The following is a 138035-nucleotide window of genomic DNA, read 5'->3' as shown; positions in this document are numbered from 1 at the left end:
GCGCCGGGGACCGGGCGGGGACCCTGTCCCGCCGCAGCTCCTCGGCCAGGCGGCTCGTGGATGCCGCCGGGACCAGCCTGAGGATGCGGGACGGAAGCTCCCGGCGCCGCTCCTCAGCCCTGCACAAGTCCCGCAGCTCCGAGGGGCCCCCGCGGGAGCCCCGCCGAGGGTCGCGCACCCCCAGCCCGCCCGAGGAGCCTCGGCCGGCGGCGGTGATGGACTTGGAGCAATCCGACAGCGACTCGCTGGACGCCGCCCCGCTCCTGTGCAAATCGGCCAGCGCCCAAAACCTGGCGGGGCACTGGCAGCGACCCCCGGGCCGCGCCCCGCCCTTGCAGAAGTCCCACAGCGTTGTCACCGGGGCGCGGGAAGTGGCGCTGCTGGCCGCCCGCACGGCCGCCCGCGAGCAGTGGCACGGCAGCCGCCACCTCTCCGCGCCGGCCCCGGGGGTCCCCAGCGGCACCGCGACACCGCAGAGCCCCGCCGAGAGGGGCTCGCAGGAGGACACGGCCCCGCTGGGCGATGCCAAGGGGCACAAACATGTCACCTACGCGCCCATCAAGAGCGTCAGCGCTGACAGCGCCCACCCGCCCAGGAAGGTGCGGGTGACCGTGAAGAAAACCCCCCCTCCGCCCCCCGTCCGCTACCAGAGCCTGCAGCGCTCGGGGACGCTCGGGGACAGCCCGGAGCCACCGCCGGGCCACCCGGCACAGGCGGGAGAGTTGGAGGGGACAGCAGGGGACGATCCGGAGCGCGCGTCCCCCCCGGCAGGGAAGGGCAGGCTGCTGACCCCGACGGCCACCTCGGCACACGTCTGTCCCTGGGAGCTGGTCCAGGACGAGATCCTGGGCAGGAAACAAAAAGCGGCCGAGGCAGCAGAGTCGGGGAGCCCCGGTGACACAGCGGCCGCCACCCCCGGCCCCAAGCCGCCCCCCACGAAGAGTTTCCGGAGCCTGGGACTCGCCATCAAAGCCCTCAACCGCTCCAGGGGGAAGAGCATCCTGAAAGGGAAAAGCGAGGGGAGCCTCAGGAAGAGGGGCAGCAGCAGGAGCGAGAAGCCCGGCCTGGCAGAGGCCTCGGCCGTGTCCCTCGGGGGGCTCAGCCCAGACCCCGCTGCCAAAATCCCCGAGGGGAGCGGGCAGAGCCTCGAGCCCCCCGCCCTCCAGCACAACAACAACGCCGCCACCCCCGGGGAAGCCGCGGACTGGGGGGACAGCGGGACAGGAGGACAATGGGACAGCCTGGCCGCGGGGACAGGCAACGGGGACAAAGCGGCAGAGGGGCCCAGCGCTGCCCGAGGGGACGCGGGTACTGGTGGGCGTCTGGAGCCACCCAGCGCGGGCCACCAAGGAGCTGAATGTCCCCCGGAGGTGGCCCGGGTACAGCCCCAGGAAGGGGACGAGGCTCCTGCAGTGGATCTGGGGGAGGACGTTCCTGAGGTCACAGCGGAGGAAGGGACACTTGACGAGCTCGAGGGGACCAGCAGGTCCTTCCAGCCCCGGAACCACCGGGAGGAGGAGCAGCCGCCTGCGAAGCCCACCCCGAGCAGCGTGCGGGGCGCGGCGGGGCGGAAGCCGCGGGCTGAGGTTGGCCCGCCCGGACCGCTCGGAATCCCGGCAGGAAGGGGAGCCTTGCTGCGCCAGGAGGCGATCGCTCCCCGGGAGGATGCAGGGACCCCAGAGAGCCTGGACAAGGCGCTGGAAGAGGGGAGCAGCCAGCCCGACTCCGAGCGGGTCCCCAGAAGGAGCTGGAGCAGGGCTGGGAGCGCGCAGGGAGAGCTCAGTCTCGGGGGAGATTCCAGCTCCAAAGCAGCAATCTGCCCTGGGAAGGGCAGCAGTGAGGGGGATTCTCAGCGCTCTCCGGGCTTGGAAAAACCACCAGAGCTGCCGAAAGGGGCCCCGGAGCAAGCGGAGGGCAGGAGGGCTGAGGTGTGCCCGTGGGAGAGCCAGGAACAGGGAAGGAGTGTCCGAGCAGAAATCTGCCCCTGGGACACAGAGCAGGCCCTGCCAGAGCAGGAGGGGCAGAGATCCCCCAAATCTGGAGAAGGTGTGGAGCAGCCTGGGATGGGGCTCACAGGGAAACCCCCAGCTCTGCCCAAAGCCTCATCCCAGCGGGCTGGAACCACAGAGAGCAAAAAGGCCAACATCTGTCCCTGGGAAGTGGAGGGTGAGCCGCGCCCAAAAACAGAGATCTGCCCCTGGGAAGAGGCTGCAGCTCCGCTGGGGAAGGAGAGATCGAGGCAGGACACGCATGGCACTTCCAAAAGGGAAGAAAAAGTGGGATCCAGAGCACCGGAAAAAGGAAAGCAGATCCCAGCCAAACCCCTGCCCAAATCTCCTTCAGGGAAATCCCAGAGCTCAGAGAAGGCAGAGATCTGTCCTTGGGAGTCTCAGGGAACCAAATTCAGTGACAAAGCTGAAATCTGTCCCTGGGAGGTGGCTGCACCTCAGCTGGAGAAAGGAGCAGGCCCAGGTAAGGAGAGACTCCCAGGAAAAGTAGAGACCAAAGCTCTGGAGAAGGGGAGCAGAGACCGAGAGTCCGTCTGTCCATGGGAGAGCCTGGACACGGATCAGCCCCCGGCCAAACCCCACACTGGGAGCTCAGCAATGCCCAAAGCTCCTTCGGGGAAATCCCAGAGCTCGGAGAAGGCAGAGATCTGTCCTTGGGACACTCAGGATGTTGAATACAGCAGCAAAGCCGAGATCTGTCCCTGGGAGGTGGCTGAACAACCCTCAGGTAAAGAGAAACCCAGACAGGACAAAGAGGAGCCATCCAGGGTGGGCAAAAGCCCTTCCACAAGTCAAGGCCTCCTGAAGGGAGTGGAAGCTTCTTTCACTTCTGGAAAGAAGGATCAAGAGTCCGTCTGTCCTTGGGAGAGCCTGGACATGGAGCAGCCCCCAGCCAAATCCCACACTGGGACCTCAGCAGTGCCCAAAGCTCCTTCGGGGAAATCCCAGAGCTCAGAGAAGGCAGAGATCTGTCCTTGGGAGAGTCAGGACCTTAAATCCAGTGATAAAGCTGAAATCTGTCCCTGGGAGGTGGCTGCACCTCAGCTGGAGAAAGGAGCAGGCCCAGGTAAGGAGAGACTCCCAGGAAAAGCAGAGACCAAAGCTCTGGAGAAGGGGAGCAGAGAGAGGGAATCAATCTGTCCTTGGGAGAGCCTGGACACGGAGCAGCCCCTGACCAAACCCCAAACTGGGAGCTCAGCACTGCCCAAAGGAGCTCCAGGGAAATGCCAAAGCTCAGAGAAGGCAGAGATCTGTCCCTGGGAGGTCGAACCCAGCAGCAAAGCCGAGATCTGTCCCTGGGAAGTGGCTGAACCTCCCTCCCAGCAGCCAAAGGCAAAGCAGGTCCCAGCTGGGGGCTCCAAGGGGGACAAGCGCATCACGCGCCAGGCAGCGCTGGCCAGCCCGGAGAGATCCCTGGACAGCAGAGACCGAGAGTCTGTCTGTCCTTGGGAGAGCCCAGACACAGAACAGCCCCCGGCCAAATCCCACACTGGGACCTCAGCACTGCCCAAAGCTCCTTCGGGGAAATCCCAGAGCTCAGAGAAGGCAGAGATCTGTCCTTGGGAGTCTCAGGGATCCAAATCCAGTGACAAAGCTGAAATCTGTCCCTGGGAGGTGGCTGAGCCTCAGCTGGAGAAAGGAGCAGCACCAGGTAAGGAGAGACTCCCATCAAGAGAAGCCTCTAAAGTTCTGGAGAAGGGAAGCAGAGACCGAGTGTCCATCTGTCCATGGGAGAGCCTGGACACGGAGCAGCCCCTGGCCAAATCCCACACTGGGAGCTCAGCAGTGCCCAAAGCTCCTTCGGGGAAATCCCAGAGCTCAGAGAAGGCAGAGATCTGTCCTTGGGAGGTCGAATCCAGTGGCAAAGCTGAAATCTGTCCCTGGGAGGTGGCTGCACCTCAGCTGGAGAAAGGAACAGCACCAGGAAAGGAGAAACTCCCACCAAAAAAAGCCTCCAAAGCTGTGGAGAAGGGGAGCAGAGACCGAGAGTCCGTCTGTCCATGGGAGAGCCTGGACACAGAGGAGCTGTCCCTGAAATCTGCAGTGGGGAAGGAGCCATCCAAGAAATCCGGCAGCACCGAGAGCAGGAAATCTGAAATTTGCCCCTGGGAAGCAGAAGAGCCCATGGGGTTGGAGGAGGAAATCTCCCAGCCAGATGTGCAGCCACAGGGAGCCCAGAGAGCTTCCCCTGCAGGGATGGGACAGCTGGGTGCCAGCGCTGTGTCTCCAACACTTCTGGAACAATCCAGGGGCAGATCCCATGGGGAAGCTGAGCACAAGCCCCTGTGCCGACTCCTGCCCAGCATCCAGCACCCAGCCGTGGGCAGCAGCCCCAGCCCTGGCGCTGGCCTGGCTGAGGTTTGTCCTTGGGAAGCTGGAGAGGCTCCAGCAGCACCTGCCAAGCCCAGTTTGGACATGAGGAAAAGCTCTGAGGTGTGTCCGTGGGAGGAGGAGAGCACGGATCCCTCCCGGACCTGCCCCGGGCAGGGCAGAGCCCGGGATGGGGGTGGGGTGTGAGTGGATCCCAGCACCAGTGGCTCCATCCATCCATCCATCCATCCATCCATCCATCCATCCATCCATCCATCCATCCATCATCCATCCATGGATCCATCCATCCATCCATCCATCATCCATCCATCATCCATCCATCCATCCATCCATCCATCCTCCATCCATCCTCCATCATCCATCCATCATCCATCCATCCATCCATCCATCCATCCATCATCCATCCATCCATCCATCATCCATCCATCCCTCTGTCCTTCCATCCATCCATCCATCCAGGATTGATCTATCTATCCATCCATGGATCCATCCCTCTGTCCTTCCCTCCATTCATCATCCATCCATGGATCCATCCACCCATGGATCAATCCATCAATCCATCATCCATCCATGGATCCATGGATCCATCCATCCATCCATCCATCCATCCATCCATCATCCATCCATCATCCATCCATCCATCCATCATCCATCCATCCATCATCCATCCATCATCCATCCATCATCCATCCATCCATGGATCCATCCATCCATCCATCCATCCATCATCCATCCATCATCCATCATCCACCCATCCCTCCCTCCATGGATCCATCCTGCTCCCCCTGCCCAGCCCCGGTGTTGGACAGGGGGGTCTGGGGGTGTGAGGCCGAAGGTCCTGGTTGTGTAATTTTGTGTAAATACAGGAAATAAATGGAATTATCTACAGAGTGTGCTCGGAGAGGCTCACAGGGAGGTGGGGAAGAGCTGGGATACCCCCAGGGAAGGGGCTGGAGAGGGGCTGACTAGAAGGAAAGGCCATTCTCCCAAAAAAAGCCACATTCCACCCAAAAACCCCCTTCCCATTCCGAGCCAGGGCTGGGGAACCCCACAGAACCCCAGGTTTGGAGGGAAGGGACCTTAAATCCCATCCAGGGACACCTCCCACTGTCCCAAGCTGCTCCAGCCTGGCCCTGGACACTTCCAGGGATCCAGGGGCAGCCACAGCTGCTCTGGGAATTCCATCCAGCCCCTCAGGGAGGAATTCCTTCCCCATATTCCATCCCTCCCTGCCCTCTGGCAGAGGGAACCCATTCCCTGTGTCCTGTCCCTTCATCCCTCTCTCCATCTTTCCCGTAGCTCTTTCAGGGAATCCTCCATGAGGTCACCCCAAAAATCCCCTTCTCCAGCCTGAACAATCCCAATCCTCTCCTCCCTCTGGGTTCAGGAATTCCATCCCCTCCTGCCCTGAGATCCACGGAGGGATCTGAGCTCCCCCACTCAGCTCCCGAGCAAGGCAGAGGCTCCATGGAAAAGTTTTTTTTTTAGGAACAGAGGGATTGCGACACCCCTGTGACATCCCAAAGGACATGGCAGGGATTCCACTGCTGGCTCCTCTCCCAGCACAGCACAAAGAGGAGGTCCTGCCCTCCCAAAAGGAACACTGAGAAGCAAAAAGGAGCCACAGCTCCTCTTTTTACAGCTCTGCAAAACCCCTCTCAAGGAAGAAATAAAAATTCCCTGAACTCTCCCACGCTCTGGAAGTGGCTGAGTTAAAAAGCAGGACAAGGAGGAGAAAAGGGCTTGTTCTTGGGTGAGCAGGGAGGATTTTGCACTGTGAGTGAGGAGAACTGGCTGAGCAGAGCAGGAATAGAGAAGGAGCCTCACAGGGGGAAAAAACAAGAAGTGTTTTCCCAGCCCAGGAAAAGCAGGGACAGCTGCAAATGTCACCGTGTCCACAGGATGGTGCCAGTCCCTCAGTGCCACCAACACCAACCCCAGCCCCTCGTGAGGAATCAAAACTGAAACGAAATCAAATCATCAGCTGTGCTGCAGCTCCTCTGGGAAACTCCAACAGCAGCAGCCCCCCCAGCACAGAACTTGATTTAAAGTTTTCCTGCTTTCTGTTAAAAAATAGGAGTTTGGGAAAGAGAGATGGGAAAAAAACGGTGCCAACAGCCACTGGTGAAGTTTTAATGACTGACCAGCAGGCCTGTGACACCTCCCACGGAGGTGACAAATATTCCAAGGGCTCTCCCATGGAATTCCAGGACAGAGGGTGGCCTGTGGATGCTCCCAGGGCTCCTCATCCTCATGGAAACCCAGCGAGGGTGAGGCTTGCTCATTTGGAAGGATTTGTCCCTTCAGTTTGAAGGACAAATTTTAGAGTGGCTGGAGCCCATTCCCGAAGGCACAGCCACGTCCAACACATTCCCAATCCTCCCTCCGGGCCTGTTTGCTGTCCCTGTCCACGTTCCAGAACTTTCTACTTCACTGTTTCACGCTCCTGTGAGGGATCTGGGGCTGGGCCAGGAATCATCACGGTCTGCAAAAGCAAGGGACAAAAGTCAGCAGGAAAAAGGGGAGCAGAGGGTTCTGGAAAGGGAAAAAAGGGGGATCAGATGGAGGCAGGAGAAGGGAATGGGATGGGAAGCCTTGAATTACACTGGAATTCTCCCCTCCTTCTTCACCAAGATCTATTTCTAGCAACACAGGAAGGCAGAGACACTTTTCGAGGTCGGGCACAAGGGGGAAATAATTCCCAAAATGACCCCACACCTGCCCTCAGCCATTCCAGGCCCCTCAGCCTTCCATTCCAGCTCCCAGGTGCTCCAGGGAACAATTCCATGGACATTCCAAACAGCTCTGCCCGCGGATGAACCTCCCACCTTCCCCTCCCAGGCAGCTCAGCTTTGTCCAGAATGATCCCCAGGGAGCTGCGACTTCCCCAGGGAGCTGCAATTTCCCAGCCTTTTCCCTTAATGATCCCATTTTTCCCTTCATGATCCCATTTTTCCCTTCACGATCCCATTTTTCCAGCCTTTTCCCACCTTAATGATGGGATCCTTGGGCGGGGCCCACTCTGGGATGATCTTCCCGTGCATCCTCCACGTTCCGTAGGGGTTCACCAGGTACCTCTCGAACACAACATATTCCAGAACATCCTTGGGAATCTCCTCCCCACCGTACATGAGCCGCCCAAAGCGGTCATAGATGGCCAAAGTCTGTCAGAAGATCCAAAAAAAAAACCCCCAGGATGGATGGGGTTTGGAATGATCTGGGATAGTGAAAGGTGTCCCTGCCCATGGGATGGGATTTAAGGGATTTCCAACCCAAAAAAAGGCTGGGATCTCTGGGCTGGGCTGGCAGCAGGTTGGGGTTGGTGAGGGAGGATGGAGGGATTTTCCTAGGAGGAAAAGCTGGGAAAATTGGGATTGTTCATCCTGGAGAAAGCTCCAGGGTGGTCCAACTGTGACCTTCCAGGAAAAGCTGGGAAAATTGGGATTGTTGATCCTGGAGAAGGCTCCTAAGTGGGACCTTCCAGGACAGGCTGGGAAAATTGGGATTGTTCATCCTGGAGAAGGCTCCTAAGTGGGAGCTTCCAGGAAAAGCTGAGAAAATTGGGATTGTTCATGCTGGAGAAGGCTCCTAAGTGGGACCTTCCAGGAAAAGCTGGGAAAATTGGGATTGTTCATCCTGGAGAAGGCTCCTAAGTGGGACCTTCCAGGACAGGCTGGGAAAACTGGGATTGTTGATCCTGGAGAAGGCTCCGAAGTGGGACCTTCCAGGACAGGCTGGGAAAATTGGGATTGTTGATCCTGGAGAAGGCTCCGAAGTGTGACCTTCCAGGACAGGCTGGGAAATCTGGGATTGTTGATCCTGGAGACGGCTCCGAAGTGGGAGCTTGCAGGAAAAGCTGGGAAATCTGGGATTGTTGATCCTGGAGAAGGCTCCTAAGTGGGACCTTCCAGGAAAAGCTGGGAAAATTGGGACTGTTCATCCTGGAGAAGGCTCCGAAGTGGGACCTTCAAGGAAAAGCTGGGAAAATTGGGATTGTTCATGCAGGAGAAAGCTCCTGGGTGACTTAAGTGGGACCTCCCAGGACAGGCTGGGAAAATTGGGATTGTTCATCCTGGAGAAGGCTCCTGGGTGATCCAACTGTGACCATCCAGGAAAAGCTGGGAAAATTGGGATTGTTGATCCTGGAGAAGGCTCCTAAGTGTGACCTTCCAGGACAGGCTGGGAAATCTGGGATTGTTGATCCTGGAGAAGGCTCCTAAGTGGGACCTTCCAGGACAGGCTGGGAAAACTGGGATTGTTGATCCTGGAGAAGACTCCTAAGTGGGAGCTGGCAGGACAGGCTGGGAAAACTGGGATTTTTCATGCTGGAGAAGGCTCCTAAGTGGGACCTTCCAGGAAAAGCTGGGAAATCTGGGATTGTTGATCCTGGAGAAGGCTCCTGGGTGATCCAACTGTGACCTTCCAGGACTGGCTGGGAAATCTGGGATTGTTGATCCTGGAGAAGGCTCCTAAGCGTGACCTTCCAGGACAGGCTGGGAAAACTGGGATTGTTGATCCTGGAGAAGGCTCCGAAGCGTGACCTTCCAGGACAGGCTGGGAAAACTGGGATTGTTGATCCTGGAGAAGGCTCCGAAGTGGGAGCTGGCAGGACAGGCTGGGAAATCTGGGATTGTTGATCCTGGAGAAGGCTCCGAAGTGGGACCTTCCAGGACAGGCTGGGCCAGCCGGGCTCACCTGGCGGCTGTGCATCCTCACGGTCACCTGCCCGTAGAGGTTGCCCCGGCTCAGGACGCTCTCGCAGCGCACGTGCACCACCCTGGGCGGCTCCAGGGACTCCACAAACCCCCAGCGGATGGTTCTGTACCTGTTCCCACGCACCATGTCCTGCCAGCAGAAATCAGCTCGGAATTAATTTATTTATTTAATTCAATTATTCATGATTTGCTCGCTCCTGACAGCGAAAATCAGCACCGACTCAGCTGCTTCTTTTTCATTTTTTTTTTGTTTGTTTGTTTTTGTTAAGGTTGGGATTGAAGGTATTTGAGATGGAATTTAGGTTTAGGTGTAGATGTTTAGGTTTGTTTATGTTTAGATTTTTATTTATTTTATTTATGTTTATATATTTAGGTGTATATATATTTATTTATATTTATTTTATATATATTTATATTATATATATTTATATATTATATATTTATCTATATTTATCTATATTTATCTATATTTATATATATTTATATATATTTATATATATATAAATATATATTTATAATATATATTTATAATATATATTTATTTATATATTTAGGTGTTTCTTAATTTTATGTTTAGGTTTAGATGTTTATTATTTTTATTGATATAATAAGTTGTGGTTTTTACAGCATTTTACTAATAAGTTACAAAACAGTTAACTGTCTTTCTCTACAAGGCGTTTTAAGGTTAAATTATTTAACTAAGAAATTATATTTAAGTTATTTTTATGTTTCACTCAATAACTAATTACTCCAAGTCCATAACACGGACTTTTCTGTCTAATTATAAAATACTACTTGAGCTTGTGAAGAACAATTCATTACTGTTCTAAAACTTCTATTTTGCCTTATATACATTAAAAATTTTAAATTTTTTACTTAAGAGATATTACTTCTAATCTATCTTAGAGTTATTAATCAATTTTGGAAGGTTTTTTTACGGTCCTAGGTCAAATATAGAAGTTTCTTGTGGGTCTGTGCTCTTCAGCACAGAAAGTTTAACATTTTCAGCATCTGGGATTCCAGCACAACTCGGTTTGGATGTTAATGGGAGCAATTAGAAAACACCACAAGCATTTCATTGGTTGTTGATGAGTTTTGGGTTTTCCCTCCCAGCTCTTTGCTGAATCCAGAAAAAAAAAAATGAGGCATTGCCAGGTTTAGAAAACCTTAAAAAAAAAAAAGAAAAAAAGGGAAAATTCCATTAAAAACGAGGCAGAGGGTGGAATTCAGAGTTTGAAATGCCGTGGAAGTGATCCAGGCACCAATCCCTGCTCTGGGAGCCCAGGGAATGGCTGGAGCTGTGCCAGGTTGGATTTTAGGGAGAAGTTCTTCATCCTGGGGGTTTTTGGGCACTGCAAGAGCCATGACCCCAAACCTGGGAGGGTTTGGCCAGTGCTCCCAGGGATGGGATTGTTGGGATTGTGCAGGGGCCAGGGGTTGGATTGATGACCCCTGGGGGTCCCTTCCAGCTGAGACATCCCAAAATTCCAGGCACTTACGGGGTAGCAGCGCTCGGTCACCAGGGAGTGAAGCTTCTGCTTGTTAAAGCTGCACAGGAAACAACCCCGGTCACCTCAGCACAGGGCACGAGGTTCCCCAAAAAAACTCCTGCTTTCCCCACAAATTCCCCCTTTCCTCCCACCAATTCTTGCATTTACCCCACAAATTCCCCCTTTCCACCAATTCTTGCATTTTCCCCCACAAATTCCCCCTTTCCTCCCACCAATTCTTGCATTTATCCCACAAATTCCCCCTTTCCTCCCACCAATTCTTGCATTTACCCCACAAATTCCCCCTTTCCACCAATTCTTGCATTTATCCCACAAATTCCCCCTTTCCTCCCACCAATTCTTGCATTTACCCCACAAATTCCCCCTTTCCACCAATTCTTGCATTTATCCCACAAATTCCCCCTTTCCTCCCACCAATTCTTGCATTTATCCCACAAATTCCCCCTTTCCTCCCACCAATTCTTGCATTTACCCCACAAATTCCCCCTTTCCACCAATTCTTGCATTTACCCCACAAATTCCCCCTTTCCTCCCACCAATTCTTGCGTTTACCCCACAAATTTCAGCTTTCCCCCACACAAATTTCAACTTTGCCCTTCACAAATTCCTCCTTACCCCACTCAAGTCCCAGCTTTCCCCCCACACAAATTCTCCCTTTCCCCCCCGACAAATTTCCCCTTTTCACCTCACACACAAATTCCCCCTTTTCCCCCACACAAATTCCCCCTTTTTCCCCGAATTACCCTTTCCCTCACACACAAATTCTCCCTTCCCCCCCCACAAATTCCCCCTTTTCCCACAAATTCCCTCTTTTCCCCCACACACAAATTCTCCCTTCCCCCCCCCACAAATTCCCCTTTTCACCAAATACCCCCTTTCCCCCCAACACAAATTCCCCCTTTTTCACCAAATTCCCCCTTTCCCCCCAACACAAATTCCCCCTTTTCACCTCACACACAAATTCCCCCTTTTCCCCCACACAAATTCCCCCTTTTTCCCCGAATTACCCTTTCCCCCACACACAAATTCTCCCTTCCCCCCTCACAAATTCCCCTTTTTCACCAAATTCCCCCTTTCCCCCCCCAACAAATTCCCCCTTTTTCCCCACACACAAATTCCCCCTTTTCCCACAAATTCCCTCTTTTTCCCCACACAAATTCTCCCTTCCCCCCCCACAAATTCCCCTTTTTCCCCAAATTCCCCCTTTCCCCCCAACACAAATTCCCCCTTTTTCACCAAATTACTCCTTTCCCCCCCACACAAATTCCCCCTTTTTCCCTATATTCCCCCTTTTCCCCCACACACAAATTCCCCCTTCCCCCCCCCACAAATTCCACTTTTTCCCCAAATTCCCCCTTCCCCCCCCCCCACAAATTCCTCGCTTAATTTCCCTCTTTCCCCATAAACTCCACTTTTCCCCCCACACAAATTCCCCCTTTTTCCCCAAATTCCCCCTTCCCCCCCCTCCAAATTCCCCCTTTTTCCCCCCACACAAATTCCACATTTCCCCCACAAACTCCAGCTCCTCGTGGGTCAGGGAAGGGCCTTACTTTGCCAGGGAGTTGTGGGCCTCAATAAATATCTCCTGGGCTTTCTCAGGGAAGGTTTTGAGGCTGAAATCTGGGTCGTGATCCTTGATCTTCCGCAGGCTGGGAAAGAAAAAATTAAGGAAAGAATAAAATTGGAGCTGTCCTGGATGTTTGGATCCTATAGGATTCAATCCCAGCTTTTCCCAGCTGAGAATTGGAGATCCTCCAGCTAAGACAAAACCTTCAGGTGGCCTTAAAACAGCCAAATCCAAAGAATCCTAAAAAACTGGGAGTGCACAGCGTGGCTGTTCCCAGCAGGAGAGGTGGGAACTCCAGGGGAAGGGGAACAACAGCAAAAATGGGGAAAAAAAGGGAGGAAACAACCCTTTAATGCTAAAAATGATCCAGAGATCCCTCAGCCCCCTCACAGAGGGGGTTTGGTGGGGGTTGAGAGGACGTGGGGGGCCTGGAGGTGACCTGGGGGGACACAGGGGGGGCCTGGGGGGGATTTGAGGGGTCCCAGGTGACCTGAGGGGACACAGGGGGGGCCTGGGGGGAGATCTGGGGGGGTCCCAGGTGACCTGGGGGGACACAGGGGGGTCCTGGGGGGGATTTGAGGGGTCCCAGGTGACCTGGGGGGACACAGGGGGGTCCTGGGGGGGGGGGGGGATTTGAGGGGTCCCAGGTGACCTGGGGGGACACAGGGGGGTCCTGGGGGGGATTTGGGGGGTCCCAGGTGACCTGGGGGGACACAGGGGGGTCCTGGGGGGAGATCTGGGGGGGGTCCCAGGTGACCTGAGGGGACACAGGGGGGTCCTGGGGGGGACTTGAGGGGTCCCAGGTGACCTGGGGGGACACAGGGGGGTCCTGGGGGGGATTTGGGGGGTCCCAGGTGACCTGGGGGGACACAGGGGGGTCCTGGGGGGAGATCTGGGGGGGGTCCCAGGTGACCTGAGGGGACACAGGGGGGTCCTGGGGGGGACTTGAGGGGTCCCAGGTGACCTGGGGGGACACAGGGGGGTCCTGGGGGGGATCTGGGGGGTCCCAGGTGACCTGGGGGGACACAAGGGGGGGTCCTGGGGGGAGATTTGGGGGATCCTGGGTGGCCTGGAGGTGGATCTGGGGGAAAATGGGGCGGTCAAAGGGGGGTCCTGAGGGGGATTTGGGGGGGACATGGGGGAGTTTTGAGGAGATTTGAGGGGGGTCTCAGTGGCCTGGAGGTGACCTGGGGGTCCAGAGGAATGTCCTGGGGGGGGGGAATTGGGGCATCTTGGGAGGTCCCAGGTGGCCTGGAGGGAACTGGAGGGAACACAAGTGGGGGGGTCACAGGGGGTCCTGGGGGGTTCCTGGGCAGTTTTTGGGAGTTTTGAGGGGATTTGGGGTGTCCTGGAGGTGACTGGAGGGAACACAAGGGAGGTCACAGGGGGGTCCTGGGTGGGTTTGTGGGAGTTTTGAGGGGATTTGGGGTGCCCTGAGTGGCCTGGAGGGAACACAAGGGGGATCACAGGGGGGTCCTGGGTGGGTTTGTGGGAGTTTTGAAGGGATTTGGGGTTCCTGGGTGGCCTGGAGGGAACCCAAGGGGGATCACAGGGGGGTCCTGGGTGGGTTTGTGGGAGTTTTGAGGAGATTTGGGGTGCCCTGAGTGGCCTGGAGGGAACACAAGGGGGATCACAGGGGGGTCCTGGGTGGGTTTGTGGGAGTTTTGAGGAGATTTGGGGTTCCTGGGTGGCCTGGAGGGAACACAAGGGGGATCACAGGGGGGTCCTGGGTGGGTTTGTGGGAGTTTTGAGGGGATTTGGGGTTCCTGGGTGGCCTGGAAGAGACTTGGGGAGAAATACCTCAGGAACAGACCCAGGACAGGCAGAGCAGAGCTGCTGCAGTCGGCTAATTAAGGTAATTAGCTAACGAGGGGTACGTACGCCAGCTGAGAAGCCGCTGTCTGCCTCAGCTTCTGCATCTGCTGCTTCAGGCCGTCCCTGGACAGGGAGGTGAGGCGGGCATCGCCCTCGGGAGGGACGTAGGGATCCATGATTTCAGCTGGGGGTGGGAAAAGCAGCTCAGGAGGAGGCTCAGAACCCAGGGAAGGGAGAATTTCTGAGAGAGAATCCCCGGGAATTTCAAGCAGAGAGTTCCTGGGATAAGCTCGTCCACAGGTGCTGCTCCCTCACAGCCCAGGGAAGAGTGGGGAAATGGCATCCAATGAAGTTTAGAGGGGATTTTGGGAAGGAATTCCTCCCTGAGGAGCTGGATGGAATTCCCAGAGCAGCTGTGGCTGCCCCTGGATCCCTGGAAGTGTCCAGGGCCAGGCTGGAGCAGCCTGGGACAGTGGGAGGTGTCCCTGGATGGGATTTAAGGTCCCTTCCCTCCAAACCTGGGGTTCTGTGGGGTTCCCCAGCCCTGGCTCGGAATGGGAAGGGGGTTTTTGGGTGGAATGTGGCTTTTTTTGGGAGAATGGCCTTCCCATTCTCCTTTCCTTCCTCTCCAGCCATGGCAGGGGTGGCACTGGATGGGATTTAAGGTCCCTTGCCACCCAAACCATTCCACGATGCCACTTTCCAGATCCTTGCAGCCCTGCTCCACTTTTACAGGCAAAGAAATGGACTCGGGAGGGGATTTTGGGAAGAAATTCCTCCCCGTGAGGGTGCTCAGACCCTGGCACAGGTGCCCAGAGCAGCTGTGGCTGCCCCAGGATCCCTGGCAGTGTCCCTGGACGGGGCTTGGAGCACCCTGGACTGGGGAAGGTGCCCCTGCCATGGCACCGGAGGGGCTTTCCCAACCCAAACCCCTCTGGGATTCCAGGATTCAAGAAAAAGGCACCAACAGCTCTGGAGATCAGGCAGGGAGGCCTCTCCCCCGGCCAGACGGAACGGTGGGGAAGGAATTCCACCTGATTCTCTCTCTCACGTCGGCCGTGTTGCCGTACCCGTGCAAGCCAAGAAGAAGGTGCGCTCCATGCGCTCGTCCGGGAAGACGGGCGCCGCGGACCGGAGCCGCCTCTCGCTCTCCTCAGGGCTCAGCTCCCGGGCCCACTCGGGCACCCGCGGGCACTTCCTCCTGCTCCTCACCGCCACAACCACACAGGGCGGCAGCGCCGCGGGACGGAGCAGGGACTCGGCGGCCTGAGGAGAGGCAACGGCAGAGCGCGGGGTGAGCCCAGCACCGCCGGCGCCTTCACTGATTTCCCCTCACGCCTCGCGCGCGCCACGGCCCCCCGCGCTCCCCGTCGCCCTCAGCGCCCGCAGCGCTCACCCCGCGGCCCCACAGCCGCTGCCCAGCGCCCCTCACGCCGCTCCGGCCGGCCCCACCTTCCAGCAGAGCCGCGGGGCCCTGCGGCCCAGCCCCGCCGCCATGGCGGCCGCCATCTTTGCCCCGCCGCGGGGGATGGCGGGAACGGGGGCAGGGGGCGGGGCCGAGAGCGCGCGGAGGGGGGAGGGAGGTGTGGGCGGGGCCGCGCGGGGAGGGGGGGGGCCGCGCCCGCGCGCGCGCGCGGGGAAGGGGCGTGGCCAGCGGGAGCCCGCGCCGCGCCCGCGAGTGGAAAATTCCATCGGCTGCGGAGCCCGGGGGGGGCGGGGCCGGCGCGGGAGGCTCCGCCCACCCCCCCGAGCGCGCGGAGGGGGGACCCCCGTGCGTGGTGCAGTGCGGGGGGCGGGGGGGACCCCCGGGCAACGGGGGAGGGGGGCATGGCACGGCCCCCCCATCCCCCACGCGGGTCACGGGCGCGGGACCCCCACCCTGCCCCGTGCCGGGGATGCTGCGGGTGTCGGAGCCCCCCCCAGACCTGCAGAGGGCCCCCCCCCCCCCCCGGATCTGTAGTGACCCCCCCACTTTAACCCGCAGGGCACTCCCGGACACGCAGAGCCTCCCCCCGGACCTGCAGAGCCCCCCCTGCACACGCACAGCCCCCCGGAACACGCAGGGACCCCCCCCGGACCTGCAGAGCCCCCCCTGCACACGCCCTCCCCCCCCCGGACCTGCAGAGCCCCCCCCCCGGACTTTCAGATTTGTCCCCCCCAGACCCTCAGGGCCCCTCCAGCCACGCAGAGCCCTCCCCCCCCCCCCCCCCGCCCAGATCTGCGTATTCCCCCCCCTGGACACGCAGGACCCCCTCCCCGGATTTCCAGAGCCCCCTCTGGACCCGCAGAACCTCCCCCCCCCCCAGGTTCCTGCACCCCCCAGCAGCTCCGTGGGGTTTGTGCGATGCGTTTGGGATTTCCCATCGCGGCAGCCCCTGGCGCTGGTGGTGGAGGGGGGCCGGGGGCAGGGGTCCCTCCGGGTGCCCCCAGGACAGCCCAGGATGCGGCACCCCCGGCATGCTGCTGGCGAGGGGAGGGGGTGATATCGGGGGCAGGGGTCCCTCCGGGTGCCCCCAGGACAGCCCAGGATGTGGCACCCCCGGCATGCTGCCAGCAGCGCGGGGGGGGGGCTCGGGGGTCTCTCCCAATATCCCGGGGACGATCCAGGCTGCGTCATCCCCGTCCTAAAACACAAACCAGCTCATCCCAAACCCTCTTCCCTTGAAACCCCATCCCTGGGAGCCGCCGGGACACCCTGGGGATGCTCATCGCCCGCCCACGCCTGCAGGGCGCGGGCCCGGCCCGGCCCGCAGAGCCAAAGGCGAGCCCGGCCCGGGGGTGCGAAGCCCGGGGGGGCCCCTCGGGAGCGGGGGGCTCGCCGGGAGGCTCCGGCCGCGCTCGCTGCGCCTGGCCCCGCTCCCAGTTTGCTTTGGGGACTGTTGATCTTGGCTCCGAGGACGCGTTGCTCCATCGGACAGCTGGTTAATGTGTAGTGACGGCTCCGCTGTGCCCGAGACCGTTGATCCCGGCCCGTGCTCTTATCTGAGCGGGGACGAGCCGGGAGTGGCCGTGCGGGGCCGGGCCGGGGGGCGCGGGGGGGAGCCGGGCCCCGCTGGGTGGGGGGATGGCGTCTGCAGCCCGCCAGCGCCTCCCAAAATTCGGCGTGATGCTCACCGGGGTGGGGGCAAAAATAGCAGAGACCCGCAGCACCCGCGGTGGGAAAAGGGGAGCCCTCTGGAAAACTGGGATGAAGCCCCGGAGCTGTGGAGCCAATCCTGGAGCAGCCGGGGCTGAGTCACCGGCCCCAGAGCCCCACGGCCCCGGCGCTTTCCCACGGCTCTGGACTCGTGGGGCTGGATTTTCCCAGCCCAGCTGGCTCTCCCGGCTGCCCCAGGATGCCATCCCGGCCGGTTTCACCTCCGTGGGCAGCGCTGGGGGGGCTCTGGGGGGGGCTCAGCCTGGGAGCATCCCTGAAGAAATTTGGGATGGGGCCATGGAGATGCCACTGGATGATGTCCCCAGCCCACCTGTGCCCTTCTCCTTGCAAAACCACCACGTGGGGATTTGTCCCGTGGGGGAGCGGGATCAGGGCTGGGATCAGGGCTCGGCACCCACCCCAAACTGTCCCCGCCAGCTCCAGGCAGGGGCTGGGCCACGTTTGCCTCCATCCTTGTTTAACTTGTCCCAGGTGCCCGGCGGTGAGGCGGGAGGGACGGGCAGAGCCGCACGCACACATGGAGAGGGGAAAATCCAAGGAAAAACGCCTCCCAACCCCCCGGGAATGACCCGCGGAGCAAGAGGCCCCAGAGCTTCGAGTGCTGTTGTCCCCGTGCTCCCGAATACCAGAGATTCCAGCCCTAAGCCGGCGGCCCAGACCTGCGAGGCAGGATTAGCCGGTGCCCTCCGGCTGCTCCCGCTCCGGGCAGCAACGGCAAAAACTCCAGCGAAAGAGAGAGAAGAAAAGCCTCTTCTGGGAATTTTATTTTTTTTCTTTCCACCCCCCCCCTTTTTTTTTCCCCCTTGTTTTTCCTAATTAGAAAGGAGCACTGACAGCGGTTGGTGGCTGCAGAGGCTCTGGGCTAATTACAACTCCTGGCTTCCACCCCGTCCGTTTGTCCCCGGGCCCTCCACAGTCTGGCACTACAGGAGAACCCGGTTTGGTCGGGACACGGCGGAGGCGGCGGCTTTCTCGGTGGAGCCTCTTTCTCTCTTTCTTCCTCCCTTTTTTTTTTTTTTTTTTTTTTTCCTGGATTCTTGCTGACAGCAGCATCTGTCACCTCCCAGCATCTCCCGTGCGGAGCAGCACCCGCGGAAAGCGCCCGGAGCCCTTTGCCAAGCACAACCCCCGCGGCCACCGCGGCTACCGAGACCCCCCCCTGGCGGGCCAGGAGGGGACCCAGTGACCCCGCGGCCATCCGGGATGGGAATTAAAGCTCAGAGGAGACAATCCCCTCCGCTTCCCTCCCGCGGAGCCGAGCAGCTCTGCTCCAGGAATAGTTTTATCCTGCCCCTGACCTTCCCGTGGCTCTGCCAGGGACAGTCACCCGCGGCCACACGCGGTGCCAGCACCGAGGCAAGGCGGGAGGGGACGGGATTTTTGCCCTGGCAAAGTCCCCCAGCACGGCTGTGGCTTCTCCTGCCGTCCTGCTGCGGCGGCCTCGGGGTGTCCCCAGCGTGGCACTGCCGGGCTGAGTCCAATTCCATCCATCCCGGCTGCAAATCCCACACGGAGCCTCCTCGCCAAACCGTGGGGTCCAGCCCTTCCCTCGCTGCAGGGCGGACGGGACTTTCCGCCCAGCACCCTGCCGGGATTCCATAAAATCCTAAAACATTCCCTGGACCAGCTCCCAGCGCCGATGTCCCCCCACCCCACAGCCTGCCCGTGTCCCCGTGTCCCGCGGGGCTCCGCACCCCTTCGCGGCGCTGGGAGCTGGCAGGATGGAGCAGGGCGGCAGCTGCCTGAACCCCCCGCGCGGCTCCAGCTGTTTCCAGCTGTTTCCAGCTGTTCCCTTGTCTCCCTTTCCTTCCCCGGGGCCCTGCAGCACAATGCGGCCCCGCGGCAGCCCCGGATGAACCCGGGCTCGGCGGCGCTGGGTTTTTGTAACCATGTGCTGAGAGCTGTCTGTACTTTCTCCCTGCCCCAGTTCGTGCCGCCGGCTCCTCCCGGTCTCAGTGAATCCCTGCTCCCTCCCCGAAATCCCTGTTCCCTTCCTCGAACCCCTTCTCTCTACCTCGAATCCTATTCTACCCCTCAAATCCCATCTCCCTCTCTTGAGTTCCTGCTCCTTCCCTCAAATCCCTGCTTCCCCCTGCCTGGAATCGCTACTCCCCTCCCTAAATCCCTTTTCCCTCCTCAAATCCCTTTTCATTCCCAAATTCCCATTCCCTTCTTGAATCCCTGCTCCCTACCTCGAATCCAACCCAAATCCCTGCTTGCTCCCTCCCCACACTAACTTATCTTTTTTAAACAGCAAAGTATCACTTTTAACAAAAATAAATCTCGTTGGGGAAGGAATAGTGAGAAATAAACTACGAAATACAGAGAGCAAAGAGGGAAACCCGGGTGCCCAGTATGGGGGCACCATTCCAGCTCTGCCCCCCCAGTCTGAGTGCACTGGGAGGCTTGGGAGCCGTCATCCCCCTGAACTGGGAGTACTGGGAGGCCGCACTAACGGGGTGCCCGTGGCAGCGTCACCCCAAAACCAGGAGCCCCTGGGTGCACTGTGCCAATGCCCACCCAGGCAGCTGACCTGAGAGCCCCCAGTTAATGGGGTGCCATCCAAACCGGGAGCACCGGGAGCCCCAGTTAATGGGGTGCACTGTGCCAGGCCCACTCGGACCGGACACACCGGGATCCCCATTAGAGACTCACCGGGATCCCCATTACCGGCAGCCCCATTACCAGGGCTCACCAGGATCCCCATTACTGGGATCCCCATTAGAGACTCACTGGGATCCCCATTACCGGCAGCCCCATTACCGGGGCTCACCGGGATCCACTGGATCCCCATTACCAGGGCTCACCGGGATCCCCATTCCCGGGATCCCCATTACTGGATCCCCATTACCAGGGCTCACCGGGATCCCCATTACCGGGATCCCCATTACTGGGATCCCCATTACCGGATCCCCATTCCCGGGGCTCACCGGGATCCCCATTCCCGGGATCCCCATTCCCGGGGCTCACCGGGATCCCCATTCCCAGGATCCCCATTCCCGGGGCTCACCGGGATCCCCATTCCCAGGATCCCCATTCCCGGGGCTCACCGGGATCCCCATTCCCGGGATCCCCATTCCTGAGGCTCACCGGGATCCCCATTACCGGGATCCCCATTCCCGGGGCTCACCCGGATCCCCATTCCCGGGATCCCCATTACCGGATCCCCATTAGAGACTCACTGGGATCCCCATTACTGGGATCCCCATTACCGGGCCTCGCTGGGATCCCCATTACTGGGATCCCCATTACCGGGGCTCGCTGCGATCCCCATTACCGGATCCCCATTCCCGGGGCTCACCGGGATCCCCATTCCCGGGATCCCCATTCCCGGGGCTCACCGGGATCCCCATTCCCGGGATCCCCATTCCCGGGATCCCCATTCCCGGGGCTCACCGGGATCCCCATTCCCGGGATCCCCATTCCTGGGATCCCCATTCCCGGGATCCCCATTCCCGGGGCTCACCGGGATCCCCATTCCCGGGATCCCCATTCCCGGGATCCCCATTCCCGGGGCTCACCGGGATCCCCATTCCCGGGATCCCCATTCCCGGGATCCCCATTCCCGGGGCTCACCGGGATCCCCATTAGCGGGATCCCCATTCCCGGGATCCCCATTCCCGGGATCCCCATTCCCGGGGCTCACCGGGATCCCCATTAGCGGGATCCCCATTCCCGGGATCCCCATTCCCGGGATCCCCATTCCCGGGGCTCACCGGGATCCCCATTCCCGGGATCCCCATTCCCGGGATCCCCATTCCCGGGGCTGTCTCGTCCCGCAGCATCAGGGAAGGGGCGTGGCCAGGCGCGCCGGCGAAGGGGCGTGACCTAGCGGGGCGTGGCTTTGCGCAGGCGCACTCCCTGCCAGCGCTTACGCAACTCCTCCCGCCGCCTTTTCCCCCGCGCCTCTCCTTCCCCCCCCCCCCCCCCCCTTTCCCGCCCCCCGCGCGCGCTACGTGCGCGGCCGCGTGGCGCCGCCGCGCGCACGCGCACGCGCGGTCCGCGTGCCTCCCTCCCTCTCTCCCTCCCTCCCTCCCTCCCTCCCCCTCCCTCTCCGCTCCCCGCTCTCCCCCACCGGGGCCGCCTCGAGCCGGGAGCGCGCGCGCGCGCCCCCGCCCCTCCCTCCTCCTCCTCCTCCTCCTCCTCCTCATCTTCATCTTCCTCCTCCTCATCCTCCGCTCCCGCCGCCGCTCCCTCTCGGTGTGTCCGTGCGGAGCCGCCTCGTCGCCCTTCCCGCGCCCCCCCCCCCCCCCCCCCCCCGCCGCCGCCGCCGCCCCGCCGGGGGGGGCGCAGCCCCGCACCCCCCGCGCTCCCGCCATGCCGGAGAAGCGGCCGTTCGAGCGGCTGCCCGCCGACGTGTCCCCCCTCAACTACGGGCTCTGCCTCAAGCCGGACCTCATCGACTTCACCTTCGAGGGCAAGCTGGAGGCCGCCGTGCAGGTAGGCCCCCCCCCCCCACCTTCTTCCTCCTCATCCTCCCCTTCCTCATCCCCCTCCTCCCGCCCCGCCCCCGAGGGGTCCCGCCAGCCCGCGCCCCGCCGAGGGCACCCCTCGGTGCCCCCGGGGGACCCCTCGATCCCCTCCTCACCCCCCGGGGGTGCTTCCCCCCCTCCCCGCCCTCAGAGACCCCTTTCCTCCCTCAGGGCACGGCTGGGGAGGGGGCGAGGGGGCCCTGAGGGACCCCCCTGGCTCCGATCCCCCCATTCCCGCCGCGCTCACCCTCAGGGCCCGGCCGGGCAGGTGCAGGGAGGCCCCTCGGGGCTCCCCCCCGCGTCTCCTCCGTGTTTCCATTCCCGATGGACGGACAAACCTCCTCCAAACGCCCCGAAACCCCTCCGGGACCCCCCCTAAACCCGGCCGGGCTCGGGGGGGGGGGCAGCCCCGCCCAGCCCCGCTGCGGCCCCCGCGGGTCCCCCCGGGCGGCTCCTCCCGGGCAGGGCTGGCCCGGGCCGGGGTGCGGGATAACCGCGGAGCCCCGGGCTGTGCCCGGCCGGGATCCCCGGTGCCCCCCGCCCCTCGGGGACCCCCCCCCACCCCACCCCGTGCTGCGCTCCGTGCGGGCGTGCGGATGGATGGGGATTTTGCTGGAAAAGCCAAATAAGCCGTGAAAGGAGAAGTCCTCCCGGTGTGGCTCTCGGTGAGGGTAGGCCTCGGTGTCATGGAGAGCTGCGAGGGGAGAGAGAGGCTGGGGATAAGAGCCGGGGAGGTTTGCGGACCCGAAACGCCGCGTTTTTCTGCAAGGCGAGAAGAATCCTCCTCGCCGTGCTCGTGCTTCAGAGCAGGAACCAGTTCTGTGAAATCCTTCAAGTCTCTCCCAGTCATTCTCATTGGCTGCTCTGCCAAGATTTCCCGAATTTGCTTTCACGTCTTTTTTTTTTTTTTTTTTTTTTTCCTTGCGATTTGAGAGAGGTACAGAATTGTAATGGCATAACTGTATTTTTTTTTTTCCCGAAAATTAGATGGTCGCACAGAGAGCTTAAAAAAAATATTTGAGGGAGGTTTTAAGTCTTGAGAGGTGAACAGATTTAAGCCTTGCTGTGCTGAAGGGGTGGTTAAACCTGGTTTTAAATAGGTAATAAATGCAAGGAGGCATTAAAACCTGCAGGATGTGAAGCACAGGTAGAGAAGAAGGCGAGTTCTTCCCTGGGGAAGGCCCAGGGCTGCGGATGATGGGGAATCTTGTGACTTTGGGGACCTGCAGGAACCCAACCAGACATGAGTAACTTTGTGTCATGTGACAGAAATATTGAAAACCCAAATCTCCTCGCGGATTTGATCCTGGCTCAGGGGTTTGGCTCCAACCTCGGGACCGCCGCTGCCTTTTGGGCTATTTCAGTTTAAAAAAGGCCGGTTTGAGAAATTCCCATTTTCTTCCTCTTTAATCCCAGCCACCTATTCCTGTCCTCACACCCCGGCCCTGTTACAGCTGTGGGGCTGTAAATGGGATCACTGAAATCATCCAGGTTAAAAATAACACTCGGGGGGAGGGGAGCAGTGGCTTTTTAAGCCACTGCTGAGGAGAGGAGCAGTGAGCAGCAGCCTTGGGAACTTCGCTGGGATGCAGGAATTGCCCGGAGGTTCCTCCTGGCAGGGCTGGTCGGTTTGCAGGTTTTATTCCCGGGGAGGTTGTTTTGAATATCCTGCAGTGTCCAGGTGGATTGCTGGAGCAGAGGATTCCACCTGGAGATGTGGAATCCTGCACTTGCCCACCAGCACCGTGCTGAGGGAAAAGCAGTGACCTCACAGGTTCCAGGCTGTAAAAAAATCCTTTTCACATCCTGGAGAGCTGCTCTGGTGTTCCTACCGGAGAGAGGAGGGGGGAAAAAAAAACTAACAAACCCCAGAGGGCAAGGTTTTTGAAACAGATCTAAAGAATGTATCTTTATTTTGGATAACTTTTAACACTGTGAACCCAGGAGGAGCCACCTCCCAGCTGCCTGGAAGTGAGGGCAAGGAAGTGGATCAGGGGTGAATTCACCTGCCCGAGCAGGGCTGGGAATCTGGAGAGGCTTCCTGGGGCTGCCAAGTGCCCAAAGCACAGAGAAATCCCAGAAAACGAGAGGGGAACTGCTCTGCACCTCGATGGGGAGAGGAACAACCAGCTCACCCACAGGATGCTTTCTGTACAAGGCTCGATGGACAAAAATTAATAATTATCAACATATTTTTGTCGAGCTGGTCTAGAAAATAAGACATTTGGGTGCTTTTGGGGTCAAATGACTTCAATTAAGGACCTTTTCTACCTGAACCTGAGCTCAGCAGAGATGTTGTTTCCAGCACCACCTGAGAGCTTTGGAGTCTCTGTAAACTCATCGAGGCAAAAGTGGGTTTATGTTAAAACACAAAATTTTTGATTTTTGGGTGGGGAAAATACCCGTGCTGCCTCCTCTTGAAGATCCAGTTGTTGTTTCTTTAATAGCAATCAATAATAACTGCCAGCTCCTCTGCTCCATCCCGGCTGGATAATGGCAATAATCCACACCAGTGATGCTTTCTGACCCACGGGGTGAGTTCTGAGGCTTTGGCACCAAAAATAAAAACCCCCAGAAACCAGGAAAAAAAAGTTTCCAGAGCCTCCAAAGTGCTTTGTTTGCTTTGTCATTTGGCATCTTTAAGAGCAGAGTGGAATTAGTGCAGGCTGTGGTGTTTAGTCAAGGTATTACAAGTAAACACTTGATTATTCTTACTCACTCCAGTAATAGGATTTGCAGCCCTCTGTGGACAATTTGGGGCTTTCAAACCCTAAAAAAAAAACTGTCCCAGCCTTGGCTTTGGGGCAGGACACTTGTGTTGGCTTTAGGACCTATAAATAACCTGAAACACTTTGTGCCACAATAATAAATGTTGCCACTTGCATGGCACCTCCAGATTATCTCCAGAGGATAAAACCTCTGGTGATGCAAAAGATAAGAGGGGGCAGCAGATTCCAAAGCCTGGGAAAAGGAAAAACCTGTTTGTGGTTTGTTCCCGTGTTCAGCTCAGGGCATTGTCCCCCCTGGATAAAGGAATGATCCTGAAATCTTGACAAGTTGAATTTCACAGCCCTTTTTGGAGCTGTGCTTCTGAAGGCTCTGGTAACCCATCTATTAAAATTTTGACCGGTTATTCCAGATTTTTAAATGATATAATTTGCGGCCACATGAATACTTTTGAAGTCCGTGCAGTTGTGTAACAATTACATAAACTGACAGTACATAATTCCCATTTATCACAGCTGAAAACCCCAAAAAAAATCCTTAAATGAACTGTTTCACAAGGAGCCCTGGTCCCAGCTGGGACAAAGCGTGGCCGTGGGAGAGCCAGAGCTGGAACAGAGTCTCCTGCTCACACTCCTGTGATTGTTCTGCCACTTATGTCATCTCCCAGCAGTTAAACTTGATTTGTTGAGGGCGTGGGGATGCCTCTCCACGAGCACAATTAAGATTGTGGGGTGGAAATGGTTCGTTTTCATTATTCCTCTGTTAGTTGGAGCTTTAATTACGCCAGCCCTGGCTCTCAGGGCCTGGTTATCAGCACGGGGCACTTGCATTACTCAGTGTCTGGGTCAAACTTTCTTTTTTTTTTTTTTTTTTTTTTTTTTTTCCACTTTTTTGGCTCTTGGGAGGGTTGGAACAAAGAAGGGATGTGTGGCTCTGGTGTTGTCCAGCAGCAGAAACAAAGCTGCCTCCAGCTCTTAGGCTTTTAAATGGAATTTTTTTAATGCTCCAGAGGATCACCTGTGAGGGGCAGGGCTGCCTCCCAACTTCCTGGTGTTTCCCTGCCCATAAATTCCCTTCCTTGGAGCTGATTCACTCCCCTGCCTGGAAACTCCACCGAGGTGTTCCTTGATTGTAGAACAACTTATCTGGGAAGAATTTACAACCTGGGCTCTTTCAAATCCCTTCTGCAGCGCGTTTAATGCATCTCTGGCAGATTTAGCAATGTTTAACTGCTTGTCTGCTGCTTTTTATAGGTTAATTATGCAATATCTGCTGGCCTAAGGAATGTATAGAGCTGGTTAAAGATTAATTGTGACACTCTGGTGTGGAATCCTGGGGAAATGGAGCTCGCTGGGTGTAGTATTTGTGCTCCTGGGGAGTGGGGAACTCATCCAGGATAAATCCTCTCCTATCCAGCCTTGGAATTTGCATTTCCAGCGCATGAAATTAAACCTGGGGTGGAGGGTTAAAGGGCCTGGCAGCACCTCCGGGCTCTCCTTCTGTCATCAGCTCAAAAATTGGCTTTTTTTTACCCTTCCTCCCCCCAAAAATACTCCTTGAGCCCCACAGTTCCTAAGACTGGGGTGGATTTGCAGCAAAGTCAATCACAAAAGGGATTTGCTCATCCCTGTGAATCCCACACCTCCGGAGCTGGATGTGCTTTGGAACGAAGGGAATTTTTCCAGTGGGCCAATTAGTCCTGGCCTTGTTAATTTTACTCCTTGGCCACTGGAATTTGCTGGAGATGCAGGTTAATAAATCTCTTTATTGCTCTCCTCATTGAAGGTTTGAATTCTTACAAAAGACACGCCCTGGAACACAAATCCAGAGTAAATGTAGGTGTCTATTTTTAGAGAGAAAATTGCTAAAAACACACGCAGTTGTTGTAGTGCTGCTTTTAGAAAAGGGCTCTGGAGCCATGTGCCAAGACTGGAATTAATTTTGGCTCCAGGAGATCCCTTTGGATGCACCTCGTTCTGTATTTCAGGTAGGCTGGAGTTCAAATCTCTGTTCCTAATACCCTAAAAAATGGCAAAAATATTTCCCATCAAATCCTTTCCTGCTTTGACCACCAAAAGCTTTACAGCACCTTTAGGTCTTGTTTGGCAGAGCTAAATAATTGACATTTTGAACTCTTCTTCCATCAACTATTAAACTTTTGGGGGGATTTCAGCTGTTTTCTCCTGCTGGATGAGTTTTCCCTTCCCTGCTCATGGTGCCTGAGTCTGACCTTAAAATAAGTGTTTGAATTCTGGTTAATTCAGAATTCAATTTAATTCATCAAAAGCCAGGAGTTTACAATCCTGAACCATTCCTTCCCTCCAGATATTTCTCTTGGCCCACCTGATTTCTGAGCTTTGCAGAACTGCTCTTCTCTCAATTAATTAAATTAATTAACTTTCCTTGCTGAAAAGTCTATATACTTATTTCTTTAATACATTGTTTCTTTAATACATTGTTTCTTTAATACATTATTTCTTTAATACATTATTTCTTTAATATATTATTTCTTTAATATATTATTTCTTTAGTATATTATTTCTTTAGTATATTATTTCTTTAGTATATTATTTCTTTAGTATATTATTTCTTTAGTGTATTATTTCTTTAGTGTATTCTTTCTTTAATATATTCTTTCTTTAATATGTTCTTCCTTTAATATATTCTTTCTTTAATATATTCTTTAATATATTCTTTCTTTTATATATTCTTTCTTTAATATATTCTTTCTTTAATATATTCTTTCTTTAATATATTCTTTCTTTAATATATTCTTTCTTTTATATATTCTTTCTTTTTTATATTATTTCTTATATATTTCTTTCTTATATTCCAGAGCAAGGTGAAGCAGGGTGACAACCCCACACATCCCCCTTGCTGACTGCTTATACCTTATGCAGAATTTTCCATTTTTTGGCCTTTAATACATAAAAATCACTGCATTAACAGAACATCTTCCTTCCAGAACGTGGCATTTTGGAGGGATAAAAGCCATAAATTCATTTTTGAGCTGTTCCTGGTCCTAAGTGAACCGTGCTGGGGCAGGTTCTGCTCCTGGTTTGTTTTTGTTCTCACAGGTGTGGCTGCACCTCAGTGCAGCAGGGAGGAGGCTCCACTGGCAACAGGAAAAATTCATTTTCCCCTTGGAATTAAATTCTCAGAGTCTCAGAAGGTGCTGAGCTCTACAGTGGCTTTACAGTGAATTTCACCTGTTTTTTGGGGGAGATTTACAAGCTGCCTGTACAGTGATTTTCAGCCTTTTAAAGGAGAATTTTCCAGCGAGAATTTCTGCCTGTACAGTGAATTTCACCCTTTTTTGGAGGGGAGTTCTCCAGCCAGAATTTCTGCCTGTACAGTGAATTCCTACCCAATTTAGCAGAAATTTCCAGCCAGAATTTCTGCCTGTACAGTGAATTTCACCTGTTTTTGGGGGAGATTTACAAGCTGCCTGTACAGTGATTTTCAGCCTTTTTAAGGAGAATTTTTCCAGCCAGAATTTCTGCCTGTACAGTGAATTTCACCTGTTTTTTGGGGGAGATTTACAAGCTGCCTGTACAGTGATTTTCAGCCTTTTTAAGGAGAAATCTCCAGCCAGAATTTCTGCCTGTACAGTGAATTTCAGCTTTTTTTTAGAGAGACCTACAAGTTGCCTGTACAGTGAATTTCACCCGTTTTTTTGGGGGAGATTTACAAGCTGCCTGTACAGTGATTTTCAGCCTTTTTAAGGAGAAATCTCCAGCCAGAATTTCTGTCTGTACAGTGAATTTCACCCCTTTTTTTTTTTTTTTGGATAGTTAGAAAAATAAACTTTTTTATCCTCCTGTCTCAATTTTAGGTATTTTCTACTACTCTCATAAAACTGGCTTGATATTGGTAGGAAGTGAGGAAAAAATATCGAAAAATAGATAATTGCCTGTTTAAGGAGCCTCTGGATTTTCTCTGCTTAAACTTAAACTTTCTTATTTTGCAGCTCAGTGCTCCAGTGAATGTCGTGTCCTGGGAAAAGTTGTTTTTTAAAGATCAAGCCCATTGTTAAACTCACATTGTCTGCAATTTGGACAGCTCCGAATCCAGAGAGATTTGGATTTATAGATTGAATAAAGGTCTCCAGACACTTATAAAAAGCTTTTCTCATCCTGATTTTTCTGTGTTTTAGAAAAACCTTGAAAAACCCCCAAGCTCCAGTATTGTGGTAAAAACTGTTGAGCTTTGATTTTTGGCTTTGGGGGGAACGTTGTAATTTTTCAGTTTTGTGCACTCAGAATTTTTTAAAAAAAGTGGATTTTAGGTTGTAAATCTTTCCTGGAAAAATCAAATCTACCCTGTGTCACCTCAGCTGTTAGACTTGCTTTGCAAAAACATTGTTTTCACAGTCAGGTTGGGTTTATTAATTCAAATTAATTTGATTTTAATTCCATCAAGAGGTGAAAACAACTGTGCTGCACCTCTCGGTGTGACACCACTGCAGGGGAGCAGGAGCTGGGACGAGGCACCAACAGTCACTGCTCAAAAAGTGCAAATACATAATATTTCTTTACACAATATTTATTAATTAAACAATTCCGTAACTGGGGATAAGCCAGGGATATTTGTCAGGTCAGAGAGGTCAAGGAGGAACTCCTGGCTGGCTTGGGGTGTGTGGGGTTGGTCCTCCCTGCATGAGGTGGTGGCTCATGGATGGACCATCCTACACCTGTTAAATCACAAATTTAAATTCCTTCATCCCCCCTTCTCCATGAAATGACTCAAATTTGGGTTTTCTGTCCCACATGACCGAGGAACCATTCCTGGTTTGTTCCCAGCTCCTCCTCTCGCTCAGCTCCCACGTCCTGGTGGCACAGGGAGGACTGGGGCACACCTGAGCCTTTTCTTGTGGCTTTACAAACAAAATAAAATAGGAATTTGCGTGCTGCCTGTGAGGTGAGCATGCACAGGGGCGTGGAATTGTGGAATTGGGGTTGGAAGGGACCTTAAATCCCACCCCTGGCTACCTCCCAGGGGGCTTCAATGGGCAATTCCAGGGATCCAGGGCAGCCACAGCTTCACTGGGAAGCCCATCCCAGCCCCTCCCAGGGAAGGATTCCTTCTTAATATCCCATCCAACCCCGTCCTCTGGCAGTTTAAACCCATTCCCCCTTTTCCTGGCACTCCAGACCCTTGGAAATTAATTCCATTTTCCTTCCTGGCTCCTTTCAGGGAGCCTAAACCCAGGTCATCCCTAAACCTGCTCTTCTCCAGGCTGAACAATCCCACTTTTGCCAGCTTTTCCTCCCAGCAGAGCTGCTCCATCCCTCTGATCACTCTCCTTGTCCAGACCCCAGAGCTGGGGGCAGCTCCAGTGGGTTCCTGGTTCCCACTTCAGACGTGGATACCTGGGATGATGGGTCCAGGTGTTCACAGGGCATTTTAAGTTTATAATAATGAGGGAAAAACAAAAAAGGGATGGAGTTTCTTAGGCTTTAATGAGCTGATTCTGGGGTAGGAAACAGTTTCTTCATGCCTGTGTTAAATCTGGTTGGTTGTTCCAGAAATTTTTACTCCTTTATTTAAGAAACTGCTGGTGCCTCCTGCTAGAAATCCTATCCTGGACGAGCAGGACTCCCAGCTTGATCCAGCCTGATCATTCTGGTGGTTCCAGCCATAAATTTCTGAATAACTCTCTGGTTTAACTCCCAAATATTTTACCCCTTTGTAATTAATTTTTATTTAATTTGAATTCCTCTGTATTCAGGCTCTCGCATTCAAACAGAGAACTGGCACAGCCCCACGGTTTATTCCTACGCTGGGAGCTGGCACTTGGTAAATAAAGCAAAGTGTGTGGAGCCAAGAGCCAGCAGAAGGGAAGCTCCCAGGAAAAGGGGAAGGAGAATCTCCTGGCAGATGTTTTTAAGCTGAGGAGTTCTGACAGCCTGGAGCACGCATACAGATTGTGTTGGTGATATCCCCAAAAGAGATTTTCACTCTGGTCTCCCTGAGCCCATCCCCAAAGGAGGCTGATGGGCTCAGGATCTGTTTTTATTGGGTTTGGATTCCCAGGCCTGCACAAGGGCCCCATTGTGAAGTTTTCAGGCCTGTTTTTTTACCCAGCATTCAATAATTCCCAGTGGAGATGAGTGGCTGAGCACAGCCCCTGCTCTGCAATACCTCCTTCTCCTTCACCATCCCAAACACCCAACTCTCCTTCAAACAGCTGCTGCTGGAGGTGCTTTTCAGATGGATGAGAGGTGAGAATTCCCATTTCTTCCTGATGCTGACGGAGTTTCTCTTCCAGGTGAAAAATGCAACCAACCAAATTGTGATGAACTGCGCCGACATCGACATCATCACCGCGTCCTACGCCCCGGAAGGAGACGAAGGTAGGAGCCCTGCTTGGTTTCGTTTCTGCCTCTGGAGCTGCTGCCAACAGCCCAGCAGCTCTGACAGCAAAAGGATGTCGTGGTTTGATAAGATCAGCCCCGCCCCTGGAAGCACAGAATTCCTTATCTTGATCCCATGCTGGCTCTCATGGCTGCCAGTTGTGTTATGGGCAAGGAATTCCCTTGTTTGTGTTATGGGCAAGGAATTCTTTCAGTTGTGTTATGGTGAAGGAATTCCTTCATTTGTGTTATGGCAAAGAATTCCCTCATTTGTGTTATGGTGAGGGAATTCCTTCATTTGTGTTATGGTGAAGGAATTCCTTCATTTGTGTTATAGTAAAGAATTCCTTCATTTGTGTTATAGTAAAGAATTCCCTCATTTGTGTTATGGTGAGGGAATTCCTTCATTTGTGTTATAGTAAAGAATTCCTTCATTTGTGTTATAGTAAAGAATTCCCTCATTTGTTTTATGGTAAAGAATTCCTTCAGCTGTGTTATGGTGAAGGAATTCCCTCATTTGTGGTTTTTTTTCCTTCAGTCTCCTCCACCTCTCCTGAGGGGTGTAGGCAGAGGATGCTGGGCTGCTTTGATATTATTTTTATATCTGGATATTGTATAAACTTCTAAGAACATCACCTGTACCTATGGATTTGGGAATATTGACAAAATCCCTGACAGGGAATGCATCAATAACGGCCTGCAGTAGGAAATAGTGCCAGGAAAGGGTTTGGAGAGCACAGAAAACACTTAATTTGCATTCAGAGGATTTTCTGAGTGTTGGACAACATGGGAAAGGGTGACTGTGCAGGAGACCAGCCTGGGATCCATCCCATGGATTTGTACAGGGAAGAGCCAGGGCTGGCAGCACCCAGGGACAGTGGGAGGTGTCCCTGTCCCTGGCAGGGGTGGCACTGGATGGGATTTAAGGTCCCTTGCCACCCAAACCATTCCACGATGCCACTTTCCAGATCCTTGCAGCCCTGCTCCACTTTTACAGGTGGAGAAATGGACTGGGGAGGGGATTTTGGGGAAAGAATTCCACCCTGTGAGGGTGGGCAGGCCCTGGCACAGGTGCCCAGAGCAGCTGTGGCTGCCCCTGGATCCCTGGCAGTGTCCCTGGACAGGGCTTGTGTTGGAACCCAAGGTGTCCCTCAGACACTCTTGGATGTTCCGGGCCCAGGTCAGAAGCATTTGGGACCCTGGCATGCAGCTGGAAACCCCTGTGGCTTTGAATCTGACCCATGGAACAATTTACCAACCTTGCAGGAAGAACAAGAAATCACAGAAGTTTAGGTATTGTAGTAGAAGTAGTCACAAAGTGAAAGGAAGGATTTTTGAGTGCTGTACAGGGGGGTTTTAGGCCTTGTACAGAGGGGTCTGAGTTTTGTACACGGGGGTCAGAGGTTCTAAGATGGAGGGATTTGGGCGTGCCCTGTCCTCCTTCTTTCTCCTTCCTAACCTTCATGTTCTTGGTGGTGTTGGCACTCCCAGATTGGTTTAGAGTAGGAAGTCACTGTTCAATATAGGTGATAGGCATTGGGGAAAAACTATAAACATTTAATAGGTAATGTGTGATATAAAAGATGGCACCAGCCCTTGGGCGGGAGAGACGGAGAGAGACGCAGAGGGAGAAGGAGTCAGAGGGAATGTCAGGGAGTGTGTGTGCCTTGAGAAAACGTGCAAGAAACTGCCTTGAGACCACACGACTGAAGACTGCTGAGCCTTTCTTTGAAGGCACGGGTTAGAGGAGAGACTTTTCCACCTCCCGGGGTCACCCCAGTCTGGGGTGATTCCAGCACTTGGCGTCCCTGGAGGGCTGTGACAAGGAGCCAATTTACCAGACAACCTCCAGCTTCCACCCGGGGTCACCCCAATCTGGGGGTGATTCCGACAGCCTTGGAGCACCTGGGACAGTGGAAGTGTCCCTGCCATGGCAGGGGTGGCACTGGAGGGGATTTAAGGTCCTTCCCACCCCAAAAAACTCTGCAATTCCATGATCCCAAGCAGAACATCTCCACCCGGTCTTTGCATTTAAACAGGTTTGAATTTTTTTTCAGTTTTGAAGCACCCAGAGGGTTTTTTGGGGCATGAGGAAGCTGCTTTGGGAGGAGGGTGTGTGTGGAAAAGCAGAGCTCAGCTCAGGAAGGGCCGGGCAGGGACGGGAATGACCCAGGAGGATCCTGGAACGGGGCCGCCAAGGAGGGAAAAAATTGTCCCCAAGTGCTTGGGGCTGTCCCTGGCACCTCGGGGCTGTCCCTGGCACGGTGTGGTGGTTGCTAAGCACTTATTAATTAAGAGTTATTTCTCTTATTAAGAGAAATAACTTATGAAGTGTTATTTCTCTTCCCGAGTAACGAGGAGACAATGAGTGGTGGTAAGAGGAGAGAGACAGGAATTCCAGAATTTGTCATGGAAAAAAAAGGGGAAAAGCACCCAGGAATTCCAGGGTTTGTCACTGAGAAAATGGAAATAAAGGGAAGAAGCACCCAGGAATTCCAGAATTTGTCATTCAAAAAAAGGGGAAGAGCACCCAGGAATTCCAGAATTTGTCATTCAAAAAAAGGGGAAGAGCACCCAGGAATTCCAGGATTTGTCACTGAGAAAATGGAAAAAAAGGGGAAAAGCACCCAGGAATTCCAGAATTTGTCACTGAGAAAATGGAAATAAAGGGAAGAAGCACCCAGGAATTCCAGAATTTGTCCTGGAGAAAATAAAGGGAAGAAGCACCCAGAAATTCCAGAATTTAATATTTGCCAAGAGCCAATCATAAAATACGCATTTTTCACACCTTTGGCCCGGGTGGAGCATCCTGCAGTGTGCTGGGGCTGAAACCCAACACTCGCAGTGACACCTGAGCACGGAAAATGAGTCCTTTTGTGACTAAAATTGTCACCTCAGCCCAGCTTTTGTCATTCGAGGCCTTGCTTGAGTGGCAGGTTTTTGTTTTGGGATGAGAAGTGCCTCGATGTGTCCGGGCTTGCCGATTTTGGCAGCTGAAGATGCCAAATTTAAAGTTCTTAAATGCTAATTTAAGAACTTTACTCTTAAAAGTGTAAAGTTCTTAAATGTTTAAAGTTCTTAATTGCTAAGATATAAAGTTGAATGAAATTTAAAGTTCTTAAATGCTGATTTCAAGTTCTTAAATGCTAATTTCTTACAGGTTGCAGCAGTGGTTGAGCATGGAGGGAGCAGAACTTGCAGAGTGAGGTTCTGTGGGGTTATTCCAGATTTTTTTTTTTTAGCTGGAGGAGAACAGAGCCACATCCCCTTGGAGGATTTGATGAATTAGGAAGGGAGAAGCAGCACCAGGTGCTCCCTCCTGGCTGTGCCAAAGCTCCAGGACAGTTTCAGATCCCCAGCCTGGATCATTTTGAGTTGTCCAGCTCAGCTGCTTTGGGTGAATTTGCAGAGTTTTGAGCCCAAACCCCTTTCCAGGATCCCAGTTCTGATCCCACTGGGTTTTTTTTTTTTTTTTTTTCTATTGCAGAAGTTCACGCCACAGGGTTCAACTATCAAAATGAGGATGAAAAGGTCACTCTGTCCTTCCCCAGCACCCTGCAGAAAGGTAAGAGCCATCCCTCCCTGCTGGGGTTTGCCCCTGGCCAGCAATTCCTGCCCTGCAATTCCCCACTGTGGCTCTGGCAGTGTGTCCTCTCTGCTTTGGAACCTCTGGAGCTGCAGCTTTTGGCTCTGGCAGTGTGTCCTCTCTGCTTTGGAACCTCTGGAGCTGCAGATTTTGGCTCTGGCAGTGTGTCCTCTCTGCTTTGGAGCCTCTGGAGCTGCAGCTTTTGGCTCTGGCAGTGTGTCCTCTCTGCTTTGGAACCTCTGGAGCTGCAGATTTTGGCTCTGGCAGTGTGTCCTCTCTGCTTTGGAGCCTCTGGAGCTGCAGCTTTTGCCTGATTTGTGCTGAAATTTGCCTCCAATCCCCTGAGCAATGATGATTTCCCTGCTGGTGGGAGGCAGCAGCAATTCCTGCCTCTCCTCTAGGCACAGGAAATTTTGGGATTAGCACAGGATTTTCCTCCCTGTCCACTCTGGGATTTTTCTGAAGCTGCTCCAGCTCTGAGGAACCCCCTTGGTTGTCAAAGCTCAGCTGCTCACTTTGGATAAAGCTTTAGTTCCTCTGGAAATTTATTTTTTTTTAAATAATTTCATCTGGATGAACACAATAAGAGACTGTGGGATGATGATGATGATAAGAGATTGTGTGATGATGATGATGATGATGCTGGAATATTTGATCCTGTGGGATCTTGGCCAGCTCAGGATTCCCTTTTTTACACTGAGACACCGAGGGCAGACCTGAAAATTAATATTTTTATAATTTTATGTGGATAAACACAATAAGACATTGTGTGATGGTGATGATGATGATAAGAGATTGTGTGATGATGATGATGATGCTGGAATCTTTGGTCCTGTGGGATCTTGGCCAGCTCAGGATTCCCTTTTTTACACTGAGACGCTGAGGGAAGATCTGAAAATTAATATTTTTATAATTTTATGTGGATAAACACAATAAGACATTGTGTGATGGTGATGATGATGATGATGCTGGAATCGTTGATCCTGTGGGATCTTGGCCAGCTCAGGATTCCCTTTTTTACATTGAGACACCGAGGGAAGACCTGAAAATTAATATTTTTATAATTTTATGTGGATGAACACAATAAGACATTGTGTGATGGTGATGATGATGAAGAAGCTGGAATATTTGATCCAGTGGGATCTTGGCCAGCTCAGGATTCCCTTCTTTGCACAGAATTAATCCTGAGCCTGATTCAGGGCTTTGGACTGGCCAGAGCTCCATCTTGGCTTGGAGGATTCCATAATTAATGTCCCACCATTCCAGAAATCCCAGAGTTTTGCAAACTTTGCTCCAAGGCTCCCTTGGGGAATGAAACCTGGGCGGGTTTGGAGCGGTGCCAGAAGCCCGCGGGGAAGCCGCTCCTGGGCTCCTGGGCCGCGCCTCGGGCAGGGAGCCCTGCGAGCCCCGCGAGCCCCATGAGCCCCGCGAGCCCCACGAGCCCCGCGAGCCCCGTGAGCCCCAGGAGCCCTGCGAGCCCCGTGAGCCCCGCGAGCCCCAGGAGCCCCGCGAGCCCTGTGAGCCCCATGAGCCCCGCGAGCCCTGTGAGCCCCATGAGCCCCGCGAGCCCCGTGAGCCCCAGGAGCCCTGTGAGCCCCACGAGCCCCGCGAGCCCCGCGAGCCCCAGGAGCCCCGCGAGCCCCGTGAGCCCCGTGAGCCCCGCGAGCCCCGGGAGCCCCGCGAGCCCAGTGAGCCCCGCGAGCCCCAGGAGCCCCGCGAGCCCCAGGAGCCCCGCGAGCCCCGCGAGCCCCGCGAGCCCCGCGAGCCCCGTGCGGCGCGGCTGCCGCTGCCAGGGTCGCTGTTGCCTCGCAGGGACGGGGACGCTGAAGATCGACTTTGTGGGGGAGCTGAACGACAAAATGAAAGGGTTCTACCGCAGCAAGTACAGCACGGCCAGCGGCGACACGCGCTACGCCGCCGTCACCCAGTTCGAGGTAACGCTCGGCGCCTGCGCTGCTCTGCAGGGATTGGCTTTATTGGATTTATTGGATTGTATTTTATTGTATTTTATTGTATTTTATTTTACTTTGTTTTATTTTATTGTATTGCATTTTATTTTATTGTATTGTATTTTATTTTATTGTATTTTATTTTATTGCATTTTATTGCATTTTATTTTATTTTTTATTTTACTTTATTTTATTTTACTTTATTTTAATTTACTTTATTTTATTCTATTTTACTTTATTTTACTTTATTTTATTTTTTAAACTTTATTTTACTTTATTTTACTTTATTTTACTTTATTTTACTTTATTTTACTTTATTTTTATTTTTTATTTTTTATTTTAACTTTTTTTTTTCTTTTTTTTAATTTTCATTTTATTTTATTTTTAGTTTTTAGGTTTATTTTTATTTTCTATTTTCTATTTTATTTTAATTTTATTATTACTTTTATTTCATTTTCAAATGTTAATATATTTTTATTTTCAATTTTTATTTTCAATTTTTATTTTCAATTTCTATTTTCAATTTTTATATTTAAATTTTTATATTTGAATTTTATTTTAAAATTTTCTTTTAAATTTTTCTTTTCATTTTTTAATTTCATGTTAATTTTATTTTAAATTCATTTTAAATTAGTATTCATTCAGGCAGGAATAAGGGGAGGACACAGCCTTTTAGGAAGGCATTGGGAGGGGTGCAGGGTAAGGTCCAATAGAAGCAGCGAGGGGAACCCTGCGCCCCAACCTTGCTTCGGGGAGGGATGAAGGGCAGGGAACATTCCAGAAGGGAAGCAGGAGGCACACGGAGACTGCCAGGAGGGGCTGGTGTGAGCTGCCACTCCTGCCGTGACCACGAAATCAGACAGAGTGATATTGAAAATCCGGAGAGAAAGAAGGGTAAAAAGCTAATTGAGATTCTGCGAAATCCGGACAAAGTTTTATTGAAAATCCGGAGAGAAAGAAGAATAAAAAGCTAATTCAGACTCTGTGAAATCTGGAGAATTTTAATTGAAAATCAGGAGCGAAAGAAGAACAAAAAGCTAATTCAGACTGCGAAATCCAGACAAATTTTTATTGAAAATACGGAGAAAAAGAAGGGTAAAAAGCTAATTCAGATTCTGCGAAATCCAGACAGAGTGTTATTGAAAATATGGAGCAAAAGAAGGATAAAAAGCTAATTCAAACTCTGCTAAATTTGGACACATTTTTATTGAAAATCCGGAGTGAAAGAAGAATAAAAAGCTAATTCAGACTCTGCTAAATTTGGACACATTTTTATTGAAAATCCGGAGCGAAAGAAGAATAAAAAGCTAATTCAGAGTCTGCGAAATTTGGAGAAATTTTTATTGAAAATCCGGAGCAAAAGAAGGATAAAAAGCTAATTCAGATTCTGCGAAATCCGGACAAAGTTTTATTGAAAATCCGGAGAGAAAGAAGAATAAAAAGCTAATTCAGACTCTGCTAAATTTGGACAAACTTTTATTGAAAATCTGGAGTGAAAGAAGAATAAAAAGCTAATTCAGAGTCTGCGAAATTTGGAGAAATTTTTATTGAAAATCCGGAGCAAAAGAAGGATAAAAAGCTAATTCAGATTCTGCGAAATCCGGACAAAGTTTTATTGAAAATCCGGAGAGAAAGAAGAATAAAAAGCTAATTCAGACTCTGCTAAATTTGGACAAACTTTTATTGAAAATCTGGAGTGAAAGAAGAATAAAAAGCTAATTCAGATTCTGCTAAATTTGGACAAATTTTTATTGAAAATCAGGAGCGAAAGAAGAATAAAAAGCTAATTCAGACTCTGCGAAATCCAGACAAATTTTTATTGAAAATCCGGAGAAAAAGAAGAATAAAAAGCTAATTCAGACTCTGCGAAATCCAGACAAATTTTTATTGAAAATATGGAGCGAAAGAAGAATAAAAAGCTAATTCAGACTCTGCTAAATTTGGACACATTTTTATTGAAAATCCAGAGAAAAAGAAGAATAAAAAGCTGATTCAGACTCTGCTAAATTTGGAGAAATTTTTATTGAAAATCAGGAGCGAAAGAAGAATAAAAAGCTAATTCAGAGGTCAGGAGTGCAGTGCGGAGACCAAACCACAATTCTCCCTTTTTTGCTGGAAATAAATTGGATTTCTGTGGTTTTTTTACCACAATCTGCTGTGATTTATTTGCTTAATTCTCTTTTTTCCAGGCCACTGATGCTCGCAGAGCTTTCCCTTGCTGGGATGAGCCTGCAATTAAAGCAACATTTGATATTTCTTTGGTGGTTCCCAAAGACAGAGTAGCTTTGTCAAATATGGTAAGTTTTGAAATATTTTCATTAAATATGCCATTGATAATTAAAATTTTGCCTTGATAACAGCTGGGAATAAAGTCTGCAATAAATGAGGAGAGAAACACAAAATTTGATGTCAGCACAAACGTGGTGGTTTTAAAAAAAAATTTAAAAAATAATAAAAATTAATTTTATGTGCTGCTAGATTAAGAGGGACTGGAGAAAAAATCCTTTTTGAGTTTTCTGTCCAGAACTGTGTGAGGCAGCGAGAATGAAACCCATTTAGAAATCCATTCTTGGGGCTTTTTTTCCCATCTTATTTTCAAGACTCTCTTTCCAAAGCTCTTTGCGCCATAAAAAAAAACAACGTTTAGATAAAAAATTCCCCTCCTGGAGCCCCAAACCCCCACTGCTCTGCGTGTCCAGCCCCAAATGTCCCTCCCCAAACCCTGTTTGCCCAGAACGTGGTGGAGCGGCGGCCGTACCCCGACGACGAGAGCCTGGTGGAGGTGAAGTTCGCGCGGTCGCCAGTGATGTCCACGTACCTGGTGGCCTTCGTGGTGGGCGAGTACGACTTCGTGGAGGCGCGGTCGCAGGACGGCGTCCTGGTGCGCGTCTACACGCCCGTGGGCAAGGCCGAGCAGGGCAAGTTCGCCCTGGAGGTAAATCTGAGTCAGGTCTGAGGGGTTTGGGGTCTGATCACTCACAGAAATCTGGGAGTTTTGGGGTTTTCTTCTTTTTTTTTTTGTAGGTTTTTTGGTTTTTTTTCTTGGTTTGTGTCGGGTTGTAGACGCGCTCTGGGTCCTGGTGCGCGTCTACACGCCCGTGGGCGAGGCCGAGCAGGGCAAGTTTGCCCTGGAGGTAAATCTGAGACAGGTCTGAGGGGTTTGGGGTCTGGTCACCCACAGAAATCTGGGAGTTTTGGGGTTTTTTGTAGGTTTTTGTTTGTTTTGTCTTGGATTGTGTTGGGTTGTAGACGCGCTCTGGGTCCTGGTGCGCGTCTACACGCCCGTGGGCAAGGCCGAGCAGGGCAAGTTCGCCCTGGAGGTAAATCTGAGACAGGTTGGGGGAGTTTGGGGTCTGGTAGGTCACAAACTTCTGAGTTTTTGGGTCTTTTCATTTTTTTGGGGGGTTTTCTTTGTAGTTTTTTGTTTGTTTTTTCTTGGTTTTAGTAGGGTTGTAGACGCGCTCTGGGTCTTGCTGTGCGTCTACACGCCCGTGGGCAAGGGCAAGTTGGGCCTGGAGGTAAATCTGAGACAGGCTTTGAGGGGTTTGGGGTCTGGTCACTCACAGAAATCTGGGAGTTTTTGGGTTTTTTTCTTGGTTTTTTGTAGGTTTTTTGGGGTTTTTTCTTGGTTTTTGTTGGGTTGTAGACGCGCTCTGGGTCCTGGTGCGCGTCTACACGCCCGTGGGCAAGGCCGAGCAGGGCAAGTTGGGCCTGGAGGTAAATCTGAGACAGGTTGGAGGGGTTTGGGGTCTGGTCACCCACAGAAATCTGGGAGTTTTGGTTTTTTTTGTAGGTTTTTTTGGGGTTTTTATCTTGGTTTGTATTGAGTTCTAGACGCGCTCTGGGTCCTGGTGCGCGTCTACACGCCCGTGGGCGAGTCTGAGCAGGGCAAGTTGGGCCTGGAGGTAAATCTGAGTCAGGTTTGGGTTCTGGTCAGTCACCAACTTCTGAGTTTTTGGGTATTTTCATGATTTTTGGGTTTTCTTTGTGGTTTTTTGGGGTTTTTTCTTGGTTTTAGTAGGGTTGTAGACGCGCTCTGGGTCTTGCTGCGCGTCTACACGCCCGTGGGCCAGGGCAAGTTGGGCCTGGAGGTAAATCTGAGTCAGGTCTGAGGGGTTTGGGGTCTGGTCTGGAAATCATCTGGTCACAGAAATCTGGGGTTTTGGTTTTTTTTTCCTAGTTTCAGTCATAATTCCTTAGTTTCAATCCCAATTTCTTAATTGCAGTCACAATTTCTTAGTTTCAGTCATAATTTCCTTGTTCCAGTCATAATTTCTTTGTTTCAGTCGTAAATTTACAGCTTCAATTGTAGTTTCCTATTTTCAGTCATAAATTCCCTAATTTCAGCCATGATTTCTTAATTTCAGTCATGATTCCTTAGTTTCAATCACAATTTCTTAGTTTCAGTCACAGTTTCCCAAGTGTTTCCCAGTGCCAGGTTAACAGAACATTTCTCCTCTTGTTTCTTACAGGTTGCTGCTAAAACTCTGCCTTTTTATAAGGACTACTTCAATGTTCCTTACCCTCTTCCTAAAATTGATCTCATAGCTATTGCAGACTTTGCTGCTGGTAAAGTAACTCGCTTTATTGCTGAAATTGTATTTTATTTGAATTTTTTTATTTAAAAAACCTTTAGGAAGAGGTGTGGATCAATATCAATAAACCTTTGTATTTATTTTATAAAGGTGCCATGGAGAACTGGGGCCTTGTTACTTATAGGTATGATGTTAAAATACTGTCTTTCCCCCTCTTTGTTCATTAATTCCTGGAGTTAATTGGATTCATTTGAGGCAGCCCTAATTGCTGGGTGTCATCCCAAATCAGACGGAGCCAATCCTTTCAACTTTTAGTTTGGTTTGGATGATTTTGGTGGTGGTGTTGCAGCTCAGGAAGGCAAAAATCAGCCACTGGCTGAGGGTTTTAAGTTGAAAAAAAACTTCTTGGCCCCTTTTTCCCCCCCTAAAATCTCCTGACACAGCTGAGAGGATTTATTTTACTGTGTGGGTAAAATTGGCAGCCACAGAGTAAAGGTGTGGAGATGGGAAAATCAAAACTATTAACTTGCCTTCCTTTGCAGTTTGATTTTTTTTTCCTTCTTCTGATCAAGCTTTTGCAGTTTTGCTTGATATTAATTTGTTTTCTGTGCTGGTGGTCAGGAGGATTTCTCTGAATTTTGAACAGCTTCTAAGCTTTGGACTTTCAGTCCTGAAATAATTTGGGGTTTCTTCTGCTCAGCTTTGAATTTGACCTTAAAAAAACCAAAACAAATTTGAGCCCAGGTTTTAAATTTTCCCCTGCTTATTGCAATTCTGATAAAATTTGATATTTTATTTCTTGTGGGGAAAAAAAACCCAACATATTTATCCTGGATGAGGAGAATTTTTGGGCTGGAGCTGCGAATTTTTGCCCCTTTGTGCTGAGTTTGCTCTGCCCCATTTGGGGACCTGCAGGCACCATCCTTGGGGAGGTTTTTCCCTGGAATTTCAGCATTCCAGAGGTCCCTGAGCAGGGCTGGGAGGTGCCACAGAGGAGAAATTGCTGCTGGCACCTCTTGGAAGAGCCAGAATTCCTTTGGGAACGCTGAGGGGAGCAGGATCTGCTCCCACCCCGGAGCACAGAGGGAGCTGAGCTTCCAAAAAATGACCGAGGGGAGCCTTTTGATAAATAAAACCAAAATTTTCCTCCTTCTGCCTGGGTTCTTTTTCTTCCACTTGCATGCCATAAAATAATTCCTGCTCCAGAGCATTCCAGCAGCTGTGGAACTCACCCTGAGAATTTCATGGCTACATTGAAATAGATTTTGGGTTGGTTTTTCGGTGGTTTTTTTGGTTTTTTTTCCCTCTCTCTTAGGTAATTTCACCTCCTTTTTGGGTTGTGGTTTTTTTACCCCCCTGGGGTTGTCCCCTTCCCTGCTGAGCTCTGGTTTTCTCTCCACCACAGGGAGACAGCTTTGCTCATCGATCCCAAAAACTCCTGCTCCTCGTCGCGCCAGTGGGTGGCTCTGGTGGTGGGACATGAACTGGCTCATCAATGGTTTGGAAACCTCGTCACCATGGTACCTCAGCCCTCCAAAATCATTTTTTTCATTTCAATCTGCCTCCTATCCTGCCCAAAATCTGAGTTTGCATGCCCCTAAACAGCAGCACGCTGTGTTAAAATAATTAATTTAGTATTTACATTGTGGTTTATGGTACCTAAACCCTCCAAAATCCCATTTTTTATTTCAATATGCTTCCTATCCTGCCCAAAATCTGGGTTTGGATGCCCTTACACAGCAGCACGTTGTCTTAAAATAATTAATTTACTATTTAAATGGTAGCTTATTGTACTTTTAAAATGGTACCTTTTAAAAAGGATTTTATGGTACCTTTTTTATGGTATCTTTTAAAAAAGGTACCATTACTTTTTATGGTATCTTTTAAAAAGGATTTTTTAAAAAATCCTTTTTTTAAAATTCAAATTTACTTCATATCCTGCCCAAAACGTGTGTTTGGTTGCCCCTAAACAGCAGCACGCTGTGTTAAAATAATTAATTGAATATTCCCTGGGGATTTTGTCCTTTATCCCTGTTTTTTTTTTTTGTGTCCCTGCAGGAGTGGTGGACTCACCTGTGGCTTAAAATAATTAAGCAGCACGTTGTCTTAAAATAATTAATTTACTATTTAAATGGTAGCTTATGGTACTTTTAAAATGGTACCTTTTAAAAAGGATTTTATGGTACCTTTTTTATGGTATCTTTTAAAAAAGGTACCATTACTTTTTATGGTATCTTTTAAAAAGGATTTTTAAAAAATCCCTTCTTTTAAATTGAAATTTACTTCATATCCTGCCCAAAACGTGTGTTTGGGTGCCCCTAAACAGCAGCCCGCTGTGTTAAAATAATTAATTGAATATTCCCTGGGGATTTTGTCCTTTATCCCTGTTTTTTTTTTTTGTGTCCCTGCAGGAGTGGTGGACTCACCTGTGGCTGAACGAGGGCTTTGCCTCGTGGATCGAGTACCTGTGCGTGGATCACTGCTTCCCCGAGTACGACATCTGGACCCAGTTTGTGTCTGCTGACTACACCCGAGCCCAGGAGCTCGATGCCTTAGACAACAGCCACCCCATCGAGGTCAATCCTCATTTTCCAGCCTTTTCCCCACCCCTTTTCCCTGTAATTAAAAAGGGAATTTCGTGGTGGTCGCTGAGCGAAGCGGAATCCGGAGCTGCGCGTGGGTTCTGCTCTCCCTGAGGGGCTGAGCCGCCAAAAAACTCCCTTGGAATTCCCAGTTTTTTAATTCCTAGAGATCTAATTCCTCAGGATTCCAATGGGATTCTAATGTTTTAGGAAATCTCTGTTGAAATAAATTTTGGGAAATGACCTTGTCCAGTGTGGCACTTTACAGTGATTCACTCCCTGAGCGTGCCTTGCTCCCTATCCCTGGATTTCACAATCTTAATTTAACAAAAGTTTTGCTGCTTTTGGGAAGCCAAAGATTGAAGGAAGATCCCCAAATTTATCTGATCCAGCAGCAAAACATAACTTAAACCATGTTTAACTTCCAAACCAGCCCTGACCCAAGCATATTTGGGGAATTTTTGTTGTCTGGGGGCAGAGATTGCTCTCAGACAATCCAGCAGTAGGAGAGGAGACAAAGAATCCTTCAGATTTCCACCTCTAAAACTGACTTTCCCTCACATTTTCACCTCTAAAACTGATTTTCCCCTTCAGATTTTCATCTCTAAAATGGACATTTTCCCTCAGATTTTCACTCTAAAACTGATTTTCCCTCAGATTTTCAACTCCAAAACTGATATTTTCCCTTATATTTTCAACCCTAAAACTGATGTTTTCCTTCGGATTTTCACCTCTAAAACTGATGTTTTCCTTCAGATTTTCACCTCTAAAACTGATTTTCCCCTCACATTTTCACCTCTAAACTGATTTCCCCTCAGATTTTCAAATCTAAAACTGATTTCCCTCAGATCTTCACCTCTAAACCCGATTTTCCCCTCACATTTTCACCTCTAAACCCAATTTTCCCCTCACATTTTCACCTCTAAACTGATTTTCCCCTCAGATTTTCAACTCTAAAACGCTGCCACGAGCAAAATGCAATTTTTTGGCCGCCCAAATCCTTCTCACCAGGGGTTGTGGTGCTTCCCACAGGTCAGCGTGGGCCATCCCTCCGAGGTGGATGAAATATTTGATGCCATTTCCTACAGCAAGGGAGCCTCTGTGATCCGGATGCTGCATGACTACATTGGGGATGAGGTAAAGGAATGACAATTAGAGATTTTCAGGGTTTTTTTTTTTTTTTTTTACAGCTGAAATTACTGGGGTTAAAAAAAAAAAAAAAAAAAAAAAAAAAAAAAAAGTTGTTCTGTGTTTTGAAAATTTCTCCACTTCAAGCTCTATTTGAACTTATCTGGGAAAAACAACATAATGGGAAATACAAAACGGATTCATGATTTCAAAGATTCCTTGCCTGGTTCCTGGGGATAAATGCAGAGCAGGAGGATGGGAAATCCCTGTGACATCTCCACTTGTGTATTCCCAGGATTTCCGGAAAGGAATGAACCTGTACCTGACCAAGTTCCAGCAGAGGAATGCTGCCACAGGTAACTGGGTCACTGGGATGGGCACAAAAGTTGATTTTGGACTCAAAACTGCTGGTTTTGCACCTGAAATAATTGAAATTCCAAGAAATTCCTGGCTTGTTCCCAGTTTTATGCCCTGCACAGGGAGGATTCAGCATGCCTGGGGATTTTCTGTCCCTGGAGTGTGTGGCTGAGGTGATCTCCAAGGGCTGAGTTACCACTGAAAAATATTTTACAAATATTCTTTGGTTTGCCAAAAGAGCCTTTTGCAGTATTGATCCTGTGATTAAACAGGCCAAAGTCTGGTATTTTTGCTTTTAGACCTTCTATTTTTGTGTATCAGGCACAAATGTGGAAGTGAGGACATCAAAGCTCAATCAGCCAAATCCAATCCATGGTGTTTGGTCAGCGATTTTTGAATAATACATAAAAAAAACTAAAGGGAAATGTTGTTCTCTTTGAATATTTAATGTTAATTTTTGTATCACAATGTGTATTGATTGGGGTTTTTAGCACTAAAGAAGCTGCTTTTCCCCTCTCTCCTTCCTGAGGAGATTTAAACTATTTCCATTTTTTTTTTTTGCCTGTCATCTGTTAAATTTCAACAAAACACAAAATGTAAAAGGTGGAGTAAGAACCCAACTTTCCTTATGCTGTCCCTATTAAAACCTGATTCAAATCCTTTTCTCCTGCAGAGGATCTCTGGGAAAGCCTGGAAAAAGCCAGTGGTAAACCCATTGCTGCTGTGATGAACACGTGGACCAAACAAATGGGATTTCCACTCATTTATGTGGAGGCTGAACAGGTAAAAATGGAATTGTGCCTTAATTTTGGATCAAATTGAACAATATTCCCTGGTTTTGGGCATTCCCTTGGATCAGGGGTGGTAAAAAATGGAATTGTGCCTTAATTTCAGATAAAATATAACAATATTTCTTGATTTTGAGCGCTGCCTTGGATCAGGGGTGGTAAAAATGGAATTGTGCCTTAATTTTGGATCAAAGTGAACAATATTCCCTGGTTTTGGGCATTCCCTTGGATCAGGGGTGGTAAAAATGGAATTGTGCCTTAATTTCAGATAAAATTTAACAATATTTTCTGATTTTGAGCGCTGCCTTGGATCAGGGGTGGTAAAAATGGAATTGTGCCTTAATTTTGGATCAAAGTGAACAATATTCCCTGGTTTTGGGCATTCCCTTGGATCAGGGGTGGTAAAAATGGAATTGTGCCTTAATTTTGGATCAAATTGAACAATATTCCCTGGTTTTGGGCATTCCCTTGGATCAGGGGTGGTAAAAAATGGAATTGTGCCTTAATTTCACATAAAATGTAACAATATTTTCTGATTTTGAGCGCTCCCTTGGATCAGGGGTGGTAAAAATGGAATTGTGCCTTAATTTTGGATCAAATTGAACAATATTCCCTGGTTTTGGGCATTCCCTTGGATCAGGGGTGGTAAAAATGGAATTGTGCCTTAATTTCAGATAAAATGTAACAATATTCCCTGGTCTTGAGCCTTGGATCAGGGGAGGCTCCGTGTGGGCACAGCTCTGGTTCCAATGGGGGTGGAGGTGCCAAATCCCTGTGGATTCATCCCAAAACTCCCTGGATGCCTGGAGTTCACTGATTTTGGGGAATGTTTGTAGTGGGGAGGGAATAATTCCACTCCAATTGTGCTTCTTCCACAAGATTGCAGCATGAGGGAGGATCAGGGGCGGGAGCTGGAGTCAGGCCGCAAATCCAGGCCGTGGCTGTTAAAACAGAGCCTTTTTCTGAGGGGAAAAACCCAAATTATTCCATGAAACAGAGGGCAGTGACACACAGGGACTGAAATGAAACGTGCTAATCATCCCCTTTTCTCATTTTCTTGCCCTTTTTTTTTTTTTTTTAAATTTTTTTCCCTCAGCAAGAAGATGACAAAGTGTTGAAGTTGGTCCAGAAGAAATTCTGTGCCAGTGGACCATATACTGGTAAGAGGAGAGCTGGGAGCAGGAATGGGGTAGGCCAAAACCACAAAATATCCCAATTTTGAAGGGATATTGGTGTTTTTTTGTTGTTTTTCATCCAAAAGCAGCAGTTTTGGGAGCTGAAACAAGCCTCAGGCCTGTGTTCTCCCTGGATCCAGGTGGGAAAACCTGAGGAAATCCAAGTTTGGGCCTTTTCCATTTGTGGTTTCCATGGAGAGCAGCATTCCTTGTCTCAAAATTCCTTCAAAAATGTCAATTTTAGGGCCAGGGCCCTCTGAGAGCCTGGGGAGCATTTGGTGTATGGTGGTGCTGAATTAAATGAAATAAAAACCCCCCAGGTGGGCACAACTGCTGCTCCCAGCACTGATTCCACTCGCTTGCCATGCTTATCTAATTTGAAATGTTTGGCTTGAAACTTGATTTCAAGATTTTGGGGGTTTTAACTCTAAAACTGTCATTTCCCTTCAGATTTTTAACTCTAAAAGTCACATTTCCCCTCAGATTTTTTTTACCTCAAAAACTGACATTTTTTCCCCTCAGATTTTTGACTCTAAAACTGATTTTCCCTCAGACTTTTACCTCTAAAAACTGACATTTCAGATGCGGGCCTTTAGATTTGGGCTGTTATTTTCCAGTTGAATTTTCAGCCGTGTTTGAGCTGTTTCTCTGTGTTTTCCACCCATTTTTTTTCCTGGTTTTCCCTCTTTTGCAGGGGAGGATTTCCCCATGTGGATGGTGCCCATCAGCATTTGCACGAGCGAGGACCCCACCTGTGCCAAAATGCAGATTTTGATGGACAAACCCGAGCTCACCGTGGTCTTGAAGGACACCAAACCAGAGCAGTGGGTCAAGGTGAAAATGAAAAATTTCATTTTTCATTTCATTTTTCATTTCATTTTCAATGAAAAATTTCATTTTTCATTTCATTTTTCATTTCCTTTCATTTTCCATTTTCCATTCATTTCATGGAAAAATTTCATTTTTCATTTCATTTTTCATTTCATTTTCAATGAAAAATTTCATTTTTCATTTCATTTTTCATTTCCTTTCATTTTCCATTTTCCATTCATTTCATGGAAAAATTTCACTTTTCATTTCATTTTCATTTTCAATGAAAAATTTCATTTTTCATTTCATTTTTCATTTCCTTTCATTTTCCATTTTCCATGCATTTCATTTCATTTTCCTCTTCCCTCTTTTATTTCTCTTTCCCTTGGAATTTTGGTTTTCCTCTGGAAAAACTTCTTTTCTTCCCTGTGCTGCTCTGGAGTTTTGGTTCCTTTTCCTCCTCTTTCTTTCCCATTTTCCTACAATGTCAACTGGAATTTTTTTGGGAATTAAAGCCTGGAAAAAAACTCTGAAATTAAAGGCAGGATTTGAGTTGAGATGTGGTGGCTTTTTTAGTCATTGTTATCTTTATTATTGCAATTATTGTTATTATTGTCTCATTGCCATCATAATAATTATAATTATTACAATCCTTATATACTTTATGCCATGTATTATATTCTCTTACTATAATATATATTTAAATTCCTAACTATATATATGTTATAAATCTATACATTATTTTAATTATTATAATTAATACACATTTATACAATCTATTTATGATTTTAAAATTGTAATTTGTATATTTACATATTAATACATAATTTATTGTTTTTTCTATATGTAGTTTTCCTACATGTACTTTTTATATATAAAACACATATATAGATAGATATATTTTAAATGAATATGTCTACAGGCAGATTTTAAATAAATATGAATAAATATAAAGGAAATTTTTAGGTAAGTACAAATAAAAAGCTCTATTGTAGTTAAATATGTATAAATACAAAGACATATTTTAGACACATATTTTTTACAACTATATATAAATAGAAATCACATTTTATCTAATTTATAAATTACATTTTATATTATTGTATAACAATAAATGACATTTTATTTAAATATGTAAACATAAAACTTTATTTAAATATACCTAAATATAGAATATATTTTAGATAAAAATGCATATAAAATATTACATTTTTTGCATATATACCAAAATAAAGTTCTTTTAGAGAAATATATATATATACAAAGATATTTTAGATAAATGCTTATAAATATGAAGTTTAGATAGATAAGTATAAATAAAAAGAGGTATTTTATATAAATATTTATAAATCCAAAGCCATATTTTGGACACATATACACAACTATCTATAAATATAAATCACATTTTCTATAATTAACTATAACAATAAACAACTTTTAATTTAAATCTACAAAGATAAACTGAATTTTATTGAAATCTAGACAAGCACAGCCATGTTTCAGCTAGGGACACCTGGGAAATGTGGAATTGTTTGCATATATAACAATATAAAGATCTTTTAGATAAATATATAAATACAAAGATGTTTTAGATAAATACCTGTAAACATAAATGTAAAGTTTATATAAATGTCTATAAATATAAAGTTCAGATAAGTATAGATCCAAAGCCATATTTTGGACACAGATACACAATTATATATAATATAAATATAAATATAAATATAAATATAAATATAAATATAAATATAAATATAAATATAAATATAAATAATATTCACATTTTATATAAATATAAATCACATTTTCTATAATTACCTATAGCAATAAATAACTTTTATTTAAATCTACAAAAATAAACCGAATTTTATTGAACTCTAGAGAAGCACAGCCGTGTTTCAGCTAGGAACACCTAGAAAATGTGGAATTGTTTGCATATATAACACTATAAAGTTCTTTTAGATAAATATATAAATACAAAGGTGTTTTAGATAAATGCCTGTAAATATAAAGTTTATATAAATGTCTATAAATATAAAGTTCAGATAAGTATAGATCCAAAGCCATATTTTGGACACATATACACAACTATATATAAATATAAATCACATTTTCTATAATTACCTATAACAATAAACAACTTTTAATTTAAATCTACAAAGATAAACTGAATTTTATTGAACTCTAGACAAGCACAGCCGTGTTTCAGCTAGGGACACCTAGGAAATGTGGAATTGTTTGCATATATAACAATATAAAGATCTTTTAGATAAATATATAAATACAAAGATGTTTTAGACAAATGCCTGTAAATAGAAATATAAAGTTTATATAAATGTCTATAAATATAAAGTTCAGATAAGTATAGATCCAAAGCCATATTTTGGACACAGGTACACAATTATATACATTATAATATAAATATAAATATATATATATAAAAATATAAATATAAATATAATATTCACATTTTATATAAATATAAATCACATTTTCTATAATTACCTATAGCAATAAATAACTTTTTCTTTAAATCTACAAAGATAAACTGAATTTTATTGAACTCTAGACAAGCAAAGCCATGTTTCAGCTAGGGACACCTGGGAAATGTGGAATTGTTTGCATATATAACAATATAAAGATCTTTTAGATAAATATATAAATACAAAGGTGTTTCAGACAAATGCCTGTAAATAGAAATATAAAGTTTATATAAATGTCTATAAATATAAAGTTCAGATAAGTATAGATCCAAAGCCATATTTTGGACACAGATACACAACTATATATAAGTATAAATCACATTTTATATAATTACCTATAGCAATAAATAGCTTTTAATTAAATCTACAAAGATAAACTGAATTTTGTTGAACTCTAGAGAAGCACAGCCATGTTTCAGCTAGGAACACCTAGAAAATGTGGAATTCTTTGCATATATAACACTATAAAGTTCTTTTAGATAAATATATAAATACAAAGATGTTTTAGACAAATGCCTGTAAATATAAATATAAAGTTTATATAAGTGTCTATAAATATAAAGTTCAGATAAATAAGTATAGATCCAAAGCCATATTTTGGACACATATACACAATTATATACATTATAATATATATATAAAAATAATATTCACATTTTATATAAATATAAATCACATTTTCTCTAATTACCAATAACAATAAACAACTTTTAATTAAATCTACAAAGATAAACTGAATTTCATTGAACTCTAGAGAAGCACAGCCGTGTTTCAGCTAGGGACACCTGGGAAATGTGGAATTGTTTGCATATATAACAATATAAAGATCTTTTAGATAAATATATAAATACAAAGGTGTTTTAGACAAATGCCTGTAAATAGAAATATAAAGTTTATATAAATGTCTATAAAGTACAGATAAATAAGTATAGATCCAAAGCCATATTTTGGACACATACACACAACTATATATAAGTATAAATCACATTTTCTCTAATTACCAATAACAATAAATAGCTTTTAATTAAATCTACAAAGATAAACTGAATTTCATTGAACTCTAGAGAAGCACAGCCGTGTTTCAGCTAGGCACACCTGGGCAGTTGGGATTGCTGCTGTGCCTGAGCCCTGGTGCTGTTTTGCTGCAGCTGAACCTGGGCACGGTGGGGTTTTACCGCACCCAGTACAGCCCGGCCATGCTGGAGAGCCTCATCCCGGCCATCAGGGACCTGTCCCTGCCCCCCGTGGACAGGCTGGGGCTGCAGAACGACCTCTTCTCCCTGGTGAGCCCTGGGGAAATCCTCTGGGAATGGGGGAGAAATCGTCTGGGAATGGGGGGAAATCCTCTGGGAATGGGGGGAAATCCTCTGGGAATGGGGGGAAATCCTCTGGGAGTGGGGGAAATCCTCTGGGAATGGGGGGAAATCCTCTGGGAATGGGGGGAAATCGTCTGGGAATGGGGGATAAATCCTCTGGGAATGGGGGAGAAATCGTCTGGGAATGGGGGAAATCCTCTGGGAATGGGGGAGAAATCGTCTGGGAATGGGGGAAATCCTCTGGGAATGGGGGAGAAATCGTCTGGGAATGGGGGAAATCCCCTGGGAATGGGGGAAATCCTCTGGGAATGGGGGGAAATCATCTGGGAATGGGGGAAATCCTCTGGGAGTGGGGAAATCATCTGGGAATGGGGGAGAAATCCTCTGGGAATGGGGGATAAATCCTCTGGGAATGGGGGAAATCATCTGGGAATGGGGGAGAAATCCCCTGGGAATGGGGGGAAATCCTCTGGGAATGGGGGAAATCCTCTGGGAATGGGGGAGAAATCGTCTGGGAATGGGGGGAGTCCTCTGGGAATGGGGGAAATCATCTGGGAATGGGGGAAATCATCTGGGAATGGGGGAGAAATCCTCTGGGAATGGGGGATAAATCCTCTGGGAATGGGGAGAAATCGTCTGGGAATGGGGGGAAATCGTCTGGGAATGGGGGGAAATCGTCTGGGAATGGGGGGAAATCCTCTGGGAATGGGGGGAAATCGTCTGGGAATGGGGGATAAATCCTCTGGGAATGGGGGGAAATCGTCTGGGAATGGGGGGAAATCCTCTGGGAATGGGGGGAAATCCTCTGGGAATGGGGGAAATCCTCTGGGAGTGGGGAAATCATCTGGGAATGGGGGGAAATCCTCTGGGAATGGGGGAGAAATCGTCTGGGAATGGGGGATAAATCCTCTGGGAATGGGGGAGAAATCGTCTGGGAATGGGGGAAATCCTCTGGGAATGGGGGAGAAATCCCCTGGGAATGGGGGAAATCCCCTGGGAATGGGGGAAATCCTCTGGGAATGGGGGATAAATCCTCTGGGAATGGGGGAGAAATCGTCTGGGAATGGGGGAAATCCTCTGGGAATGGGGGAGAAATCGTCTGGGAATGGGGGAAATCATCTGGGAATGGGGGAGAAATCGTCTGGGAATGGGGGAAATCCTCTGGGAATGGGGGAGAAATCGTCTGGGAATGGGGGAAATCCCCTGGCAATGGGGGGAAATCCTCTGGGAATGGGGGGAAATCATCTGGGAATGGGGGAAATCCTCTGGGAGTGGGGAAATCATTTGGGAATGGGGGAGAAATCCTCTGGGAATGGGGGATAAATCCTCTGGGAATGGGGGATAAATCCTCTGGGAATGGGGGGAAATCATCTGGGAATGGGGGAGAAATCCCCTGGGAATGGGGGGAAATCCTCTGGGAATGGGGGAAATCCTCTGGGAATGGGGGAGAAATCGTCTGGGAATGGGGGAAATCCTCTGGGAATGGGGGAAATCATCTGGGAATGGGGGAAATCATCTGGGAATGGGGGAGAAATCCTCTGGGAATGGGGGATAAATCCTCTGGGAATGGGGGAAATCATCTGGGAATGGGGAGAAATCCTCTGGGAATAGGGGGAAATCGTCTGGGAATGGGGGATAAATCCTCTGGGAATGGGGGAGAAATCGTCTGGGAATGGGGGAGAAATCATCTGGGAATGGGGGAAATCATCTGGGAATGGGAGAAATCATCTGGGAATGGGGGAAATCCTCTGGGAATGGGGGAAGTCATCTGGGAATGGGGGAAATCCTCTGGGAATGGGGGAAATCCTCTGGGAACGGGGAAATCATCTGGGAATGGGGGGAAATCCTCTGGGAATGGGGGAAATCCTCTGGGAATGGGGGAAATCATCTGGGAATGGATGGAAATCATCTGGGAATGGGGGGAAATCATCTGGGAATGGGGGAAATCATCTGGGAATGGGGGAAATCATCTGGGAATGGATGGAAATCATCTGGGAATGGGGGAAATCATCTGGGAATGGATGGAAATCATCTGGGAATGGGGGAAATCCTCTGGGAATGGGGGAAATCATCTGGGAATGGGGGAGAAATCCTCTGGGAATGGGGGAAATCATCTGGGAATGGGGGAAGTCCTCTGGGAATGGGGGAAATCCTCTGGGAACGGGGGAGAAATCCTCTGGGAATGGGGGGAAATCATCTGGGAATGGGGGAAATCATCTGGGAATGGATGGAAATCATCTGGGAATGGGGGGAGTCCTCTGGGAATGGGGGAAATCCTCTGGGAATGGGGAAATCATCTGGGAATGGGGGAAATCATCTGGGAATGGGGGGAGTCATCTGGGAATGGGGGAGAAATCATCTGGGAATGGGGGAAATCCTCTGGGAATGGGGGGAGTCATCTGGGAATGGGGGAAATCCTCTGGGAATGGGGGGAGTCATCTGGGAATGGGGGGAGTCCTCTGGGAATGGGGGAAATCCTCTGGGAATGGGGAAATCATCTGGGAATGGGGGAAATCCTCTGGGAATGGGGGAAATCCTCTGGGAATGGGGAAATCATCTGGGAATGGGGGGAAATCATCTGGGAATGGGGGAAATCCTCTGGGAATGGGGGAAATCCTCTGGGAACGGGGAAATCATCTGGGAATGGGGGAGAAATCCTCTGGGAATGGGGGAAATCATCTGGGAATGGGGGAAGTCATCTGGGAATGGGGGAAATCCTCTGGGAGTGGGGAAATCATCTGGGAATGGGGAAATCATCTGGGAATGGGGGGAGTCCTCTGGGAGTGGGGAAATCATCTGGGAATGGGGGAAATCCTCTGGGAACGAGGGGGGAAATCCTCTGGGATTACGGAAAATCATCTGGGATTGGTGAAAAATAGTCTGGGAATGGGGAAAAATGATCTGGGAATGGGGCAAAGTCATCTGGGATAGAGAGAATCCTCTAGGATTGAGAAAATCCTTTGGGATTGAGAAAATTCTTTTGGGACTGGGGCCAAATCCTCTGTGTATGGGCCAAAATCCGTTGGGATTGGGGCAAAATCCTCTGGGAATGGGGCAAAATAAATTGATGAGGAAATAATAAAATCAGATTAATCCCTTTTTTTCTTAGTAATCCTTAAAATAAATTGATGAGCTATTACAAAATGGGATTAATTCCTGTGTCTTGCTAATAATCAATAAAATAAATGGATGAGCTGTTATAAAATGAGATTTTTCCTAATAATCAATACAATAAAGTGATGAGCTATTAAAAAATGGGATGAATCCCTATGTTTTCCTAATAATCAATACAATAATGTGCTGAGCTATTAAAAATCAGATTAATGCCTGTGTTTTCCTAATACCCCATAAAATAATTTGATGAGCTATTATAAAATGGGATTTTTCCTAATAATCAATAAAATAAATTGATGAGCTATTAAAAACTGGATTAATCCCTGTGTTTTCCTAATAATCAATAAAAAAAATAGATGAGCTATTAAAAACTGGATTAATCCCTGTGTTTTCCTAATAATCAATAAAATAATTTGATGAGCTATTATAAAATGGGATTTTTCCTAATAATCAATAAAAAAAATAGATGAGCTATTAAAAACTGGATTAATCCCTGTGTTTTCCTAATAATCAATAAAATAAATTGATGAGCTATTAAAAAATCAGATTAACTTCACTATTTTACTGATTATTAAGAAAAAAAGTGATGAGCTATAAAAAATGGGATGAATCCCTGTAATTTCCTAAACACCAATAAAATAACGTGCTGAGCTATTCAATAATGGGATTCATCTCATTTTTTTTTTTCCTCTTCCCCAGGCCCGAGCTGGAATCATCAGCACCGTGGAGGTCCTGAAAGTGATGGAAGCTTTTGTGAACGAGCCCAACTACACCGTGTGGAGCGACCTGAGCTGCAACCTGGGCATCCTGGGCACGCTCCTGTCCCACACCGACTTCTACGAGGACATCCAGGTGTTCGTCAGAGACGTCTTCTCCCCCATCGGGGAGAGGCTGGGCTGGGACCCCAAACCTGGAGAGGGTAGGAAAGTTCTGCTGGGGCTGGCAATCTGCTTGGGGTGGGGAAAAAGCAGCAGGGGATTGGGGAAAACTGCTGGGAAATTCGGTTTGGGGTGGGGAAAAACCAGCAGGGGTTTGGAGTGGGGAAAAACCAGCAGGGGATTGGGGGAAACTGCTGGGAAATTCGGTTTGGGGTGGGGAAAAAGCAGCAGGGGTTTGGGGGAAACTGCTGGGAAATTCAGCTTGGGGTGGGGAAAAAGCAGCAGGGGATTGGGGTGGGGAAAAAGCAGCAGGGGTTTGGGGTGGGGAAAAACTATCAGGGGATTGGGGGAAACTGCTGGGAAATTCGATTTGGGATGGGGAAAAACCATCAGGGGTTTGGGGAAGCTGCTGGGAAATTCAGCTTGGGGTGGGGAAAAACCAGCAGGGGTTTGGGGGAAACTGCTGGGAAATTCAGCTTGGGGTGGATAAAAATCATCAGGGGTTTGGGGGAAACTGCTGGGAAATTCGGTTTGGGGTGGGAATAGGGCAGCAGGGGTTTGGGGGAACTGCTGGGAAATTCAGTTTGGGGTGGATAAAAATCATCAGGGGTTTGGGGGAAACTGCTGGGAAATTCGGTTTGGGGTGGGGAAAAACCAGCAGGGGATTGGGGTGGGGAAAAACCAGCAGGGGTTTGGGGGAACTGCTGGGAAATTCAGCTTGGGGTGGGGAAAAACCAGCAGGAGATTGGGAGAAACTGCTGGGAAATTCGGTTTGGGGTGGGGAAAAGCCAGCAGGGAATTGGGGTGGGGAAAAACCAGCAGGGGATTGGGGTGGGGAAAAACCAGCAGGGGATTGGGGAAAACTGCTGGGAAATTCAGCTTGGGGTGGGGAAAAACCAGCAGGGGTTTGGGGTGGGGAAAAACTATCAGGGGATTGGGGGAAACTGCTGGGAAATTCGGTTTGGGGTGGGGAAAAATCATTAGGGGTTTGGGGGAAATTGCTGGGAATTTCAGCTTGGGGTGGATAAAAATCATCAGGGGTTTGGGGTGGGGAAAAACCAGCAGGGGTTTGGGGGAAACTGCTGGGAAATTCGGTTTGGGGTGGGGAAAAATCATTAGGGGTTTGGGGTGGGGAAAAACTATCAGGGAATTGGGGGAAACTGCTGGGAAATTCAGCTTGGGGTGGGGAAAAACCAGCAGGGGATTGGGGTGGGGAAAAACCAGCAGGGGTTTGGGGAAGCTGCTGGGAAATTCAGCTTGGGGTGGGGAAAAACCAGCAGGGGTTTGGGGTGGGGAAACTGCTGGGAAATTCGGTTTGGGGTGGGGAAAAATCATTAGGGGTTTGGGGGAACTGCTGGGAAATTCAGCTTGGGGTGGGTAAAAACCAGCAGGGGTTTGGGGTGGGGAAAAACCAGCAGGGGATTGGGGGAAACTGCTGGGAAATTCAGTTTGGAGTGGGGAAAATCCAGCAGGGGTTTGGGGGAAACTGCTGGGAAATTCAGCTTGGGGTGGATAAAAATCATCAGGGGTTTGGGGGAAACTGCTGGGAAATTCAGTTTGGGGTGGGGAAAAAACATCAGGGGTTTGGGGGAACCTCGGTTGGGGGAAATTCGATTTGGGGTGGGGAAAAACCAGCAGGGGATTGGGGGAAACTGCTGGGAAATTCAGCTTGGGGTGGGGAAAAATCATCAGGGATTTGGGGTGGGGAAAAACCATTAGGGGATTGGGGGAAACTGCTGGGAAATTCAATTTGGGGTGGGGAAAATCCAGCAGGGGTTTGGGGGAACTGCTGGGAAATTCAGTTGTGGTTTTGGGATACTTGAGTGTCAACAAATTATCAGGGATTTGGGGGCAAACTTCTGGGGAATCCAATTATGGATTTGGGAATCTTGAGCAACAATAAATTATCAATGATTTGGGCAAAATCTACGGGGAAATTCAGTTTTAGGGTTGGGAATGTGAGTGTCAATAAATTATCAGGGATTTGGGCAAAATCTACTGGGAAATTCAGTTTTAGGGTTGGGAATAGGGCATCAGGGATTTGGGGGAAAATTTCTGCTGGGAAATCCAGTTATGGATTTGGGAATCTTGTGTCAATAAATTATCAGGGATTTGGAGGGAAGTCGGAAGAGAAGGGAGGACAATAAGGCTGAAAGAGGCATTCAGGGGTGTTTTTATACTTAAAAAAATCCTCAAAACAACCAGTTAAGAGTTCAAATGGAAAAAACTTTTCCTCCTTGTCATTGATAAAAATTCCCTGCTTAATTTTCCCTCTGCTGGAGGGCAGGAAAATTCTTGGATTACAAGGATGGAAATTCATGTGTGTGTGTGTGTGTTTACCTGTCCTGGTCAATTAATTGTGATTAAAATTCCTGATTTAGCTCAGGTTCCAGCCCTGCCTGTTGTGTTTGGGCTGGAATCCTCTTGCTGTGAAAAAAAATCAATTTATTCCCTAAAACAAGAGGGACAAAAGGCCTGGATTCTCTGGATATCCTCAGGGATTATCACACAGCTGAAATAAAGCTTCAGTGCTGAGTTTTGTCTCCCAAATAATCCCATTTATCTGTTCCTTCTCCTGAGGGGTCTGGTTTTGGGAAAATTGGGAAAAGCTCCCCAATAATCCCATTTTTCTCTTTTTTTCTCACTCCTAGACTCTCCTGAGGGATCTGACCTTAGGAAAACTTGGGAAAACTCCCAAATAATCCCGTTTTTCTTTCTTTTCTCACTTTTAGACCACCTAGATACCCTCCTGAGGGTTCTGGTCTTGAGAAAACTGGGAAAAGCTCCCAAATAATCCCATTTTTCTCTTTTTTTTCTCTCTCCTAGGCCACCTAGATGCCCTGCTGAGGGGGCTGGTTTTGGGAAAACTGGGAAAAGCCGGGCACAAGGCGACGCTGGAAGAGGCCCGGCGCCGCTTCAAGGAGCACGTGGAAGGGAAGCACATCCTGTCTGCTGACCTGAGGAGTCCTGTAGGTCCTGGGGGGCTTTGGGCTCCCCAAAATCTGTCCCCACCCCCTTGGCAGGTGTATTCCAAAGGGTAGGGAATGAGAGGGGAGCAGGGTGGGAAATTGGAGCCTCCCTCTTTTTGTCATCCTGCTGGTTTTTCCGCTTTTGGAATTGCCAAAATCCTCCTGAAATGGAGGAAAACATCAAAGAGTTGAAGCATCTCTCCACTGCAGAGTTAAAAGCCAGGAGGGAGCAGTGCTGCTGCTTCCAGATGTGGGAATTCCAACCCAATTCCATAAAAATGCCTGCATTTCCAGAAGTGTGATGGGTTTTTTTTTTGTTCTGGTTTGCTCCCAGGTCTACGTGACTGTGCTGAAGCACGGGGACAGCTCCACCCTGGACACCATGCTAAAGGTGGGTGCTCACTCTCCAAAACCCCACATTTCCCCCCAAAAAATCCCTCTGGGCTGGCATTTATCCACACCCAGTCCCTGGGGGTGTGAAATTCCCTTGGGAATTTACACACTGGTGAAGAATCACTATTCATTGGAATTAACAGCACCCCCAGCCAGGCCAATTTGTCCCTGATTAGATTTGGCGAGTAATTAGCAGCTCTGGCACCCACAGAGGGCTCATTAGGCGTGGAATTAACGAGGAATTAATATTTGGATGTGTTTCCCCCTGCAGCTGCACAAGCAGGCCGACATGCAGGAGGAGAAGAACCGGATCGAGCGCGTCCTCGGAGCCATCTCCCAGCCAGAGCTGATCCAAAAAGTTCTCACCTTTGCACTTTCAGTGAGTTCCCTTCCTTTGGGATATTCCCAGGGAATTTCCCTCTGGATTCCCTCAGCTTCAGGGCTGACCCTGCAGGAATTCCCCTCGTGGGTCAAGCTTTGAGTTGTGCCTTCAGAGTTCTGGGGAAATTCCACGTGAAGAAAAATCTCAGCCAGTTGGGTTCAAATTGAGAAAAATTTGGCTGAGTTGAGCCCAAAATTTGACTGAATTGGGTTCAAATTAAGAAAAATTTGGCTGACTTGGATCCAAAATTTGGCTGAGTCCAAAATTTGGCTGATGTGGGTTCAAATTAAGAAAAATTTGGCTGACTTGGATCCAAAATTTGGCTGATGGAGGTTTAAATTAAGAAAAATTTGACTGAATTGGGTCCAAAATTTGGCTGAGTCCAAAATTTGGCTGACTTGAGCCCAAAATTTGACTGAATTGGGTTCAAATTAAGAAGAATTTGGCTGATGGGGGTTCAAATTAAGAAAAATTTGACTGAATTGGGTCCAAAATTTGGCTGAATCCAAAATTTGACTGAATTGGGTCCAAATTAAGAAAAATTTGGCTGACTTGGGTCCAAAATTTGGCTGAGTCCAAAATTTGGCTGATGTGGGTTCAAATTAAGAAAAATTTGACTGAATTGGGTCCAAAATTTGGCTGACTTGAGCCTAAAATTTGACTGAATTGGGTCCAAATTAAGAAAAATTTGGCTGACTTGGGTCCAAAATTTGGCTGAGTCCAAAATTTGGCTGACTTGAGCCCAAAATTTGACTGAATTGGGTCCAAATTAAGAAGAATTTGGCTGATGGGGGTTCAAATAAAGAAAAATTTGATTGAATTGGGTCCAAAATTTGGCTGACTTGAGCCCAAAATTTGACTGAATTGGGTCCAAATTAAGAAGAATTTGGCTGACTTGAGCCCAAAATTTGACTGAATTGGGTTCAAATTAAGAAGAATTTGGCTGATGGGGGTTCAAATAAAGAAAAATTTGACTGAATTGGGTCTAAATTTGGCTGACTTGAGCCCAAAATTTGACTGAATTGGGTCCAAATTAAGAAGAATTTGGCTGACTTGGGTCCAAAATTTGGCTGAGTCCAAAATTTGGCTGAGTTGGGTCCAAATTAAGAAGAATTTGGCTGATGGGGGTTCAAATTAAGAAAAATTTGGCTGAACTGGGTCCAAAATTTGGCTGAGTTGGGTCCAAATTCAGAAAAATCTGAGTGAACTGGTTCCAAATTAACAAAAATCTGAGGGAGTTGGTTCAGAGTAACACAAATCTGAGAGCCTTGGTTCCAAATCAACAAAAATTCGAGTGAGCTGGATCCAGATGAAAAAAAAATCTGAGTGAGTTGGTTCCAAATTAACGAAAATCTGAAATGAACTGGTTCCAAATTAAGAAAAATCTGAGAGAAGCCAAAATGCACTTCGACCTCTCAATTTACCAAAATGTTCTCTCTAAATCTTTCCCTTTTTTTTTAGTAAAAATAAGATTTTTTTTTTTTTTTTTTTTGGTGGCTGTAACTTGAAAATAACTCAGGAGTTTCCTTCTCATTCAATCTTTGAGTTGTACATTCAATTTTGGGGGTAAAAAATTTGCTTTCATTGACGGATTGGGTGTAAAAATACCTAAAACCTCAACGCAAGGCTCTGGAATTGTTGGGGGAAATGTGGAATATTGGTAAAATTTCCCTCCCCAGGAAGAGGTACGTCCCCAGGACACGGTGTCAGTGATTGGAGGAGTGGCTGGAGGCAGCAAACAGGGCAGGAAAGCTGCTTGGAAATTCGTGAGGGACAACTGGGAGGAGCTCTATAATCGATACCAAGGTGGATTCTTAATATCCAGATTAATAAAGGTACGTGGGGCATGAGGAAAAACCCTTCCCTCCTGTCTGTGACTGCAAATGTTGAATTTAATTCCATGTAATTTAATAATTAATTAATATAAAAAAAGAATTTAACCATTACATTTATAATTTAAAGTATAAATTTAATTATTTGTTTTAAATAAAGAATACATTTAATAAATAAAGGAATAAATTTTATTACATGAATGAATAATAAAATAAAATAGTAAAATTCGATAAAATTAAATAATAAAATAAAATAAATAATCTAAAATTTAAAATTAATAACTACATTTTATTTATTTATTTATTTATTTATTTATTTATTTATTTATTTATTTATTTGACTTCAATTTAATAATTAATTCATCATTTAATGCTGGGGGTTTTGTTTGCCCCTGCAGCTCACAGTGGATGGATTTGCAAATGATAAAATGGCTGCAGAAGTGAAGGTAAGAAGCTTTAATTAAAGAATTTATTCATTAGTCCCTGATAAACTTGGGGTGCTCTGGGTGGAAGAGTCAAATCCTGGTGGATTTTGTTGTTTAGGTTGGATAAAATATTACTGAAATACCTTAAAAAGAGCATTTTGGAAGTAACCTGGAATTTCACTGATTTATTCTTCATTGATTTTGACTTTGATAAATTCCAGCAGAGTTTGGCAGCAGCTTTGGGCCTTCCCAAAAAAGAGAAAACTTTTAAATATTCAGAATTATCCCAACTTCCATCACTGGTAGAGCTCTGAGAGTGGGTGTGCATTTCATTATTTATTCTTTCCCCACATTTTTCCAAGAACATCTTGGAAGAAGAAACTTTAAAACAGGGCTGTTAATTGGTTAATTAGCACTTCCCTGTTAGGAGAAGACTCTGGAGGAATTGTTATCCCAAAAATCAGCTGAGCCCTGAGCTGGCTCTGTCCCTTTTATCATTTAGTGACTTTTCTTAGGAAAGATTTAATAGCAGAAATGATTTTACAGAGAAATTTTGCATTAGAATTTATTTTATTTTATTTTATTTGGCAAAACGCTGAGCTGGATCAACCACCCCTCATTAAATCCCAGCTCATTTCCAAGAGGATTCCTGACCTTTGAGTGGGGAATTTCCCACGTCTGAGCCTCAGTGTCACCTTGCAGAGCGTGAGGTGATCCTGCCAAATCCTGGGAAAAGCTGCTGGGAGGGAGGCAGGGCCAGCTCCTGGCCCTGGAAAATGCAGAGTCACAGCAGCCCTGGGCAATGTCAGACTGCCCGGCCAGAAACTGGGCCTGGGGTCACTGGCCATCCCCTGGAGTCACTGGCCATCCCCTGGAGGTCACTGGCCATCCCCTGGAGGTCACTGGCCATCCCCTGGTGTCACTGGCCATCCCTGGAGGTCACTGCCCATCCTTGGAGTCACTGGCCATCCCCTGGAGGTCACTGGCCATCCCCTGGTGTCACTGGCCATCCCCTGGAGGTCACTGGCCATCCCTGGAGGTCACTGGCCATCCCCTAGAGTCACTGGCCATCCCCTGGAGTCACTGGCCATTCCCTGGTGTCACTGGCCATCCCCTGGAGTCACTGGCCATTCCCTGGTGTCACTGGCCATTCCCTGGTGTCACTGGCCATCCCCTGGAGTCACTGGCCATCCAAGCTGGGCCAGGAGTCACTGCCTGGCCAAGCTGGAAACTCAGCGGTGCCCCGGGGGCCTGGAGTGGCTCTGCCGGGGGCACTTCTGGGTTGCTCTGAAGCTCTTGGGGAGTGTCCGGGGCGGGGTTTGGGGGGTGTGAGCGGGGCCCGGCCTTGAACTGGTGATCCCCAGAGCCCCGGGGCAGCTCCCTCGGGGCCAGGCTGGGCTGTGGGATCATCCTGGGCAGGGCCAGGAGCCGGGCTGGACACCCCAGCCCTGCAAGAGCCCCCCCAGCCCTGCAAGAGCCCCCCCATTCCTGGAAGAGTCCCCCCATTCCTGGAAGAGTCCCCCCATTCCTGGAAGAGTCCCCCCAGCCCTGGAAGAGTCCCCCCAGCCCTGGAAGTGTCCCCCCACCCCTGGAAGAGTTCCCCCACCCCTGGAAGAGTTCCCCCATTCCTGGAAGAGTCTCCCCATCCCTGGAAGTGTCTTCCCACCCCTGGAAGAGTTCCCCCACCCCTGGAAGTGTCTCCCCATCCCTGGAAGTCTTTCCCCACCCCTGGAAGTGTCCCCCCACCCCTGAAAGTGTTCCCCCATTCCTGGAAGTGTCCCCCCATCCCTGGAAGTGTCCCCCCATCCCTGGGAGTCTTTCCCCATCCCTGGGAGTCTTTCCCCATCCCTGGAAGTCTTTCCCTATCCCTGGAAGTCTTTCCCCACCCCTGGAAGTCTTTCCCCACCCCTGGAGGTGTTTCCCCACCCCTGGAGGTGTTTCCCCACCCCTGCAGGTGCCCAGGGCCGAGCTGCCCCTGCCTCTGCCGGAGCTCTGGGCACCACCGGGTGATTTTTCATCTCCCCCAACCCAACCCACGCCACGCTTTGGTGTTGCCGTCCCTCCCAAGCCCCCGGTCCTCCCCCGCCGAACCGCGGCTCGCAGCAAAGCGCAGCTCCGCGCGTCCCCAGCGCCCCCAGCCCGCTGTCCTTGTCCCCGCAGGCTTTCTTCGAGAGCCACCCGGCGCCCTCGGCGGAGCGCACGGTGCAGCAGTGCTGCGAGAACATCCTGCTCAACGCGGCGTGGCTGCGGCGCGACGCCGACAGCATCCAGCACTTCCTGCAGCAGCGCCGCGCCCCGCCCGCCCCCGTGTGAGCCCCCGCGCCGGCACCGGCCCCAGCGCAGCCCCGGGCACCGGGGAGGAGCCCCCGCCGCTGACCCACATGCCAAGAATTTGGGAGTTTTGGTTTTTTTTTTTTTCCCTTTTTTTTTTTTTTTTTTTTTTTTTTTTTTTAAATTTCCTCCTCCTCCTCCTCAAGCCCGTGGGGATTGGACCGTGAATGTAGAGTTTAAATCGGTTCCTGCTCACACACACTCCAAGAATTTGGGAAAATTCTGTTCGGGAAAAAAAAAAAAAAAAAAAAAAAAAAAACCAACAGCAGCAACAACGACAAAAAAAAAAATCTATCAGCGATTCTGCAGAAAGAGAGAGAGAGAGAAAAAAATACAAAAATAAAAAAAAAAAAAAGAGAGAGAAAAATCTGTAAATATGATAGTAATAAAATAGAGCATAACAAAACTGTGAAACTTCCTCCAGCCTTGTCAGTGGTTAAAATATTTAACATCCCCTCTCCCCTTTCCCGACACTCTTATTGACAGATGTTCTGGTTTTTACACCCTCCCTCCCCCCAAAAAAAAGAGGAAACCAGGGGTTTTTAGGTCAGTGGAGAGTCTGAGGCAGGAGTGGGGCCTCAGCCTTGTGTGGAACAGGTCCTGGGGCCAGGCAGGTGTGGTTGGACAGGATCTGTGCAAGGTTTTGGGGAGATGTCCCTGAACCCCTCCCCACCCCGAGGACAGTAGGGTTCCCCCTTTCCCTTTTGTGTTACCTCTCAGCAAAAAAAACCACAAAAAAACCCACAAAAAAAAACCCCAAAAAAGCCCCAACCCCCCCCTGTTCTGTTTCTCCTGGGTTCCCCATCCCCTCTCACTGATGTCCTTCGTGGAGAGATCGGGATTGTAAAGGAAACTCCTCTCACAGCCACACTAAAAGCAGAAAGGTTTGTGCAGTTTGATTTTATTTCCCGTTTCCTCCTGGCCCCTTCTCCCCGTGCAGGGGGACGGGGCTGCTGCTGCTGGGGCAGGGCTGCCCTGCCTCCTTCTCCAGAGGATCCAGCTGCTCCCTGCTCCTTCCTCTCCATCACTGCGCTGGAAAATTGGATTCAGAAGCCTTAAATCAATGATGATCATGATGATGATGATGAAGAAGAAGCTGTGCCATCATCCCCTCCCAAAACAGCGTGGTCCTACTAACCAGCCACCCTCTAATACACAAAGGTTGGAGTTCCAGCTTTTTATTTTTGGTTTTTCCTCCCTTTTTTCCTTATTTTCTTTAACAGGAATTCGTATTTGGTGTGGCTTAACTGTTAATTTTTTCAGAAGGTCATCAGATTTAACTTGTCAGACTGCTTCCCCCCGAGACATTTTTGTGCTATTGTTTTAAAAAAAAAAAAAGATTACAAAAAAAAAAAAAAAACCCACAAAAAATAAAAAAAAAAACAACAAAAAAGAGTACAAAAAAAAAAAAAAGATTGAAAACAGTTGGCGTTAATAAAAATGTCAATGTGAAGTTCACGTCCTCACCTTGTGTTCTGTTTGAAGGCTGAAAGGACCCAAAACTGGGTTTATTTGGAGCCTGAAAGGACCCAAAACTGAGTCTAATTTAGAGCCTGAAAGGACCCAGTCTGGGTTTATTTGGAGCCTGAAAGGACCCAAAACTGGGTTTAAATTAGAGCCTGAAAGGACCCAAAACTGAGTCTAATTTAGAGCCTGAAAGGACCCAAAGCTGGGTTTGATTTAGAGCCTGAAAGGACCCAAAACTGGGTTTAATTTGGAGCCTGAAAGGACCCAGTCTGGGTTTATTTGGAGCCTGAAAGGACCCAAAACTGGGTTTAATTTGGAGCCTGAAAGGACCCAAAACTGGGTTTAATTTGGAGCCTGAAAGGACCCAAAACTGAGTCTAATTTAGAGCCTGAAAGGACCCAGTCTGGGTTTATTTGGAGCCTGAAATGATCCAAAACTGAGTCTAATTTAGAGCCTGAAAGGACCCAAAACTGGGTCTAATTTAGAGCCTGAACGGACCCAAAGCTGGGTTTATTTGGAGCCTGAAAGGACCCAAATCTGAGTCTAATTTAGAGCCTGAAAGGACCCAAAACTGAGTCTAATTTAGAGCCTGAAAGGACCCAAAGCTGGGTTTGATTTAGAGCCTGAAAGGACCCAAAACTGAGTCTAATTTAGAGCCTGAAAGGACCCAGTCTGGGTTTATTTGGAGCCTGAAAGGACCCAAAACTGGGTTTAAATTAGAGCCTGAAAGGACCCAAAACTGAGTCTAATTTAGAGCCTGAAAGGACCCAAAACTGAGTCTAATTTAGAGCCTGAAAGGACCCAAAACTGAGTCTAATTTAGAGCCTGAAAGGACCCAAAGCTGGGTTTATTTGGAGCCTGAAAGGACCCAAAACTGAGTCTAATTTAGAGCCTGAAAGGACCCAGTCTGGGTTTATTTGGAGCCTGAAAGGACCCAAAGCTGAGTCTAATTTAGAGCCTGAAAGGACCCAAAACTGAGTCTAATTTAGAGCCTGAAAGGACCCAAAGCTGGGTTTGATTTAGAGCCTGAAAGGACCCAAAACTGAGTCTAATTTAGAGCCTGAAAGGACCCAGTCTGGGTTTATTTGGAGCCTGAAAGGACCCAAAACTGAGTCTAATTTAGAGCCTGAAAGGACCCAGTCTGGGTTTATTTGGAGCCTGAAAGGACCCAAAACTGGGTTTAAATTAGAGCCTGAAAGGACCCAAAACTGAGTCTAATTTAGAGCCTGAAAGGACCCAAAGCTGGGTTTGATTTAGAGCCTGAAAGGACCCAAAACTGGGTTTAATTTGGAGCCTGAAAGGACCCAAAACTGGGTTTATTTGGAGCCTGAAAGGACCCAAAACTGAGTCTAATTTAGAGCCTGAAAGGACCCAAAACTGAGTCTAATTTAGAGCCTGAAAGGACCCAAAACTGAGTCTAATTTAGAGCCTGAAAGGACCCAGTCTGGGTTTATTTGGAGCCTGAAAGGACCCAAAACTGGGTTTAAATTAGAGCCTGAAAGGACCCAAAACTGAGTCTAATTTAGAGCCTGAAAGGACCCAGTCTGGGTTTATTTGGAGCCTGAAAGGACCCAAAACTGAGTCTAATTTAGAGCCTGAAAGGACCCAAAGCTGGGTTTATTTGGAGCCTGAAAGGACCCAAAACTGGGTTTAATTTGGAGCCTGAAAGGACCCAAAACTGGGTTTAATTTGGAGCCTGAAAGGACCCAAAACTGGGTTTATTTGGAGCCTGAAAGGACCCAAAACTGAGTCTAATTTAGAGCCTGAAAGGACCCAGTCTGGGTTTATTTGGAGCCTGAAAGGACCCAAAGCTGAGTCTAATTTAGAGCCTGAAAGGACCCAAAGCTGCGGGGACAGCGGAGGCCAAGGTGTCACTTACAGGACCCCTCCTGTGCCACCAGGGGTGGAGTTTAGGCCGACAGAGCCGGATCAGAGCCTGTGTGATCTGAATAAAAACCACCCTCAGGCACTGCAGAACTGCCCAGGACTGGATTTAGCAGAGAAAAGAAAGAGAAAACCTAATTGTGAATCGAAAAATTTGTATTAAACAGCACAAAATGGATGGAATGACATCGTGGAGGCACTTCCAGGCTGGGGAAACACCCCAAAAATGGGATTTTTGAGGCTTTGTGCTGTTGGCCGGTTGCATTCCGAGGCTGGAGCTGGGAACGAGCCTGGTTTGGGAATTTCCCTCTGTCAGCACCAGCCTTTCCCCTGACTAAGCTGCTTTCCCTTCTGCTCCCTGCACAGGGACAAAATGAAAATAACCCCGGAGGGAGGAACAGGAACAACAACCCCAGCAGCAAACAGAGCCAGGCTCAATGCCCCGTTAAAGGGACTTCGGGATTTGGCCTTTCCAGGGGAAATCTCGATTTTTATCACTGCAGACAAAGTGATGCTTGGGGAGAGGGGCAGGACAAGGACAGAGGAGTTTTGGGGTGAGGAAAGGGCTCTTGTGCAGGCCCTGAGAGGAGTTAAAATTCCCAGTTAAAGGAACTTTGGGATTGCCTTTCCACGGGAAATCTTTAGAGGCAAAGTGATGCCAGGGAAAAGGGCAGGACAAGGACAGAGGAACTCTTGGGGTGAGGAAAGGGCTGAGATGGGGCTCAGGGGGTGATTAATGAGGGAATTGTGGTAATTAACGAGGGAACTGTGGTGATTAACGAGGCAATTGTGGCTGCCACACCCCTGGAAGTGTCCCTGTAACCCGGGTATTTTAGGGAATGAGGGACATCCCCCATAATCTGGCTTTTTGGGGGGAATGATGGACATTCCCTGTAACCCAGATTTTTCAGGGAATGACAGATATTCCCTGCAACCCGGTTTTGTTTCAGGGAATGAGGGATGTTCCTCGGATATTCCCCGGAGCCCTGGGCACACCCATTTCCCCAGCAATGAATAAAATCCTCCCTCGGGGCCAGCACGAGCTCTGCTCCACGGAATTCCCCCAGGGAACGGCTGCACTTTGTGGGAATCTCTGGGCTTTGGGATGGGAGCCCTGCAGGCAGCACGGACCTGTCGGGGCAGCTTTTCCCCAGCTTCCAGCCAGATTGGGCAGGGAATTCTCCTGGATTTGGCCCCACGGGAGGAAACTCTGGGAGCTGCTCCTCCTCCTCTGCGTGCCGTGGGCTTGGGAAGCACCTGGAGGCCAGGATCTTGTGGATGAAGGCAGCTGTTTGCAGCTGGAATGGGAATGTTGGGACCAGCTGCTCCCAGGGGTTTCTCACTCCAGGGTTTTCCTTGGAGCACAGAATCCTGGAGTGGTTTGGGTGGGAAGGGACCTTAAATCCCACCCAGGGCCACGGGCAGGAACATTTTCCACTCTCCCAGTGCTCCAAGCCCTGTCCAGCCTGGCCTGGGACCCCTCCAGGGATCCAGGGGCAGCCACAGCTGCTCTGGGAAATCCCTGCAGCCTTTCCAGAGCTTCACTCCAAAATCTTCTTCCTTTTAGCTCATCTAAATCAATCCTCCTCCAGTTCAAACCCACCCTCCCCTGTCCTACCGCAACCTTCCAGACATCCCAGAATATCCTCAGCTGGAAGGGACCCACAGGGGCCCAGCTCCCATCCCTGCAGGACACCCCAAAATCCACCCCCTGCATCCCTGCCAGCGCTGCCCAAACACTCCTGGAGCTCTGAGAGCTTTGGGATCACGGCCATTCCACGGGGAACTGCTCCAGTGCCCGACCACTCTCTGGGGAAAAACCCCAAAATCCAACCCAAAATCCATCCCAGAACTCCTGGAGCTCTCAGAGCTTTGGGATCACAGCCATTCCACGAGGAGCTGTCCTGGTTCCTGATCACCATGTGGGGGAAACCCCAAAATCCAGCTCAAGCTCCAACCCAAAATATCCATCCCATAACTCCTGGAGCTCTGAGAGCTTTGGGATCACAGCCATTCCACGAGGAGCTGTCCCAGAGCCTGGCCGCTCCCTTCCAAGCAGGAATTCCTTCCCCAAGCCCGGTCTATCCCTGCCCTCTCCCAGCCGGGCTCCTCCTTTTCCCCGAATTCCATGGGATCCCGTTTCTGGAGCGCGTCCCTTTCCCAGGATCCCGGAATCCTTCGGGAGCGGGGGATGATGACAGGGCCGAGCGCGGCGCTCCCCGCCCGGGGCGGTGCTCGCCTCTCCCGGTGCCTCCCAGCCGCGGGCGGGGCCGGGGCCGTGTCCCGGTAATTGGCGCTTGTGCCCGCGGTCTCTGTGCTTGTGTCACTGATTGCCGCTCGCCGTTACGGCCCGTTAATTGTCACCCGCGCCTTGTCCCGCTCTCCACCTGTCCCGTTTTCCCTCTTGTCCTTCCCGCTCCCGCATCCCTCGGCTGTGCCCGGTGCCCCCCCCCCGGTTTGGGGACACACCGGGACGCGGAGGGACCCCGGTGCCCGTCCCGAGGGCACTCGGGGGACACCGGAGCCGGTGCAGGGCGGGCTCCGCCGGGGCTGTCTCCCCGGGGAGCGCTTCCACCCCCGCCCCGGTGCCCGGTGCTGACCGGCCCGGGGCCGCGCCCGGTCACCGGCACCGGCCCACGGGACATCCCAGTTCTTGCGGGATGCCCGTCCCGGAGCGGCTCTGCAGGGCCGGGCGGGGCAGGACACACCGGGACACACCGGGACACACCCCCGGGCCCGGGACACCCGCGCCGGCTCCGCTTCCCGCTGCGCGCCGAGCACGTGGCTCCTCCCAAGCCGGTTCCGGTGCCGCTGCCGCCGCTTTCCGCGCCCGCCGCGGGCGGAGCTGCCCCGGGCACGGCCGGGACCAGCAGCAGTACCGGTGACCCCGCTCTCCGCCCCGGTCCCGGTGGTCCCGGTGGTCCCGGTGGTCCCCCCACGCGCGGCCCAGCGTGGTCGCGCCCCCTCCCCCTTCCCCCCCGCGGCAATGGTCCCGTCCCGGCCCCGCCCAATCCCCCGCGCGCCGCCGGAAGCCCCGCCCCTTCTCTTTCCTCCCCCGCTCCCTCCCTTTGCCCCCCCCCCCTCCCCGCCCCCCCCCCGCCAATGGCCTCGCGCCGCCGGCCCAGCCAATAGGAAGGCGCGCGCGCCGGCCCGGGGGGGCCCCGCCGGCCAATCAGCGCGGCGGGCGCGGGGCGCGCGCGCGGGGCCTCCTGGCGTATCCCTCCGCCGCCCGGTGCGCGCGCGCGCCGCCGCCTCCCCGCTCGCGCGGCCCCTTCTTTTTTTTTTTTTTTTTTTTCCCTTTTTTTTTTTTCTTCGTCTTCTTTTTCTTTTTTTTTCTTTTTTTTTTTTTTTTTTTTTTTTTTGAAAATAATCTCCCGCCACCGCCCCGCAGCCGCACCGGGAGCCTCCACCTACCCCGCCCCGCTCCGGCCTCCGCCCGCCGCCTCTGCGGGGCAGGCCCCGGCTTTCCGCCCTTCCCCTCCCTCCCCTCCTCCGGCCCGCCCCGCTTCCCCCCCCCTTTCCCCTCCTCCTCCTCCTCCTCCTCCCGCCGGCGCCGGAGCCGCCACGCCGCCGCCATGGAGCTCATCACCATCCTAGAGAAGACGGTCTCGCCGGGTAGGGCGCGGGCTGAGGGCTGAGGGCGGCGGGGCGGGCAGGCCCGGCGGGGCCGGGCGGGGCGGGGGCCGCGCAACCCGCGGGGCGGCCGAGGCGGCGCCCGCAGCCCCGGGGAGGGCGTGGGCGGCGGGAGAGGCCGTGGGGCGGGCGGGATCCGTGGCGGCGGGGAGGCTCCGGGGCACGGCGAGGAGCGCGCTCGGAGCCTGAGGGCCCGGGCGGTTGGGCCGCGGCTGACGCCGGATTCCCCTCCGCAGACTGCTCGGAGCTCGAGGCGGCGCAGAAGTTCCTGGAGCAGGCGGCCATCGAGAACCTGGTGAGCGCTCGGGGCGGCCCCGGGGCTGGCGGGGCCGGCGGCGGCGGCGGGGCCGGCGCTGCCCCGAGCGCTCCGCGGCCCCCCCCCGCCCCGCCCGGCTCGGCCCGGCCCGGCCCGGCCGCCATGGCCGCTGCCGCCTCTGCCCGCGCCCGGCGGCCGCGCGGGCCAATCACAGCGCGCCCTGCGGGCCCGGCAGCCAATCAGCGCGCGGCGCCGGGCCGGGGGGCGGGGCCGGTGCGGGAGCGGCCGCGGGCCATGTGCGGCCGCCGCGGCCATCGCGGCCCCGGGCGCCGCCCGGTCCTAAAGCCCGGCCGCCCGCGGCGACCCCCGGCCGGCCCCGCCGGCCGCTTCCAGCGCCCGCGGCACCCCCGTTCGCTCCTAGTGCCCGCCGCACCCCCGCCCAGTCCGACCGCCCGCTCCTACCGCCCGCTCCTAGCGTCCGCGGGACCCCCGGCCGGTTCTAGCGCCCGCTCCTACGGGACCCTCTCCCAGCCGTACAGTCCGCGGGATCCCTGCCCGGCCCTGCTGCCCGGTTCTGGTGCCCGGTCCTACTGCCTGTGGGACCCCCGCCCAGCCCCGCTGCCCAGTTCCGGTGCCCTCGGGACCCCTGTCCGGTCCCGCTGCCCGGCGCACCGGCACCGCCGCATCCCCTCGAGACCTCCCGCCCCGGCGGGATCGCGGCTTCGGGAGTCTGGGGAGGAGCTCAGGCACGTCTGGTGGGGGAGGGAGGTTGGGCTGGGCAGGGGGAGTTGCACCCCCGGTGACCTTAAATCCGAGGAAGAAAAGAAGTCTGAAAAAAGAAAAGAAAAGGGGAACAAAAAGCCCAAAGCCCCGGGTGTGTGGCTGTGCTGGAGCGGGGGGGCCGAGGCTGCTGCTGCTTCACAAGGGTTTTTGCTTAGTCAAGCTGTGGGGCTGCAGCTCTGGCCGGTCCCCGCAGGGCTGGGGAGCACCGGGGGGTGCTGGCTCCCGGTGTCTCGGTGCTGTCCTTGTCACAGCCCCGTTATCACCCCCAAAACTGGCACCTGCCACCCCACAGCACCTCCTCCCCTGGCCTGCTGCGATCGGGGAAAGCCACGGAGGTTCCGTGTTTGTGCTGCTGTTGGAAGGAGCGTGAGGTGCCCTCGGGATGAGGATTGATGCAGCCTTTGTGCTGAACCTCACTTTGGAGGGAAAAAGCCTCTGGATGGGTGCTGGGGGAGTCCCGGGACGCCCCAGGCTGTGTGGTGTGAGGGATTTCGGGGTGATGGGCGGGAGCTGCTCATGGTCCTGATTTCCAGGTGTTGGGAAGAGCTGGGGAAACGTGGATTTTCCAAGGTTTCATTTCTCCTCTCAGCCTTGTGGGATTACTCCAAGCTTTCATTTTTACTTTGCTTTGTGAGAGCAGAGCTTGGGCTGGCACCAAGGACTTGTGTGGGGTGGGGAGGTGGAATGGTCCAGGCTGGGAGGGGGCTGAGTCCCAGAGGAGGATGGAGCAGGGGGATGAGGATGGAGCAGGAGGATGAGGATGAAGCAGGGGGGTGAGGATGGAGCAGGAGGATGAGGATGAAGCAGGAGGATGAGGATGAAGCAGGGCGATGAGGATGGAGCAGGGGGATGAGGATGGAGCAGGAGGATGAGGATGGAGCAGGGGGGTGAGGATGAAGCAGGGGGGTGAGGATGAAGCAGGGGGATGAGGATGAAGCAGGAGGGTGAGGATGGAGCAGGGGGGTGAGGATGAAGCAGGGGGGTGAGGATGAAGCAGGAGGGTGAGGATGGAGCAGGAGGATGAGGATGAAGCAGGGGGATGAGGATGAAGCAGGAGGATGAGGATGAAGCAGGAGGATGAAGATGTGGGATTCAGGCCTGTCCCCACCACAGGATGTGGTCCCTGGGTGGGAAGAGCCTTTCCCAGGAAGGGGCAGGAGAGCCCCAGAGGTTTGGGAGCATCTCCCAGTTCCCTGCTGGAGTCTCCTCCTCTTCCTCATCCCCCTTCCTCCTCCTCTCCACCCCTAGTTTAGCCCTTTTTAGCTAATCCATCCCCTTTTACCTCATTTATCCCTTTTTACCTGAGCTGATTTTCTAGGAAGGCTTTTCTGAGCAGGCAAAAAGCTTTTGAGGGAAAATATTCAGGAAAACAATAAAACTTCTCTGCTGACACTTGACTTCAGGGAAGCCTCTGAAATGTGCAGGAATTTTTAAAAGGTTTGAAAGAAGAAAAGGTTTTAAAATTAAAGGTTTTAACAAAGGAAGTGGTGCCAGTGCCAGGGGGTTTTGTGTGCATTCAGGTGGTTTTTTTGGGGGGGGTTAATTATAATTTTGGGGAGGTTAATCATCATTTTGAGGAGTTAATCATCATTTAATTAATCATCATTTTGGGGGGGGGATTAATCCTCATTTTGGGGGTAAATCATCATTTTGAGGGGTTAATCATCATTGTGATCAGCAGAGAGTTTGGAATGTCACAAACCAGAGTTGCCACATTTTACCAATCCCAGTTCAGGTGTGGAATCACCGAAACAACAAGCAGGGAATTCCTCCTTCCTTCCCACCCAGAAAATCCTTTTTTTTTTTTTTTTTTTTTTTTTTTGGACCCATAAATCCATTTATTTAAAGGAATTTTCAGGGCAGGCAGGAGCAGGGAAGGAAACTGGGCTCCGGTGTCAGCTCTAAAAAAATCCCAGCGCCGGCAGAGCCACCGGCGCTTCCGGCACTTCTCGTGAGGAGCTTAAGCCGTAATCTCGGCCCAGATCCGGCCTGGGGGTGGCTTTAGGGGGGCTGGGCCGGGTTTGTGGGGTGCCTGGGGCTGACCCAGCTGTCTCCCCAGCCGACCTTCCTGGTGGAACTGTCCAAAGTGCTGGCAAACCCCGGGAACAGCCAGGTTGCGCGCGTGGCCGCCGGGCTGCAGATCAAGAACTCGCTGACCTCCAAGGATCCCGACATCAAGGCCCAGTACCAGCAGAGATGGCTCGCCATCGACGCCAACGCGCGCAGGGAGGTCAAGAACTTCGTAAGTCCTGGCCTTTCTCCTCCTTTTCCCCTTGGTTGTGCCTTGGGAGGGGTCGGTGAGGAACGGCGTCCGTGGTTTTCCACCTAAAAAGTCTTCTCTTGTCTCTGGAGCAGCAGCGGCTGCTCGGTTCTTGGTTTCATCTGGGTGAGTTTTGGGGTGGAGCTTGGACAAAGATCTTCCTCCAAGGGTTGGTTGAGTGCTGGAACAGCTCCCCATGGATTGGTTGTGATCCCAAAGCTGCCAGAGCTCCGGGAGCTTTGGGTTGGATTTGTTGGGTTGGATTTTGAGGTTTACTCCAGAGGGTTTTTGGGCACTGGAACAGCTCCCCATGGATTGGTTGTGATCCCAAAGCTGCCAGAGCTCCGGGAGCTTTGGGTTGGATTTGTTGGGTTGGATTTTGGGGTTTACTCCAGAGGGTTTTTGGGCACTGGAACAGCTCCCCAAGGAGGGGTGGTGATCCCAAAGCTCTCAGAGCTCCAGGAGTTTTGGGGTGGATATTTTGGGTTGGAGCTTGAGCTGGATTTTGGGGTTTCCCCCACGTGGTGATCAGGAACCAGGACAGCTCCTCGTGGAATGGCTGTGATCCCAAAGCTCTGAGAGCTCCAGGAGTTCTGGGTTGGATTTTGGGTTGGATTTTGGGGTTTTTCCCCAGAGAGTGGTCGGGCACTGGAGCAGTTCCCCGTGGAATGGCCGTGATCCCAAAGCTCTCAGAGCTCCAGGAGTGTTTGGGCAGCGCTGGCAGGGATGCAGGGGGTGGATTTTGGGGTGTCCTGCAGGGATGGGAGCTGGGCCCCTGTGGGTCCCTTCCAGCTGAGGATATTCTGGGATGTCTGGAAGGTTGCGGTAGGACAGGGGAGGGTGGGTTTGAACTGGAGGAGGATTGATTTAGATGAGCTAAAAGGAAGAAGATTTTGGAGTGAAGCTCTGGAAAGGCTGCAGGGATTTCCCAGAGCAGCTGTGGCTGCCCCTGGATCCCTGGAGGGGTCCCAGGCCAGGCTGGACAGGGCTTGGAGCACTGGGAGAGTGGAAAATGTTCCTGCCCGTGGCCCTGGGTGGGATTTAAGGTCCCTTCCCACCCAAACCACTCCAGGATTCCCTGGCCTCCCCTGCAGCTGGGCTGGGCGTTGATTTTTCTGCAGGAAATGCTTTTTTAAGGAAGATTTTTCTTCCCTTTCTGAGGAAGAGCTTCCCCAAGTGCTCACCAATCCCCACCAACACCTTTGAAACACTCTTGAGTCTGGACAACGTTCCCATGAGGCCCAGGAAGGTTTAAAAGTGGAAAATGAGGAAAAATTGCAGGTTCCAGATAGAAAATTAATAAAAATTCGTGTGTTTTCCCAAGGATGCTTTTTGCCCAGTTGGAGTTCAGAGCCTGCAGGGACAGAAGTGGTGGCTCAGTGGTTTGTTGTTATTTTTTTTTTTGGCTGATGGGAGCAAAAAATGTTGCTGGGATTTGTGCAGTGCTCTGTGACCGATTGAGCTGGGCCGTGAGCTTTGTATTCATTTTTTGTGTGCTAATAGAATCTCTCTCAATCATCCCAGAATTATTTGGGTTGGGAGAACCTTAAATTCCATCCATCCCCACCTTTCCTTCTCCCAGGGTGCTCCAAGCCCAATCCAGCCTGGCCTTGGACATTCCAGGGATCCAGGGGCAGCCACAGCAGAGGGATAAATTTGGGTGAGAGATGATGGAGCACCTTTGATCCTGTATTTCCATGGAATTTTACTGGGTCAGGAGCTGTCCTTGTGCACTGAAATTGAACAATTTGTTGCTGTTTTCAACATCAAAAATACAACATTTAGGTGGAAACTTGGAAAATGAAGGTGTGGGACTGGAAATGCTGATAAAAATGCATCCCACTGCCTCCAGGTTTTAAAGGAAATGTTGTTGGTGTGGAACTGGAAATGCTGAAAAATGAATCCTCATTTCTTTGTTTTTTAAAGAAAGTTTTACTGGTGTAAAATGCTGGAAAAATGCTAATCTCTTCCTTTGTTTTTTGTAGAAAATATTATTGGTGTTCAAGTGGAAATGATAAAAAAAAAAAGCATTTTAGTCTCTCTATTTTTTAATTAAAATGTCATTGGTGTATAACTGGGGATGCTGAAAAGAATTCATCCCCTGTCCCCCCATTTATTAGAGAAAATTACTGGTGTGCAACAAAAAATGATGGAGAAATGCAAATCCCTCCCTCTGTTTTTAAAAGAAAATTTTGCTGGTGTCTGACTGGGAAATGCTGAAAAAAATCCCTGTATTTTTTAAAAGAAAGTGTTATTGGTGTGCAACAAAAAATGATGGAAAAGTGCACATCCCTCCCTCTGTTTTTTAAAGAAAATCTTATTGGTGTATAACAGGAAAAGCTGAAAAAATCCATCCCCATCTCTCCATTCTTTTAAGGAAAAGTTCCCAAATCCTCCTGGTTGATCCCAACGTTCAACAAAATTACCCAGATCATTTTTGCATTAAAAAAAATTTACTTTTTGGGGTGAACTCAACCCCGATTTGTTCAGCTTTTACCATTTCCCTTCACCGCGGGAAGGGAAAATCCCACGGGAATCCCAGCTGGGCTCTTCACACCGTTTTTCCAGAAGAAACGCCAGCGGTTTCTGGCAAAAGCTGAAGGATTTGGGGTCTCTGGGGCGGCGTTTTCCCAGCCCTGTTTCTCCTGACCCCGTTCCCTGTGGGACGTGCAGGTGCTGCAGACGCTGGGCACGGAGACGTACCGGCCCAGCTCGGCGTCGCAGTGCGTGGCCGGCATCGCCTGCGCCGAGATCCCCATGAACCAGTGGCCGGAGCTGATCCCGCAGCTGGTGGCCAACGTCACCAACCAGCACAGCACCGAGCACATGAAGGAGTCCACGCTCGAGGCCATCGGTTACATCTGCCAGGACATCGTGAGTGCACCTGGGGCAGGAGGGGCTCCCCGGGCCGCGCGTCTGCCGGCGCCGCGTCGCACGGGTCGGAGGCGCTGCTGGCGTTGGGTTGGGTTTGTTGGGTTCTTCGGGTTGGATTTTGGCTTGGATTGGTTCTTGGGTTGTTTGGGTTTTTTGGGTTGAGGTTTGGGTTTGTTGGTTTTGATTTTAGGTTGGATTGGTTCTTGGGTTGTTTGGGTTTTGTGGGTTGGGTTTGTTGGGTTGGATTTTAGGTTGGATTGGTTCTTGGGTTGTTTGGGTTTTTTGGGTTGGGTTTGTTGGGTTCAATTTTGGGTTGGATTGGTTCTTGGGTTGTTTGGGTTTTTTGGGTTGGGTTTGTTGGGTTCAATTTTGGGTTGGATTGGTTCTTGGGTTGTTTGGGTTTTTTGAGTTGAGGTTTGGGTTTGTTGGGTTGGATTTTGGGTTGGATTGCTTCTTGGGTTGAGGTTGTTTGGGTTGGGTTGAGGTTTAGGTTTGTTGGGTTGGATTTTAGGTTGGATTGGTTCTTGGGTTGTTTGGGTTGGGTTGAGGTTTGGGTTTGTTTGGTTTGATTTTTGGTTGGATTGGTTCTTAGGTTGAGGTTGTTTGGGTTGGGTTGAGGTTTGGGTTTGTTGGGTTGGATTTTAGGTTGGATTGGTTCTTAGGTTGAGGTTGTTTGGGTTTTTTGGGTTGGGTTTGTTGGGTTCAATTTTGGGTTGGATTGGTTCTTGGGTTGTTTGGGTTTTTTGGTTGGGTTTGTTGGGTTTGATTTTAGGTTGGATTGGTTCTTAGGTTGAGGTTGTTTGGGTTTTTTGGGTTGGGTTTGTTGGGTTCAATTTTGGGTTGGATTGTTTCTTGGGTTGTTTGGGTTTTTTGGGTTGGGTTTGATTTTAGGTTGGATTGGTTCTTGGGTTGAGGTTTTTTGGGTTTTGTGGGTTGGGTTTGTTGGGTTGGATTGGTTCTTATGTTGAGGTTGTTTGGGTTTTTTGGGTTGGGTTGAGGTTTGGGTTTGTTGGGTTCTTTGGGTTGGATTTTTTCGGATTTCGTAGCTTGGGTTATGGTTTGGATTATTTGGGTTGAGGGTTGGAGTTTTTTGGATCTCTGGGTTGGATTCTTTGGGTTCGACATTTTAGGTTGAAGTCTTGGATTTTTTGGGTTGGGTTTTGGGTTTGTTGGGTTTTTTGGGTTGGTGCTTTTTGGGTTGGGTTTTGGCTTGAATTCTTCAATTTGGATTTTGGATTGAAGTCTTTTGGATGTTTAGGGTTGGGTTTTTGGTTGGATTCTTTGAGTTGAATTTTGGCTTGGAGATTTTTGTATCTTTGGGTTGGATTCTTTGAGTTGGAGTTTTTTGGATTTTTGGGGTTGGATTTTGGGTTGGGGTTTTTGGGTTGAAGTTTTTTGGATTTGGTGGGTTTAGGGTTGAGTTCTTTGGGTTGGACTTTTTTGGGCTGGAGTTTTGGTTTTATTTTGGGTTTGTTGGGTTTTGAGTTGAGTTCTTTGGGTTGGACTTTCTTGGGTTGGATTTATGGTTTGATTTTGGGTTGGGTTTTTTGGGTTGTTTTTTTTGAGTTTCTTGGGTAGGGTTTGTAGGGTAGAGTTTGGGTTTTTGGGGTTAGATTTTGGCTTGTATTCCTCAGGTTGGACTTTTTTGGTTGGATTTTTGATTGAGGCTTTTCAGTTGGATTTTTTTGGTTCTTTGGAGTTGGGTTTCTGGGCTGGGGTTTTCCTTGGATTTTTGGGGTTGCATCTTCGGGCTTGGATTTTATCGTGGATTCTTTGCATTGGGTTTTTTGATCTTGGAGCTTTTTGGGGTTGGTCGTTGTCCCAAACCTGCCAGAGCTCCAGGAGCGTTCGGACAGCGCTCCGAGGGACGGGCTGGGATTTTGGGGTGTCCTGCAGGGCCAGGAGCTGGGCTGGATCATCCCTTGCAACTCAGGACATTCCACAATTCTCCCACCTGTGACCCTGGAGGGCTTTCCTGACCTTGAGGATTCCCTGATTTCCAGGAGACTTTCCTGACCTTAAGGAATTCCAGATTTCCTGGAGAATTTTATGATCTTGGAAGGCTTTTCCAACGTCAAGGATTCCCAGGAGTCTTTTATGATCTTGGGCTTTCCCGACCTTGAGGAATTCCTGATTTCCAGGAGACTTTTATGATCCTGGAGGCCTTTCCTGGCCTAATCCCTGATTTCCAGGAGGCTTCAAAATTATCTTGGAGGACTTTCCCAACCTTAGGGATTCTCAGGAAACTTTTATGATCCTGAAGAGCTTTCCCAACCTTAAAGAATTCCTGATTTCCAGGAGATTTTTATTATCCGGGAGGGGATTCCCTGATTTCCAGGAGATTTGGGGATTCCCTGATTTCCAGGAGATTTTTTTTGTGCTCCAGGAGGGGATTCCCTGATTTCCAGGAGATTTTTATGATCCTGGAGAGGATTCCCTGTTTTCCAGGAGATTTTTATGATCCTGGAGAGGATTCCCTGATTTCCAGGAGATTTTTTATGATCCAGGAGGGGATTCCCTGATTTCCAGGAGATTTTTATGGCCCTGGAGGGGATTCCCTGATTTCCAGGAGATTTGGGGATTCCCTGATTTCCAGGAGATTTTTATGACCCTGGAGGGGATTCCCTGATTTCCAGGAGATTTGGGGATTCCCTGATTTCCAGGAGATTTTTATGGCCCTGGAGGGGATTCCCTGATTTCCAGGAGATTTGGGGATTCCCTGATTTCCAGGAGATTTGGGGATTCCCTGATTTCCAGGAGATTTTTTGTGCTCCAGGAGGGGATTCCTGATTTCCAAGAGATTTGGGGATTCCCTGATTTCCAGGAGATTTTCATGATCCTGGAGGGGGATTCCCTGATTTCCAGGAGATTTGGGGATTCCCTGATTTCCAGGAGATTTGGGGATTCCCTGATTTCCAGGAGATTTTTATGACCCTGGAGGGGATTCCCTGATTTCCAGGAGATTTTTGTGGCCCTGGAGGGGATTCCCTGATTTCCAGGAGATTTGGGGATTCCCTGATTTCCAGGAGATTTGGGCATTCCCTGATTTCCAGGAGATTTGGGGATTCCCTGATTTCCAGGAGATTTGGGGATTCCCTGATCTCCAGGAGATTTGGGGATTCCCTGATTTCCAGGAGATGCTCCCACCCTGCTGGCAGGTTCCTGGAAGCTCTGCCCTCCTTTCCCACCCCAAATCCAGGTCACCATTCCTGCAGGGAATGTGGAGGCTCCGAGGGAAAACCTCAGCCCGGATCAGCCGTGGGCTCCTCCTGCTGCGGAAAATCCTGAATTTCCTCTGGCCAGAGGAGCCCTTTGGTGGTTGGTTCAGGAGTTTTGGTGCAGGAATATTCCACTTTTTGAGGGAATATTCCACTTTTTGAGGGAATATTCCACTTTTTGAGGGAATATTCCACTTTTTGAGGGAATATTTTGCTTTTTGAGGGAATATTCCGCTTTTTGAGGGAATATTTTGCTTTTTGAGGGAATATTCCACTTTTTGAGGGAATATTCCACTTTTTGAGGGAATATTCCACTTTTTGAGGGAATATTCCACTTTTTGAGGGAATATTCCACTTTTTGAGGGAATATTCCACTTTTTGAGGGAGCATTTTGCTTTTTGAGGGAATATTCCACTTTTTGAGGGAACATTTTGCATTTTGAGTAAAATATTTTGCTTTTTTGAGGGAGCATTTTGCTTTTTGAGGGAATATTCCACTTTTTGAGGGAATATTTTACTTTTTGAGGGAACATTTTACATTTTGAGTAAAATATTTTGCTTTTTTGAGGGAGCATTTTGCTTTTTGAGGGAATATTCCACTTTTTGAGTAAAATATTTTTACTTTTGGAGGGAATATTCCACTTTTTGAGGGAATATTCCGCTTTTTGGAGGAACATTTTACATTTTGAGTAAAATATTTTGCTTTTTTGAGGGAGCATTTTGCTTTTTGAGGGAATATTCCGCTTTTTGAGGGAATATTCCGCTTTTTGAGGGAACATTTTGGTTTTAAAGTAAAATATTCTGCTTTTTGAGGGAATATTTCACTTTTTGAGGGAATATATTTGGATTTTATTTTCAAGGGGTTGGTTTCACTGAGGAGAAAACTGAATTAAAAGAGGAAATGTGGTTGTGACAAATCCCTGGAATTCTGGAGGATTTTTCCTTTCTTTTTGATGGATTTTTTTTTTTTTTTTGCTGAATTTGCTCATTTAAATATTTTAAATATTATATTTAAATATTTTTAAATATATATTTTTTTTAAAATATATTTATTTTTCTATATTTAATATGAAATCTATAAATATTTATAGATTTAAATATTATATTTAAAATCCTGCCCTGAAGTTTTTCAATTGTGGCAGAGTTTGGGAATCTCAAATCCATCCTGAGGTGAATTCATCCCATTTTTCGTGTCTCAAATTTGCCACCAATTCAAATTGAGTTTTTAGTGCTTGTTCACAACTTTATTCTTCAAACCTTGGGGGTTTCACAGTTAATTAATATTTAAAGATTTAATTGTTTAACATTTCCTGGCCTTGCTGCAGGTCCAGGCACTGCAATTTTTTGTTCTGTGTCTGAAAAAAAATGAAATATTTACAACTCAAGAGTCTCTGCCCAATCCATAAATTACTTGGAAATGAACATTTTTTTATCTTTTTATGAACGAAGTCAAATCCTGGAGTTTGTTGGTTCGTGTTTGATCCCGTGGGATTTATTTGGCATTTTTCACTGGGATTTCTGGAGGATTTGTGCTCAGTTCAGGCTTCTCCTTCCCATCCCAGCTGCTGCAGGAATTCCTTGGATTTTCCATATTTTCCTGGTTTACCCTAAAACTTTCCTGGCCTATCCTAAAACTTTCATTTGTAAATACTGGCAAATATAATCTATATATATATCTATATATCTATATCTATATCTATATATCTATATATCTATATATCTATATATCTATATATCTATATATCTATCTATATATATATATATATATATTATCTATAGATCCTACTGCTTGAAAACAGGGGAAAATCTATTTAAATCATAAATAAATGTTTAAAAAATCAATTGAAATAATAAATAACTTTACCCAGATTTTTTTTTTAAATTTTTTTTTCAGGATCCAGAGCAGCTCCAGGACAAATCCAATGAAATCCTGACTGCCATAATCCAGGGAATGAGAAAGGAGGAGCCCAGCAACAATGTGAAGCTTGCAGCTACCAACGCACTCCTGAACTCTTTGGAATTCACCAAAGCAAACTTTGACAAAGAGGTGGGAAAAAAACCAAAAACCCAAAAAAAAACCCCAATAAAACCCCCAAAAGTGCCAGGCTGGGACTGCAGGGCTGCTGCTCCAGGGTCGGTGATGAGGATTCGTGCACCACGCTGAGCTCGGATGGAGAAATTGTGGAGACTGAGACCGGGATGCGGCCCTGGCGCGGAGGAGCGCTGGGCTCCTTTTCCCCCTTTTTTCCCCTTTTTTCCTCCTTTTCTGTTTTCCCCCCCTTTTTTCCCCCCCTTTTTTCCTCCTTTTCCCTTTCCCCCCCCCTTTTCTCCCCCTTTTCTCCCCCTTTTCCCCCCTTCCCCCCCTTTTTTTCCCTTTTTTTCCCTTTTTTTCCCTTTTTTTCCCCTTTTCCCCCCCTTTTCCCCCCCTTTTCCCCCCCTTTTCCCCCCCTTTTCCCCCCCTTTTTCCCCCTTTTTCCCCCTTTCTCCCCCCCTTTCTCCCCCCCTTTCTCCCCCTTTTTCCCCCCTTTTCCCCCCTTTTTCCCCCCTTTTTCCCCCCTTTTTCTCCCTTTCCCCACTTTCTCCCCCTTTCCCCCCTTTTCCCCCCTTCCCCCCCTTTCCCCCCCTTTTTCCCCCTTTTCTCCTCCCCTTTTTCTCCCCCCTTTTTCTCCCCCCTTTTTCTCCCCCCTTTTTCTCCCCGCTTTTTCCTCCCCCCTTTTCTCCCCCCTTTCTCCCCCCTTTTTTCCTCTTTTTTCCCCCTTTTTTTCTCCCCTTCCCCCCCTTTTTCTAATCTTCAAGGCCTTTCCTGACCTTGAATTTCCCTTGAGGATTTCCAGAACACTTTTATCATCTTGAAGGCCTTTCCCAGCACCCCAATTTCCCCCTCCCATTTTCCCCCCTTTTTTTCCACCCCTTTTTCTTCTTTTCCCCTCCCCCTTTCCCCCACCTTCTTTCTTCTTTTCCTTCTCCCATTTTCCCACTTTTTCCTTTTTTCTCTCCCTTTCCCCCTTTTTTTTCTCCTCCCCCTTTTTTTCTGCCCCTCCCCTTTTTTTCCTCCCCTTTTTATTTCCCTCCTCACTTTATTTTTTTTCCTTCCTCCTTTTCCCTCATAAATCCCACCTGACCCCAGGGCTGATCCCCCTGGATGCTCCTGGGACAGGGGGAAAATATTCCCATTTTGGGGAAAAAAACCCACTCCAGTTTTGGGGGAAAATATTCCCTTTTTTTTTGAGAAAATATTCCCATTTTTGGGGGGGAAAATATTCCCATTTTGGGGGAAAATATTCCCATTTTGGGGAAAAAACCCACTCCATTTTTGGGGGAAAATATTCCCATTTTTGGGGGAAAATATTCCCATTTTGGGGAAAAAAACCCACTCCATTTTTGGGGGAAAATATTCCCATTTTTGGGGGAAAATATTCCCATTTTGGGGAAAAAAACCCACTCCATTTTTGGGGGAAAATATTCCCATTTTTGGGGGAAAATATTCCCATTTTTTGGGGGGAAAAATGGTTTAAAATAGAGCAGGTTGTGTTGCCCTGTACCTGTGCTGGTCCAGACCTAAACTCACCCTCCCTGTGTGAACTGAAACCTTTAAAAGCTGAATTTCTTTTTAAACCCCCCCCCTTTTAAAATCCTTTTATTTCTCTTTTTTTTTTGTTTTTTCCCTAGTCTGAAAGGCACTTTATTATGCAAGTAGTCTGTGAAGCCACACAGTGTCCGGACACGAGGGTGAGTAAATTCCAAATTCCCTTTCGTGAGGAATTTCTGCCTGCCCAAAAAATATGAAATAATTTCAGGAATATGTGAAAATGTGCAAATGGTGCTGGAATTAATGTGAATTTTGTGGCGCAGGTGCGAGTGGCTGCCTTGCAGAACCTGGTGAAGATCATGTCCCTTTATTACCAGTACATGGAGACCTACATGGGGCCTGCCCTGTTCGCTGTGAGTCCAAAATCCGCCGGGATTCAGTAAAAAATTCCCTAATTCGCTATGGAACGAGCGATTTATTCATTTGTGATGAGCAGGTGATTGGTTGATGTGTGCAATGAGTAATTTATTAATTTGTAATGAGCAGGTGATTGGTTGATGTGTGCAATAAACAATTTATTAATTTGTAATGAGCAGGTGATTGGTTGATGTGTGCAATAAACAATTTATTAATTTGTGATGAGCAGGTGATTGGTTGATGTGTGCAATAAACAATTTATTCATTTATAATGAGCAGGTGATTGGTTGATGTGTGGAATAAATAAACAATTTATTAATTTGTGATGAGCAGGTGATTGGTTGATGTGTGCAATAAACAATTTATTAATTTGTAATGAGCAGGTGATTGGTTGATGTGTGGAATAAACAATTTATTCATTTATAATGAGCAGGTGATTGGTTGATGTGTGGAATAAACAATTTATTAATTTGTGATGAGCAGGTGATTGGTTGATGTGTGCAATAAACAATTTATTCATTTGTGATGAGCAGGTGATTGGTTGATGTGTGCAATGAGTAATTTATTAATTTGTGATGAGCAGGTGATTGGTTGATGTGTGCAATGAGTAATTTATTCATTTGTAATTGGTTGATGTGTGGTAATTAATGGATTGATACAGTGTGTTGGTGTTATAATGTTAATATTATATATTAGCGTGGAGGATTTATAGATGGGGTTTATAATGAATATAATATAGTAATATAATTTATATATTATATAGCTATATATGTAATATATTTTATATTAAATATATATTATTATGTCGTATATTAAATATATATTATATATTTATATGTAATTATATATAATATATGCAATATATTACATATATATAATATATGTAATATTATATATACTATATTATATGTAGTATATAGCATCTATACTATATATAGTATATAATATAGTATATATTATGTATATAGTATATATTATAATAATATATATAACATATAATAATATATATCATATTAATATAATGTACATAATATATAATTTATACTATAATAATATATAATATATGTGTATATATAATATTTTATATAGTTATAATTATTATATATTATGTAATATATATATTATATTATATATTATATATAATTTATAAATTTATATATCGTTTGTAATTTCTATAATTTATATAACTTTATTTCTTTATAATGAATATAAATTATTTAATATTTAGTAAATAAATATATTGATGTATTAAAGTTATATTAGTGTTATATATTAGTATATAAGTAGTATATTAAACAATAATTTGATGTGTCATCATGAAATATATAATATAGAATTTATTTACAATAAGTAAATAAATTTTCTTTATAATTCTCTATTTATTCCTCTTGATTTTCCCGTTTGCATTTACATTTTTCCTGTTTTTAGCTGATCTTCCTGTGTTTTTATTGACATTTATTTCTCTGAAAATGATTTCTGTTTAGGGATTTATTTCCCTGTATTTCTATCGATGACGATTTATCTCTTTTTCCTCGTTTTGTATTTACAATTCTCATATTTATTTCTCTGAATTCCTCCCATTTTATTGTTATTTTTGTTATTTTTATTGTTATTTTTTACTGTTATTTTTGGCCAATCTCCTCTTTTTATTCATATTTATTTGTTTCTGATATTTATTTCTATTTCTCACATTTATTTCTTTGATTTCTCCCCATTTGTATTTTTATTTCTCATATTGATTCATGTTTTTATTTTTCATTTTTATTTCTCTGTTTTTCCCTTATTTATATTTCTCATTTTTATTTCTCTCATTTCCCCATATTTATTTCTCATCTTTATTTCTGATTTTCCCTTATTTATATTTCTCATCTTTATTTCTCTGATTTCCCCATATTTATTTCTCATCTTTATTTCTGATTTTCCCTTATTTATATTTCTTATCTTTATTTCTGATTTTCCCTTATTTATATTTCTCATCTTTATTTCTCTGATTTCTCTATATTTATATTTCTCATTTTTATTTCTCTCATTTCCCCATATTTATTTCTCATCTTTATTTCTCTCATTTCCCCATATTTATATTTCTCCTATTTATTTCTCTGTTCTCCCCCTATTTATATTGATATTCCTGATATTTTTTCCCCTGATCTCCCTCAGTTCCTATTTATATTTTCCATTTTTATTTCTGGCTACCATCTCTTTCAAAACCCATTCCTGATTTTCCTTTGCATCCTTGAGAATCCCAATCCATTAAAAAAAAAAAAAACCAAAAAAAAAACCAAAACCTTGGCATTCCAAACGGAGCAAAAAGCTCAATTTGAGGTGATAAAATACAGGGAAAAAATGGGATTATTTCTCATTTTGACAGAATGACTTGAACTCCGCAGGGTCCGCGGGGAATTCCGGGTGGGAGAAATCCCTAATTGGGGTTTTGGTTTGCGCTGCAGATCACGATCGAGGCCATGAAGAGCGACATCGACGAGGTGGCGCTGCAGGGCATCGAGTTCTGGTCCAACGTGTGCGACGAGGAGATGGACCTGGCCATCGAGGCCTCCGAGGTGGGGAATTCCTGGGAATGCCGGGATTTCCTGGGAATGCCGGGATTTCCTGGGGATGTCAGGATTTCCTGGGAATGCAGGGATTCCTGGGAATGACGGGATTTCCTGGGGATGTCGGGATTTCCTGGGAATGCAGGGATTTCCTGGGAATGCCGGGATTTCCTGGGAATGCCGGGAATTCCTGGGAATGCTGGGAATGACGGGATTTCCTGGCCATCGAGGCCTCCGAGGTGGGCATTTCCTGGGAATGCTGGGATTCCTGGGAATGCTGGGAATGACGGGATTTCCTGGGGATGCCGGGATTTCCTGGGGATTTCCTGGGAATGCAGGGATTTCCTGGGAATGCAGGGATTTCCTGGCCATCGAAGCCTCCGAGGTGGGCATTTCCTGGGAATGCAGGGATTTCCTGGGAATGCCGGGAATTCCTGGGAATGCTGGGAATGACGGGATTTCCTGGCCATCGAGGCCTCCGAGGTGGGCATTTCCTGGGAATGCCGGGATTTCCTGGGAATGCTGGGAATTCCTGGGAATGCCGGGAATTCCTGGGAATGCTGGGAATGACGGGATTTCCTGGCCATCGAGGCCTCCGAGGTGGGGCTCGGGGATTTCCTGGGAATGCTGGGATTCCTGGGGATTCCTGGGAATGTCGGGATTTCCTGGGAATGTCAGGATTCCATCGAGGCCTCCGAGGTGGGGATTTCCTGGGAATGCTGGGATTCCTGGGAATGCAGGGATTTCCTGGGGATGACGGGATTTCCTGGCCATCGAGGCCTCCGAGGTGGGGATTTCCTGGGAATGACGGGATTCCTGGGAATGTTGGGATTTCCTGGGGATGCTGGGAATGATGGGATTTCCTGGCCATCGAGGCCTCCGAGGTGGGGATTTCCTGGGATTTCCTGGGAATGACGGGATTCCTGGGAATGTTGGGATTTCCTGGGAATGACGGGATTTCCTGGGAATTCCTGGGAATGACGGGATTTCCTGGCCATCGAGGCCTCCGAGGTGGGGATCCCTGGGGATCCCGGGATTTCCTGGGAATGCCGGGATTCCCTGGGAATGTCGGGATTTCCTGGGAATGCAGGGATCCCTGGGAATTCCCAGGAATGTCGGGATTTCCTGGGATTGTCGGGATTTCCTGAGGATTCCCAGGAATGCTGGGATTTCCTGGCCATCGAGGCCTCCGAGGTGGGCATTTCCTGGGAATGACGGGATTTCCTGGGAATGACGGGATTTCCTGGGGATGCAGGGATTTCCTGGGAATTCCTGGGAATGCCGGGACTTCCTGGGAATGACGGGATTTCCTGGCCATCGAGGCCTCCGAGGTGGGGATTTCCTGGGAATGCTGGGATTCCTGGGAATGACGGGATTTCCTGGGAATTCCTGGGAATGACGGGATTTCCTGGGAGTGCCGGGATTTCCTGGGAATGCAGGGATTTCCTGGGAATGCAGGGAATGTCAGGATTTCCTGGGGATGCAGGGATTTCCTGGGGATTTTCTGGGAATGTCGGGATTCCTGGGAATGCCAGGATTTCCTGGGAATGCAGGGATTTCCTGGGGATTTCCTGGGAATGCCGGGATTTCCTGGGAATGCCGGGATTTCCTGGCCATCGAGGCCTCCGAGGTGGGGCTCCAGGATTTCCTGGGAATGCCGGGATTTCCTGGGAATGCAGGGATTTCCTGGGAATGTCAGAATTTCCTGGGGTTTCCCTTGGGAATGCCGGGACTCCTGAGAATGTCAGGATTTCCTGGGAATGCCAGGATTTCCTGGGGATCCATGGGAATGCCAGGACTCCTGGGGATTCCTGGGAATGCCAAGATTTCCTGGGAGTGTCAGAATTTCCTGGAAATTCCTGGGAATGCGGGGACTCCTGGGGATCCCCGGGAATGCTGAGATTTCCTGGGAATGTCAGGATTTCCTGGGAATTCCCTGGGAATACCGGAATTCTTGGGAATTTCCCGGGAATGGCAGGTTCCCTGGGAATTTCCTGGGAATGCCAAAATTCCCTGGGAATGTCAGGATTTCCTGGGAATGCCGAGATCCCTGGGAATTCCTGGGAATGCCAGGATTTCCTGAGGTTTCCCTTGGGAACGCCAGGATTCCTGGGAATACCAGGATTCCTGGGAATTACGGGATTCTTGGGAATGCTGGGATCCCTGGGAGTTCCCTGGGAATGCCAGAATTCCTGAGGTTTCCCTCGGGAATGCCAGAATTCCCTGCAGCTTCTCTCAGGAATGCCAGAATTCCTGGGAATGCCAGAATTTCCTGGGAATTCCCTGGGAATGCTGCAATTCCTGGGATTGTCCATCCCGGGAGCTCCTCCTGCCCTTCCCAAGGGAAATGGGGAAATTCCCGGGTGCTTTTGGGGTCACAGCAGCAAATGAGAGATCCTAAAAGAGCCTTTGGCTCCTCCTTTGGGGGTTTTTAATTCTTCATTTTGGAATTTCTGATTCTTCATTTGGGAACTTTTGGCTCCTCTTTTTGGGTTTTTTTTGGTTTTTTTTTTTTTTGCTCCTCCTTTGGGATTTTTTAATTCTTCATTTAAGGATTTTTTTTTTTTTTAATTCTTCATTTAAGGACTTTTTTTTTTTAATTCTTCATTTAAGGACTTTTTTTTTTTTAATTCTTCGTTTAGGACTTTTTAGCTCCTCCCTTGGCAGTTTTTTTAGCTTCTCTTTTGGGAGTTTTTAGCTCATTTGGGAGTTGAGTTTTTAGGTCCTCTGTTGAATTCTTCATTTTGGAATTTTTAATTCTTCATTTGGGATGTTTTTTGCTCCTCCTTTGGGGACTTTTAGCTCCTCCTTTGAGGGTTTTTAGCTCATCTGGGAGTTGAGTTTTTGGCTCCACCTTTGGGACTTTTTAATTCTTCATTTTGGAACTTTTAATTCTTCATTTGAGATTTTTTTTTTTTTTTTTTTGCTCCTCCTTTGGGAGTTTTTGGTTCCTCTTTTGGGAGGAGTTTTTACTCCTCGTGTGGTTCTGGCCCAGGTTCTGCTCCCCGAGATAAAATTGGGGATTTTTTAGCTGGCTCTGCATTTGGAATTCCTGTTAATCCCAAAATCCTGGGATGGTTTGGGCTGGAAGAACCTTAAATCCCATCCATTCCCAGCTTGCTCCCAGCCCTCTCCAACCTGGTGCTTTTTGTTCAAACAACCCAATTTTATCATTTTTTATTCTCTATTTCCACCTAAATCCACGTGCACCTCCTATCACAGGGCTCTCCCATGTTTTTCCTGGAAATAATCCATGAGATTCATGAAATAATGTCCAAAATTTTGGGGTCTGCCACACCCACGAGGGGGTTTTTCTTCCAAAAGATGGTTCACATTCCCTAAAATCCATGATTTGTGAGTCAAACCTGAAATTCTGGATGAAATAAAATCAATTACCCTGTGGAATGGCTGGGGAGGAATTTGGGGGATTTGTTTGCATGCAGCTGCTGTTTGCAGGAATTATCTGTGGAGATCAATAACAGCTGAAACTTTGAAGGGCTCTGCATGAATCACATCCCTGTTTTTAAAAGCAGCTAAATCTATATTTATGCTTGCATTCCCAACAAATTAAAAAAAAAAAAAAAAAAAAATCAAGGATAAAAGGACAGCAGCAGTGGGGTGGGGTTTATTTGCTCCAAACCTTTTGCTCCTTCACCTCGGGGTCACTTGGTAATTACACCTGACAGCCAAGTGAAAATGGGGATAATTGTGCCCTGTGAGGAGGGATGAGGAATTCAAGTGGATTTTGGACTATTTAAAGTGGATTTTGGAATATTTAACTCGGTGCAAAGTGCCCTTGAGGCAACTCAGGATTCCTGCTGGGGAGGAGGGGGGGGGGGAAAAGGGAATTTGTGCCTCTTGGAGTTGATCATTCAGCCTCTTAATGCTGGGAAAAAAATAAAATAATATAAAACCAGATCAAAATATTGATGAAAAGAAACTTTTCACCTCTTTTTCTTCTCTCCAGGCAGCAGAACAAGGACGGCCCCCAGAGCACACCAGCAAGTTCTATGCCAAGGGGGCACTGCAATATTTGGTCCCTATTCTAACCCAGACCTTAACAAAACAGGTGAGTTCCACGTGCCCTGAGGGAATTGCAGCTCAGGAGCTCTTCCTGCCCCCCTGGCTCTGTCTGCAATGGGGTTTTGGATTCCTCAGAATCCCATTTGGATCCCAAAAATGCCTCAGGAGTGGCGGTCCCTGGTCTGTGATGAGCTTTCATGCACCACTCTGAGCCAGTGATGCAGCAATTTTTGGGCTGAGACTGGGACTTGCCTCCTTTTTCCCTGATCACATCCCAGGACTTGTGGTTTTCAGAGAGGTTTGGTGATTCCCTCTGTTCCTATTCAGAATATTTGGGATAGAAACCACATATTCCACAGCCTCATGTGGGCTCCAATTCCTGGGATTCTTGAGGCCTTAGTCCCTGTTAAACACTTCCAGGGATTTATTGGAGCTGTGCTTCCCAAGATTTGTGATTTCTGGAGAGGTTTGGTGATTCCCTCTGTTCCTATTCAGAATATTTGGGATAGAAACCACATATTCCACAGCCCCTGCCTCATGTGGGCTCCAATTCCTGGGATTTTTGAGGCCTTAGTCCCTGTTAAACACTTCCAAGGATTTATTGGAGCTGTGCATGCCAAGATTTGTGATTTCTAGAGGGGTTTGGTGACTCCCTGTATTCCTGACAGATTATGCTCTTGTAACTTGTGTGATTGCCCTCGCTCCCAAGCTGTAAAAGGAATTATTTTACCTCCCTACTCTATGAAGAGAGCTTACCAACCCTAAATATGAAACCCAGACCCACGTACTAAACCAGCACAAAAAAAAAAAAAACCAAAAAAAAACTAAAATCAAAACCACAGAGTCATCACCAGAGGGATTTTTTTGTTTTTTTTTTTAATTTTTTGCAGGACGAGAACGACGACGACGACGACTGGAACCCCTGCAAGGCAGCAGGGGTGTGCCTGATGCTGCTGGCCACGTGCTGCGAGGACGACATCGTCCCCCACGTGCTGCCCTTCATCAAGGAGCACATCAAAAACCCCGACTGGAGGTACCGGGATGCGGCCGTCATGGCCTTCGGATGCATCCTGGAAGGGCCCGAGCCCAACCAGCTCAAGCCTTTAGTAATACAGGTGAGCTGCTGGCAGGGCTTGGGGCTCAGAATCTTGTGGGAGGGTGGGAGGTGTGAGTGAGGATTTCGTTTGAGGAAAATCGGGACGGTGTGACGTGGTTTCGGAGGTAAAAATCCCTTGGTTTGGGGTTTTTAGGGTTAAAAATGACATGGTTATTTGGAGAACAATTAGTGTTTTGTACATGGTCTTATTTTAAGGAAAATCAGGATTTCATCTGTTTTGGAGGATTTTAGAGCCTGGTTTTGGTGGGAGGGTGTGATTTGGTTTCGGAGGTAAAAATCCCTTGGTTTGGGGTTTTTAGGGTTAAAAATGACATGGTTATTTGGAGGAGAATGTCTGCTTTGTGCATGGTCTTATTTAAAATAAAATCAGAAGGATTTCACCTGTTTTGGAAGCTTCTGGAACCTGAGTTTGGTGGGAGGGTTTAATTTGAGGAAAATCAGGAGGGTGTGATGTGGTTTCAGAGATAAAAATCTCTTGGTTTGGGGTTTTTAGGGTTAAAAATGACATGGTTATTTGGAGGAGAATGTGTGCTTTGTACATGGTCTTATTTTAAGGAAAATCAAGATTTCACCTGTTTTGGAAGCTTCTGGAACCTGAGTTTGGTGGGAGGGTGTGATTTGGTTTTGGAGGTAACAATCCCTTGTTTGGGGGATTTTAGGGTTAAAAATGACATGGTTATTTGGAGGAGAATGTCTGCTTTGTACATGGTCTTATTTTAAATAAAATCAGAAGAATGTCACCTGTTTTGGAGGCTTTTGGAGCCTGAGTTTTATAGTGTTGCTGGGTTAATTGGGGGAGAATGTTTGATTTCTACATCCTCTTATTTTAAGGAAAACCAGAAGGATGTCACCTGTTTTGGAGGGTTTTAGAGCCCAAGTTTTCTGAATTTTTGGAGGCTTTTAGAGCGCAAAATCCCTGGGTTATCTGGGGAAGAATACCTGATTTGCATGTGCTCTTTATTTAAGGAAAATCAAAGATAGAATCTAGTTTTGGGGCTTTTTGGAGCTAAAAATCACTGGGTTAATTGGAGGAGAATGTTTGATTTGCACATGCTCTTAATTTTGGGAAAATTAGAAGGTTATAACCCCTTTTTGGAGGCTTTTAGAGCCCAAAACCCCTGGGTTAATTGAAGGAGAATGTCTCATCTGCTTTTAATTTAAGGAAAATCAGAAGAATATCACCTGTTTTGGAGGCTTTTAGAGCCCAAAATCCTGGGGTTAATTGGAGGAGAACATCTCAAATCCAAATCCTGATTTTGATCCATAACCCAGCACTCAGATTAAGTTACCTCAAATCTGCTTTGGGACTCTGGTAGGAAAGAATATGGGAAGAAATACATTTTAAGGAGTGAAAATTATAATATTTACTGAATGTAGAAGCTGCCTTCATTTTGGGCATGTTGAGTAAAACCATCCTTGGTGAAGGTGTTCGGAAGAGGGGTCATGTCAGGGAATAGAGCCATTAATACAAAATAAAACAATATATGTCCTAAATAAGCTACAGGACCGGGACAAATGCAGGGTTTTTTACCTCACCTGGTTTCTCCTGGTTCCTTCCAGGCCATGCCAACGTTGATAGAGCTGATGAAGGATCCCAGCGTGGTGGTCAGGGACACGACAGCCTGGACCGTGGGCAGGATCTGCGAGATGCTGCCCGAGGCCGCCATCAACGACATCTACCTGGCCCCGCTGCTGCAGTGCCTGATGGAGGGGCTGAGCGCCGAGCCCAGGGTGGCCACCAATGTCTGCTGGGTGAGGAACCCTCCAAACCCCGCCAGGAGCTCAGATCCACCGGGAAAAACAGCTCCCGGTGGGACCTGGAAGGGTTTTGGTGCCACCGAGTCCGAGCGTTCTGCCAGCAGCAGCAGCGCTAAGTTGTGTTGGCTCTTGTGTGCTCATCCGTGAATTTGGAGGGCAGCTCCAGGGACTGGGAGCTCTGCCCTGCTCCAGGCAGCTTGTTCAGATGTCTGGGACTTTTTCCATGAGGGAATTTTCCTTAATATCCAGCCTGGACATCCCTTGAGGTTGTTTGGTCTTGTCTGACCAAATCTCCCCCATTTTCCCCTCACGGATCTCCCCTATTTTCTCTCATGGATCTCCTCCCCTATTTTCCCTCACAAATCTCCCCCCATTTTCCCTCACAAATCTCCCCCCATTTTCCCTCACAAATCTCCCCCCATTTTCGCCTCACAAATCTCCCCCAATTTTCCCCTCATGGATCTCCTCCCCCATTTTCCCCTCACAAATCCTTCCCCCATTTTCGCCTCACAAATCTCCCCCATTTTCGCCTCACAAATCTCCCCCATTTTCCCCTCACAAATCTCTCCCCCATTTTCCCCTCACAAATCCTTCCCCCATTTTCGCCTCACAAATCTCCCCCATTTTCGCCTCACAAATCTCCCCCATTTTCCCCTCACAAATCTCTCCCGCATTTTCCCCTCACAAATCTCCTCCCCCATTTTCCCCTCACAAATCTCCTCCCCCATTTTCCCCTCACAAATCCTTCCCCCATTTTCGCCTCACAAATCTCCCCCATTTTCCCCTCATAAATTTCCCCCATTTTCCCCTCACGGATCTCCCCCATTTTCCCTCATGGATCTCCTCCCCCATTTTCCCTCACAAATCTCACCCATTTTCCCCTCACAAATCCTTCCCCCATTTTCCCCTCACAAATCCTCCCCCATTTTCCCCTCAAATCTCCCCCATTTTCCCCTCACAAATCTCCCCCCTCATTTTCCCTCAAATCTCCCCCATTTTCCCTCAACCAGAGCCTGGCTCCCACCTGGCTCCACCCTCCTGTCAGGGGCTTTAATGAATATAAATTAAAAGATATAAATGTAAATTAATATATAAACACATCACATTTATATCTTTATATTGTTTTCTAGATTTACATAATTTTCTGTATTTATATTATGTATGTATATTGTTTTATATGGGTTCATATGTTTATATAATTTTATGTAATTATATACTTATATAATTTTAAATGTGATTTTATATATTTAGCCACACACACTTTAGTGAATTCCACAATTAATCCATGGCTTGCTCCCCCAGCAAACACTGGTTAACTCTTCAATTTTCCCAACTCTATTTTGTGCCTCTGGCAGGAAAAAAAACAAAGGAAAAAGGTGGCATTTTAGGAAAAAAATGCTGATATTCACTGAGTGTAGAAGTTGCCTCTAGTCTGGGAATGCTGTGGGAGCTGTCCCTGCTGTCGTGGGGTTGAAAAAAAGGAATTTTTGGATTAAGCTTTTTTTGGATTGCCTTGAGGCCCAAACCCAAACCTACTCCTGGAGCGATCCCAGAAATAATTTGGGAAGCAGGATTTTTTTTTCCCTGATGCTTTGTGTGGTCTCCACGTCCCCACTGCCTTCCAGGAGCTGCTCCTTCAGACTGAGCTGGGGAGGAGGATTTTCCTGTCAAAACAACTTCTAGAAATGACAGAATCCCTTCTTTTTACAATTCCAGAGGTTCCAAGACTCACCAGCACAAAGGGGTTTTCCCTGCTCTGTTATCCTGGCAAAAATCCAGGTGGCTTTTGTCTCCTGATGATGATTCCTGGGTGTTTTTAGAGTAAAATAAAAATTCAGGAAGCTTTTAGCTCCTCTCACCCACCTGTAGCACAGTTAAACTGCTCTGGAATTGTTCACCCTGCACACTTTTTAGTTTGGGATTTTTGTTTGGTGTGGGTTTTTTGATTTGTTGTTTTTTTCTGTTTGTTTTTATTTGCTTGCTTGGGGTTTTTTGTTGTTGTTTTTGTGGGGTTTTCTTTGGTTTTTTGTTTGGTTGGTTTTTTTGGCTTTTACTTGGTTGGTTTGGGTTTTTTTGGTGTTGGGTTTTTTAATTTTGTTTTGATTTTGTTTTTTTTGTATATTTGGGTGTTTTTTTTTTTGAATGAAAACGGATGGAATCTGAATTTCTGAAGCTGTGAAGGTGGAAAACCAATGGATATTTTGATATTTTGTGTTCCAGGCCTTCTCCAGCCTTGCTGAAGCTGCCTATGAAGCCGCAGATGTGGCTGATGATCAGGAAGAACCAGCAACTTACTGCTTATCCTCCTCCTTTGAGCTGATAGTGCAGAAACTGCTGGAGACTGCAGACAGGTAAAACAACCTCTCCAAAAAGCCTTTTTTCATTTATTTCCCACTCCACGCTCTCGGGCTCTTCTTGGCAGCTGAGATCTGGTGTTGGATTAAAACATGGCTTTATTGGGTACTAAAAAAAAAAAAAACCCAGAGGAATAGAAGATGCAAATCCCAGGAAAACAGCTCTTCCCACTGAATAATTTCTCATAATTTTGTCCATATCTGGTTTTAGGAAGTTGAGGACTGTCTCTTCCCCCTTTCCCTTCAAATTTCTCCCATTTCCCCTCATGTTTTCCCCTCACGTCTCCCCCATTTTCCCTCAAATCTCCAAGTTTAACTCCACACTTTTAAGACTCTGCCCTTTTTGTGCAGCCACAAAACTCAGCCCCGTTGGCTGCAGGCCCCCTGAATAACCAGAAATTGCAGCAGGACGTAATCAGGGATCCCTGTTTGTTCCTTTCCTGGTTGTTTTTGTGTGAGTTCCATCCCTTCCATCAGCTCCAGGTGCTCCCAGAAGAGCCAGGGACCAACTTGATCTCCCATTCCCGTCCCAACTGAAACAGAAAATAGATTTGGCAAAATATTTCACTCTCAAATGCAGGAAAAAAGGGCTAAAACTCGAATTTTATGGTGGTTTGAAGGTCACATAAATCTGATAGCTCCAAGTTCAATCCCTGGATCAGCTCCATGGACTGATGGAGCTTATTTTGCTGCTGATTTTCTGTAAAAACCTTGTCCCAGTTCAAAATTTAAACTCTTTCCCTGTCTTCATTTACATCCAGCCAGGAGTGGAGTGTCTGGCTCAAGGCTCTGGAGCCCATCAATCTTCTCAGGTGCCTTAATTCCAAATTTCACACCCTCAGGGGTGTCTGGGGCAGGGCTCTGAAGTGCTGACACCAACTCTGAGGCTCCTTCTCTCCCTCTCCTTGTTGTGAGACCTACTGAAAATCATTTTTAAAACTGAAAATCATTAGAAAGAAATGTGCCAGAACGGCTTCACAAATTCCCTTTATTTCAAGGCTTTTCAAATGGCTCCTGCTTGTCACAGCACTCAAATGGAGCTGTTGCTGGTTTACTAAAATTAAAAAAAAAAAAAAAAATCTGTTTCCACACACTTGGAGCTGCAAATCTTCCTCCTTCTGTTGCAGACCTGATGGACACCAGAATAACTTGAGGAGTTCTGCCTATGAATCCCTGATGGAAATAGTGAAAAACAGTGCCAAGGACTGTTATCCTGCTGTCCAAAAAACCACCCTGGTCATCATGGAGAGGCTCCAGCAAGTGCTGCAGATGGAGGTGGGTAAATCCTGATTTAAAATTGTGGCTGCTCTGTCCCTGGGAGTGTCCAAATCCAGGCATGGTGGGAGGTGTCCCTGCCCGTTTGGGATTTAAGGTCCCAAACCACTCAGGGATTCTATATTCAGCTCCTTCACAGCCCCTCCGCTCTGAAATCTGAAAAGAACAAATATTTAAAGTACAACCTGGCTCTCCCTGGAGCTGCCAGGATCCCAGGCAGCCTCTTCACACGTGGGATTTTGTTCTTGTTTCAGTCTCACATCCAGAGCACCTCTGACAGAATCCAGTTCAATGACCTCCAGTCCCTTCTCTGTGCTACTCTCCAGGTAAATTCCTCTCTCCTGGGTTTGCTGTGGGAATAAAGTGATTTTTGAGGTGTTTCTGTGCCCCTGGAGCTCCAACCCCAGCTCTTGGTGCTGAGAATTGAATGAAAAAAGTGGATTTTGGGTCCCAGCTGACACGTGGGAGGTGATGCAAGGTTCAGAAGTCTCGAAGTTGTGCTCTAGTGACAAAATTCAGGGCAATATGACTCAAAGAATGCTGCTGGGGATTTTATAAAAGATTGTCTGTGCTGTCAGATTGGTTCTTGGGTTGGCTACAACCTCAACAATCTCACAGACAACAACAACAAAAAAAAAAAATTCCCTCAAGGCTTTGATTTCTTCATCTGCCTCTCGTGCTTGGTGCTCCTGATCCAAATGGCAGCAATTAAAATGTTCTGAGTGTCCTCAGAATTCCCAATTAAACATCTGCTAATGAGCAGGAGCCACCAGTGCAGTGCTTACTGCTGCAAACACCACTCAGAAAAGGGTTTTTTTCCCCCAAAAATCAGCTCAGAGCAACCCAGGTGGTCTCCAGGTTGATTTGAGAAATCCTTAATTTCATCCTCAAAAGCTTTGTGGTTGTTTTCACTCTCCAACTTTAGGGTAATTTTTGAAAATAATGGGAAGTGGGAATAATCTGTCCTTAGAAAGAGTTTTAATGGGGAATTTTCACCCTGGAATCTCACAGGATGGGCACTGCCTGGGGAGTGTAATCTAGGTGGAAATAAGATGCTGACTTTAATTTCTAAATGTGTTTTTTTACTATCCCAGAAACTGAACCTGAATTTTTTACCCAGTTGCAGCAAATACTTAAAAACCACTGAGTAAAACTCAGCAGAGGGGCTTTTTTCAGTATTAAAAAAATTAAATCTATGGTTTTTTTCCCCAATTTTTTTTTTGTTGTTTTGCTGGAAGTGCAATTATGAACATCCAACAGAAAAAAAAAAAAAAAAAACAAAAAACATTTGTTAATATTGGAAATTAAGTGAGAAAATCTCATCCCTGGAAGGAACAACTAGTGGAATGTATTCTTGTCCATGGAATTTGGGGGGTTTTAAGCTCTCTTCCCACCCAAACCATCCTGTAATTCCATAAATCAAGTCTTAATTATATAAACAGCCAAAGTCCATCTTTGTGGAGTGAAAAATTAAACTTTAAATAATTTTTTTCTTCTGGAAATTAAGGATTTTTTTTTCTTTTCCTGGGAACTGTTGTATTTTAACCACTTCAAGCATTTCTAAACTTTAATTTGGAAGCCAAACTTGGGTGCAACCCCTACAGGTTCACTGCGACAGGAAAAAAAAAAAAGGATTTCATTATTATGTTTTTTTTTAATAGGCTAAATTTGGGCTGGTCACATTTAATTCCAGCTTACAAATGGCAAAGCTTTGAGAACAGCCCATGCAGCAGGAAAGGGAAATTCAGCTGGAAAATCTGAATGCAGCCAAATGAACGGGACTTTGCAGCCACAAAAGCAGATTTTTTTGGCTGCAAAAGGGTTCAAACAGCAGCTCTTTCATCCTTATCAAAGCTCCCAGGGCTGGGGGAATGCTTTACCTGTAGGATAAGCAGTGATTTTTGCCCATTTTCCGTGATTTTTCCCTCTGAAGGTGCAGCACCCAGGGCTGTGGGAATGCTTTATCTGTAGGATGAGTGGTGATTTTTGCCCATTTTCCATGATTTTTCCCTCAGAATTTCCTGTGGAAGGTGCAGCACACAGGGCTGTGGGAATGCTGGGATGAGCAGTGAATTTTCCCCATTTTCCATGATTTTTCCCTCAGAAGGAGCAGACCCAGGGCAGTGGGAATGCTTTACCTGTAGGATGAGCAGTGATTTTTGCCTGTTTTCTGTGATTTTTCCCTCAGAATTTGCTGCGGAAGGTGCAGCACCCATTGGTGTGGAAATGCTGGGATGAGAAGTGAATTTTCCCCATTTCCCATGATTTTTCCCTCAGAAGGAGCAGACCCGGGGCTGTGGGAATGCTTTACCTGTAGAATGAATGATGGTTTTTGCCCATTTTCCATGATTTTTCCCTCAGAACTTGCTGCAGAGATGGTGCATGCAGCACCCGGGGCTGTGGGAATGCTTTACCTTTAGGATGAGCAGTGAATTTTCCCCATTTCCCATGATTTTTCCCTCAGAAGGAGCAGACCTGGGGCTGTGGGAATGCCTTACCTGTAGGATGAGCAGTGATTTTTGCCCATTTTCCATGATTTTTCCCTCAGAACGTGCTGCAGATGGTGCATGCAGCACCCAGGGCTGGGGGAATGCTTTACCTGTAGAATAAGTGATGGTTTTTCCCCATTTCCCATGATTTTTCCCTCAGAAGGAGCAGACCCGGGACAGTGGGAATGCTTTACCTTTAGGATGAGCAGTGAATTTTCCCCATTTCCCATGATTTTTCCCTCAGAAGGAGCAGACCTGGGGCTGTGGGAATGCTTTACCTGTAGGATGAGCGGTGATTTTTGCCCATTTTCCGTGATTTTTCCCTCAGAATGTGCTGCGGGAAGTGCAGCACCCAGGGCTGGGGGAATGCTTTACCTGTAGAATGAGTGATGGTTTTTGCCCATTTCCCATGATTTTTCCCTCAGAAGGAGCAGACCCAGGGCTGTGGGAATGCTTTACCTGTAGAATGAATGATGGTTTTTGCCCATTTTCCATGATTTTTCCCTCAGAACGTGCTGCAGATGGTGCATGCAGCACCCGGGGCTGTGGGAATGCTTTACCTTTAGGATGAGTGGTGGGTTTTGCCCATTTTCCATGATTTTTCCCTCAGAAGGAGCAGCACCCAGGGCTGTGGGTATGCTTTACCTGTAGGATGAGCAGTGATTTTTGCCCATTTTCCATGATTTTTCCCTCAGAACGTGCTGCAGATGGTGCATGCAGCACCCAGGGCTGTGGGAATGCCTTACCTGTAGGATGAGCAGTGATTTTTGCCCATTTTCCATGATTTTTCCCTCAGAACGTGCTGCAGATGGTGCATGCAGCACCCAGGGCTGGGGGAATGCTTTACCTGTAGAATAAGTGATGGTTTTTCCCCATTTCCCATGATTTTTCCCTCAGAAGGAGCAGACCCGGGACAGTGGGAATGCTTTACCTCTAGGATGAGCGGTGATTTTTGCCCATTTTCTGTGATTTTTCCCTCAGAACGTGCTGCAGATGGTGCATGCAGCACCCGGGGCTGTGGGAATGCTTTACCTGTAGGATGAGCGGTGATTTTTGCCCATTTTCCGTGATTTTTCCCTCAGAACGTGCTGCGGAAGGTGCAGCACCAGGACGCGCTGCAGATCTCAGACGTGGTGATGGCGTCGCTGCTCAGAATGTTCCAGAGCACGGCCGGCTCCGGGGGGGTGCAGGAGGACGCCCTGATGGCCGTCAGCACCCTGGTGGAAGGTCAGGGATGGGACTGGATCCGGGAATTTTGGGCAAAGTGGTGAAAAATGTAATTTGTGGTGCAGGGATGGTGGGGGTGCTCCAGCCATGGAAGTGTCTGAGGCCAGAGCAACCTGGGATAGTGGAAGGTGTCACTTTAAGGTCCCCTTCAACCCAAGAAATGCTGGAATTCTGAAATCCAAACCACCTTAGGGCGTGGAAATTTTGGCTTCTTGTATTTTCTTATTATTTCCAAGGAAAAATGTGGATAAGGCAGTAAAGGAGAGCTGGGGGTGTTCCCATGCCTGAAGTGTCCAGGGCCAGGTTGGACAGGGCTTGGAGCAACATTGGCTAGTGGAAGGTGTCACTTTAAGCTCCATTTTATCCCAAAAAACCCTGGGATTCTAAAATTGAAACCACCTTGGAGCATGGAATTGTGGTCTGGTGTATTTTCTTATTACTTCCAATAAGAATTTGGGAATTTGTCCAGTCCTGGAGGACCTGGATAGTTTCACTGTTCTCAGTTGTCGAGTGGAGAGTTGGTTTTCACTGGGTTTGGGTGGAATTTGAGGGATATCTGATTTGTTGTTTATGGCAAATGCCACAAATTGGGATTTTCCTTCTCACTGGAATGTTTTTCCTGCACAGTCCTGGGTGGAGAATTCCTGAAGTACATGGATGCCTTCAAACCTTTCCTTGGGATTGGGCTGAAAAACTATGCTGAGTACCAGGTGTGGATCTGATTTCTCCCTTTTTCCAGGGAAATTGGGGCTGCCCCATCCCTGGAATTTTCCAGGGCCAGGCTGGATGAGTTTTGGGATAGTGAAAGGTGTCCCTGCCCACCCAGTGGGGTGACTTCCAACCCAAACAATCCCAGGATTCTCAAATCCAAACCACCTTGGAGCGTGGAATTTTGGTTTCTTATGTTTTCTTAGTTACTTCCAAGGAAAAGTGTGGATAAGGCAGCAAATTCCCCTTAGAATGTCAAATCCTGGTGTTCTCCAGGGGGATTTGGAGGGGGATTTTCCAGCCCAAATCCTGTCTGGGATTTTGCCCTGGAATATCAAATCCTGGTGGCCTCCATGGGGTGAAACTGTGGAATTTGGAGGTGTTTTTTTCCAAATCCTGGCTGGAACTTCCCCTTGTAAACTGGAATTTGGAGATGTTTTTCCAGCCCAAATCCTAGCTGGGATTTCCCCTTGGAACATCAATCCTGATGGCCTCCATGGGAATTCTGGAGTAGTTTTTCCAGCCCAAATCCTGGCTGGGGTTTCCCCTTTGAAACTGGAATTTAGGGATGTTTTTCCAACCCGAATCCCTGCCACTCCTGGATGTGCTGCCCTCGTGCCTCACCTCCGTGCTGTCAACCAGCTCATTATTCCCAGGATTTAATCACCCTCCCATCCCTCTGGAGCTCTGGGACGACCCCAGATCCCAGGGGGACAACCCCAAATCCCCGGGATCGATCCCAAATCCCGGAGCTGATCCCTGCTCCGTTGCAGGTCTGCCTGTCAGCGGTGGGGCTGGTGGGGGACCTGTGCCGAGCCCTGCAGTCCAACATCCTCCCCTTCTGCGACGAGGTGATGCAGCTGCTCCTGGAGAACCTGGGGGTGAGTGGGAGATTCCCGAGTAACAGTTGGATGCTCACTCTTCCCAGGGGAGTGGGAGGTGGGAGAAGCCTGGGAAAAGTGGGAGGAATTCGCCGGGAATGTCTCGTGTTTGGCGACGCCGCGCGGTTTGAACGGCGGCCAGGAGGTGCTGGGGGCAAAGGGGTTTGGGTTCTGGGGGAATGTCTCGGTTATCAACTTGCTGAATTCCTAAATAAATTCCTTCCTGAATTCCTCCCAAATTCCCTCCTCTCTCCCACTCTCTCTCCCTGAATTCCTTCCTGAATTCCTTTCTGCATTCCTGAATTCCTTCCGCATTCCTCCCTCCCTCCCTCCCTCTTGACTTCCTTCCAAATCCTGGATTCCCTTCTTCCTTCCTCCCCTTTTCCTCCCCTTTTCCTCCCCTTTTCCTCCCCTTTTCCTCCCCTTTTCCTCCCCTTTTCCTCCCCTTTTCCTCCCCTTTTCCTCCCCTTTTCCTCCCCTTTTCCTCCCCTTTTCTTCCCCTTTTCCTCCCCTTTTCCTCCCCTTTTCCCCCACATTCCTGGGACATTTTCCAACCCCTGGCTGTACTTGCTCCAACATTTTACAACCCTTCCACTGGAGAAACATTCCGAAACACCCCACACAAACCCTCTGGTGCAGCTTGAGGCCATTCCCTCTTTTCCTTTCCCCCTTCCCACACTGATGCAGGACCTTTTTGGGATTTTTTTCCTTTTTTCCCAGAACGAGAACGTGCACAGGTCGGTGAAGCCGCAGATCCTCTCGGTGTTCGGGGACATCGCCCTGGCCATCGGGGGCGAGTTCAAGAAGTACCTGGACGTGGTGCTCAACACCCTCCAGCAGGCATCCCAGGCCCAGGTGGACAAGGTGAGCTGTCCCCAGTCCCTGGGGACATTCCTGGGCTCTCACCTTGATGCCTAAAGAGCCTGCACAGAGTTCAAGGAATAAAGTAGGGATTTATTAAAAAGCCCTTCAAGGATACACCTTGGGCAGTACAAGAGCCTGGTCATAGCTACACCCAAGATGGACTCAGAGTCAGGAGTTTTCACACTTTTATAAGTTTTGGTCCATTTCCATTCTGGGGTTAACTGTCCAATTAGAGCTCCAGGTTATGCAGTCCCATCCTCCCAGATTGCTCCCCTCAATTCACTGCTGTTGGCACTTTTTGGGCCTTTTTGTTGTTTACACTTTTCGGGGCTGAAGCTGCAACGGTGTCCTGATCCTGGGGCTGGAAAAGGATTGTTCTGTGTGACTGAACTGTGAGGAGAACTTGCTGACACTTCGTATGAAGTTCAGAGTCACACACTAAGGCAGCTCAGAATGTGGAAAATACAAGAGGTAAAACTGAAGGCGTCGCTCTGTCCGTGTGTCTGTCCGCAGTCCGACTATGACATGGTGGATTACCTGAACGAGCTGCGGGAGGGCTGCCTGGAGGCCTACACTGGCATCATCCAGGGCCTCAAGGGAGACCAGGAGAACGTGCACCGTGAGTGGCATCCTTGTGGGATCCACCCTGGGAACCATCCTGAGCACCAGTCCCCTGGTGGAACCCTGGATATCCCCAAATATCCCGTACAAACCTCGCTCGGCCTCCTTTTGGGGTTGTCACATCCCTGCTCCTTCCTTTAGAATCATCCAGTGTCACCTCCAAGCCACGTTCCCCAGTGGCATATCCACCTGGTTTTGGGCATTTATAACCCTTCAAGTGGAAAAATATTCCCAAATATCCCATACAAACCTCCCTCGGCCTCCTTTTGGGGTTGTCACATCCTTGTCACATCCCTGCTCCTTCCTTTAAAATCATCCAGTGTCACCTCCAAGCCACATTCCCCAGTGGCATATCCACCTGGTTTTGGGCATTTATATCCTTCAAGTGGAGAAATATTCCCAAATACCCCACAAAGAGCTCCCCAAGCCTCCTTTTGGGGTTGTCACATCCTTGTCACATCCCTGCTCCTTCCCTTCCTTTAAAGAATCAGCCAGTGTCACCTCCAAGTCACATTCCCCAGTGGCATATCCACCTGGTTTTGGGCATTTATAACCCTTCAAGTGGAAAAATATTCCCAAATATCCCATACAAACCTCCCTCGGCCTCCTTTTGGGGTTGTCACATCCTTGTCACATCCCTGCTCCTTCCCTTCCTTTAGAATCATCCAGTGTCACCTCCAAGCCACGGCCCCCAGTGTCACATCCACACATTTCTAGGGCATTTCCAGGCATGGGGACTGCTCTGGGAAGTTGTTCCAATGTTTTGTAACCCTTTCTGTGGAGAAATATTCCCAAATATCCAATGTAAATCTTCCTAAGCCTCCTTTTGGAGTTGTCACATCCTTGGCACATCCCTGCTCCCTCCCTTCCTTTAAAATCATCCAGTGTCACCTCCAAACCACATCTCCTTTTTCCCCCTTATTCCTCTGAATCCCTTTCCCCCCATGAATTCCCTTTTTTACCCCTTAATTCCCTGAATTCCCTTTTTTACCCCTTAATTCCCTGAATTCCCTTTTCTCCTGTTAATTCCCTCAATTCCTTTTTTTCCCCTTAATCCCTTTTTTACCCCTTAATTCCCTGAATTCCCTTTTCTCCTGTTAATTCCCTCAATTCTTTTTTTTTTTTCCCTTAATCCCCTGAATCCCCTTTCCCCCCCTTAATTCCCAGTACCACATCCCCACATTCCAGGGACATTTCCAGGGATCCAGGAGCTCCCCCTGAGCCTCCTCCTGGGGTTGTCCCATCCCTGCCCCATCCCTCCCCTGCAACAACAAACCCTCAGAGCAGGAAACACCGAAAAATCCCCAACAATCCGGGGTCATTTCCCCTTCCCTGCCAGAGGGAGGATCCAGGGTTTTTTTTGGGAGCATCCCAAACCTTCCCAAAGTTCTGACCAAGCCTTTCCCCTGCAGCTGACGTGATGCTGGTGCAGCCCAGGGTGGAATTTATCCTGTCCTACATCGACCACATCGCGGGGGACGAGGATCACACGGACGGGGTGGTGGCGTGCGCCGCCGGACTCATAGGGTGAGGCCTCCCCATCCCATTTCTCCCAGGAAAAATCCTGGAATCTGCCCTTTTTTCCTGCCTGCCTCGGGTTTTTAGGGCCAGTTTTGGGGTTGGAGTTTGGTGTTTGGCTCCAAGTATGAAGGGATTTCACGGGTGAGAGAATCATGACCAAAATCCCGGATTTAGGATTTTTCCAGGAGTTTAGGACCAAAAAAACCCTCATCCTTAGGGAACAGAGGGAGCCAGGTTCAAATCCTGGAATCTGCCTCTTTTTCCTGCCTGCCTCGGGTTTTTAGGCTCAGTTTTGGGGTTGCAGTTTGGTGTTTGGCTCCCAAGTATGAAGGGATTTCACAGGTGAGAGAATCATGACCAAAATCCCAGATTTAGGATTTTTCCAGGAGTTTAGGACCAAAAACCCCTCATCCTTAGGGAACAGAGAAAGCCAAGTTGAGGTGTTTTCATTTCTCCTGCTGAATTTAAGGAGAATTATCAAGAAACCAACCTTGGAACAAGAACGTGAGCATTTTTTAATCCAAATTCTCCCAAAATCTGCACCCCTGACCAGCATTTTCTGCCACTCACATTTTTTTCCCTGCTTTTCCTCTGCTTCCAGGGATTTGTGTACAGCTTTTGGGAAGGATGTCCTGAAATTAGTAGAAGCCAGACCCATGATCCACGAACTGCTAACGGAAGGGAGGAGATCCAAGACGAACAAAACGAAAACCCTCGCGACCTGGGCCACGAAAGAGCTGAGGAAACTCAAGAACCAAGCTTGGTGAGGGCTCATCCCGATTTTTTTTCCCCACCTAAAAAATCATGGAATTGGCCCAGCTTAGCCTGGGAAGAGTCACAGTCCCAAAGTTCTGTTTTCCACGGGGCTGTTGTCCTGTTTTTTGGTGGGAAAAAAGCCCCATTTGGGGGTTTTTAGTTCTCTTTCCATCCCAAAAAAGTCGATTTTTCTCAATTTTTTTTTTTTTCTGGGATTTGGGGTGTTGAGTGGGTTGGTTTGTTTTGGGGTTTTGTTTGTTTGTTTGTTTTTTGTTGGTTTGGGGGGTTTTGGGTTGTTTTGTTTTTTTGGATTGGTTTTTTTTTTTTTTTTTGTTGGGTTTTTTGTTTTGGTTTTTTTTTTTATGTTTGTTTTGTTGTTGGCTTTTTTTGTTGTTGTTGTTTTTTTCAGTTTTTTTTTTGTGTAATCCTGGAATTGTTAAAGTTGAAAAAATCTCCAAGATTTAATCCAACCCATTTTTTTCCCCCACTTTTTTTTTTTTCTCCTGATTTGATGTGTTTAGGTTTGGGTTTTTTTGGTTTTAATCCTGGAATTGTAAAATCTAGAAAAATCTCCAAGATGGAGCCCAGCCCAAGAGCCACATCCCCACACTTTTAAACACTTCCACAGCTTTTAATTCCCTAAATTCCCTTTTCTCCCCATTTCCCCCCCGAATTCCCTTTTTTCATCTTGATTATCTGAATTCCCCTTTTCCCCTTGAATCCCTGAATTCCCTTTAATGCCCTTTTTCCCCTTTAATTTTCTTTCTCCCCCTTAATTCCTTGAATCCCCTTTTTTCCTCTTAATTCCCTTTTCCCCCCAAATTCCATTTTTTTTCCTGAATTCCTTTTTCCACTTAATCCCCTGAATTCCCTTTTTATCCCTGAATCCTCTTTTTATCCCTGAATCCCCTTTTTCCCCTGAACCCCCTTTTTTCCCCTGAATCCCCTTTTTATCCCTGAACCCCCTTTTTATCCCTGAATTCACTTTTTATCCCTGAATTCTTTTTATCCCTGAATTCCCTTTTTCCCCTGAATTCCCTTTTTATCCCTGAATTTCCTTTTTTCCCCTGAATTCCCTTTTTATCCCTGAATCCCTTTTTTCCCCTGAATCCCCTTTTTATCCCTGAATCCCTTTTTTCCCCTGAATTCCCTTTTTATCCCTGAATTTCCTTTTTTCCCCTGAATCCCCTTTTTATCCCTGAATTCCCTTTTTTCCTGTTACTTCCCTTAACTCCCTTTTTTTTGCTCGATTCCCTGAATTTCCCTTTTTTCTCTGAATTCCCTTTCCCCCTTTTTTTCCTCTGAATTATTTTCCCCCTTTTTCCCCCCTTTTTTACCCCAATTCCCCAAAATCCCTTCCCTCCCCCACCCCCAAATCCCATTTTCCCCCCTAAATCCTTTTTTTTTTTTTTCCCTTTTCCAGATCTATTACCATTGGGACGACACCTGAGGATAAAAAACCAACAACAACACCAAGAAAAAAAAGGAAAAATCTCCAATCTCCTACAAAACCCCCCAAAATCCCCCCGGGAGTGAGGACGTGTGCGGAGTGTTTGGGAATGAGAGGATGCTGAGGATGAGTGAGTGAGGCTCGGAACAAAAATCCCAAGGTTTGGTGACCCCCGGCATCCAGGAGAGGGAATTCTGTGCCCCAAAAAATTCCAAAACCAAAATTATTAAAAAGAAAAAAAAAAAAAAAAGCAAAAATTCCCACCAGCCCAAGAGCGGCTGAGCTCGGAGGAGAAAATGAGGGAAAAACGGGGGAAATTGGGATTAAAGTGGTGCTCTGTGAGGTTTTGGCTGCTGGAGAGAGAGAGAGAGAGAGGAAAAAAAAGGTGGAAAGTTGGGATTTCCCAGGGATTTGGGATTTCCCAGGGATTTGGGATTTCCCAGGGATTTGGGATTTCCCAGGGATTTGGGAATCTCCGGGATGAGGCAAATCCCAAAAGGAGAGAGAAGGAATTTCAAGAGGAGTGAGTGTGTGTGAGTGAGGTCATATCCACATTCTCAACTTCCCAAAAAAAAAAAAAAAAAAAAACAAAAAAAATTCATTGCAGTTTCTCTCTTTTTTTTCCCCAAAAACCACCAAAAAAAAAAATCCAAAAATTCCGGATTAAAAAAAAAAAAAAAAAGACAAAAAAAAGAATCTAAAATATACAAAATTTAAGGGTTCAGTTGTTGCATTTCATAACTGAGGTTCAGGCAGTGAGAGATGGGGAAAAAAAAGTAGAAAAGAGGGAAAAAAAAAAAAAGACAAAAAAAAGAAATTTAAGGAAAGTCGCTTTTTTTAGGGATTTTATTTTTAGGGAATGCTGAATGTTTGGAGCTCTTGGCTTGTCCTGCTCAGCAACAAAAGCGCCTTTCCTTCCTTAAATATTCAACTGTGAATGTAGAAATGGGGGAAAAAACACAATTCTTGGGTTGCAGGGAATAGAAAAATCCATTTGTCCAGCGAGTTTCAGGCTTCAAAAATTCCAAAAAAAAAAAAATCAAAAATGTCAGGACAAAAAAAACCTAAAAATCAGATTTTTTTTTTTTTTTTAAAAAAAAAAAAAAAAAAAAAAAGTGCTGCAAATTGGGAAAAGAGATCTCCTGACTTGGACTGTAGCAGAATCAAAATTGTGCCAAAGAGTTCAAAAAGAGGTGGAAAAAAAAAAAGAAAAATATGCACAAAAAGAAGGAAAAAATTTAAAAATTCAGGTGATGTTTGGAGAGGAAAATTGGATGTGAAGAAAAACACGAAGCAATGGGATTAAAAGCTGTTTATTTGGAATTATTTGGGATTTTTTTTTTTTTTTGCTTTTTCGGGGCTCGATTCGGATCAGGCTCGATGTGGTTTTTGGTCTCTTGCTGCACTTGGAAAAACACAAGGAAAAAATAAAAAACAGGAAAAAAAAAAAAAAGGAAAAAAAAAAAAAAAAAAGAAATTTCTATGAAATATATAAATATATAACTTGAGTTGAGCTGACAACGCCGGCGCTTGTAAAAGGTTTCTATTTTTCCACTGCAGTTGAAGATGAATAAAATGGTGTCAAACATTCCCCAATATTTTCCTTTTTTTTTTTTTTTTTTTTTTTTTTTTGGGATACTCTTGGCTCTTTTCCAGAGGGAACCCCAGGAAAAAAAAAAAAATTGGGATTTTTTTAATGAATTTGGGGTTGGTTTTTTTTTTTTTTTTTCCCCCCAGTAACCCACAAGGAAATTCTTCTTTGCCGCTTCCCGAATTTCTCGCGGAATATTTTTTCCCTCTGGAAAAAGGAAAAAAAAAGGGGGGAAAATCAAACAAAAAAAAGAAAAAAAAAAAAAAAAAAAAAAAAAAAAAGCTTTTTTTTGTTTTGTTTTCTGAGGAGGTTCAGGGTTTGGAGATTTGGAATTTTCACTTTGGCCACAGCTCCGTGGAGGTGTCGGGAAAGCTCCCGGGAGGGGGAGCAGGAAAATGGGCAGGATTTGCTCCTCACGTCCTGCAAGTTTGATTTTGCTTTTTCTTTTTTTAATCCATTTTTGCCTTTTTTCTTTAATTTTTCTCCGTTTTTCTTTCATTTTTCCATTTTTTCCCTTCATTTTTATCCTTTATTTCTCCATTTTTCTTTTATTTTCTCCATTTTTCTCTTATTTTTCCTTTTTCTTTTAATTTTTTTTCTTATTTTTTTGTCTAAATTTCATCTGTTTTTATCTTTATTCTTTTTTTTTCCTTGATTTTTTTTTTCTCAGAATTTTTCCATTTAATTTTTCTTGTTTTTTTTTTTCCCTGTTCCTATTTTTCTGTTTTCCTTTATTTTTCTTTTTTTGACTTTCCTTTCCTTTTTTCTTTATTTTTCTTTTCCTATCCATTTTTATTTTCCTTTTTGCTTTATTTTTTCCACTTTTCTTCATTTTGCTTCCATTTCTTTTAATTTTTTAAAATTTTATTTATTTTAATCTTTCCCATTTTTCATTTTATTCCCATTTTTCTTCATTTTTTCCATTTTTCTTTCTCTTTTTTCTGCATTTTTCTTTTTTTTATTTTTCTTTTCCTCCCTATTTTTCTTCTTTCTTTTTTTCCATTTCTTGTAATTTCCCCCTTTTTTTTCATTTATTTCAGTTTTTCTTCATTTTCTTCCTTTTTTCCTTTTTTCATTTTTTTTCAATTTTTCTTCATTTTTTCCTTTTATTCATTCATTTCAATTTTTTTCAATTTTTCTTCATTTTTCCCTTTTTTCATTTATTTCATTTGTTCCCCATTTTCCTTCATTTTTTCCCATTCATTTTTCCATTTTTCTTTGTTTTTTCCCATTTTTCTTCTCTTTTTCCCCCATTTTTCTTCATTTTCCCCATTTTTCTTCCTTTTTTTCCCATTTCATTTTTTCCCATTTTTCTTCTTTTTTTTCCATTTTTCTTAATTTTTTCCCCATTTTTCTTCATTTTTTCACCACTTTTCTTCTCTCTTTTTTTCCATTTTTCTTCATTTTCCCCCCATTTTTCTTCATTTTTCCCATTTTTCTTCTTTTTTTTTCCCATTTTTCTTCATTTTTCCCATTTTTCTTCTTTTTTTTCCCATTTTCTTCATTTTTCCCATTTTTCTTCTTTTTTTCCCATTTTTCTTCATTTTCCCCATTTTTCTTCTTTTTTTTCCCCATTTTCTTCATTTTCCCCATTTTTCTTCTTTTTTTTCCCCATTTTTCTTCATTTTTCTTCTCTTTTTTCCCCATTTCTCCTCATTTTTCCCCTTCCACACTTCCCCATTTCCCCCAACCCTTCCACCTCATTATTTTTTCCCCACCACATTTCTTCATTTCCCCGTGGTTTTTTTTTTTGCTTTTCCCCCATTTTTCCTCCTCCCCTTCCCTCTGAGTCCCTTTTTCCTCCTGCCGGCGCTGCCCAGCTCCTACAGGGTATCATGAATGTGCCTTCAGCGCTCTGCCCGACGCGCAGAACCGACAAAAACCACCCAAAACTCCCCAAAAAAAAATCCCAAATCCGAGGGAAAACCCGGCCGGGCTCCCCCTCCCAGCGATGCCTTTTTGCTTTTCCCTCGGCCCGGGGGCGGCGCTTTTCAGAGGTGGAACCAAATGAGAGAAAATTCAACAACAAAAAAAAAAAAATTGAAAAAAAAAAAAAAAAAAACCAGTTAAAAAATGGAATAAAAACAAAAACAAAAAAAAAAACACAAAAAAAAATAAAAAAAAAATAAAATAAAAAAAGCCGTTCCCGGGCGGGAGGAGCCGGGGCCGCTCCCGCCTGAGGCAGCGCAGAATAAACACTGAGAGTAGTGCAAAAACAACGGCTCCGGACTCTTGTTTGGGGATTTTTAGGGGCGTTTTGAGGACTTTTTTGGGGGTTTTTATGGCTTTTTTTGGGGGGTGGGGTTTGGCTTTTTGAAGGGTATTTTAGGGCCATTTTTGGGGTTTTTTTTGAAGGGTTTGGGGGCTTTTTGGGGAGTTTTGAAGGCTTTTTTGGGCGGTTTTGGGTTTTTTTTTTGCCTTTTGGGAGGGTTTTTTAGGGCCTTTTTGGGGAGTTTGGGGGCCTTTTTGGGGGTTTTGAGGGTTTTTTTGGGCGGTTTTGGGTTTTTTTTTTCCTTTTGGAAGTGTTTTTTAGGGCCTTTTTGGGGGTTTTGAGGGTTTTTTTTTGGTGTTTTGGGGTTTTTTTACATTTTTGAAGGGGTTTTTAGGGCCCTTTTGGGGTGTTTTGAGGGCTTTTTTTTGGTTTTTTATTGCTGTTTTTGGGGGTTTTTATGGCTTTTTTGGGGGGTGGGATTTGGCTTTTTGAAGGGTATTTTAGGGGCTTTTTAGGGCCATTTTTGGGGTTTTTTTTGAAGGGTTTGGGGGCTTTTTGGGGAGTTTTGAGGGCTTTTTTGGGCGGTTTTGGGGTTTTTTTTGCCTTTTGGGAGGGTTTTTTAGGGCCTTTTTGGGGAGTTTGGGGGCCTTTTTGGGGGTATTGAGGGTTTTTTTGCGTGTTTTGGGGTTTTTTTTTGCCTTTTGGGAGAGTTTTTTAGGGCCCTTTTTGGGGGCCTTTTTGGGGGTTTTGAGGGTTTTTTTGGGCGGTTTTGGGTTTTTTTTTTCCTTTTGGAAGTGTTTTTTAGGGCCTTTTTGGGGGTTTTGAGGGGTTTTTTTTGGTGTTTTGGGGTTTTTTTACATTTTTGAAGGGGTTTTTAGGGCCCTTTTGGGGTGTTTTGAGGGCTTTTTTTTTGTTTTTTATTGCTGTTTTTGGGGGGTTTTATGGCTTTTTTGGGGGTGGGGTTTGGCTTTTTGACGGGTATTTTAGGGGCTTTTTAGGGCCATTTTTTGGGGGGTTTTTATGGCTGTTTTTGGGGGGTTTTGAGGGCTTTTTTTGGGGTTTTTTATGGCTGTTTTTGAGGGGTTTGAGGGCTTTTTTGGGGGATGGGGTTTGGCTTTTTGGGGGGTTTTGAGGGCTTTTTTTGGGCGGTTTTGGGGTGGGTTTTTTTTGCCTTTTGGGAGGGTTTTTTAGGGCCCTTTTTGGGGGCCTTTTTGGGCGGGTATTGAGGGCTTTTTTGGGTGTTTTGGGTTTTTTTTTTCCTTTTGGAAGAGTTTTTTAGGGCCTTTTTGGGGGGTTTGGGGCCTTTTTGGGTGGGTTTTGAGGGCTTTTTCTTTAGTTCTTTTGGGTTTTTTTTTTTGGCTTTTTGAAGGGTATTTTGGGGCCTTTATGGGGGACTTTTTTGGGGCTTTTGGGGGCTTTTTCTTTGTTTTTTTTCTCTTGGGTTTTGTTTACCTCCTAAGGGGCTTTTTTGGTTATTGGGAACCTTTTTTGGGTGGTTTTTTTTTGCTTTCTTGGGGTTTTTTCAGCGCGTTTTCTTGGGCCTTTTTGGAGGTTTTGGGGATTATTTTGGTTGGCGGTTGGGTTTTTTGAAGGGTTTTTTGGGACCTTTTTGAGGTTGGGCTGGGGGCTTTTTGCTTTTTTTGGAGCCTTTCCTGGGGGCTTTTTTGGGACCTGTTTTGGGGTTTTTTTTGGGGGTGGTTTTGGGCTGTATCTCAAGGAATTTCTTCCTCAAATCCGCCTCTCCTCGATCCCATCGCTGCCTGGGCATGGATCAAACTCTTCCAGCATCTTTTGGGATTTTTGGGGGGCTCTTTTGGGCTGCATCACGAGGAATTTGGTGCTGCTGGACATCCCCAGGTTCCTGGGGGATCCCACATTCCCGGAGATCCCAAACTCCTGGAGATTTCGGGATCCCTGTTGGAAATTCCCAAATTCCTGAGAATTCGGCCCCGTTCGGTGCCGTCAGCAGCGCGAGGCCCCCAGTCCCACCCCGACCCCTTTCCCTCGGGATGAATCCCCCACAACCCCAAAACTGCAGCTCCACCTTCATTAATTAACCCATCAATCAACTCTTACCAATTAATCAGCAAAGAAACCACCCCAGGACGCTCCTCCAGCTCCACAAAAACCCTGGGAAAACCCCGGGGCAGGATCCATTTGTTCACCTCCCAAATCAGACATTAAAAACCCACTTTTATTTTGATTTTTCCCCTCATTTTTTAATTATTTAATTTTTTTTTTTTTAATTTATTTTTTTCCTGCTGCTTCATTTCCCGGGAGCCTCTGCCAGGCTCCTGCCCCCGCTCGGAGACGCCGTGGGAGGGGAGTGCCGAGCTCGCGTTTCCTCTCCGGGGGAGCCGGAGGTGACAGCGCTGTGTCACCAGTGCCATCTGTGCCACCACCCCGGCCCGGGGACACGCCGTTATTCCCGGGATTATTCCCGGGATTTATCCAGGAGTGGCCTGATGGTCTCTACCCTCTAAAAGAGGAGGAAACGCTGATTTTCTTCGGAAAAAGTGGGGAAAAGAATCCACGAGTGGATTGTGGAGCCTTGGAGGTGACAGCGCTGTGTCACCAGTGCCATCTGTGCCACCACCCCGGCCCGGGGACACGCCGTTGTTCCTGGGATTATTCCCGGGATCAGCTGCTCCAGGCATGGCCTGATGATCTCAGATACCCCCTAAAAGAGGAGGAAAAGCTGATTTTCTTTGGGAAAGGTGGCAAAAATGAGCCACGAGTGGATTGTGGAGCCTTGGAGGTGACAGCGCAGTGTCACCAGTGCCATCTGTGCCACCACCCCGGCCCGGGGACACTGCCATTATTCCCGGGATTATTCCCGGGATTATTCCTGGAATCTGCATTTCCCGACGCTGATGTGCTGAGCTCCCACCTAAAAGAGGAGGAAAAGCTGCTTTTCCTTGGAAAAGGTGGCAAAAGTGAGCCACGAGTGGATTGTGGAGCCTCGGAGGTGACATCAGCCACCCGTGCCACCACCCGGCCCGGGGACGCCGCGATTATTCCCAGGATCAGCAGCTCCTGCCGTGGATTTATCCAGGAGCCTTTTCTGAGCATTTCCCACCTGGAGGGGACAGGACGGCCCGGAGCCGGTGCCACCCTCTGGAATGTGATTTTCCAGCCGAGGGAGTCCCGGGTTTGCCGTTTTTCTCTTGGTGGCCGAGGTGGTTTTGATCCTTGTGCCGGGCCCTGGGAAGTGATGTCCTCATTCCTGTCCTCATCCCTGTCCTAATCCCTGATCCCATCCCTGTTTTCATCCCTGTCCTTGTCCCTGTCCCCATCCCTGTCCTAATCCCTGTCCCCATCCCTGTCCCCATCCCTGATCCCATCCCTGTCCCCATCCCTGTCCCCATCCTTGTCCTAATCCCTGATCCCATCCTTGATCCCATCCCTGTCCCAGTCCCTGTGCTCTGGGAAGGGAGGATTTTCCCATTTTCCCGACATTTCCATGGAATCCGCCTGCAGAGGCAGCTCCGGAGCCGTTCCCGTCCCTTCAGCCCCTGCACCCCAAATGCCCGGGGGTGCTGAAATCTCCCCTTGGCCCCGGGGGGATCCCCTTTGCTGATCCCAAACATTCCAGAGGGTGTCCAAGGGGTCCCCACCCACCAGGGGGAACTTCCCTGGGGCTGCCCTCGCCTTCAAACTTCCCAGAAAATGTTGGGAAGAGGGGAAAAAAGGACACGGGGGACAGAGGGGGGTTCCCGGTGCTCCCCTTTTCCCCCCGATGGGGCTCCATGGAAAACCCAGCCTTGGGAAGAGCAGGGAATCCCATGGGGTGCCCAGGTTGGGTCCAGCGCTGTCCATAGAGGCTCTGGGAACCCCAAATCCCCCAAATCCCAGGGAATGGCTCAGGTGAGACAATTCCAGCAGCTTGGATCTGTCCTGCCTCCCTCTGCTCCTCCTCTCCGAGCCTGTCACAGCTCCCGGGGTGGCTCCAAGCTTTGTCCCCAGCGCCCAGGGACCTCCTGCGCCCCTCGAGGCAGAGGGGGGGGGGTCCCTGCATCCATCAGGACACTGCGGGATGTTTTCGCTTCCAAATTAACTTGGGAGCTGACGGAAATCCTTCATTTGCACTTCAAAGCGCCTCGCAGCGAATCCTCGGCAGGAGCCGCTCGGGGTTTTTTCGCCGGGGCCCTGTTTGCGGCAGATCCCGTCCCCGCTGGTCCCCGCTGGTCCCCGCGGGTCCCGCCCGCCCTTCCCCGCTGCTGTCCCACCCTGAGGTGACATTCCAGGAGCTCCTCGCCTTCCCTAGGCCCCGCGCGATTCCCTGGTGGAAATTCCATCAGTGCCCCCCCCCATGGCATTGGCCTCCCAAAATATTCCCGGCCTCGTGGGGCGTTTTCAGCTCCCATGGGATTCTCCTGGAATCTCGGCATCCCTGGGTGGTGCCCCCCAGGGCCAGGGGTCTGTCCGTGCCCCCAGCTCAGGGTGCTGCATCCCCTCCAGCCTCTCCAGGATATCCAGGGGAATCTGGATTGGGAATTTGGTGCTCCCAGTTTGGAGCTTTGCTCCTTCTGAGTCTCCTGGTGGGAGCCAAAATCCCGAGCTGGATTTTTCAGCGGTTCCTTTTCCCCCATCGTGACAGAGCCATGGTCAGGACCAGGATTTCTCCGTGCTGACATCTCCCAGCTCGGCTTTGGGGCCGGATCCCCCTCAGCGCCCATCCCTGGAGCTGCTCTTCCCCCAAAGTTCCCCCAGAGGCCTTGGCAGGGATGTTTGGAATGTCGGGGTCCCGCAGATCCCGCCTGGGCCCCATCCCTGGGGTTCTGCTTCCCATTCCTGGCGGCTCTGCTGGGGTGGGATGAGGCCCTGGCGGGAATCTTGTGCCACCGGGGTCGCTCAGAGCCGTGGATGTGTCCAAGGGTGGGTCTGTCCGTGCCGTGGGGCATTCCAGGCTCTGTCCTCGGGCACTGGGATGGCAGCGACCCCCCCGGGGGGTCTGCAGGGGTCTCTCCATGCCGTGGGTCCATCTGTGCCATTCCCGGTCTGTCCTGGAGCTCTGTGGGCACTGGGATGGCAGTGGCCCCCACTTGGGGGGGTCTGTCCATGCCATGGGTCATTCGGGGTCTGTCCTGGGGTTCTGTGGGCACCAGGCTGGCAGCGACCCCCCCGGGGGGCTGCAGGGGTCTGGATCCAGCCGTGCCGGGGGTCGGCCTGTGCCATTCCAGGCTCTGTCCTCGGGCACCAGGCTGGCGGTGCCCCCCTCTCCGGGGGGGTTTTTGTCCCCCGGAGCACCCGGCAGCCGCGGCGAAAGGAGAGCAGCTATTAATAACCCTGCGCACACAGGGAAAAGATGTAATTCCGTAATGGAAGCGGCTCCGAGAACAATTCGGGGAATAAAATGTTCGGGGAGGGGGGAGGGGGGGATTGGGGGGCGGGGGCAGGGGGGGAGCCCAGCCCCCACCGCGCCGGGGCTGCGGCTCCGCGATGCCGGAGCCCCCCGGGGATGGAGGGAGAAGCCCCCCGGCCCCGCCACCGCCCGTGGGGGGGTCCGCTGGGCACGGGGGGGGGGCCGGGGGTCGGTGGTGCCCCTCCCGGGGCAGGCCACGGCAGGGCTGTCAGGGTCCGGGCCCCAGCGCGGGTGTCGCCCCCGGAGCATCCCCGGGACCGGCCGTGCCCCGGGGGGGGGGGGGGGGGGGGGGGTCACAGCCCCGGGGGCGGCCCCGGCGCGTGGCGGGGGAGGGGCTGGCGGCCGCCCGGTGCCCACGTGGTTTGTCGGTGTCTCCGGAGCGGAAGAAACGGCGGCGGGGCCGGGGCTGCGGCGGGGACCGGGAACGGGAGCGGCAGCGGCAGCGGGACCCGGCGGGGCGGGGACGGAGCCGCAGCCCGGCGGGCGCCGCCGCAGCGCAGCAGCAGCGCCGGTGAGTGCGGGGCCTGGGCCGGGGGACAGCGGGAGGGGGCCGGGGCGGCGGAGCGGGCTGCCCCCGCCCCAACCGGGCCTGTCCTCCCCCGCCACAGCGCGACCCCATCCCCGGGCCCAGCCCCATCTCCCCCCGCCGCCTTCAGCATCCCCGCTTCATCCTCATCCGCGGCTCCATCCTCGTCCCCATCCTCATCCTCACCCCCGTCCTCATCCCCATCTCCATCCCCGGCTGGATTCGCGTCTTCATCCCCACCCTCATCCCCATCCCCGGTTCCGCGCCCATCTCCACCCCGGTTCCATCCCGCTTCCGTCCCCATCCCCGGCTCCATCCTCATCCCCATCCCCGGCTCCATCCTCATCCTCATCCCGTCCCGGCTCCGCCCCAGACCCCTCCTGCGTTTCCGTCCCCGTCCCCCGCCCGGCGACCCCCGGCGCGGTGCGGCACCGGGCCGGGCCGGGGGCGTTCGGGGACGATTTCCCGGAGGCTCCGGGGCCGCCGCAGGCCGGACCCCCCCCGCTCACCCTATTGCGACCCCCGTCCGCGCTCACCCGCGCACCGGGCCTGGCTCCCCAAGTCAGGGACGCGCTCGCCCCGTCCCCCTTCCCCCGCCGGTTGTCCCCCGGTTGTCCCCCGGTTGTCCCCCGGTTGTCCCCCGGTTCTCCCCCCGTTCCACGCCCGCTGCCCTCGCTCGTGGCCACGGCGGTGCCCCCAGCCCCTTCCCGCGGCCCCCCCAGCCCCGCAGAACCGGGACAGCGCCCGGGGGGGGTCCCAGCAATGAGGAGGGGGCTCGTCCCGGCCGCGGCCACCCGGGCCAGGGGGGGCTGTGTTAGGCCGTGTCCTACTGAGTGCATCCTCCCGACCCCCAAAAGGTTTTTTTGGGGGGGGCCAAGCCCTGTCCCTAACCCAGCTGGGTGCCAGCGGCCCGGCAGCACCCACAGCCGGCACATCCAATCCCCATCCCCATCCCCATCCCCATCCCCATCCCCGTTCCCATCCCCATTCCCATCCCCATTCCTGTTCCCAGTTCCGTCCCCATTCCCACCGGAGCCCTGAGCCGGCCGAGCCCTCCCGCAGTGTCCCAGTCCCGGGGAGCTGCAGCCCCATTTTCGCTTTTTTCCAAGCCCCGTTTCTGCTTTTTTCCAAGCCCTATTTCTGCTTTTTTCCAAGCCCCATTTTTGGTTTTTTCCCCAGGCATTTGCAGGCCTCGAGGAGGGGCCGGGAGCGCGGAGGGAGCGCGGGGACCCCGCCTGGAACCCGATGAGAGCGGCTCCGGCTCCCGCCGATCCTCTCGTGGCCGATGTCCGGACGTCCCGCTCCTGAGACACGCCTGTGCCAGCCCCGTGACACGCCGGTGACACGCCTGTGACACGCCTGTGACACGCCTGAGCCCGCGCCGCAGCCCTGCCCAGCCCGCGCCGCTTCGCCCCACGCCTGGGGCCCACTGCAAGGCAGGTGTCCCAGCGGGCCGGGGAAACTGAGGCACGGCAATCCGGGGAGCTCTGGGCCGGGCTGGGGACACACAGCTGCCCCCGGGCCCTGAGTGTTGGGGACAAAGAGGGTCCTGTCACCTCGGTACCTCTGCTGGTAGGGCCTGGGCCCCCCCCAGGGCTCCGGGGATCTTCATTTGGGGGGGTCAGCAGAGCTTGGGGAGTCTCATCTTGGCTTTGGGGGCGCCTCAGTTTCCCCAGGCGGGTGATGGCAGTGCCCTGCCCGCCCGAGCAGAGGTGTGTCCCCTCTGTCCACCCCTCTTAAATCCCCGGGGGTGGATTTAAGACCCATGATTTTTAAAATCCGTGATTTATCCTCCGTGTCCCACGGGACCCCCGGCCTGGGGGTGCCAGCGGGGCCGGGCTGTCCCCAGGCTCCACCAGCGGCTCGGGGGGGCCGCGCTGTCCCCCCCCTCTCCCATCACCCTGCAGCTCTCTCCTCCCTCTGCCAGCTTTGTGCCATGAATTATTTGTGCGGCGGCGGCTCCCGGATGTCTGCCAAGCCGCCCCGCTGCCCGCGGGGTCCCCGCCGGGGACAGGGGACAGCGCCAGGGCGGGCAGCGCTGCCTCGAGGCGCTTCTCCCGCCGGGAAACATCCCGGGAGCCACCGGAGGCGGCGGCTTCGGGAGCCTCGGCCGCACCGAGCCCCGTGCGGGGGTCAGCGCTGCGGCGGGCGGGGTGGGGTCCCCCGGGAGGGGTTGGGGACAGTGCCGGGAGCCAGGTGGCTCCCGGGGGGTGAGCGGCAGCGCCGGTATTTAGGGCAGGCTGCGCGAGGCGTGGGAGGCCGGGAAGCAGCTCGCGTGCGGCGCGGGGCGGGAGCGCCGGCACCGGCCGCTATTTCTGGCGCTCGTTCCCCGGGGGGGACGTGAGGAAAGTCACCGCGTCCCCCCCGGGGGGCTCTGCCAGGGGTGCTCTCTGCTCCCACCCTCGTGCTGGTGGAGGCTGGGGGGGTGCGAGGACCTCTGTGCTCTCTTTCCCTGGTGGGGACGGAGGGGATGGCGTGGCCAGTGTCCCCTTGTCACCCCAGGGGACGGCGCGGGGTGGCAGCTCCTGGGACTGTCACTCGGTGCCACTGGGACGGGCTGAGCTCCCGCAGACCCCGCTGTGACCCACCTGGGCTGGGTGGGTCACCACCTCCCCAGCGTCCCCACAGCCCGAGCGCTGCCCTGGCCGGGCCCACCCCTGGCCTGGTGTCACCGGTGTGTCCCTGCAGGCAGGACATGGACTCCATGTTCGAGGACGACATCAGCATCCTGACGCAGGAGGCGCTGGGGCCGGACGAGGACTGGCTGGACAGCCCCAACACCGACCTGTCGGGCGAGATGTGCTCGGCCTCGCACTTCGCCCTCATCACCGCCTACGACGACATCAAGAACCGGCTCACGGGGCTGGAGAGGGAGAACTCCACGCTCAAGCGCCGCCTCAAGATGTACGAGGTCAAGGTGAGGGGTCGGGGGGAGCTCGGGGGGGCTGTGGGACCGGAGGGACCCCGCTGACCGCCTGCCCTGCGGCCGCAGTACCCCCTGATCGGCGAGTTCGGCGAGGAGCACATCTTCTCCCTCTATGAGGCCAAGGAGAACTCGCTGCTCAAGAGCGAGAAGGCGTCGCTGCAGCAGCAGCTCAACCAGTTCCAGCACGAGGTGAGCGGGGACAGGGGGTTTGGGGGTCCTTTAGGGGTCCCTGAGCCATCCACCCACCCCCAAATCCCCTCCACCTTCGCCTGGCAGCTGCAGAAGAGCAAAGAGCGGGAGGAGCAGCTGGAGGAGATGATCCAGGCGTACGAGAAGCTGTGCGTGGAGAAGGCGGACCTGGAGACGGAGCTGGGAGAGATGGTGGGTGACAGCCACCGGCAGGGACAGCGGGGCCCCTGTCCCCTCTCCACGACAGCACCCGGGCCCGTGGTGTCCCCGTCCTTGGGGATGCAGGGGGGGCCGTGGCGTTTTGGCCACGTTGGGGTTTTAGGGATGCTCAGATTTATCCGTCTTCCCGCTCCCGCCGTGCCGAGTGTCCCGGTGTCCCCGTGCCGGCCGGGCATCCCCGGCTCCCCTTTCCCAGCCAGGGAGCCACTCCTGCTCTGCCGCTGTCACCAGATAGATCCCACTCCAAAAAAGCCACCCCAAAATCCGCGTGTGCCGGGCTGGGGTGTAGCATGAGCCCTGGGGAGGGGGCGCAGCGTGGCCGAGGCTCAGCCCCGTCCCCTCCCCGTGCAGCGGGCGCTGGTGGAGACGCACCTGAGCCGCATCCGGAGCTTGGAGCAGCAGCTGCGGCAGCGCGACGGCGGCGCCTTCCCCGGGCTGGGCGCTCAGGACGTGCCTTTCATCGCCCTGCACCCCAACCCCGGCCTGAGCCACGGTGAGCCGCCCCCTCCCCACCCCGCCGCGCCCCCCGGGACCCCGCGGCGGTGCCGGGGGCTGAGCCGAGCGGTGCCCGCAGTGCTGGAGCGCGCCGGGGGCTGGCAGAGCCGCGGGCTGGAGGCTGAGCTGGAGGCGGCGCGGCAGGAGAACCAGCGCGCCCAGCACCGCGAGGAGCACCTCAAGGCCGAGTGCGAGAGGCTGCAGGCGGAGCTGAAGCACCTGCAGGACACCCGGGAGCAGGTGCGGGGCTGGGCACACCCACCCGTCCTGGGTGGGTGCGGTTTGGGTGCCGAGGTGTTTTTGGGAGCAGGAATGGGGCAGGGTCTGATCCCACAGGACCCCCTCATTCCTGCTGGGTGGGGTTTGGGTGCCGAGGGGTGTCTGGGAGCAGGAATGGGGCAGGGTCTGATCCCACAGGACCCCCTCATTCCTGCTGGGTGGGGTTTGGGTGCCGAGGGGTGTTTGGGAGCAGGAATGGGGCAGGGTCTGATCCCACAGGACCCCCTCATTCCTGCTGGGTGCGGTTTGGGTGCCGAGGGGTGTCTGGGAGCAGGAATGGGGCAGGGTCTGATCCCACAGGACCCCCTCATTCCTGCTGGGTGGGGTTTGGGTGCCGAGGGGTGTCTGGGAGCAGGTGTGGGGCAGGGTCTGATCCCACAGGACCCCCTCATTCTTGCTGGGTGGGGTTTGGGTGCCGAGGGGTGTCTGGGAGCAGGTGTGGGGCAGGGTCTGACCCCACGGGACCCCCCCCATGCCCAGGGCGGGGGTCCTGGTGCTGAGCGGGGCTCTGCTGTCCCCAGGAGCAGTCGGAGCGGGACATGGCCTGGGTGAAGAAGGTGGGCGACGACCAGTAAGTGCTGGGAGGGGACAGGGCCGAGGGCTGGGGGAGCCCCGCGCTGGCAGGGCGGGGTGGGGACACACGGGACCGGCTGTGGGGCACGGCGGTCACCCCACACCTCTGGACGGGGTCCCGGGGGGTTCCCCGCATGGAAGTGCTGCACTGGGGGGAATCCCGCACCCCAAAATCACCAACTGTGCTGGGGCTGAGCGGGGCTGCGGGCACGGGGTGCCCGGTGCCGAGTGTTGTCCTGGTGCCCGGTGCCCCCTTCCCAGCGTCCGCTGCCCCGTGTCTGTGCGTTCTCCCGGTGCCCGGTGCTGGGTGCCGTGCATTGTCCCAGTGTCCGGTGCCCAGTTCCCGGTTTCCGGTGTCCGGTGTCCATGCGTTGTCCCGGAGCCCGGTTTCCGGTGCCGTGTATTGTCCTGGAGTCCGGTGCCCGGTTTCCGGTGCCCGGTTCCCGGTGTCTGTGCGTTCTCCCGGTGCCTGGTACCCGGTGCTGGGTGCTGGGTGCCGTGCATTGTCCCGGTGCCCGGTTCCCGGTGCCCGGTGTCCGTGCGTTGTCCCGGTGCCCGGTGCTGAGTGCCGTGCATTGTCCCGGTGCCCGGTTTCCGGTTCCCGGTGTCCGTGCATTGTCCCGGTGCCCGGTTCCCGGTGCCCGGTTCCCGGTGTCCCTGCGTTGTCCCGGTGCCCGGTGTGGGCTCGGCGCTGCCTCCAGAGGGCACTGACGGCTCGCGGCTGCCGAGAGAGCGGCCCCGAGTGGCACCGAGGTGGTGACGGTGTCCCCGGAACCCCCCAAACCCCGAAGGTCTCCCGGTGGCACCGAGTCGGGGGCGTTGTCCCGGCGCTGGCCTCGCTCCCCGCTGTCCCCACCCCGGGCGGTGACAGCGGGGCCGAGCTGTGGACAGATCAGAGGTGACACGCGGGCCCGGGAAGGTGCTGGGCTGTTGTTTTGGGGGCTGGATCCCCTCCTGCTCCCGAGGTGTTGGATGTTTCCTGTCGTCCTGGCGCAGATCAGAGCGAGGGGATCCAGGGGGGGCTGGATCCCTCCCGGGGGGGCTCCTGCCTCTCCCTTCCCCTCCTTAATTCCCTCGATTTCCATAAAATTCCGTCACCCGAGCTCACCCGCAGATCGCCCCCCCCCACCCCTCTCACTCCCTTCCCACAACATCCACGGAAATTAAAACACCCAAACGTCTCCATTAACATTCCCCCATCACCAAAATCTTTAATTTTTAAGCCGAAATTCACCACGCTGGCATGGGGAAACTGAGGCAGGGCTGGGTCCTCACCCCCTCTCCGGGCACAGCTTTTCCCTCCGCGCTCTTTTCTTGTCGATTCAGCTCCTTTTTGTCACCTGCTTCTCTCCGCCACTGGTTTTTTGGGTGTGAAAAGCGCCTTATCGGCGTTTTCCATCTCCGGGTGATTTTCTGGTGCTTCTGCCGCGCTGTGCTTGGGGCGGGGGTCCCCCCGCGTCCCGATCTTCCTTTTTTTTTGGTTTCTTTTCTGAGGTTTCGACTTTTTTTGGCTTTCTAAGCTCGCGGTTGTTCTCGCTTGCGCTCCCTCCCGAGAAAAAACAGGAGTCAAATCTTGAGGAAAGCCCTGGAAAGAGCAAGGTGGGGATTCGGGGGGTCAGACCACCCCTCCCACTTCCTCGCCCCGCGTTTTTGGGGGGATTGTGTGGGTTTTAGTGACTCTTGCACCCATGGGTGCCAATGTCGGGCATGTCCCCACCCCTGGCTCCTCCAGCTCTGCAGCAAAAATGGGTCTGGGGGACACAAAGGTGACATCCTGTGCGTGTCCCCTGCGGTTTTTGTTTTTCTTTTCCTTCTTTTCCTTCTTTTCCTTCTTTTCCTTTTTTTCCTTCTTTTCCTTCTTTTCCTTCTTTTCCTCCTTTTCCTTCTTTCCCTTTTCCTCCTTCTCTCTTTTCCTTCTTTTCCTCCTTTTCATTCTTTTGCTTTCCCCTCCTTTTCCTTTTCTTCTTCACCTATTTTCTTTTCTTTTTTTTTTTTTTTCCCCTCTCTATTCTCCTCCTCCTTTCCCCCTCCACCCTTTCCCCTCCTTTCCCTCATTCCTTTCCTCACTTTCCCCTTCTCCTCCTGCTTCCCCACCTCTCTCTCGGCCGCTCTGCCCCGGGGGGCTCGGCCGGGCCCGGCGCTGTCAGCTGCGGTTACGAGCGGCGGCTCCGGGTCCCCGCGGTGTCACAACGGCTCAGCGGGACAGCGCCGGGACGCGCCGAGCTCCGGCCCCGCGGCTCCTTTCTCCCTTCGCGTCCCCGCCGAGAATCCCGGCTCGGAAAGCGACACCAACTTGGGGCAGAATTGATGATTTTGGCAGCGCTTCCAAGCGCCGGGAGCTGGCGGGGGAGCAGCACCCGCCCCGTCCTGGCTGCTCCCGGAGCGCCGTCCGCGGCCGCAGCTTTTCCCTTTGGAGTTAAAAAAATGAATTTGGGTTGGTTTTGAGTTGGTTCTGGGGGGGACAGCGGGGCTGTGTCACCCGCAGAGCCACTGTGGCCCCTTTGGGAATTGTCCTCTGGATCTGGTGGTGTCGGCCGGGGTGGACAGAGGGAACTTCAGACACCCTGAGGTGGCTTTTTGTTCTCCCTGGGTCATGAATTCCTTAGGAACTCCCTGGAGGAATGCTGGAAGCACCATCCAGGCGGCAGCACTGAAACCCTTTTTTAGCTGTATTTCTTAAAAAACCAAACCAAAACCAAAACAAAAACCAAAACAACCGAAATTCCAGGGGGGGAGGTCAAGCCCTACTAAAGGAGTTCACCCCCACTGGAGGACTTAACCCCCGCTGAAGGATTTAACCCCTCCTGAGGGATTTAATAGGATTTAATCCCTGCTGAAGGGTTTCTGCCTGCTGAATCCCATGGATCCCGGGCGTGCTTTGCTCCGCAGGGTGAACCTGGCGCTGGCCTACACGGAGCTGACGGAGGAGCTGTGCCGCCTGCGGAACCTCAGCTCCCTGCAGAGCCAGATCCTGCGGGCGCTGCTGCAGGAGAAGAGCCTCAACGGGGGTGAGAGGGGCCCTGGGGGCTGCTGGGTGGGGCTGGGGGGCGCAAACACCGGGAAAAGGGGGTGGGTGAGCTCGTCCAGTGGGTGGGTGTGAGCTCCGGCGGGTATCGGTCCCCAGAGGTGTCCAGCCCTGGGAGTGTCCCACACCAAGGGTGTCCCATCCCAAAATATCCATACCTGGGAGTATCCAGGTATCATCCACACCTGGGAATGTCCCATTCCAAGAACATCCATACCTGGGACCATCCCAGCCTAAAATATCCATACCCGGCACTATCTGATGGTCCCAGGTATGGACATTTTGGGTATCTCTGAACAGAGAATGTAAATACCACAAGTATCCATCCCAAAATATCCATCCCTGGGACCATCCCATCCCAAAATATCCATCCCTGGGACCATCCATCCCTGGCTGCATCCCCCACGGAATCTCCCGTGGGGTCCCCACAGTTGGTGGGGGATGCCCCTGGATGCCAAGGCACAGTTTCCACATTTCCCCACATTTCCCACACTTCCCACATTTTCCACGCCGCCGAGCTAACGCGGAGCATTTCCCGTGTGTCCCCCTTGTCCCACGCCAGGCCAGCGCCACTCCCCGCTGTCCCAGTGCCACTCCCCGGCTCAGCAGCGCCGCTCGCCCGCCCCGCAGTGCCCCTCGCCCGTTCCTCCGGGACGCTCCCAGTGCCAATCTCCCGCCCTCCAACGCCGCTCGCCGGGACCCCCCAGCCAATCTCCGGCCCAGCAGCGCCGCTCGCCAGCCCCCGGCCCTTGCCAGTCGCCGGCCCAGCAGCGCCGCTCCCCGGTGCCACCCCCCAGCCAGTCGCCGGCCCAGCAGCGCCGCTCGCCAGCGCCGCCGCCGCCGCCCTGCCCGTCGCCAACCTCGGCGTCCCCGCACCGCCTGCCCGGCGAGAGGATGGAGCTGGGCTACGCCAAACCCTCGAGCCGCCACATCAAGGCCGGCTTCCAGGGCCGCCGCAGCTACTCGGAGGTGACCAACGTGGCCCTGTACCAGCAGAGCCGCTCGCTCTGGCTGCAGCCCGAGGCCTCCACGCTCCCCAAGCACCGGCCCTACGGCGAGGTTTACCTGGGGGGCGCGGGGGCCCCGCTGAGCGCCCACGAGCCCTTCGAGGAGCACGTCCGCTTCGAGAAGCAGTCGTCGGACGAAGAGGAGTGGGCGCTGCCCAGCCCGCCCAGCCCCGAGGCCGGGGCCATCCGCTGCGCCTCCTTCTGCGCCGGTTTCCCCGTGCCCGACGCCGACGCCGTGCACCGGACGGCGGCCGCCTACGCCCGGGCCGAGCACGCCCAGTCCTGGCCTTCCATCAACGTAAGGAGGACCCCCCCCCTCAACCTCCCCGCTGGGTTTTGGGGTGGGTTTAGCTGTGGGGAGCATCGAGGGAACCCCTCCAGCGCGGCGGCGCCCCGCAGCGAGGTGGCGTGCCTCAGTTTCCCCGTTTGTCGCCCGGCCTCCCGGCTGGCTGGGGGGCAGCGGGGAGGTTCTGGGGGAGGGATGACAGAGGGGATGTGGCCAGCGCGGGGGGGGGTCTCACCGCCCTGTGCCCCCCCGCAGCTGCTGCTGGAGACGGTGGACTCGGAGGTGCGGAGCTGCCCGCTGTGCCAGCTGGCCTTCCCCATCGGGTACCCGGACGATGCCCTGGTCAAACACATCGACTCGCACCTGGAGAACAGCAAGATCTGAGCCTTGCCCCCCTTCCCCACCTTTGGATGCTGCATGGAAACACACCGGGAGCGCCCGGCTCCCGAAATACCTCCAAGTCTTCAGTAGCTACGGAAAGACTGAGCCCCCCCCCAGCCCTCACCCCAGAGCCCCCCCGGAGCCCCCAGCCCGCTCGGAGGGGGCTCAGCCCCGCCCGCCTCGCCCCCCGCGCCAGGTTTGGATGCTCCGGCCGGGGTACCGGGATCGCGCCGTGCCGGGTGGTGGCCGGAGGGGACCCGTCTGTGCCCCTGGCTGTCCTCTGTCCCCTCGAGTGTCGCTGCTCGATCTCAGGGAGGATCCGAGGGGCCGGGTCCCGGATCCGGCCCCCAGGAAGCAGGTGAGGGGAGGGGGCCGCCCCTTCCCCGGCCCGTGGGGTCAGAGGTGGGGTCGGGGCTGGGAGTGGGGGGCAGCTGCTCGTTCTCGGTCCCCTTTGCCTTGTCCCGCTGGTTCAAGCATCTTTCCTCTCTTTTACATTAAAAGCACCCCCTATCCCCCAAATTCCCCCCCCTCCCCACAACGATGCTGCTGAGAAACGAACCCGGAGGAGCAGCATGGACCCCCCCCACACCCCCCCAGCATTGCACTGGGCTCCGGGGCTCCCCCTGCCCCCCGCCAGCACGGCGTGGGGACAGCGCAGCCCCCCCAGCAGCCCCCCCCCCCCAAATCCCCAGCCTCCTCCCCCTGCTTCGGCCGGGGGCTGCAGGCGGCTGCTCACCCTGAGCCCCCCCCCCCCCTGTCACCCCCGTCCCCCCACGTTCGATCTACCTCAAAGCCGCCGGGAGAGGGGGGGTCCGCAGCACTGTCCCCCCTCACCGAGCCGCTCCGCGCTGCATGTCCCCCCCGTGTCACAGCGCACACCCCCGCCCCACGCCGGGGGCTCGGCCGGGCGCGGCCCCCCCCGCCCCACACCGGGACCCCCGGGACGAGGGGCCCACCCTCGCTGCGACGCCACCGACTCCAATAAAACCTTTCCAGCGCCCGAAATGCCTCGGAGGGGGTGGAGGCGCCTCCTCTCTTGGGGTTCCTGCGGAAGGAGAGGGGGGGTCCGGCTGGAGGTGCCCCCCCGGGGATGGGGTTGGGGTCGGGAGCGAGTCTGGGGCTCGACAGAGCCAGCTTGTGTCGCCGGGGTGGCCCTGGGGGTGACAGCTCCCGGCCCCTTTGGAGCTGTTTGGGCAGGGGAGTGACCCAAAACGGGACAAGCGGAGGCCAAACAGAACTCACCGGGCTCGTGGGGACAGAAGGGACACGGCCGGACCCGGGGGGGCGATGGAGGGGGGGGGGGGATTCTCCCGGTTTTCCTGGGGAAGGGTCTGGGCAGGGGGAGCTCTGTCCCTCCCTCCTCTGTGTTTTTGTCCCTCCTGTGGTCTGGGGGGTCCGAGCCAGCGCTGCGGGACCCCCGGGCGGGGGCAGCCCCCGGCAGAGCCCGGCCGGGCACGGGCTGAGCTCCTCTCTCGGGCCGGGGAGCCCCGGGGGGCTGCGGGAGGGTCCCGGCCCGGCCCGCCGAGCCCGGCCCGGCCCCGAGCAGGGTGCGAGGGCGGCTCCCAGTGCCGCGGGGCGATGGTGCGAAGGAGATAAGGCGCGGTGGCGCAGCCTTATCGCCTCTCATCTCCGCGTCTGCCCGGGCACGGGGCAGGAAGAGCAGCCCCTTCCCACCATCCGCCCCCCGGGCTGGGCACCGGCAGCTCCAGGGGGCCGGAGGAGGGGGCAGAGCCGGGGGGGGGGACACGGTGACCCCCCCAGGGGAGGTGATGCTGCAGGGACGGGTCCCCAAAGGCGCCCGCGCGGGGACGACGCCTGAGCTGCGCCCAGAGTGTGGCGGGGCCGTGCCCGGGCTGTCCCCCAGTTCGGACTGGGACGCGCTGGGATGGAGGCGCAGCGGGGCCTGCCTGCGGTCAGGGGGTGCCCGGCCCCCACCTTCTCTCGCCGCCCGCCTTTTCCCCCGTTTTTTTCTCTCTTTTTTTCTGAAATCACGTGATAAATGCCAAACGGCGGCTGCCGTTACTCATCCCGGCACCCTCCCGGCACCGCTTCCCCCCGGGGGCGGCTGCCGCTGACTCAGGACCTGCCGGGCTCCCGCCGGCACCCCGGGGACCCCCCCCCCGGGCCCCCCAAAACCTCCGTCCCTTCAGGAGCTGTCACCCGTTGCAGCAGCGTCCCCGCCATGCTCGCGTCAGTCTGGGGGCTCCCAGCACCCCAAAGCCGCTGCCTGGGGGCTGTCCCTGCTCGTGGTGGCCACGGGGCTCGGTGGCCGTCGCTCGGTGCCACGCTGGGCGTTTTGTCGCCTCCCGCCAGCAGAATGGGGGCGCAGCACCCCTTCTGTCACCCGTGGGGACCGCCCGGCCCCGTGGGGAGACTTTGAGCCCCCTCCACTGCGAGTGGGAGCGGCTCGCACGGCTGCCTCAGTTTCCCTTTCCCACCCCGCCGCGTTCCACTGCCCACTGCGGAGGGAAGTGGGGGTGTCCGGGGAGGGCGTTTGTGGCCCCATTTCCTGTGACCCACCCCCCCGGAGCTGCACCCCGCCGGAGGGAGCTGCCAACCGCAGCGCCGGGCTGTGCCTTTGGTGACAGGACTGTCCCACGGGGTGTCCTCCCCACCCGGCCACCGCGATGCCACCCCCACCCTGTCCCCAAAGCCACCCCGCAGCCCCCCCTCAGCTGCGCTGCCCCGAGGGGGCTGCGGGGGATGTGGCCCCGCTGTCCCCACGGTGCGGGGCAGGGGACAAGGTGGCGTTTGGTGGCTCTTGGTGGCGTCCCGAGCCCGGCTGGAGGCAGCAGGTCCCCCGTGTGGCCTGGCTGTGCCAGCTGCGGTGACAAGGGACAAGGCAGGCCTGCCTCAGCCGCGACAGGGGTGGGCTGCGGGAGCTTCTTGCGGTGACACGGGCTGGGGTTTGTCGCCTCCCGCCTGTCCCGAGGGCACTGGGAGCATCCCCGGGGGAATTGTCCCCTCTAAACGCCGGGGATGTCACAGCAGCGGCACAGGGCGCTGTCCCCAGGGCCACCCAGGGGTGTGCAGCACCCTCCCACCCCGGCTGTGCCCCCACTCCTGGTGGGGCACACCTGGCTCCGTGTCCCCCGTGTCCCTCGTGTCCCCCGTGTCCCCCGTGTCCCCCGTGTCCCCCGTGTCCCCATGCCAGTGGGTCACACCTCACCATTTCCTAGGCGACAACTTCTTTTTTTTTTTTTTTTTGTTTTTCCCAGGAAAACCCCCTCTTATTTTGGGCACCTTTAAGGTTTCTTTTTCCAGCTTTCAGTTGGGTTGGGTTTTTGGGGTTTTTTTTCCCCTTTTCTCAGTGTTTTTTATCATTTAGGGGAAAAATGAAGCAATTCTCACTGCTCGGGCCCCGCTTTCCCCTGCAGGGGGGAGGGACACGGGGACCGAGGGTGCTTTGGAGGGACAGGACTGTCCTGGTCCCCCTGGCTGCAGGCGTCGCTCAGGGGATTCTCTGATGTCCTCTAAGGTGAGATTCCTCTGGAATCTCATTCCTGGCCGCTCCTTTGTCCTGCCAGAGGGATCACCTGCAAGCACAAACCCATCCTGACAAAGCAGCGAGTCCAGGGGGGCTCCGGGGACCCCCAGCTCGGCTCAGGGCACACGGTGGCATCTCGGCGTCCCCTCCGTCGGGGTTTATAGGAAACGGCTCTGCGAGGAAGTGCCCGGCTCTGGTGCCCGGGTGAGCGTTTTTTTCCTGCCGTGGGCGCCCCGAAAGGCCCCTGGGTGCGGGGGATCCGGTGTGAGTCAAAGCCGGAGCCCTGGGGTTTAACCACAACCCCCAGAGCTGCCGTGTCATGGGAGAGCCGCACCAGAGGCGTTTATAAGAAATGGAGGGGCTGCCCTCAGGGGGGAGGGACCCCCCCCAGCTGGCACCGCGGCTGTGCCCACCAGCCCTTGGGGACGGCTCCTCTGGCTCCGGGGCTCGGATCTTAACCCGGGTTTTCTGCAAAGGGGCCGGAGCTGCTGCGCTTCGGCCTCGCAGCTCAGCCCCTCCCCGGGGCGCCTGGATCCCCCCAGAGTGCCCAAACCACCCGAGGGTGCCCATATCACACTGAGGTGACCCCGGGTGCCTCATCCAGCTGGGTGCCTGGTGCCAGCATCACCCCTGGGTGGCTGTGTCCGTGCTGGAAATCCAGTGCCAGCATCACCCTGGTGCCCACATCACCCCGGGGTCCTCAGGTCACTCTGGGTGCCTTCATCTAACTGGGGCTCCTGGTGCCAGCATCACCCCTGGGTATCCGTATCTGGGCTGGAAATCCAGTGCCAGCATCACTCATGTCCAACATCCAGCGCCAGCATCAGCCCAGGGTGCCCTTGTCACCCCTGGGTGCCTTCATCTAACTGGGGCTCCTGGTGCCAGCATCACCCCAGGGCGGCTGCGTCCGGGGTGGGTACCCACTGCCACCATCACCCTGGTGCCCACATCACCCCAGGGTCCCCTGGTCGCCCCTGGGCACCAGCGTCCAGCAGGGTAGGGCGTCCCTGCGCCATCCCTGTGTCCAGCTGTGTTCCAGGTGCCAGCATGACCCCTGGGCACCTGTATCCAGCTGTGTTCCAGGTGCCAGCATCACTCCTGGGCACCTGTATCCAGCTGTGTTCCAGGTGCCAGCCTCACTCCTGGGCACCTCTATCCAGCTGTGTTCCAGGTGCCAGCATCACCCAGGTGCCAGCATCACCCTTGGGCACCTGTATCCAGCTGTGTTCCAGGTGCCAGCATCACCCTTGGGCACCTGTATCCAGCTGTGTTCCAGGTGCCAGCATCCCTCCCAGGTGCCTCAATCCTGTCCCCACCTCACCCTGGGGTACCCACACCCCGAGCGGGGCTGCTCCTTGTGTCCCCCCAGTTCTCCTTCCCCCCGCCTGTCACTGCCCTGCTGTCCCCACTGTCCCTGTCCCACAGCGGTGCCAGCAGCTCCTGACCTCTCACAGATGCTCTTCCTGGAGATTTCCACACCTGGGGACGGGGGACAGCGGTGGTGGCACCCACAGTGCCCGGACACCCCCTGCCCTTCCCACGCGGGACATCCCGGCCTGGGGGAGGCCGCGCCGTGTCCCTTCCTGGCCGAGCCACCGCGGTGTCCCTGATGCCCGCGGTGGGATCGGGCTCTTTGCTGCGACCCCCTCCCCGTCCCCAGCCATGGCGGGGGGCCGCGGCCTCAAATGACAGCGCGGGGCGGGGGGGGGGACGCACAAACACAGCCCCGGCTGCCATGTGCCCAGCGCCATCACGGCTGCTGCGGAGAGACAAGTGCCACCGGGCCCCTCGGGGACCCGCGGGCCGCCCCGGACCCGCCGCCTCGCTGCGGGGAGGTGACGGAGCCAACGCGCCGTGACACCGGGCTCGCGGACCCCCCCTCGCCACGGCCAGCGCCTCGCCAGCGCCCGCCGGGGGGGACTTCTCGGCTGTCACAACCCATCTGCGTTGGGGACGGCGTCTGCCGGCGCCGTAAGTGGGGTTAAACTCGGGGTCACCCCGATCGAGCATCCAAAGGGGGGCTCTGCTGGAAAGGAACAGCCCCCTCCCCAAATCCCTCCGCGTCCCGGCACCCCCTGCCCCCTGTTGCCACCAGGGTGGGACGCAGGGGGTGGCGCTCTGGGGAGGGACGGTAAATGTGTCCCCCGGTCCGTGCGTGGCTCTCGGGGACAGCAGCGGTGGTGGCCAGGCACGGCGGTGGCCCCGTGGCTGACGTGTCCCCAGGGGGCTGCTCCTCAGCTCTCGCTGCGGGTCACCGCGGCCATGGGGACACGCGGGGCCGTGAGGGACATGACCCGCGGCTGGCCCCGCTCTGGCCGCTGGGCCAAAGTCCGGCACCCGGCGGGCGCCCGGGGGCCACGGACAGCGGCGGCCTGAACTCCCGGTGACCCGCCGGGACCGTGGCTGCGGCCACCGCGGGGCCACCCCAGCACCGGGCCACCCTCCCGGGGTCACAGCCCAGCGGTCCCGGGTGGATCCTGCCCCGATCCCCCACGGGAACACCGGGGCTGTCCTAGAGCCCTCCAGGGCTGCGACAGCGGCGATCTGGGGACAATCTGGCCCCGCCTGGTCGCAGGAGCCGGGTGCCAGCCAGGTGGGATTTGGGGCTGGGGTCCCACGGCCCTGGCAGAGGCTCATGGTGTGGGTGGCGTGTCCCCTTCCCCTCCCTCCTTTTCGTCCCCCCCGCCACCGTCCGGGCTCTCGCGGTGCCGCCGCTCCCGCGGGCGGCTCCTTTTAACCCGCGGCTGAAATGAAACCGGCTCCGGCTCCTTCCCCGTGACCTATTTTTAACATTTGATTGGAATTTGGTTTTTGGTTTGTTTTTTTTTTTTTTTTTTTTACTATTATTATTATTGTTATTATTTTCTCCTCCTTTCCTCCCTCTTCCCGCGCGCCGGCCCCGGGTGCGACCGCGGTGTCAGCCCCGCGTCACATCAATTAACGCGCGCGGGGCGTCATTTGTCACTTCGCATTTCCCCAAGGCCACCTCGCCGTCGCCGCGGCGGTGGCGGGGGGCGCACGCCGGGCTGGGGGTGACCCCCCCGGGGTGGCGGGGACGAGGATTCTCCTCCTGCCCCGTGGTTTTGGGATGGGGTGGGGGGGGGACCGGGACCCGGCTGCCGCTGCTGCTGCCGCCCACCTCGGTGGGGTCCCGGTGCTGGGTACGAGGGTCGCTGGCGGGGGCCGGGACACCCGAGTCCGGCCCCCCCCCCGGCTCCGAGCAGCCGGTGCCGACACCTCCACTTCCGTCGGCAGGGCCCCCACGGGTATTTTTAACTCCCGGCTCTGCCGCTTGGCACGCTCTGAGTGTCCGTCCCTGCCTCCAGCTGCCTGGCCCGGCCCGCGCCGCCCCCCGCGGCAGCACCGCGCCCCCCGGAGCCGCACCGGGCGCTCCGGGACTGCACGGGACAGGACTGGGACTGGTGGGGCAGGAATGGAGCCCATCGGGGATGATCAGAGCAGGGCGCGACCCCACAGAGTGCGATGGGGATGTGCAGGACAGGGTGGGATCCCATGGGGCAGGATGGGATCCCACGGGGGATATCAGCCCCCAAAAATCAGGGTGAGACCCCGCAGAGTGGGGTGGGACCCCACTCCCCAGGGAGTCAGGATGGCGGGACAGGACCCTGCAGCACAGGAGGGGAACCTCTGGAGCAGGACTGGACCCTATAGGGCAGGATGGGGGCTGGAAAGCAGGAATAGAGCCCATGGGGCAGGATCAGACGCTGTGGGGGAACATGGGACCCTACAGCTCCTGCAGGGCAGGACCTTCCAGATCGTGATGGGATGCTGTGGGACAGGATGGGATCTGACAGGTGGGACCGTCCCCTATGGGACAGGACTGTCCCAGTAGGGCAGGAATGGTCCCCAGTGGGACAGGACTGTCCCAGTAGGGCAGGAATGGTCCCCAGTGGGACAGGACTGGTCCCAGTGGGGCAGGACTGGTCCCAGTAGGGCAGGATTGATCCCAGTGGGTCAGGATTGCTCGCTGTGGGGCAGGACCGGTGCCTGTGGGGCAGGATCCACATCTCCACCCCTTCCGCCGAGCAGGACCATCCTCATCCCCATCCCAGAGGGGTCCAGCCCCCCATGTCCCCACGTCACCCATGTCCCCTAGCCCGCGGGACGCCTCCCCTGGCCGGATCCCCGACCGGGGGGGGACTTTGGGGAGGGCGCTGGCAGCGGGGCGGGCGATCCCGCACACGCGCGTGCCCGCGGGGGCCGCGTGTTGTCAGAAGCTGTAGCCCGTGTCTCGCCCGCCGCGGCCCCGCCCGGGCAGCGCACATCACTCCCCGGCCTTCGCCTCCCGCTGACGAAGAGGAAGGGCCGGGGGCGCCAGCCCGGAGCCCCCCGCGCCCCCGTCACGCTAAGCCGGCCGGACAGGGGCTGCAGCCCCCCGGCGCTCCCCAGGGAGCCGCGGCTCTTCGCCGAGGATGCTGCTCCCGCTGAAGAAAATCGCCTCGTACAGGAGCGGGGCGAGGGGCCGGGGACGGCGGCGGGGGGTGAAACGGACTCCCCCCGGACTCCCCCCGCACTCCCCCCGCACTCCCCCCGGCCCGGCGGGTGCTGGCGGGGGGGGGCCCGCGGACCCCCGAGCCGCGCACGGTGGCGGCCTGATGCGCGCACACGGGCACAGCTGCGTCCTTGCACTCCCGTGGCTGCGACCCTTGCACACCCACGGCCGTGCCCGGCACACCCTGACCCCCACCCGGCCCCTTCTCACACTCGGGGGCCCCCTCGCACACCCTGGCAGCGCCTTGCACACCCGAGCCCCCTCAGCTCCCCTTGCACACCCACCCAACACCCCCCCAGCCCGTCACACACCTCTGCACACCCGCGGACACCCCCAGCACGCTCTTGCACACCCACGCTGCCATTGATCCCCCCCGGTGTCCCCGCCCCACGCGCGGGGGGCACCCCGGACGCGGTGACACCCGGACGCGGTGTCACGGAGCGGGGACACGGTGGGAAGCTGCCCGCGCACGCTGCCGCCTCCCACGCAGGCTGCCATGGCCAGGGTGAGGAAGAGGAGGAGGGACCGGAGCCGAAGAGCTGATCGGTCTCCGGGGGAGAGCGGACAGGAGGGACCAGTGTCCCGCCACCGCCGAGTCCCGGCAGCGGGAGCACCCCGGGGAGGGGTTTTTGGGGGGATCTCATGGCGGGACCCCCGGTGCCACCCAACGCCGGCGCTCCCCGGGGGGACAGCGCAGTGACAGCGGGGACAGGGGGCACGGGGGGCACGGGGGGCACGGGGGGTGCTGGCGGCGCGGGGCTCAGCACCAGGAGGGTTTTGGATGGCAGCGGCTGGAACGATGTTAATGACTTTTCTTCCTGTCGCTCTCCTTTTACACCGAGGGCAGCTCCGTAACCAGAGCCGCTTCCTTCCCCGAGATTAAGGAGCCGTCTGCTCGCCCTCCCCGGGCCGCTGACCCACCCCCCCCCCCACGCGGAGCTGTCACCGAATTGTCACCCCCGGCTGGCCCAGGCCTGGCCCTGGTAGCGCTGGCGAAGGGACACCCACCCTTGTCACCCTTGGGTGCCCCTTCCCCGCGAGGTCCGGCGGGGCTGAGCATCCTCCCAGCGCTGCTGCTCAGGACTTGGCCAGGGGGTTCGAGGGTCCTTGAGGGGACTCGCCACGATCCCCCCGCTCCCCTCCTTCCCTCCGCCCCCCCCGTGGGGCTCCCCAAAAGCGGGGCTGCCCGGGGTGGGGCGCAGCGCCCGCCTGCCAGCGCGGGTGGTTTGGGGCAGGAAGAGGAGGGTGACAACCCCGCGCTGCAGCATGAGGAGCCGCGGCGTGGGGGGGACAGCGGCTGGGACCCTCCACGGGGGGAGCTGAGCCCCCCCAAACCCACCACTGGCTCTGCCCGTTGCCCACTCGGCACCAGCCGTGACTCGATTTCCCCGCTGTGACTCAGAGGACTTGGGGGGCCTGGCCAGCGGACAAAGTGCTTGGGGTGGCCTGGCTGTGGGACAGGAGGGGGCTTTGCAAGGTGGGAGCCCGGGGGTGGGGGGGGGGGGGTTGGGGGGGGCTCCCAGCGTCTCTCTGCTCCGGGGGGAAGCGGGGATGTGGCTCCGTCCCTCCCAGCCGGCGCTGGCTGCAGGTGGGCGGCGGATGCGGCCCCGGGCCGGGGGTCCCCCGGGTGGGTGGCAGGTGGCCGGGCCGGCCCGGGGGCCCTGCGGTTTGCAATTCATGCTTCCATGAAGCGCTCGTCACCGCGCTGCCTTCGAGCAGCAGCGAGATGCAAATTCCTCTGGGGTGGGGGCAGTATTTTTGGTTTTCCCTGAGACCAAATTTAGCCCCCGCTAGTGCCCGGTGCCCTCGTGCTCATTTTAATAATGAAAACAGGAACAATGCCACTGACTAAGAAAATTACCGCCAAGTTTCCCCTCGTTCCCCAGAAGCCAAATTCCTGTGGCGTCCTTCCATGGCAGAGGCAGAACCTGCCTGGGGGCTGGGCTGAGGGAGGGGACACTCTGAGGACACTTTGAGGACACTTTGGGGACACTTTGAAGACTTCGGAATTGCACCCCCGGCTGGGTGCCACCCTCTGCCCAGTCCCTCTGCGGGGTTTTGGTCCCGGGATGAGCGGGGACATGAAGGATGGTGACAATCCCCAGAGGTGACAGGGGAAATCCGGGATAACCCCCCCGCGAAGGGTACAACCCCCATCCCGGCGCTGGAGACCCCAAGGATGAGGGAAACTGAGGAACGGGGCGATGCCGGGCTTGGTTCAAGGAAGTTTGGGATCCCGGGAATCCTGGCGGGCACGGACACGGGCTTGGCGCCGCCACTTTGGAAGGGAGGTGGCCCGTGGTGACAAATGTGTCCCCAGCCCCGGGCGTATCCTGCAGCCGAGCCACTTCCTCCTGGCCCCTCTGTGGGGGCGTTCGGCGAGTGCCAAAGCCACGAGGGTGGCCAGGAGGGACCGGGCACGGCGACCACAAGGTGCTGGCCTCGGCCACCACCGGCCACCCCGGGGACGCTCGGATGTGTGACGTGCGCGTGGCATCAGCCACCCACAGAGGGGAAACTGAGGCACAGGGCTGGGGAAGGAGGGGATTTAAGGCCGGGGAGGTCCCGGAGCTCCTGCGCTCCTGGCAGGGCCCTGCGGGGGAGGACGCCCGGCTGCGGGGAGGGTCGGAGCCCAAACCCCGGTGGTCCCTCCTTGCGGAGGGCCGGGCTCAGGCTCAGAGTGCCCCATCCCAGGGGACGCTGTGTCCCAGAGGTGGCCGGGGGTGTCCCAGAGCATCCCTGTCGCCGGCCAATGGGACAGCTGGTGGCTGCTCAAGGTGACGGTCAGGACACGGCTCCTGTCCCTCCTGTCCCTCCTGTCCCTCCTGTCCCTCCTGTCCCTCCTGGCCCTGCGCGAGTGCTCCCTGCGCGGGGACACGTGTGACAACCATCTCCCCAGGAGTCCTGCCGCGTCTTCCAGTGTCCCTGGTGTCACTTTACCGTGGCAGGGGGAGACTCAAGGGCGTGACATCCTGCGGACAGGGCCACGCTCCTTGTCCCGCCCCTCCGGACCCCGCTCCTCCAGGACCGGGACCCCCAGGGCGAGGGGGGACGCGGGGTGGCGGTGGCAGGTCCCCAGCTGTGGCCACGGTGGGGACACTGGCGAGCCCGACACCCTCTGGGTGGCCACGCCGGCTGATCCCTCAGCGGGGGGGTGTCCCTGTGAATTTATCCTCGGCGGCGATGGTAAAACGGGAATGAATTAGCACGTGGTGACGTCAGGAGCACTTGTGCCTCAGCGCTCGCTCCCCCCGCCGTTAATGAGTCGCTCCCCCCCATCCTTAACCCCCCTCCGGCCTTTATTTTCCCTCCTAGAAAAAAACAATTCTGGAATTTTCCTTGTTTTCCTTCTTTT

At 51.3% G+C, this 138035-nt stretch overlaps 5 protein-coding genes across 7 annotated transcripts in view; 4 read left to right on the top strand and 1 right to left on the bottom strand.

The window, feature by feature from the left end:
- The window catches only part of GPR179 (G protein-coupled receptor 179), an 11648-nt gene extending 6677 nt beyond the window's left edge, over nt 1-4971 (top strand). Inside the window, exon 11 of the mRNA XM_053965251.1 lies at nt 1-4971. This exon is cut by the window's left edge and continues 166 nt beyond it. Within this exon, the coding sequence (XP_053821226.1) occupies nt 1-4526 (4526 nt within the window). The 3' untranslated portion in view covers nt 4527-4971.
- Nucleotides 4972-6452: 1481 nt separating this feature from the next.
- On the bottom strand, nt 6453-15509 carry MRPL45 (mitochondrial ribosomal protein L45). 2 transcript variants are annotated; one of them, XM_053965240.1, is made up of 8 exons: nt 15401-15508; nt 15019-15214; nt 14015-14132; nt 12117-12215; nt 10555-10603; nt 9036-9185; nt 7331-7504; nt 6453-6825 (listed from the first exon to the last, which is right to left on the bottom strand). In XM_053965240.1, exons 1-8 carry the CDS (start codon nt 15455-15457, stop codon nt 6766-6768), a joined length of 903 nt encoding a protein of 300 aa, XP_053821215.1. In that variant the 5' UTR covers nt 15458-15508; the 3' UTR covers nt 6453-6765. The 2 variants fall into 2 exon arrangements, with proteins under 2 accessions (XP_053821215.1, XP_053821216.1); XM_053965241.1 differs by lacking the exon at nt 7331-7504 and having other exon boundaries at nt 15401-15509.
- Nucleotides 15510-21190: 5681 nt separating this feature from the next.
- NPEPPS (aminopeptidase puromycin sensitive) lies at nt 21191-63958 on the top strand. Its single transcript, XM_053965252.1, has 23 exons — nt 21191-21545; nt 30576-30660; nt 34148-34225; nt 36059-36180; nt 38385-38492; nt 38930-39130; nt 40668-40764; nt 40881-40914; nt 42136-42250; nt 43142-43306; nt 44345-44449; nt 44736-44796; nt 45471-45580; nt 46682-46745; nt 47455-47594; nt 51202-51336; nt 55183-55402; nt 58188-58330; nt 58665-58721; nt 58995-59102; nt 60785-60940; nt 61336-61383; nt 63523-63958. The coding sequence occupies exons 1-23, from the start codon at nt 21423-21425 to the stop codon at nt 63673-63675; spliced, it is 2628 nt and encodes an 875-aa protein (XP_053821227.1). The 5' UTR covers nt 21191-21422; the 3' UTR covers nt 63676-63958.
- Nucleotides 63959-70257: 6299 nt separating this feature from the next.
- KPNB1 (karyopherin subunit beta 1) lies at nt 70258-109197 on the top strand. 2 transcript variants are annotated; one of them, XM_053965222.1, is made up of 22 exons: nt 70259-70659; nt 70914-70972; nt 73776-73958; nt 76650-76850; nt 81962-82114; nt 83737-83796; nt 83920-84009; nt 86461-86571; nt 90530-90631; nt 91476-91700; nt 93263-93454; nt 95681-95811; nt 96942-97089; nt 97344-97415; nt 100661-100805; nt 101433-101515; nt 102287-102394; nt 103115-103258; nt 103772-103877; nt 105292-105406; nt 106002-106163; nt 107580-109197. In XM_053965222.1, coding segments are annotated over exons 1-22 (2631 nt in total). In that variant the 5' UTR covers nt 70259-70619; the 3' UTR covers nt 107581-109197. The 2 variants fall into 2 exon arrangements, with proteins under 2 accessions (XP_053821196.1, XP_053821197.1); XM_053965221.1 differs by lacking the exon at nt 107580-109197 and having other exon boundaries at nt 70258-70659; nt 106002-106167.
- Nucleotides 109198-117064: 7867 nt separating this feature from the next.
- On the top strand, nt 117065-127673 carry TBKBP1 (TBK1 binding protein 1). The gene is made up of 11 exons (XM_053965226.1): nt 117065-117285; nt 118480-118740; nt 119993-120217; nt 120293-120415; nt 120503-120607; nt 120986-121127; nt 121209-121369; nt 121930-121979; nt 124871-124989; nt 125569-126311; nt 126555-127673. The coding sequence occupies exons 3-11, from the start codon at nt 119996-119998 to the stop codon at nt 126681-126683; spliced, it is 1794 nt and encodes a 597-aa protein (XP_053821201.1). The 5' UTR covers nt 117065-117285; nt 118480-118740; nt 119993-119995; the 3' UTR covers nt 126684-127673.
- The last annotated feature ends 10362 nt before the right edge of the window (nt 127674-138035 follow it).

This window comes from Vidua chalybeata, chromosome 26 (assembly GCF_026979565.1).
Source record: "Vidua chalybeata isolate OUT-0048 chromosome 26, bVidCha1 merged haplotype, whole genome shotgun sequence".
Taxonomy (NCBI): Eukaryota; Metazoa; Chordata; class Aves; order Passeriformes; family Viduidae; genus Vidua; species Vidua chalybeata.
The sequence above is the reverse complement of the archived record's forward strand: the minus strand, read 5'-3'. Positions and strand labels throughout refer to the sequence as shown.

Bases quoted from the DNA above. Each gene is read 5' to 3' on its own strand.
- NPEPPS (XM_053965252.1), top strand. From the start codon at position 21,423: ATGCCGGAGAAGCGGCCGTTCGAGCGGCTGCCCGCCGACGTGTCCCCC. The intron at 36,181-38,384 runs GTAACGCTCGGC...TCTTTTTTCCAG, and splicing joins CCGCCGTCACCCAGTTCGAG to GCCACTGATGCTCGCAGAGC. The intron at 55,403-58,187 runs GTAGGAAAGTTC...TCTCTCTCCTAG, and splicing joins GGACCCCAAACCTGGAGAGG to GCCACCTAGATGCCCTGCTG.
- TBKBP1 (XM_053965226.1), top strand. From the start codon at position 119,996: ATGGACTCCATGTTCGAGGACGACATCAGCATCCTGACGCAGGAGGCG. The intron at 121,980-124,870 runs GTAAGTGCTGGG...TTTGCTCCGCAG, and splicing joins AAGAAGGTGGGCGACGACCA to GGTGAACCTGGCGCTGGCCT. The intron at 126,312-126,554 runs GTAAGGAGGACC...GCCCCCCCGCAG, and splicing joins AGTCCTGGCCTTCCATCAAC to CTGCTGCTGGAGACGGTGGA.
- KPNB1 (XM_053965221.1), top strand. From the start codon at position 70,620: ATGGAGCTCATCACCATCCTAGAGAAGACGGTCTCGCCGG. The intron at 86,572-90,529 runs GTGGGGAATTCC...TCTTCTCTCCAG, and splicing joins TGGCCATCGAGGCCTCCGAG to GCAGCAGAACAAGGACGGCC. The intron at 90,632-91,475 runs GTGAGTTCCACG...AATTTTTTGCAG, and splicing joins CCCAGACCTTAACAAAACAG to GACGAGAACGACGACGACGA.
- MRPL45 (XM_053965240.1), bottom strand. From the start codon at position 15,457: ATGGCGGCCGCCATGGCGGCGGGGCTGGGCCGCAGGGCCCCGCGGCTC. The intron at 15,215-15,400 runs GTGGGGCCGGCC...GCCTCTCCTCAG, and splicing joins CCCCGCGGCTCTGCTGGAAG to GCCGCCGAGTCCCTGCTCCG. The intron at 9,186-10,554 runs GTAAGTGCCTGG...TTCTGCTGGCAG, and splicing joins TGACCGAGCGCTGCTACCCC to GACATGGTGCGTGGGAACAG.